The 144,179-nt window shown below is 40.6% G+C and overlaps 1 protein-coding gene across 1 annotated transcript; it reads left to right on the plus strand.

Moving 5' to 3' along the window:
- Positions 1–7,267: 7,267 nt before the first annotated feature.
- On the plus strand, positions 7,268–93,847 carry LOC132874181 (complexin-1). Its single transcript, XM_060910163.1, has 4 exons — positions 7,268–7,490; positions 8,472–8,586; positions 82,434–82,609; positions 93,292–93,847. Exons 2-4 carry the CDS (start codon positions 8,556–8,558, stop codon positions 93,487–93,489), a joined length of 405 nt encoding a protein of 134 aa, XP_060766146.1. The 5' UTR covers positions 7,268–7,490; positions 8,472–8,555; the 3' UTR covers positions 93,490–93,847.
- The last annotated feature ends 50,332 nt before the right edge of the window (positions 93,848–144,179 follow it).

Genomic DNA, 144,179 nt, shown 5'->3' on the forward strand with positions numbered 1-144,179 from the left:
AGGCTTACTTTTTGCTCAGTAAAGTTTTAACTGACATTTGTGGATGTAACTCCATATTGTAGTGCTTGATAAAGGTTTACCAAAGTAATCCCGAGCCCATGTGGTTATATCAGCTATAGATGAATGACTGACTGTTCTTGATGTAGTGTTGTCTGAGGGATCAGCGATCACGGGTGTTCAGCTTAGGCTTGCGCCCTTTCCCTTCATGCACTGAAATTTCTCCAGATTCCTTGAATTGTTTAATGATAATATGCACTGTAAAGGGTGAAATATCCAAATCCATTCCTATCTTTCTTTAAGGAACATTGGATCCTGGACTTCCTGACTGACAGGCCCCAGTTGGTCTTCATACAACACAACACCTCTGGAGTCCTCAGACTGAGCACAGGCACCCCCCAGGGCTGTGTGCTCAGCCCACTGCTGTTTACTCTGCTGACGCATGACTGTGCTACCCAGGTACAGCTCAAACTACATCATCAAGTTTGCAGACAACACAACAGTAATGGATCTCATCAGTAACAATGATGAGCCTGCATACACAGCAGAGGTCAAACACCTGGTGGAATGGTGTCAGGACAACAACCTGACTCTTAATGTCCAGAAGACTTGTTGACTTCAGAAAAAAAGTCCTGCTGCTCGCTTCCCACTGCACATCAACGGCTCCACTGTTAAAACAGTCAGCAGTGTGAAGATCCTAGGAGTGCACGTGGAAGACAACCTCCTCTAGACCCTGAACACCTTTGCCATCACCACGAAAACTCAACAGCATCTACACTTTCTGCGAAAACTGAAGAAGGCCAGTTTCCCTCCTCCCATTCTCACCTCCTTCTACTGAGGGACCATTGAGAGTGTTCTCTGCTGTTACATCACTGTCTGGTTCAGGAAATGCGATGTCACTGAACAAAAGTCTTGACAGCAGATAGTGAGGACAGCAGAGAGGATCATTGGGGTCCCTCTCCCACCCATCTCCCAACTCTATAAGAAGCACATCGTCTGCCATGCCAACAGGACAAATCCCACCCATCACATGCACTGTTCTCCCTCTTGTCATCTAGCGGAAGGTACCGAAGCATCCAAACCATCACTGCCAGACACTGCAACAGCTTCTTCCCCCAGGCAGTCAGAGTCCTCAACTCACTGTTACCCCCGAAGAACTGACAGTTCAAACTGAAGCGACAGTTTTCTCATCCATTTCTCATCCATTTGCACTACACTGTCCATTTGCACACACATGCACAATGCTCACTCTGAACCTGTCTTGTCTTGTTTGTAATCTCCTGGTAAAAGTTTAACTCTTGTCTCTTGTATTTTTGCACTAATGTGACTCATTTGCAGACGAATGCACAATGCCACTTTACACGTCTTTGTTTTGTCATTTAGTCATTTATGTTGTTTACTGTATTTAGCTAGCTATCTGTTTAGACGGCTAAATGTTATTTAGCTATATAGAGAGTTATTTATATACTTTTTTGTAAACTTTCTATTTCTCTATAAATGCAGCATGGGGAGAATGAGGGAAACGCTATTTCAATGCACTGTATACTTGTATTGACAATATTGGCAATACATTGGCAATCATATTGGCAATAAAGTTCTCTTGAATCTTGAATTGTTTTTAAACATTTCAATAATTTTCTCACATATTTGTTGACAAACTGGAGATCCTCGGCCCATTTTTGCTCCTCAAAGACTGAGGCTGTGTCTGAAATCACTCATTCACTACTCCCTATTCACTATTCAGGGAATTACTATATAGAGGACTATATAGTGAGCTCACTGGTAAAATGAAAAATCACTTTAGGACACTACTCCGCCGTGCCGTTATTTATGTTATTACTGTCGCACAGTTAAAACGTGCCAGATCAGTCGGCTGGTGGGTTTTCAAAATAAAAAATACATACATTTTATGATAAATACATATTATACTGATCGTATTTCCCACAATAATAAATGCAAAGTACTTTGTGTCTGCTGCATCTTTCAGTTCTTTTAAATCAAGGCTGAATACTTTCTTCTTTGTCGCTGCCTTTTATGAAATCAAATTTGAGGCTTCTGATTAATTCCTCGCTCTGCGCTCTAACTTTTATTCTTGTATTTTATGTCTTATTCTATCTTAGCTCTTTTTCTATTCTCTTACTATTTTTAATTGTACTTGAATGTCTGTTTATAATGTGTTTCTTCCTCGGACCATTCACCCCAACACACTTTTTTTTTCAGAGCGACCGCAATGCAGGGGCGGCATGGTGGTGTAGTGGTTAGCGCTGTCGCCTCACAGCAAGAATGTCCGGGTTTGAGCCCTGTGGCTGACGAGGGCCTTTCTGTGTGGAGTTTGCATGTTCTCCCCGTGTCCGCGTGGGTTTCCTCCAGGTGCTCCGGTTTCCCCCACAGTCCAAAAACATGCAGGTTAGGTTAACCGGTGACTCTAAATTGACTGTAGGTGTGAGTGTGAATGGTTGTCTGTGTCTATGTATCAGCCCTGTGATGACCTGGCGACTTGTCCAGGGTGTACCCCGCCTTTTGCCCATAGTCAGCTGGGATAGGCTCCAGCTTGCCTGCGACCCTGTAGAACAGGATAAAGTGGCTAGAGATAATGAGATGAGATGAGACCGCAATGCATGATGGCATATATTGCTTGGTTAGTGACCCTCAGTTGCATACTACTTTTCACGATGCATTCTGGGATACTATGAGTGCACTATATAAGGTGTAATAATTCTCACTATACATTCAGACAGCACTACAAAATGGTGAACTCACTATATAGTCCACTGTATAGTGAGTAGTGAGTGATTTTGGACACAGGGTAGGCCGCTCCTGGATACTGCTTTTGTACCAAATCATGATTACAATCACTTGTTTCAAATCACAACATTTATTTCATTGTTTTGTCTCATTATTGGCCTTAAATTGCCCCTATCCTGACTTTTTTTTTGGAATGCATTGTAGGCTTGAAATGCAGGAATGGATGTAGAATAACAAATGAAATGAAGTTGACCAGACGAAACATGAAATATCTTGGGTTCATACTGTCTGCAATGAAATACAAGTCAAAGTAAATTTAGAAATCTCTGCTTTTTTTATTTGCATTTTCCATATCTCATCTCATTATCTGTAGCCACTTTATCCTGTTCTACAGGGTCGCAGGCAAGCTGGAGCCTATCCCAGCTGACTACGGGCAAAAGGCGGGGTACACCCTGGACAAGTCACCAGATCATCACAGGGCTGACACATAGACACAGACAACCATTCACACTCACATTCACACCTACGGTCAATTTAGAGCCACCAGTTAACCTAACCTGCATGTCTTTGGACTGTGGGGGAAACCGGAGCACCCGGAGGAAACCCACGTGGACACGGGGAGAACATGCAAACTCCACACAGAAAGGCCCTCGCCAGCCACGGGGCTCGAACCCGGACCTCCTTGCTGTGAGGCGACAGCGCTATCACACACACACTATATTGCCAAAAGTATTTGCTCACCCATCCAAATTATCGGAATCAGGTGTTCCAATCACTTCCATGGCCACAGGTGTATAAAATCAAGCACCTAGGCATGCAGACTGTTTTTACAAACATTTGTGAAAGAATGGGTTGCCCTCAGGAGCTCAGTGAATTCCAGCGTGGAACTGTGATAGGATGCCACCTGTGCAACAAATCCAGTCGTGAAATTTCCTCGCTCCTAAATATTCCACAGTCAACTGTCAGCTGTATTATAAGAAAATGGAAGTGTTTGGGAATGACAGCAACTCAGCCACGAAGTGGTAGGCCACGTAAACTGACGGAGCGGGGTCAGCGGATGCTGATGCGCATAATGCGAAGAGGTCACCAACTTTCTGCAGAGTCAATCACTACAGACCTCCAAACCTCATGTGGCCTTCAGATTAGCTCAAGAACAGTGCGCAGAGAGCTTCATGGAATGGGTTTCCATGGTCTAGCAGCTGCATCCAAGCCATACATCACCAAGTGCAATGCAAATCGTCGAATGCAGTGGTGTAAAGCACGCCGCCACTGGACTCTAGAGCAGTGGAGACACATTCTCTGGAGTGACGAATCGCGCTTCTCCATCTGGCAATCTGATGGACGAGTCTGGGTTTGGCGGTTGCCAGGAGAACGGTACTTGTCTGACTGCATTGTGCCAAGTGTAAAGTTTGGTGGAGGGGGGATTATAGTGTGGGGTTGTTTTTCAGGAGCTGGGCTTGGCCCCTTAGTTCCAGTGAAAGGAACTCTGAATGCTTCAGTATACCAAGACATTTTGGACAATTTCATGCTCCCAACTTTGTCGGAACAGTTTGGAGCTGGCCCCTTCCTCTTCCAACATGACTGTGCACCAGTGCACAAAGCAAGGTCCATAAAGACATGGATGACAGAGTCTGGTGTGGATGAACTTGACTGGCCTGCACAGAGCGCTGACCTCAAGGCAAGGCAAGGCAAGGTAAGTTTATTTATATAGCACATTTCATACACAGTGGCAGTTCAATGTGCTTTACAGAGGTAAAGGCAAAACAGTAAACAATAGAAAATAAAATTACATAAAATAAAGGGGGAAGAAGAGAGAAAAATAAAAATAATATAAGAATTAAACAATACTAGGAATAAAGTAATAAAATGAAGTAAAAGTTCAGTAAAAACAGCAGAATAAAATGGAATAAAAGTTAAGTAAAGTTTAAAACATGCAAAGACTGTAAAAGTTAAGTAAAGTTTAAAACATGTAAAGATGATATTTATCAGTTAGCAGAAAGCATCTGAAAACAGCTTGGTCTTTAGTCTAGATTTGAAGCTGCCAACAGCAGGAGCATTTTTGGTGTCCTCTGGGAGTTGGTTCCATAGCTGTACTGCATAGTAGCTAAAAGCTGCTTCACCACACTTTGTTTTAACAACAGGCTTTACCAGTAAATTTTGCTGCTGCGATCTGCTAGATCTGATTGGGTTAGGCCGCTGCAACATATCAGAGAGGTAATTGGGCCTTGTACCATTTAGAGATTTGTACACCAACAACAATGCTTTAAAGTCAATTCTGTAGCTTACTAGAAGCCAGTGAAGGGACCTTAGAATTGGAGTAATGTGCTCTGTTCTTTTTGTTCATGTGAGAACCCTAGCCGCTGCATTTTGAACCAGCTGAAGTCGTTTGATGGTCTTTTTTGGCAGGCCTGTGAAAAGGCCATTGCAGTAGTCAACCCTACTATACCACTTATCCACCAAATCAGTTCCAGGGCTGGTTCGGGGCCAGTGCTGGTGCTGGTTCACAACTTGTTCAACTTGCGAGCCAGCTGAGAACCAGTTTGCTTTTCCATAGCTCGCGGTGCTAAGGGAAGACACGTCATTACGTCGCTGTATACGTCAGTTACGTCGCTGTATACGTCAGTTACGTCGCTACGGTTGCATAAACCTTGGCGCGAACATCGAAGCAAAAACAATGCGGAAGAAGCAGCAGCAGCAACAACAACAATAATAATAATGGATGACTTTGCGTTTGTACAGCTGCTGCTTCTCGTCGCTTAAAAATGGCGATCTTTCGCGGTCTTGTTATTGTTGTTGGTCTTAACAACTCCGCCCCCCCGCTGACGTAAGCGGTTCTTTCCTCTGGCCCAGCAGAGAGTTGGTGCTAGCCTGGAACCGGTTTTTCTGGCCCCAGAGCCAGTTCTTCGTCAGTGGAAACAGAAAACCCGGTTCCAAACTAAGCACTGGCCCCAAACCAGCCCTGGAACTGCTTTGGTGGAAAAGGGGCACTAGAGACCTCAACCTGATAGAACACCTTTGGGATGAATTAGAGCAGAGACTGAGAGCCAGGCCTTCTCGTCCAACATCAGTGTGTGACCTCACAAATGTGCTTCTGGAAGAATGGTCAAAAATTCCCATAAACACACTCCTAAACCTTGTGGACAGCCTTCCCATACCCTTTTTCCACCAAATCGGTTCCAGGGCTGGTTCGGAGCTGGTGCTGGTTCATAACTCGTTCAACTTGCGAGCCAGCTGAGAACCAGTTTGCTTTTCCATAGCTCGCGGTGCCACGTCATTACGTCGCTGTATACGTCAGTTACGTCACTGTATACATCATTACGTCGTTGTATACGTCAGTTACGTAGCTACGTTTGCATAAACCTTGATGCGAATATCGAAGCAAAAACAATGCGGAAGAAGCAGCAGCAGCAGCAACAACAACAATAATAATAATGGATGACTTCGTGTTTGTACAGCTGCTGCTTCTCGTCGCTTAAAAATGGCGATCTTTCGCGGTCTTGTTATTGTTGTTGGTCTTAACAACTCCGCTCCCCCGCTGACGTAAGCGGTTCTTTCCTCTGGCCCAGCAAAGAGTTGGTGCTAGCCTGGAACCGGTTTTTCTGGCCCCAGAGTCAGTTCTTTGTCAGTGGAAACAGAAAACCCGGTTCCAAACTAAGCACTGGCCCCGAACCAGCCCTGGAACTGCTTTGGTGGAAAAGGGGCACCAGAAGAGTTGAAGCTGTTCTAGCTGCAAAGGGTGGACCGACGTCATATTGATTAGGAATGGGATGTCACTTAAGCTCATATGTGAGTCAAGGCAGGTGAGCGAATACTTTAGGCAATATAGTGAATGTACGCACACACTGCTCAGTGCTGCAGTTTTCAGCAGAATCACGTTACCACTCAGTGCTCGCGCTCTGCTAAGCAACCGGGATAAGCACGCGCACACACACACACACACACACACACACACTGGATCCATGCCAAAACCGCATATTGCAGTCAGCAGCGTACTGCTTGAGCATAGTAGGCTATTTAGTGCGCCAGTATGCGGTTTGGGACGCAGCTATCGTGAGGTAGCGCGCGTGACCAATCTGCTCGGCGCAAAACCGCGCGCGCTTCAAGGACAAGCCGAGGTGAAAGCGCATCTCTGAGCCTCATCACATCCTCAGAGCCAAATCTAAAGCTCTGCATTAGCCCGTTCCTCTGTGCACAAAATCAACAATCATGCACACTGACAAAGTGAATTCGAGTCCTCATGTAAGCAGTAACACAGAAAGACACCGAGGTGACCTTAAGAAGGTGCACTATCAGTCCTGCTCCAGAGAGAGCGTGCGCGGAGGGAGGGAGGGAGGGAGGGAGGGACAGGAAAGGAGAGGAGAGGAAAGCAGAGGAGAGGAGAGGAGAGCAAGGAGGAAGGGCGCCCCAAGACTAGGCGGTGTTAATCATTGCGCTCTCTCTCTCTCTCTCTCTCTCTCTCACACACACACACGCACACACAGAGCGTGTGGGACGTTTCAGTGAGTCCCTCCATCCGCGGCAGCTGCACTTCCCTTCTCCAGCACTCTCTCTCTCTCTCTCTCTCTCTCACTCACTCACTCACTCACTCACACTCACTGCCTGTGAAAACAAGGACGTCCTTTCTTTCCTTTACCCGGAAGCCGGAGATGCTAGGGACTTGCAGTTGAGAATCCTGCACTGCTGGTACACCTGAACTTCACTTGGAGGAGGATCGTCGTGTGTCGGAGAGATCTGAATTCACCGGACAGGTAATTACGACCTCTCGGGATGTGTGTGTGTGTGTGTGTGTGTGTGTGAGAGAGAGAAAGAGAGAGAGAGAGAGAGAGAGAGGTTTGGCTCTGCCCGGTGGAGTGGGACGGACCGGAGCTGTCCAGCAGCAATGGTGCTGAAATATTCACTAACAAGGAAGTGATTCTGTGGTGTTTTCCCCGTGCATATCAAGTACAGGGACATCACCAAAGAACTGGGGCAGCTTTGTTTGAGTATGCAAGAGGCGTTTTAGAGGACAATGGAGAACACATGCACACATCGATGAGTAGTGAGCTCAAAAATGCATTAGAGTGCATATTAGTCCTATAAAGATATGCAAGCTTCCGTTTTTCTCCATCGGATTAGGGAAAGTTAACATGCTTAACACAGTTTATGGGATTAGTTCTAACCTGAGTGTTTCCCTGAGACTCGTCAAGGTCTTGTATTGTTCATTTATACAGTTTGAAAAAAAAAACTTACTAGTTTATAAGGATGCACATCTGGAAATGTTACAGGTCAACATTTAGGCTGCAGTGTCATGCAATCCTCAGTGCTATCCAAAGTGGAAAAGAAAAGCATCTGTCATGCCATGGGCTGATACCACTTTCTGTAAGTTTGATAAACAAATTAAATGTAAATTCAAGTGGATCACACTTTTTTTTCAACCGCATGTGCTGCATTGACCTTTAATGACCTTCATAGGTCATCTGGTGTGCACAAGTTGATGTTTCCTAGCACAGAGTTACTTCACCAGAGAAAGGGTGATAAGAAATCATAAAAAATAATAACCTAAAGGGAATGAAAGTGTAGCCTATAGTTTCTGTTATTTTGATTGCTGTCAAATTTCAAAGAGTGCTACAGCAATGAGAGAGAGAGAGAGAGAGAGAGAGAGAGAAAGAGAGAGATATTGCCTTACGTAGCCTCTGTGTGTGTGTGTGTGTGTGTGTGTGTGTGTGTGTGTGTGTGTGTGTGTTTCATAGATCTGGTGAAAAGAGACAGCACAAGAAGCTTGAAGTAAATGTAACATCTGACTGTGAAGGAAGTAGGAATCAAAAGCCATCAAAATGAATTTTGTTATGAAGCAAGCGTTGGGAGGTAAGTTCCCTACAGTCCTGTTTTTCCAGACATGAGGGCACGTAATAGTCACACACAATCTCATGGGGATACTTCAGAGAAGAGACTGAGCTCTTTATAAAATTTTTGTGCAAAATTCAGATTTACTCATGACCAGTTTTCCATTTTAATCAAATTGAATATGATCTGGAGGTTCACTGCACTGCTTGATTTGTGTGGGCAGATAGAATTGAAATAAGTGTTGCTTTACTTTATAGATGCTTTTTTTATTCAATAGAAAAAAAGTACAAATTTTATTCTGAGGTCATCTGAACAAGTGTGTGTGTGTGTGTGTGTGTGTGTGTGTGTGTGTGTGTGTGTGTGTGTGTGTGTGTGTGTTTTAAGTGCATGGTGCTTGCTAGAATATGTATTGGTTTTTTTTTCCTTTTTGTGCAAATTGACTAAATTTAATAAAGATACAAATAAGCATTAAATTAAGTGCATTAAATTACTGCACGTGTTTGAAAAAAATGGACCTGCATAATTATGATGTCAGTAATTTAATGTTTATGGAAAAATGAAAAAGAATTGATTGTGGTAAACACTAAACCTCACAAGGGTAAACTGTAAGGTTGGTTAATCGTCTTGGTTTACTACAAAGATTTAACCATTGCTTTCTAAAGAAAAGGCTTTTGCTCCCTGATTTAATAGAGGCTGACACAAGCTGGTTTTGTTTTAATGGATTTTTGAGCACATGGTGGTTGATTTTTAAAAAAAGGGCATGAGGGGGAGGGGTAATGAGATCCATGTCATTAACCCACTGCTGGGGATGGCAGTGTGTCAGTCAGGTCTAGTACATAGCTCTGGTAATAAAGAAAATGAGTGAAAGCAACTGAACAGTGTAGGGAAAAAAAATAATGGCTTGAGAAAGTAGAGCTGTGCCAAGGTCTAAAGCACCAGCCCTTTTATTCTGACTTGTTTTTCACAAACAGTAAAGAGACAGATTGCACAATGTATTTTTTTTTATTTTGATGTACAAGCCATGCTATCTGCTCTCCTCAAATAAATAAATAAATAAATAAATAAATAAATTTATTTGACAAAATAAAAAAAGAGAACATTTATTCATTGACAAAACCAAAAGAGGTCATATAAAAGCTTTGAGGAGCCTTTGTTCATCTCTCCAGAGTCGTTACTTTTGACCAGTCCAGTAAATCAACACAGTCAATTTCCATATAGCAGCCACTGGGCAGTCCCGACCTGCATTAGATAATAAAACCCGGGCTGAGGGGAAATAATGGGCCTGTCGCTGAAAGAGATTTAGAGGCCCAAGGTCAGCCAGTGGAGACACTATCTGCACTTCACTCCACTGAGGTGCCACCACTGAGGCACAATCACTCTCATGAGGGAAAAATTCTCCAGAGCAGAATCAGGAGCAAAGCAGAAGTCAGCCATCCTAACACTCCTATTCACACACAGTTGCGTTTACCTTGCCGTTAATATAAACTAATCCACTCTATTTTCTCTGGAAAAAAAAAAACAAACATTCTCCATCCTACAGTATCCTTTATCTTGTAAAGTGTGTACATTGATATCTGAGACAGTAGTGCATATACTCCCCAGAGTAGCCACCCCCACCAACACACATATACACACCAGCCCAAACACTCACTCATCTCTGGCATTGTCTTCTTCATACTGTCTCTTTTGCTCATCAATACTAACCCTGTGATGTGGAAAAAGCACAGCAGACCCACAGTTCTTATGAGGCTGACATGTAGCATGTGCTGCAGGCATGCAAGAGCCCCTGCAGTCAAATCCAGACAGGTGGATAGACAGGAGCTGACAAACCTGGCTGTGCACGCACATTTTTGCTCACGAGAAAACTTCCTGCATGCAAAACTTTTCAGACACAACAAAGCATCTCAACCCTGAAAGAGAACAATGAAGATACCCACAAGGGTTTTTTTTGTATGTTTTGCACAGTAGCATGTTTATACACCACAAAATGGTGGGCTGCTGTTCCAAAAATCCTCTCTCCACCCAAAGCAGATGGCTTATGTCCATTTAATGGCTCTCTAAATTCAGTGGTTTAGACAGATTTCCCATAAATATGTGCACTTCGGGCCTCATCCGTAGCATGGACAGTATTCACAGTATGAAGAAGAGAAAGAGCCTGTGTCTATGTCAAATGTAATGTGTCATATTGGAAGCCTAATGGTTAAAGAAGCAGCTTTGGGACCAAAAGTTTGCTGGTTTGATTCCCTGGACCAGCAGGAAAGGCTGAAGTGCTCTTGAGTAAGGCACCTAACTCCCAACTGCTTCTCTGGGTGTGTTGTACGTTGCTCTGGATAAGAGCATCTGATAAAATGTCATTAATGTAATGCAATATGGATTGACACCTTCTCTTTTGGAAGACTTGGCCAATCTTGAACTGATAATAGCCATGTTTAGTCTATGACTGTAGCAACCTTTTCAGACAAAAAAAAAAACAACCTTTTTCGGAATCCAAGTACCTTTCCACTGGATGAACCAAAGCTGATTTTAGTGACAAAAATCTTTTTAGTTCTTCATCCAGAGTATGTATTTTCTGGGTGTCAGGAAATACTGGACTGGATGTTGCCAATTGGTGAAAAGCAAGCTTCACACAAGGACTATCTTATTTGCCCCCCCCCCCCCCCCCCCCAAACTATCCAGTCTTAATTTAACAAGGAATGGATGAAGCTTGTTTTATATCAGAGGAAGCATAGCATGACAGATCATGTGGACCATTACGGCAGCATTTGTTTTTTACACAGGTAGTGAGTCAAAAGATCTCAAGGGTGTATTTAGTATGTGGCATTTGCGTAAAAAACAAAAATTAAACATCACACTTGAGAAAGGATGCAATCAATGCCTTTCTTAAAGACTCAACAGTGGTTCTCTGGCCTTCCTGGGATTCAAACTCACGTCTGATTGCTCACTTGGATCCTTAGCTACTTTGCTGCCAGTCAGGAACAGCATGACTTTAATCCCAACCGGTTTCAAATGAGAACTATTGTATTATTTTGTACAGTGGTCACAGTTTTTGCAGGAAATGCTAAGCATGTTGAGGGTTTTTGTTCAGGATTATGAGCTCTTTAGTTCATGGTGGGGCTCCCAAAGGTTCTTTGAGAAGAACACGACTCTTCAAGGGAATTTACTCACCGCTTTTTTTCTGCAACAGGAGACCTATGTGATTTGTGCTCTTTCTATTCTTTGCACTCGGTGTCATTATGCTGCAGCCACCATTTCCTGTCAGAATGAAAAATCATATGCTGGGTCAAGTGGAGCTGCAGTGAAGTGATGGCTACTGAAGTGACAGATTCATTACCGATGGCCCGCACACTGAATCACCGTTGCTTCATTGCTTCACGATCACGCCAACCAAAGCTCTCAAACCCTCACTGGGTCATGGCTAGATTAGCAGAGAGTCACTGCTCATGGACAAACTAATCAAATAGAATTAGAAGATCCACACAACTGGGACTGAATTAAAACAAACTGAATTGCACTGGAATGGGGAAAAAAAAGTAGCTGCAAGTACACCGCTATGATTTTGAAACTGAAAATATAAGCAACAGAAATACTGAAATAATAACATCACTATAACTTTAATAAACATCAATCATTCTGGTTAAATCAAGCATTCATGCTACTCATGTTGCAACAGGGTGCATCTAATTCTGCCAGAAAAGCCTGTGGATCAGAAATCACACGAATGCGAAAGCTGATACGTTATTGATTGAAAGGACTGATCACTGATCCTGGGCAGGCAGGATTTTTAACTGTTTGACAAGACAGTCCGTAAGCAAGCTTGTTCCTGCAGTGTGCACCCCGGGGGATAGAAATCAATGTGTGGATGTGGTGATACCAGGTGATGATCTCCTCACTACGGGAGGGGCTCGATGGTGGATATTGAGTTATGACTATGACCAGTGAAGCCATAAAAATCGATCATTGCACCATTATGAGAAATTAGAGCAGCAAACCCTATAACAGTCCTGCTTTTAGTTGAAACATGAGTCTGTGTAGCTCGAGAGCTTTGTGTTATTGTAGGAGAATGACGCAGCATATCGGATAGGAAGTCAGACAAAGAGAAAGACACTTATATAGAGAGTGAAATATGGATAGGAGGGGGAAAAGAAAGAGAGGTTTGTACATCCTGATAACAGGACAGAAAAAGAGAGGGAGACAGAGATAAAAAGAAATAGAGACAGAGTAATCAAAAAGAGAGACTGAAAATGAGCATAAAAATAACTGTGCAAGTCAATGAGTGGTGAAATTAAAAATGTGCAAATATACTACGCACGTGCGCACGCACACACACATCTTTATCTGAGAAAATTACACAGCTAGCAAAGTCCAAATTTTAACTAAATAATGCTAACACTTCTGGTGACGGGGGTTGCTTTAAGGGACAGACTCTCTGGGTGATCTTATAGGCAGAATGTTCTGCTGACATGCACAGAAAATCCAGTTATTCAAATTCAGAATTCAAAATTCAAGTCACCCAGTCATATGTGCTCAATTCCCTCAGTCAGACACTACTTTACTCAATTTCAAATTTCCTCTTCCTTGTGGAACTCAGAGTTCCACATATGATCCTGGTCCAGATGCAAAGACACAGAAATGCTGTACATTTGAGAATACTGTATGTGTGTAGCAAGGCTCAGGTGCGACTTGAAATACATTAAAGGAGAACTGAAGTCATTTTTAAACTTGCTTTATTTCTTAATTAACATGTTATTCAATTACGTTATAGGTTTATTATAAGATAATAGGTTTTAGTAACCTTATATCGTGACTCGTTTTGGCAACTAATTGCAATTAAATGTTATACTTATTGGCCTATTCGGTTTTTAGCCATGTTGAATTTAGTTCGTTTGGTCCACAGCAGGCGTCGCTTATCCATGTGATCTTCAAGAGACTTATGCGAGACTTTGAAACGTGAAGTGTCAGCCAGGTGTCAGTGCCGCCATTTTGAAAACTGTTTTCCAAATGAAATATTGCACAAAAACGAGTTTAAATGACGATTACTGCCTACTTTTCTCAAACTTTCCTGATTGCTATCAAAACAAACAAAACTTTCGGCTTGATTACATCAGCATTCGAAAGAGGGCGCACGTGTCTTTTGACAACATTGGCAGATGTCGGTCACTTTGATTTCCGCTGTATGTTTTACTTCCGTCCTACGATGTCTCGCACAGGTCTCAATGAATCTCATTTACGGCCATTGCTTTGACATATGGACTGATATATTGCATAACATATATCAAACACTCATAACTTGCAAAAGCAGTGACAAAATAGCTATCAATAATGCATTCCTATATTTAATAAAATGAGAGAAATAGAATTTTGATAATAAAAAAAATTTGCTTTCAGTTCTCCTTTAAAACAAAGACAAATAAAATGTTATCAGCAGCCATGTCATAAAGTAATATTTTTCATTTGCAGAAAGTCTTCTTCTTCTCAGCTGTTTGCTGCATTCATTGCCCTGTTTACTACTTTATTTAGATTTATTTAAATGTTGACTGTATGAAAAAATTACATAATTAAATGTCTTTTTTTTTCTTGGTGTCATTCTTGTATAGTCCAAATGATCAGGGTTTTCTTGCAGCAGTATTGATTAACACATGACTGCAATTATACTCATTTGTCTGGGAAACTGCATTGTTCCCAAGCACCATGAGCAGCACCAAAAGTTCCGAACAGAATCTCTGAGATATATTTAAACAAAACCTGATGAAAACTTGCCTCTACAAGACCTCTGAAGGTTCTTTGTGGTATCTGAGACCAAGACATTAGCAGCAGATCTTTATGTTCTGTATTTTATGATGTGGAGCTGCAGGTTAGACTTCTCATTCCAGGACATCCAAAAGATGTTTGATCGGACTGAGATCTGGAGAATTTGGAGGCCAAATTCAAATATTCAACATGCTCCCTAAACCATTCCCAAGCAATGTGTGCAGTGAAGCAGGATGCTGAAGAAGACCACTGCCACCAGGAATATCAATGCCATGAAGAAGTGAACCTTTCCTGCAGCTTTGTTTGGGTAGGTGGTATGTATTAAGCTGACATCCGCATGAATGCCTGGGAACAGGATTTCTGAGAAGAACATTGCCCAGATGATTGCACGCTGTCCATTGGGTTGTCTTTTTCTGACAGTGGATCCTGGTGCCATCACTTCCTCAGGTAAATGCCAGACATGTGCCCGGCTAGCCATGTGATGTAAAAGAAAACAAGACTCAATGGACCAGTGCAGGCAGCACAGCTGCCTTACTGATTGTGTATAGTTTCACATGTTCTACTCATGCACTTGCGGATGTTCTTTAGGTTTTCCAGGGTCCTCTCTTGTGCCAAAAGCATTTCAGTTGGTGGATTGATCACTCTTATTCACTCTGCATCACAGTGTGAATAAGAAAGTGTTAAGTGTGTGTACAAGGTGAAGCTGAGTGTTCCTGAGATAGACACCGGATCCACTATGAGTCTGACCAGGATAACATGCTTATTAAGATAAGTGAACTAATACATTGCTTCAAAATAATACTGTACACATTAACAGGCATCTACATATTGTATATTCAGTTAGTCAGTATATTTAAATAATATTGGATGACGCTGAGTGGTATATCAGGTGGCCTTTGCTAACACTATTGATGAACGCTACACTGGCTGGAAGGTGACTGCACTGCTGTGCTAACAGCACCAATTCGCGGGTAAGCTAGCATTGGCATTCAAGTATGCTGATATAAAGAGAGTGTATAATAATAATAATAATAATAATAATAATAATAATAATAATAATGGCTTTTTTCATGGTCTATCAGGTATAGTTCATTCAGCTACTCGTCTTCGAGTCATTCAGTATCATTCTAGCTGAATGAAATATATCGGATATACCACTCAACACCACCCATTATTATTATTATTATTATTATTATTATTATTATTATTATTATACATACACATTTGATGGAACAATTATGGATTTTACAAAAAGTTAAGCACTGCCGGCGAGCAAAGAAATGCTTCTGCGCATGTGCAGTAGAAAAGTTTCTCACTGATTATTCGCATCAGCTCTGATGTATGATGTCACGTTGTCTTGACAACCATGCAATATCGTAAACCATATTCAACACTCATTCTCCATTGGCTAGAGTGACGTAATACACGTCGGATAAGTGATATGCTAACAATATTGCATGCTATCAAACCAAATGAATGAAACCTGCTAGAAGGGAATAGAACACATTTTTATTCCATTGATATGTATGTATAATAATCATATTTATTCATGCAAATATATAGTTACATATGTATATTCATACATCCTTTAATCCTCTTGAGATACTGGCTCAAGAAACTGACACACAAACAAACAAAGCAATGCACACACACAGTCAGTCTGTGACTGAAAGGTTAGATAATTCATCACACCATAGCCATTAATGTGCACTATTGAGTGCTGAAGTTGGCCTTGACACCTGTGAACTTCCTCACCCCTCCTCTATCTCCTCTCTACTGGCAATTTAACACGACACATCTCTTTCATGTGGAAGTCCCAGTGTGGAGGCTGTTATTAAACACAGCATTAGAGTGTTTTTTTTTTTTTTTACTCAAGTGATGGCAAAGAGTTATCAAAAGCATACAAAAATCATCAGTCTGAAAATAGCATGACAAAAATAAGCTAGAACGGTCCTTTTTGAAAGTAGACACAAGCAGCATCTAATTTTCTAGTTTTATAGATACAGCTTGTATACTTACTGTCTTTGCAATGTTTTGACTCAATCTTCTCAGGTATTTTTTCCCACTTTAATCATGCTATGTCAAAATACAAACCTATGAATAAAGCTTGTCCCACAGTATCATATCTGCAGAGCTTGACCTTGTCATATACAAGGTATGTTTATGACAATGTATGTTTATGGGCTTGACATAGCAGTCTAGTAAGCTCAGGAATGCTTATTTACATACAACCTGAGAGAGAGATTTTGTCTTTTTATTTTTCAAAATAATCTATTGACCTAACTACCTATGTTTATTCACACTATTCCTGTGCCTGAGGCTCCTTAGTGCTAACATTGACTATGTGATTAGCAAATGTATGCTAGGTAGTTAACCAGCCATCCATTATCTGTAACCACTTAAGGCCAATTTATGCTGACAACGCAGTCCTCGCAGATGGCGTTGCAGATGGTGTCTGCGTAGCCCCCCACCCTTCGCAGACGCTCTGCGCGCACCTCCCAAAAATTGTGACCACCGCAGAAGCCTCGCAGACAGCGTCGCAGACAAGAGGGCTCTGATTGGTCCACTCTACATCCGCTGTACACGCACTTCCGCTTCCCTACTTTCCCGGTTTGGTTTGTTTTCACTACTGCCATTTTTAAAAACACGAGCGAAGATGGAGCAGCACGAAGAGCTCGAGGAAGTGAGGAAGTACGTACATCTATACGACTCCAGTTCTAGTCATTATAAGTAACCGGAGGATAAACACTCCACTAACCACACCCACCAACTACTCCTAGCAATTTCGCGACTTTGCGCCCCCTTGCGTTGTGCCGGTGAATAACATCGCGCACACCTATTACTCCCTGCTCAATGATAAATTACAACTGTCTGCAAAAAGCTATCTGCGAAAGCCTTGTCGCAAGAGCATGCAGAGGCCCTTATCCTGTACAGGGTCATGGGTAAGCTGGAGCCTATCCCAGCTGACTATGGGCGAGAGGCGGGGTACACCCTGGATAAGTCACCAGGTCATTGCAGGGCTGACACATAGAGACAAACAATCATTCACACTCACATTCACACTTACGGTCAATTGCTGGGTTTCAGTCATGTGACTTTTCTTAGCGGTTTTACCGGAAGTGAAATATCTGGTGGTCTAAACGGCTGCTGTAGTGCAAACAACTAGTGATAACTTATCAGATTATGCTTGTAATCTAGAAGCCACTGCTCGCTTTAGATATCTTCAGAAGATTGCTATGTGCAATGGAATCGACCCCTACAGTCTGGGAAAGAAGGATGTGTTATACGATCTTGAAAACTACCCTTCAGTCGAGTTCCCCGACATCTCAAACTATCTGGTGTTGCAGATGTCCTTCTACACCGCAAAACAGATGAAAGCGTGGAAGAGTATGGAGGCTTACAACTTTTTTGTATGTGGCTGGGTAAAGGACCTCGGTATCAAGTCGCTGCCGAATGAATCCTGTATTGTTTTTGCCCGTGTAAGTATGTTTTGTTTTTAAGCTTTTCGTTCGCATCTTTACAATGAAGCGCTGCAAGTTGAAGTGTAAACAAACAACAGTTCACTTGATTCTCACTTGTGTTGGCTCTTATTTCTCAAGTAAATCATTCACAAAGATCATCAGAAACCCCTTTAAAGACCTGGATCTTAGTTAAACAAGATGGAGAAGTGATCACAGCGCATTGTAACTGTATGGCTGGGGAAGGATTTTGTTGCGACCTTCATGCATATGGACTTTGTGAGGAGTGAGAAGTAAACAAAGAAACAGCTGGGGACTTTGACGCTTTGTGACTAAAAAAAGTAACGTAAAATAATGACGCATAGCAAGAAAAGTACTTGGTAAACACTAAGGACATAGCTGAGAGTGATATACAAACCTTTCACAAAGTTACCACTGCAAACTTGAGCATGCTTCGACTTGGCTCCCTTCGATTTCAGTGAGAGGTTCAAAAGCCACCTTTCTCGACATCTTTTTGTGAAATCCTGTGTTCGTTCACCCTTTTTTATTAGTTCACAGGGAACCCTGAAGAAACTTTTATCAGTTTCACAGTTTGATAGATTCGAACAACCTAAAACAGCGCAAGCGTAAGGCATTTTTCATGTAAGCAGTGCACCTTCTCCGTACAAATGCTTTGTCAACTGAGCTTTGGTAGACCACCAGCTAAAGTTTCTGAATAACTCATGAGGCAGATGTGATGTCACGTGAAACCCAGCAATTTAGAGCTTTGGACTGTGGGGGAAACCGGAGCACCCGGAGGAAACCCAAGCAGACACGGGGAGAACATGCAAACTCCACACAGAAAGGCCCCTGTTGGCCACTGGGCTCAAACCCAGAACCTTCTTGCTGTAAGGCGAAAGTGCTAACCATTACACCACCATGCCGCCCCTAGCTAGCTAACCCATTTGTTTATTTGTGAGTTGTATTTTGTGCATTTATGCCTAATGTGACTATACTGCTTCCTCATCTCAGCAATCCTATTTAGATCTGTCTGACCTTCCTGTAGTTAAGACTAAAGTTTGAATTCATTGTCATTCTGGCAAAAAACTTTAAAAGGACAATCAATACAGTAACACATGCGACTTGAATAATGATTACCTCAAGCTGTGGTTAGTAAGACAGGGGTGCTTTTCACCTTGCCTAAGATTAGGCAACACACACACACACACACACACACACACACACACACACACACACACACACACACACACACACACACACACACACACACACACACACACACACACACACACAGAGTGATGGATTGCTGTGCAATAAACTCAGACTTTGTACAACAGTTTCAGTTGCACAGTTACACTCTGCACGTGAGAGTGATCTAAATTTGGGAAATTGGTTTATAAAATAGATGCAGACAGAAAACATCATTTCATAAATAGTATTCTGGATTATAAGATGTATCTTAGTGAAGAGGTGTTTTGATATATTGTGCTAAGAGAAATCCAGCATAATCAATATAAATGTAATACACTCCTCAGTGTAACCTAAGAAGTAGCAGGTTATATTATCTTTCATAGATATTTGTTTTGGTTAAGGTTAGTTTATTTTTATGCTAATCCATGCTATTAAAATATTAACTACAAAGATGTACTAATCCTTACTATAATAACATTAGTCAGTTATAGTAAAATTACCTAGCAGTAAAGACTTTATGCTAACTTGTAATTTTAGTTGAGTTAAACCCATAATAATAATTAATCTCGAGGCTGATTCCTTTTTTGAACTTTATTTCATTTTATTATTTTATTTCTACTATTGTTTAATTCTTATTATTTTTCTTCCCCAATTATTTTATGTAATTTTATTTTCTATTGTTTACTGTTCTGCTTTTACTTCTGTAAAGCACATTGAACTGCCACTGTGTATGAAATGTGCTATATAAATAAACTTGCCTTGCCTTGCCTAGTTAACTAAAGCAGGACTAGTGCAATAGAGGCAGCTAGATAAGCATTAGTGTAAATATTACTGTAATTAGCTTAAATATTACTGTAATAACAAATTGTATTGTCCTAGACATTATTTTGTATGTGTGTTTGCTTCAGATGTAAAAAAAAAATGCTTCTTTGGAGTTTTTAGCTAATATTTATCATTATCTATCCATTTTCTATACAGCTTATCTGTTAGGGGTGTGAGGGAAGCTGGAGCCAATCCCAGCTGATTTTGGGTGAGGGGCAGGATACACCCAGGGCAGGTTACTGATCTATCATAGGGCTAACACAGAGATGAACAACCATTCACACTCACATTTATGCCTTTGGGCAATTTAGAGTAGCCAGTTGATATAATCCACATGTCTTTGGACTGTAGGAGGAAACTGGAGCACCCAAAGAAACCCATGCAGGCACAAGGAGAGCATACAAACTCCACATAGAAAGGCGCCAGTCCTCCACGGTGACAGCGCTAACCTCTGCACCACCATGCAGCCCTATTTAACACTAGTGTTGATACAATTATTACTAAAATGTACTAAAAATGAGCTAATTTCATTTTATAATGTGCTACCTCTGTGACCTATTGATCCAACACGCTCCCTGATAGCACTCATATGCTAAAATAACATGCAGTTTCCATCTCAGTGATGTCTCAGTGACCTTTTTTACTAATTGGGAAGACATTGGCACATTAGTGATTTTTTCCCCCAGCTATCATTGTGCATAGCTTGTGATTTAATCCAATGAGTGTTGTATGAAGGTATTCCCTCTCGCTCATTATGTATTTAATCTCTACTGTGATAAGCAGATTCAACTCAAATTCCTTTCACACAACTTTGCTCACATGATTAATTTAAAGATACTCTACTTTCTGGGGTCATCGTTTATCCAGGTAACACACCACTGACCACAGTCTGAAACTGAATAAACTGAAACAGAATATTCCAACTTATCCACAGCTATAAAAAGTAGAATATACTGTATGAACATCCATTAAAAACTTCAAGTAACACTAAATTACAGCCCACAAATTACAAGGTAAGCAACTGTTAAGTAAGGCATAAGAAAAAATAACCAAAGAGTAAATAAAGGATATGACTATAAAAGTAAGTGGACAATTTACAAAAATTTGACAAATAAGAAGCCTATAACTAGGATTTTGAATTCATTGTACTTCTAAACATAATTATAGGTTATTTAAAATTAATTAGGGTATGATATACTGGGTCATTTACAAGTATTTTATAAATCAGGAATATAACTACGAGTTTGAATACATTGTACTTCTAAGTGTAATTATAGGTCAGTTAAAATGACTTACAAGGAACATCCAGGTAATAACGGCCATTTACTTTCATTATATCCTTTAGAATGATTATATCCAATATATCTATATACAACCCCGATTCCAAAAAAGTTGGGACAAAGTACAAATTGTAAATAAAAATGGAATGCAATAATTTACAAATCTCAAAAACTGATAGTATTCACAATAGAACATAGACAACATATCAAATGTCGAAAGTGAGACATTTTGAAATTTCATGCCAAATACTGGCTCATTTGAAATTTCATGACAGCAAATCATCTCAAAAAAGTTGGGACAGGGGCAATAAGAGGCTGGAAAAGTTAAAGGTACAAAAAAGGAACAGCTGGAGGACCAAATTGCAACTCATTAGGTCAATTGGCAATAGGTCATTAACATGACTGGGTATAAAAAGAGCATCTTGGAGTGGCAGTGGCTCTCAGAAGTAAAGATGGGAAGAGGCCCACCAATCCCCCTAATTCTGTGCCGACAAATAGTGGAGCAATATCAGAAAGGAGTTCGACAGTGTAAAATTGCAAAGAGTTTGAACATATCATCATCTACAGTGCATAATATCATCAAAAGATTCAGAGAATCTGGAAGAATCTCTATGCGTAAGGGTCAAGGCCGGAAAACCATACTGGGTGCCCGTGATCTTCGGGCCCTTAGACGGCACTGCATCACATACAGGCATGCTTCCGTATTGGAAATGACAAAATGGGCTCAGGAATATTTCCAGAGAACATTATCTGTGAACACAATTCACCGTGCCATCCGCCGTTGCCAGCTAAAACTCTATAGTTCAAAGAAGAAGCCGTATCTAAACATGATCCAGAAGTGCAGACGTCTTCTCTGGGCCAAGGCTCATTTAAAATGGACTGTGGCAAAGTGGAAAACTGTTCTGTGGTCAGACAAATCAAAATTTGAAGTTCTTTATGGAAATCAGGGACGCCGTGCCATTCGGACTAAAGAGGAGATGGACGTCCCAAGTTGTTATCAGCGCTCAGTTCAGAAGCCTGCATCTCTGATGGTATGGGGTTGCATTACTGTATGTGGAATGGGCAGCTTACGCATCTGGAAAGACACCATCAATGCTGAAAGGTATATCCAGGTTCTAGAGCAACATATGAACCATCCAGACGACGTCTCTTTCAGGGAAGACCTTGCATTTTCCAACATGACAATGCCAAACCACATACTGCATCAATTACAGCATCATGGCTGCATAGAAGAAGGGTCCGGGTACTGAACTGGCCAGCCTGCAGTCCAGATCTTTCACCCATAGAAAATATTTGGCGCATCATAAAACGGAAGATACGACAAAAAAGACCTAAGACAGTTGAGCAACTAGAATCCTACATTAGACAAGAATGGGTTAACATTCCTATCCCTAAACTTGAGCAACTTGTCTCCTCAGTCCCCAGACGTTTACAGACTGTTGTAAAGAGAAAAGGGGATGTCTCACAGTGGTAAACATGGCCTTGTCCCAACTTTTTTGAGATGTGTTGTTGTCATGAAATTTAAAATCACCTAATTTTTCTCTTTAAATGATATATTTTCTCAGTTTAAACATTTGATATGTCATCTATGTTCTATTCTGAATATGGAATTTTAAAACTTCCACATCATTGCATTCCATTTTTATTTACAATTTGTACTTTGTCCCAACTTTTTTGGAATCGGGGTTGTATTATAGACCCCAGTTAAACAAATGAGACAAAAATATGATACTTGGTCATTTATTTATTGAGGAAAATGATCCAATATTATGTACCTGTGAGTGGCAAAAGTATGTGAACCTTTGCTTTCAGTATCTGGTGTGACCCCGTTGTGCAGCAATAGCTGCAACTAAACGTTTCCGGTAACAGTTGATCAGTCCTGCACACCGGCTTGGAGGAATTTGAGCCCATTCCTCCATACAGAACAGCTTCAACTCTGGGATGTTGGTGGGTTTCCTCACATGAACTGCTCGCTTCAGGTCCTTCCACAACATTTCGATTGGATTAAGGTCAGGACTTTGACTTGGCCATTCCAAAACATTAACTTTATTCTTCTTTAACCATTCTTTGGTAGAACAACTTTTGTGCTTAGGGTCGTTGTCTTGCTGCATGACCCACCTTCTCTTGAGATTCAGTTCATGAACAGATGTCCTGACATTTTCCTTTAGAATTTGCTGGTATAATTCAGGATTCATTGTTCCATCAATGATGGCAAACCGTTCTGGCCCAGATGCAGCAAAACAGGCCCAAACCATGATACTACCACCACCATGTTTCACAGATGGGATAAGGTTCTTATGCTGGAATGCAGTGTTTTCCTTTCTCCAAATATAATGCTTCTCATTGAAACCAAAAAGTTCTATTTTGGTCTCATCCGTCCACAAAACATTTTTCCAATAACCTTCTGACTTGTCCACGTGATCTTTAGCAAACTGCAGACGAGCAGCAATGTTCTTTTTGAAGAGCAGTGGCTTTCTCCTTGCAACCCTGCCATTGTTGTTCAGTGTTCTCCTGATGGTGGACTCATGAACATTAACATTAGCCAATGTGAGAGAGGCCTTCAGTTGCTTAGAAGTTACCCTGGGGTCCTTTGTGACCTCGCTAACTATTATACGCCTTGCTCTTGGAGTGATCTTTATTGGTCGACCACTCCTGAGGAGGGTAACAATGGTCTTGAATTTCCTCCATTTGTAACAATCTGTCTGACTGTGGATTGGTGGGTCCAAACTCTTTAGAAATGGTTTTATAACCTTTTCCAGCCTGATGAGCATCAACAATGCTTTTTCTGAGGTCCTCAGAAATCTCCTTTGTTCGTGCCATGATATACTTCCACAAACATGTGTTGTGAAGATCAGACTTTGATAGTTCCCTGTTCTTTAAATAAAACAGGGTGCCCACTCACACCTGATTGTCATCCCATTGATTGAAAACACTTGACTCTAATTTCACCTTCAAATTAACTGCTAATCCTAAAGGTTCACATACTTTTGCCACTCACAGAGATGTAATGTTGGATCATTTTCCTCAATAAATAAATGACCAAGTCTAATATTTTTGTCTCATTTGTTTAACTGGGTTCTCTTTATCTACTTTTAGGACTTGTGTGAAAATCTGATGATGTTTTAGGTCATATTTTTGCAGAAATATAGAAAATTCTAAAGGGTTCCCAGACTTTCAAGCACCACTGTACAAGCAACTAGGATGGCAGCTGCTGAAAGCATATCTGGAAACAATCCTGAATTTTCTCAGCATTACCACGAATTGAACAGTCGAGTGAAGAGTCGATACAAAGATAAGATGGATATATCTGGTTTTGACCCATATTATTTTAAAAAAGTCAGACTTTTCTGAAGATAAGATGTTTCTACCCACCATCGAGTACCCAGATATCGCGTTCTATCTGGTTTAGCTGCCGAAGAATCAAGTCTGACCTTGGATGAAACATTGCCCCTTTTCTGAGTGGGTGCCCACTTTGGATTGTTTCTATTGTATAATTTTGCTGGCGCTCCTAGAAGCAAAATGGTAATACACGTGTTAAAATTATAACAATGACTGAGTGACCCATGACAAGAGAACACTCATTTAATAGCAAAATTCTAGCAACATGAAATAAAATTCTTCCATAAAATTATGAGAAAGCTTTTGAATCTCACCTGAGATAAAATGATTACTGCAAACGTGAGCAGTTTTGGTTTTAGCCTCTGTTAGATCAGCCCTGCCAGTGTTGTTCAGCCGTGCTCGTCTCCTCTTCGTACGAAGCCTCAGAGTTTCCTCGCCCTCTTTCTAAATCACGGACGGAATTCTAAAAAATCGGAACATGCCACGGTCACAAGTACTTTTATGACCACAACCATATACAGCACAAAGATATGGCATAGCTAAAAGAATGCTTAAAACAGTGGAAAAACAAAGTGACTATGCTTTGAATGGAATGTCGCTTGACCCCGCATTTGTATCTCCACCAACATGGCCGACATCTGGGTTTCTATTTTGTTTTGAAGTCAGTTGCAAGTCAAGGATAGATAGTAGTGAGCTTTAATGGGTACCATGAGTGCCATGCACCCATGGCCAAGCCCCACCTCTAGCTAAAATAAGTCTAATTTGTGGAGTCAGCAGTATTAACTCATATAATCACTTGGAAAGATGTGTTCAACAAATGTGTTTACCATACTTTCTGGTGTATTTTAATCAAAGATTTTAATTGAGCTCTCCACTGGCCAGGTTTCTTATAGCCAATGACTTGGATGGTAATCATGGAAACTTCAGTTTACAGCCTGTGCAGCTCATATTAAACTATACTTAGCAGTAAGTTACATGAATGTAGAAGGTACTGTACTAAGCTACACTTCAATTTACAGCCCGAGAAGCCTATGTTACACTGTACGAAAGAGAAAGTTACAGGAAAGCAGAGGGTACTAAACTATACTTACCCCCCAGTTAGTTACAGGGAGATATAAGGTATTTGTGACATGTTTTTAAATTACCCTGTAATAACCATTTACTTCTCCTATCATGCTTTTAAGTAATTTTAGGAAACCTATAATTATGTTTAGAAGTACAATGAATTTGAAATGGTTTCTTATTTTTAAAATGTTTGTAAATTGCCCAGTTGTTACCAATTACTTCTACAATCTACCCTTTACTTAATCTCATCTCATTATCTCTAGCCGCTTTATCCTGTTCTACAGGGTCACAGGCAAGCTGGAGCCTATCCCAGCTGACTACGGGCGAAAGGCGGGGTACACCCTGGACAAGTCGCCAGGTCATCACAGGGCTGACACAGAGACACAGACAACCATTCACACTCACATTTACACCTACGGTCAATTTAGAGTCACCAGTTAACCTAACCTGTATGTCTTTGGACTGTGGGGGAAACCGGAGCACCCGGAGGAAACCCATGCGGACACGGGGAGAACATGTAAACTCCGCACAGAAAGGCCCTCGCCGGCTTTGCTGTGAGGCGACAGTGCTAACCACCACACCACCGTGCCACCCTTCCTTTACTTAATCTGTAATATTTTTTTTCTCATACTTTATTTAACAGATACTTACCCTGTAATTAGTGGGCTATAATTTCAAGTGTTACTAAACATCATTCTGCTGACATTTTCCCAATTAGCAGATGAGCTGCATGCAACCTTGTGCAGATCTTATTTGAGCACATTGTGCCAACATTGTCTTGATATGTGTCCTATCTGAGAGGACTGGCTTAATCAAAATGAAAATAAAGTACATTCAACTATTCAAAATGACAGAGAGAACCTTATATTAGGATCAAAGTATATAATGGTCAATGAATGCACACCAAATTAAAGACATATTTGAAGCACCAGTTACATAAAGGAATCTCAAAGTGCAAAAATAGGTTAATGACATCAGCAGTTAGGTAACCACAACGTGCCCCTTTCAGCATTTGGGTCCTCAGTTTGGTGCCCTGTGTCCTTCAGAGATAACTGCTTCACTAACTGGCATCGGAAATGAGCTCTTTTGGCTGTTCTATCACATGCCCTTGACTTGTGTCCAAAATGGCTGCCTAGGCAGTATGCAGATCTGGCAGGTCTGGGCACTTTTCCCCTCTCTCCCTATCTGTTTCTCTCTGGCAGGGCACAGCCTCCTGCAGGCCAGGGAAGGTGAGAGCTGCTCTCTTTAGGTTAGTCCAGCTCCAGGTGCTACCTTATTTTTTTTCTTCTGATTTTCTTCAGTAGAGATCCAGCATTTATGCCAACAAAGACCAGAGGAGGTCTGCATGGCTGTTTGGTACTTTTCTAGTGAAGAAGTCATGAATGACTTGATGAATGCCTTGGATGTGAAGGATAGATTGATTATGCGTCTGTAAGGGGGTGGTGCAGGTGTGTGTGCATCATGGCAGGCCTGTCCGCAGCTCAAGGTCATGCAGTTTATTATGCAGTTTATTGCACCCATTTCTATTCTCTTATTTCCATACAGATGGGTTTACAGCCTTTTTACAAGTAATGGAGGCACCCCCCCACTGAGATAGTGGCCATCTATTAATTTGAATTCGCTTTTCTTCTCAACAGGTAACCATCAATAACTTTCCAGCATTTGTGCTCTTGTACCTGACCAGTAATTGCATTCCAAAGACATTGCTCTCTTCCTGGCCTTTAAGGATGAATCTAGCTTTAATTAGTTTTAGCTTTCAAAAATATCTATTATTTTACAGAATAGGGATAGGTATCTCTCCTTTCAAGACAAAACGATACACATTTCAATATGCAACCAATGATCCCATGTAAAAATAATAAAAACATCCAGTGATTTAATATAATACAATTTACAGCTGTGCAGATGTGATACAATAAAGGACAATACAATGTGTTACAAATTCTCTTCAAACTTGTGATTCAATTTAGTGTGATGCTGTATCGTTTATCAGTTTAGATCAATTCAGTATGATTCAATATGAAATTGCAGTTCAATTTCCTCTGCCCTTTAAACAACAAAGCATTGACAGAGAAGAGAAAGATCGTGAGAGTTTACTATAGCGGCAGCTACAATTATCGACACCTTTTGGCCATTGCAAAAGTAGAAAAGACTTTCAATACGTAAATTGTACATGAATAGTTATTCAAACTTCCACTGGAAAATATGAGTTGATTCTCGATTCCTAAGTGTTTCAGATCATGTGACACCGTTCCACAAGTACTGACACCTTTGTTCACAGTTATCGACACTGTTCCACAATTATTGACACCCAGCTGATTATTTTTTTTTAAATAATCAGTATGTGATATTAAGTTAACAAAACATAGTTTTTATTTAAAATTTGTTTTACATAGACTTATATTTAGTACAAAATATCTTTTATATAAATATATTGATGTTGGTGCTTACGTAAATGAGGAAGTAATTCTAATGTTTGTCAACAAATGAACTGATAATGTTGAACCTGTGTCAGAAAATCATTTTGTTCCACATTCTACCCACTTTCTAAAGATTTTCGTAGATCACATTTTGTTAATCATTCGTTGCTTGTATTAATTTCTAGTTTTGTAGTTTACCAATAAACGTTAACAGGCAATAAACATTGTAACCACATGAAAATCCAGGTCAAAGCTCGGATGTCATTCCTCAAAACAAAATATAAAATGTCTACTGATATTGTAATATGCAGTAGATATTTACAACAAACTGAAAAAAAAATTCTGAATGGGATGGAAAAATCTGAATATTTTAAGCGTGCAATTTTTTATATGCTAGGAATTTAATTCTGGTCTAATTCTATTTATTGCAATAGGGTTCCAAATACTCTATAAGCATTCCATTCTGTTATGAATCAGAAAAAAAACCTATTATAAATCACAGCACTTTTATTTTTTTAAAGTACTTCATCTACTTTAACAATGTTACACAAACATCGATCCGTAACAGTTGTAAATGTCACTTAATTCCACAGGGTGTCGATAATGGTGGACACCAGTGAAAGTCTCATCTCATCTCATCTCATCTCATCTCATCTCATCTCATCTCATTATCTGTAGCCGCTTTATCCTGTTCTACAGGGTCACAGGCAAGCTGGAGCCTATCCCAGCTGACTACGGGCGAAAGGCGGGGTACACCCTGGACAAGTCGCCAGGTCATCACAGGGCTACCAGTGAAAGTGATCACTATTATCAACACCTCACATGATTTCTCAAACGCACGTTTAGATACAAAATGGCGACTGTCAAATGAAAGAGTAAGAAACAAAGTAGGTTTCGACAAGAAGATCATGAAATATTGGTGAATTTGAGAAGTAAAAACATGTCCATAATCTTTCCACCATGCTTACCTGTGATGATAACATCCGGGTTTTCCTCAAATTGCTGATCGTGCTAAAAAAATCTCCATCTCAGTTAACGAGCTGTGTCATCAGACGACAAGATCAAAGGGCGAGGGAGGTCTTCTGGTTGATTAATTAGCCAATAATAACTGTTGTAACTGGAACTCACCTTTGTAAAATTTTTTTTTTAATTGGTAAATATGAAAAGGTGTCGATAATTATGGACTGTCGATAATTGTAGCTGCCGCTCTAGTTTATTCATTCATCTTCAGAAACCTTCAGTCACCTATTGGTATGCTTTTTTAAGTGGGAGGCAACAGGAGAACCTGGAGGAAACCAACAATGAACTGAACTGAACAAAACACAGACACACAGACAGTAACAGTTATGAGGTGCCAATACTACCCACTGCACAGTGTGCGTCCTCGATTTACTAGTTTTTACTTGTAAATAGCATAGTAATAATAACAAGGATATACACATGTAGTATTGGGCTTTACTGGCACAGATGCACTATATGGCCAAAAGCATGTGGACACCTGACTGTGTGTTTTTAACATCCCATTCCAGATTTAGCCCCCCCCCACACACACATACATACACACATTTGCTGTTATAATGTCCACCCTTCTGTGAAGAATTTCCACTAGATTTTGGAGCATGGCAGTGAGGATTTTGTTCACTCAACCCACAAGAGTATTAGTGAGGTCAGGCACTAATGTTGGGTGAGAAGGCCTGGTGAGCACTCAACTTTCCAATTCACCAAAAAGTGATCAATGGTGTTAAGTTCAGAGCTCTGTGCACACCACTTGAGTTCTTCCACTTCAGTCTTGGCAAACCTTGTCATTATGGAACTCATTTTGTGCACAGGGAAATTGCCATGCTGGAACAGGTTTGGGCCTCTTAGTCCTAGTGAAGAGAAATCCTAATGCTATTGTGTGTCAAATATTGTAGCAACAGTTTCAGGAAGGCCTACTTATAGGTGTGATGGTCAGGTGTCCGCATACCTTTGACCATATACTGTAGACTCCTATTCAGCTGATTTAATCACAGTTGCCTTCCAGCAATGCATCTGGACTTTAAAGGAGAACGGAAGGCAATTTTTTTATTATCAAAATTCTATTTCTCTCATTTTATTAAATATAGGAATGCATTTCTGATCGCTATTTTGTCACTGCTATAGCAAGTTATGAGTGTTTGAAATATGCTCTGTAATATATCAGTCCATATGTCAAAGCAATGGCCATAAACGAGATTCGTTGTGACCTGTGCGAGACATTGTAGGACAGAAGTAAAACATACAACAGAAATCAAAGTGACCAACATCTGCCAACATTGTCAAAAGACGTGCGCGCCCTCTTTCGAATGCTGATGTAATCAAGCCGGAAGTTTTGTTTGTTTTGATAGCAATCAGGAAAGTTTGAAAAAAAGTAGGCAGTAATCGCCATTTAAACTCGTTTTTGTCCAATATTTCATTTGGAAAACAGTTTTCAAAATGGCGGCACTGACACCTGGCTGACACTTCACGTTTCAAAGTCTCGCACAAGTCTCCTGAAGATCGCGCGAATAAGTGATGCCTGCTGTGGACCAAACGAATTAAATTCAACATGGCTAAAAACCGAATAGGCCGATAAGTATAATATTTAATTGCAATTAGTTGCCAATACGAGTCACAGTATAAGGTTACTAAAACCGAAAATGTAATTGAATAACACGTTAAATAAGAAATAAAGCAAGTTTAAAAATGACTTTAGTTCTCCTTTAATTGTACACTGATTTAAATAGTTGAGTCATCACAAGCCCTACTATTTGAGTACCTGGTGAATGTAGCTTTCGTAGAAAAACTTTACTAACATGCAAATTTATTAAGAGGCTCATAAAAACAGGCAAAAATGATTTTAATACATTTTGAAATATTATTGTTTTTAAAATGTGTTTGGTTCAACCAAACCTTTTGGAGGCATTTAAAGCAGCGTGCATACATTTTTTTTTCTGTAGCTCAGACCTTCACAACATTATACATGTAATCCATATGGTGCGCTGTGGGACTCTCTTAGCTCAACTCAAGCAAATGAAAGACAACTGGCTGGAGCTGAGTAAGTTGTAGTGGTTATATGTTGCCTCCAGCACCTCTATTCCCAGGGTATGGTGACATGGCCATGTGTACGCAGCTTGGTGCAGTGAGGGAAGTATTGGCTCCCAGCATTGCCCCTGGCCTCTGGCCTCCACCATGATTGTCAGAAGGCTTACCATCTGTTGAGGGGAGATTCCTTTTCCTCCTTATGAAAATGGTAATATCCTGAAGAAGGGAAAGACATTAATGGGACAAAGGAGCAATTGATTTTGACCACTGGCAAATCAGAACAGAGCATTTTTATACAAATATATAGACAAATAGAAAAATTACAAGGCTATGTATATGTACTGCATATGTAAATGGTACACGAGGCTATTGATTGCCATAGCATTGGCTTTATTAGTAGTATATATTACTAGCAACATGTTCCTGAAAGGTAGAATTAAAAAAAATCAAGTTTCACTCCTACATCCCTCCACTTGCATGACCTTTGGAACTTACTTTGATGAGGAAAAGTAAGCCTCCACCTCCTCCTGGCTGCTATAATAGAGGGGTTTTGTGAGGTGAATGTCTTTGTGGTGCTGTATGCTTTCAGTGGCAGTACCTACGCAAAGGATGTGGGCGATCAGTAAGACCTCTGTTGATCTACCATCACTTTACGGCAGTCCCTAAAGAGGGCCTAAAAGAAGAACCTCCTTCTAAACAAATAGGTCAACCCATTACTGTAGGCTAAGGACATCAAAGTCTTTCTTTCCTTTCTCACGATTTTGACTTCTAGTTAAATAACTAGCCTTTTAAACTCTGTCTTTGCATATTTAGATTTTATACTTTCCCTGTTGAATTAAATCCTTCTTTTGAACACAGTGGAATGAAAAGCAGTTACAGAGAGCTCTTTTTCCTCAGGTGACGATGCCAAGGTTTTTTTTGTTTGTTTGTTTGTTTTTTTAATATGGGTTAGAGCATAATGTAAATATTTCTCACTGATAGAGATTTATCTGTCAGTTTGATGCAGGAATAAGTCTCTTTTCCTCTGTATGTATTCACATATTTATGGAACATTATTGTGGCTATATGTTCCTATCAGTAGAAACTGAACATTAGACATCAAATGCCTTTGAAATAAATGGCTAAACCATTACAAAAATACTCCTCTCCTCCTGATACAACCACTATGGCCATTTTATAATTGAGGTTTCTGTGTTATTTGAGGACAAAATTGCAAAACCAAAAAAATCAATTGTGGCTCCAGCTGGTCCCTTGGCATGATTGCAAATACAACACATGTTTCCTGAAATAAATGTTCTTGGTTTCAGTCATTTGCAGAAGTCATAAACGACATTCTTGTAATTGAAGAGACAGTGTTAAGAAAAAAATTCATTAACCAACAAAAAGTGTAAATTTCTCTTTAGTGCTAAGCCAAATCAATGATAGTATAGTATACCATAGATTAGGTCAAAATAAAAATGCTCTGATATTTACAGGCATGACTTCAGTGATCAAATTGCTGAAACTCAGTGCTCAGCGCTTGCTAGTACAGCACCCTATAATGTACATTGCAGATAATTTATGAAGACATCTCCTAGTCTTTTTCCAATCTTCAACTGCCCAGTTTCCATTTGCCTGTGCCCACTGTAGCCTCAGAATCGTGTTCTTGGCTGACAGGAATAAAACTGGTCTTCTGCAAATGTAGCCCATCCTTTTCAAGGTTCAAAATGTGTGTTCTGAGATGCTTTTCTGCTCACCACAGTTGAAAAGAAAGGTTATGAGAGTTAAAATAGACTTCCTTCCATTTGAACCAGTTGAGTCATTATTCTCTGACCCTTCTCAACCATAAGGCATTTCCACCAAGAGAAATGTTGCTCACTCAATGTTTGTTTGGTTTTTTTTGCACCATTCTGTGAGCCTGTTGTGCATAAGAATACCAGGAGATTTTCAGGTTCTGAAAGGCTCAAACCAGCCTGTCTGGCACCAACAACAATGCCATGGTCAAAGTCACAGAAATAATATTTTTCCCTATTTTGATGTTTGATGTGAACATTGATTTTGATTTGATTTATTTCTGGATCAACACATTAAAACAGTAATCCAAAGGATAACATGCAAAAGCAAAATACTTATTTCCAGCATGGTCCTTGGTGTTACACAGAAACATATAGACAAACTCAGACTTTAAAAAGACATACATTAAATAATTAGGAGGAGAGAAGGACATCACATAAAACAAAAATCAAATAAATAAATAAAACACAAACTGCTGAAAATCTATTCAATTTAACAGTGAATGTCCACCTTATTCCATAGTATCTGCTTTACCTGTCTTTTAAAGATCCCTCTAGATGTTAGAAGTTTAGTAACTGTAGGTAAACTATTCCATGCCATGATACCAGTGTAAAAGATTTTTTAACTGCATTATTTGCTCTAGGCACCATGCAGGAATGGATGCTGGCCCTAGTGTTATAATTGTGCTGCGTGTGAATCATGGTCACATTAGAACATAAATATTTGGGGGCATAACCATTAACAATGTTAAACATATGGTTCAATTTAAGCTGTTCAACTCTTAAATGCACTGGAAGTACAACCCCGATTCCAAAAAAGCTGGGACAAAGTACAAACTGTAAATAAAAATGGAATGCAATAATTTACAAATCTCAAAAACTGATATTGTATTCACAATAGAACATAGACAACATATCAAATGTTGAAAGTGAGACATTTTGAAATTTCATGCCAAATATTGGCTCATTTGAAATTTCATGACAGCAACACATCTCAAAAAAGTTGGGACAAGGGCAATAAGAGGCTGGAAAAGTTAAAGGTGCAAAAAAGGAACAGCTGGAGGACCAAATTGCAACTCATTAGGCCAATTGGCAATAGGTCATTAACATGACTGGGCATCTTGGAGTGGCAGTGGCTCTCAGAAGTAAAGATGGGAAGAGGATCACCAATCCCCCAATTCTGCGCCGACAAATAGTGGAGCAATATCAGAAAGGAGTTTGACAGTGTAAAATTGCAAAGAGTTTGAACATATCATCATCTGCAGTGCATAATATCATCAAAAGATTCAGAGAATCTGGAAGAATCTCTGTGCGTAAGGGTCAAGGCCAGAAAACCATACTGGGTGCCCGTGATCTTCGGGCCCTTAGGGCCTCTGCATGCTCTTGCAACAAGGCTTTCGCAGATAGCTTTTCGCAGACAGTTGTAATTTATCGTTGAGCGGGGAGTAATAGGCGTGCGCGATGTTATTCACCGCCACAATGCAAGGGGGCGCGAAGTCGCGAAATCGCTAGGAGTAGTTGGTGGGTGGGGTTAGTGGAGTGTTTATCCTCCGGTTACTTATAATGACTAGAACTGGAGTCGTATAGATGTACATACTTCCTCACTTCCTCGATCAACCGCTTTTCGTGCTGCTCCATCTTCGCTCGTGTTTTTAAAAATGGCGGTAGTGAAAACAAACCAAACCGGGAAAGTAGGAAAGCGGAAGTGCGTGTATAGCGGATGTAGAGTGGACCAAGCAGAGCCCTCTTGTCTGTGACGCTATCTGCGAGGCTTCTGCGGTGGTCACAATATTTTGGGAGGTGCGCGCAGAGCGTCTGCAAAGAGGGGGGGGGCTACGCAGACGCCATCTGCGATGCCATCTGCGAGGACTGGGTTGTCAGCATAAATTGGCCTTTAGACGGCACTGCATCACATACAGGCATGCTTCTGTATTGGAAATCACAAAATGGGCTCAGGAATATTTCCAGAGAACATTATCTGTGAACACAATTCACCGTGCCACCCGCCGTTGCCAGCTAAAACTCTATAGTTCAAAGAAGAAGCCATATCTAAACACGATCCAGAAGCACAGACGTCTTCTCTGGGCCAAGGCTCATTTAAAATGGACTGTGGCAAAGTGGAAAACTGTTCTGTGGTCAGACGAATCAAAATTTGAAGTTCTTTATGGAAATCAGGGACGCCGTGTCATTCGAACTAAAGAGGAGAAGGACGACCCAAGTTGTTATCAGCGCTCAGTTCAGAAGCCTGCATCTCTGATGGTATGGGGTTGCATTAGTGCGTGTGGCATGGGCAGCTTACACATCTGGAAAGACACCATCAATGCTGAAAGGTACATCCAGGTTCTAGAGCAACATATGCTCCCATGCAGGCGATGTCTCTTTCAGGGAAGACCTTGCATTTTCCAACATGACAATGCCAAACCACATACTGCATCAATTACAGCATCATGGCTGTGCAGAAGAAGGGTCCGGGTACTGAACTGGCCAGCCTGCAGTCCAGATCTTTCACCCATAGAAAACATTTGGCGCATCATAAAATGGAAGATACGACAAGAAAGACCTAAGACAGTTGAGCAACTAGAATCCTACATTAGACAAGAATGGGTTAACATTCCTATCCCTAAACTTGAGCAACTTGTCTCCTCAGTCCCCAGACGTTTACAGACTGTTGTAAAGAGAAAAGGGGATGTCTCACAGTGGTAAACATGGCCTTGTCCCAACTTTTTTGAGATGTGTTGTTGTCATGAAATTTAAAATCACCTAAATTTTCTCTTTAAATGATACATTTTCTCAGTTTAAACATTTGATATGTCATCTATGTTCTATTTTGAATAAAATATGGAATTTTGAAACTTCCACATCATTGCATTCCGTTTTTATTTACAATTTGTACTTTGTCCCAACTTTTTTGGAACCGGGGTTGTAGACCAGCTGTTGTAAACTCCTCCCTACCTACATTAACTTAATCTCTTGATTTGCATCAACACTATTTTATGCAAGGGCCATTTGGAAGTACTATTAGTACACAAGCCTTGTACTTTTTTAACCTTACTTGACAATAAAACACTGTGATTGCTGGGATTCAAACATGTGATCATATGATCTCCCAACCACTTTTTAGCTTATTGAGGTATTTCACCCACGTGACCAAGTCACGTGATGCCGCCATTTTGGACGGCGCGCTTAAGTCCTTCAGTGCAAGGCGGTATGAGATGGTGGAGACCTTTGCACGTTTTAACAAGAAAGTAAGCTGTGATTCGTGTTAAATTGGATCTGTCTTTTATCACAAACACTACCCAGCCTTGGTATGGAGCCAAGGTTGTCGACAGAAGTCAACAATTTGATGAAGGATGACCCCAGCAGTTTGAAACGGTACAAGGTAGGCTATGTTCACAACACTGTCTTGTTACTCGGGGGATCCGAGATCCCCTGAAACAGACATGAAATCCCTTGAAAACATGATTTGGGAAATGTTGGGGGGTCTCTAAAATATTGGCAAAATGATGTTTTTTGACATAGCAATCGTGCGTAACGGGAAGCATTTGCATATCCGAAGTGTTGTGTTTACTTGACAACGACTGCTGCTGCCAGGTTGGTTGTTGAGTAGCTTGACTGTTTTTTTTCTTGAGTGTGGTATCATTGTTGACGCGAGGTTGTTTTTTGAACATGCCAATGCGGACACGATTTCCCCTGATGAGTTATGACTTCAGACGCGATGCGTGTGTGGAGGTGTGGAGTCTGTGTGATATGTGCGTAAGAGAGGCTTCTCATGTGTTTGGAGATCCGCGCTCTTTTTATTTTCTTTTTTTCTTTTATTTTCTCTTTCTTTCTTTCTTTCTTTCTTTCTTTCTTTCTTTCTTTCTTTCTTTCTTTCTTTCTTTCTTTTTATGTAATTTCCCTGTTTATTTCTGTCCCGTTTCTTTCTAGCCTCTGTTATTGCGTTTTATGTCTGATGTCACTTTATCTACTTGTTTTGTAATGACTTGATACTTTCAATATAAAAAAAAAAGATCCGCGCTCTGAGACAAGCGCAAGCACCCACCCCCCACCCCCGCCCCAAGGGAAAAAAAGGGACCCCCCGAAAATATCAGCATAGTTCGAACAGGGTAAACAGAGAAAACAGGAAAAATTAAATGATTTATTTTAGGGGGCTCATTCGTCTCTTCACAGCTGCAATCCATTTGGCCCTCTTGTCTGGGTCAGTAGGAAACCGGTAAAAGGAGCGTCCTGCACGCTGTCCCTGTCTGTTGTGGCAGCCCACAGCACAACAAGCAAACACCATAGTTATTTATAGAGTGCTTACTGACAAATTAATCGATTCTAGGTGTCTGTAACACTTTTTTTCAAGCTGGTTCTCCCTCTCTGTCTGCAGCGTTAGTATGTAGCTTGCCGTTCAAGATGGCGGACACCGGGGCGTCACGTGACCCTGTGACGTCAGGTGAAATACCTCAATTCAGTAAAATTACTCATTACATTTTACTAGTACATTTGAAAGTAAACTTATAGTTTATATTTACTATAATTCTGCCTTTAAATATGTTAGTATATCAAAAGTAGACTTGGCATTTAATTTGCTTCTCTTCAATTATACATTGGTACAGTGGACTCTTGGAGAGTTTTGTATTAGAATAATTTTTTTTTCCACAAGTGACCTGAATCAAAAATGACCAATTCAATAGATGCCACCAAGAAATGACAGCACCCTTTTTTTTAAACAATAAATGCAATGATTATCTTCTTGGCTAGCTAAGAGATGCACAGAGCAAAGGTCAGACATCTATCTCATCCATTAGGAGAGATCATCCATTAGGAGAGATCAGGCCAAAAGGCACTGGACCAAAACCCCTCTCCTGGGTTTGGGAGATAGACCATTGCTTCAGTTGCGCTTTCTTCTCCACTTGATAATATTGTCTGGTATGATAAATGAGCAGTCAGAGAGAGGGAGAGAAAAAACAACAGGTGTGAGGAGAGGTGTGCAAGAGCAAAATCAATTGTAATCAACCTTTACTAAAGGTGGATAATTTGACCGTCATGCATGGTGGCATAGAAAAAGGGCAAAGTTTATGCACCAGTATTCATTCGGTTTGTGCAATTCATTCACAAAGGCATCACTTAAAGTACATTTAGGCAAAAGAACAGAAACCGTTAAACTGGGAGCTTCTTAAAGGAAAGCAAGAAGGGCCAACATTAATGTCAGATGCTGTTATTTAAGTCACGGCAGACAGTGGGAGAGGAAACAAGACCAGCAAGACTCTCAGCATGTAATTAGCGCCCCATTTGAGGCTAATGCATGGCGAGAGCACTGTAATGGCTCTAAATGAGGGCTGACATAGAAACCATTGTCTCTCTAACGACGGATGTTTGAAAGGAAAGGTTAGAATTTTTTTCTCTTCCATTGTACTGACACCACAGGTCAGAGGCTTTATCCTTTCATAAATGGAAGACTAAACAATCTGATACATTTTATGCAAATCTATTATCTAAGAAAGGACAGATGCAAAATAAAGGTTAAGACACTTGGTCTGGCATGGTAGGAGTCAATATAGGGTGCCAAATTTAGCGTTCATTAGAGGTTGTGACATTTGTTGCCTGCTTTCCATATTGTATATCAAATCTTTCAAGGTAATTAGTTTCATGACACATGCATGCATTCTGAATGTATTTGTTGAGTGCTTGTCATGATTTATGTCACTAATAAATCTCTACAAGATGATTAATTATTCAAAGGATGTTTCATTTCTTTGCAGCATAAAAGAAGAATCACCTTGTCACAATGAGCAAAGCCTACGAAATGCTATTTTTAAAATGAAGAAATAAATAAATAAATTGCAAAAGCATGATCATGTGACCCAGCCACATAACATGGGTATGCCATTCTCGGACCCTGTTCCAAGTCGTATTGGTGTTGTGCTGGGCTGTGTTAATGAGAGTACAAGAGAAACACAGAGTTTTGAAGGGGGCATGAAGGAACTCATTTGGGATGGTATGTGCTTAGAACCGTTAATGACTAATGACTGTGATTGTGGAGAAATGCCTAGAGGATGCAATCAGGCTGATTAATTAGCGCCTGCTCTTTGAGGGTAAGATCTTAAACGAGATAGTGTGGCTTGTCATGAGTTAAAAAAGTGCATAGCAAAATCAAAGTTGTACATTCTCTGTAACTGAGTGCTTCGTGATAAGACTGAGGTGTTTGATTCAAGCATGACTTCAGCTTCTCTTATCTAAACTGTGATTTTAGAATGTCTCATTTTATTGCTGTTGTTCTTTTGACAGCATTCCTTTAAAACTGTACAATTTACATATCCCAATATGCCAGTTACACTACACTAATTCATATCTGTAGGTAATAGCCATTTGTGAGGCATGCTGTATTTATAATGTTCACTCACTGGCTGACAGTATAATAAATCAACATCTGGCACCTATGCCATCACACTGAACCCTTTTTTTTTTTTAAACAAATCTTAGAGTTTTGAAGGGGGCATGAAGGAACTCATTTGAGATGGTATGTGCTTAGAACCGTTAATGACTAAAGAGTCCTAAAGAGTCCTAAAGAGCCTGAGCTAGGCCCTGTCCACACGGCAACGGATTCAGGTGAATCTGATAAAATTGTTTATCGTTTCGGCCTGGCATCCACACAGCACCGGCGTTTTGGGTGCCCCAAAACGAAATCTTTTGAGAACGGGTTCCAGAGTGGAAAGATCTGGCAACAGCGCCGTTGCGAAGTCGTCTGGATGAGTAGAACGGATTTGTTTACGATGACGTCACAACCACATGTGCTTCACGCCGGGTAGAAGTGTAACGAACTCGATGCGAGTTGTCAACAAATCCTATAACTTGGTTCATGAAACACGTTTACAAAATATTTTCACTGTGAATATTTATTGTGTAATGGTGCAAAGTGAGAGAGAGTGAGAGTCAATCCCGCCAGCAAAAATAGGGGAAAAAAAGGAGCGATCTCACCTCTTCAGATGTTGGTTTAAGTCCTACAATACATTCCTCAAAAAGGGTGTAGAAGAACAAATTAATCCATCAACGTGTAGCATTCAATTTATTCCGGACCATTAAAGACGCCGCCTTCTGCGTAGAATCATACGTCATCCTCGCCGCCATATTGGATGGGTCAAAGCGGAGAATAAAGATGCCTCATTCATGTGCTGCGTTTAACTGTACCAACAGGTTTGCCGTCCAAACGAGATCACATGGGATTACCTTTCACAGGTGAGACTGGAAAAATACTTTTCATTGTATTTGATCATTATAACGTAATTTTACGAACAGATTTTTCTGACTTTGTGGTTAATATGAAGTCTCACGCATAATAGTTTATGCGCATGCGTCCTTACTTCTTCTATTGTTGTGGTGTCTCCGATGGGACTGTCTTACAGCGCACCTAGAAGTGTGGCATGTGTATTGCATCGTTTTCAGCAAGCGTTGCGTTGCCATATGTACCTGATATTTTACTGATCCGTTGCCCATGTGGACGCGATATATTTTTTTTTAATCTCGTTGCCATTGTCGTGTGGATGTAGCCCTAGTCGCCACCTTTCTCTCAGCCATAAAAGGTTAATTTTTCGAATGAGTACCTCCTGTCAGATGTGCTTTAGTAATGATTCATGTAATGGAATGGGGCAAAGGCAGTATGTGTACACACTACAGCTCACATGTTATGAGTGGTGCAGCTACAGATATCATGAACAACGACTGCACTAGGGTTGATTGTACACTTCAGGGAGCAGTGTAGCAGAGAAACCCAGGCTACACAGTGTGCTGTGTTTGATATTAATACAGCACGGCTGACTGATGCACACGCAAATGGTGGGATCACTTCAGCTTCATTAATGCTACACATTGGTGCTCTAAAAACGTTAAAATTAAACTGATATTTATACTCCTTTTCCAATGATTTGATCATGTGCTGTGATGTACTGAATCTCTGATTCACTATCAATGGTTAACAAACTTTATCATCTCAAAGAAAACAATGAATACAGTTACTTGAACAAGGGCTGTTCAAGTCAAAGTCCAAGTTATGAGAAAAAATAATCTCTCTCTCGGGCCAGCTTCAGTCGTTTCTGACTATGCCAAGCAAAGATCATCATTCATCTGTGGTTGAGAGGCGGGAACGATGTCTCTTGAGTTTGTCCAAGTTATTCTGATGGTCATGCCTGATCTCTTGATGGAGGCAAGCATGCCATCTATACCTGTCATGAGCAGTACTGGTCCAGCTGGTGGGTTCTATCTTGAAGTCCTTCAGATCGTGCTTCGGCACATCCTTATAGCGAAGACGTGGGTGCCCTATACTGGAGTACCCTCCTCTAGTACACTGTGTAGTACGCCATGAGGGATCCTGGTCTTTGACATCCTCTCAACATGACCTGCCCACCGGAGACAAGTATATAAAAAATAAATGTCTAAAAATCTTTAAAACACATCACTTCTTCCTTTTATATATATATTTTTTCCCATTTTGTGTCCTCTGGCCTTCAAACAGATCAGAAATGTGTGAGTAACATCAATTTTCAGCCATCTTTAATGGCAAGGCACTACAAATATATCATAACTGCCAGATTTGTCAGTGTATTTCCGACATATTTTGTAACATCTGCATTTTTCTACGATGCAGATGTTACATGGTGCCAGCTGAAGAAGAGCAAGGATTGCTATAAAATGTCACTCATTGAAGATTATGCTTTTAGAGAAAACGAATCCCCAAGGATTCTGTCAATAGGTGTGTTATTAACTTTCTAAAGTGCTTCTACATAGAACCATTGTAGAAAGTAGAAACACTTGTCCTACATACTGTTAATCCTGTAAAATTCCTCTTGAGAGATAAAAAGAGGAACTGTTCAGGATTCTGGTTTCTGTCCGTAGTTCAATTTTATTTGCTGTCTGAACTGACCGTGTTTAACATTCATTTAATATTAACCCTTTCTGTCTGTCTTAAATTATTTTAAAAAATTTTAATTAGTTCTACATAAAATGTAATATGAATTTTTATTTTACCTCAAATTCAGTTTTATTAAACAGCTAGTCAGCTGTCCACATGCAGGGACACCATGCATGAAAGGATTAGGATGGATAAAGAATTAGTAGAGTTATACTGTAGAGTTACCCACACTATTTTTCATTGGTTACTCAGTTGTTCTTTGTATGGAAAATGGTTCTGTAAATGGTAAAGAGGTTCTACTTAAACCTTTTCTGAAATTAAACCCTCTGTTGTAGGGTCCTACACAGACCCTTTAAGGGTCCTGAAACCTTTCTTTGAAAGAGTTTAGAGCTTCTCACCGAAGGACATTATTCTGTTATCTGATAAATTCCTTTATCACACTTTTTGTCATGGTATCTTGAGAGCGCTGTTATCTCAACAAACACTACCTCAACAAACACTGTACATCAAGATATGTTAAAGTCTTAGAGTGCTTTTCATTTGCATATTTCTTTATTTACTTTCATAAATATCATATCATTAACCAGGGTTGCCAGGTTTCACCAAAATTTCCAGTCCAACTGGAGCTCAATACTAGGCATATCAGATGAAAATTCAAATTAAATCTAAATTGCTTGAAACTGGTCTCACTGAGTTCAGAATTGAATGCAGAACAACAGACTTTTTACAGAATTAAAATATGTTTATCCGTTCTTAAGATATTACAAATCAAAGATTGAAGAAACAGCTTAATTTTTAGAAAACTGCTAAAATATTCTGTATGAGGATCACATGGTCCAAAATGGGCCTCATTAACGAATGAGATCAAATGTTTTTTCTTAATAACTTTTTTCTTATTTTTCAAGATATTTACATGGAAATTGGAAGGCACATAGATGGTTGTATACTGAATGCAAAGTTAAAAAAAAATTAGTAAAAAACAATTATGCAAATTAGCATTTAATTAGTATTAATTGTGCTAATTAGGTAAAAATGTTAAATCGGTACACTCTCCTCAAAGTTTCACCAAATGGCTTTATTTGTACAATATAAAGCTGATCTTAACTCTAATTTATACATCACAAAGAAGAAGAAATCAATGTTGATTATAAAATATGCATCAAGGAGCATTGAACATCATTCACATCTACCATTCTCTATCAAAATAAAAAAAGTAATAAAAGATTATTTCTAATATCCTCTTTGTGCTCTGTAGGCCTTTGTACTTCTAAGTAGGGCTTACTAGTGTTTATATGAAAGAATATAAATGATTATTTCGATTAATATTCACAGATTTCAAGGCTAACCATGAAAAATATGTCTGATCCACATCCAGTAAATAATTCTAGTTAATTGAACTGAACTTGACACTCGCGTTTCTGACTTCCGGTTTTTAAAAATATCCTTCCGATCACTAAGATCTCAATATTTTTCATCAAAACAACTACAGTTCTATTCTAAAATAGTTATTTATTTACGTGAATCAGTTTGATTTGAAAAAAATAAGTAGGTAAAGCTATGAAAACTCACTTCAAAGTCTCCCGTGAATCATAACATCAAAACTATCAGATGGAAAATTTTGCTGAATACCTCATCAGAAACAGTGAGAGCGAGAGAACATCCCTATAAAAGTTATCTGATTAATATTCATGAGTAATCCAGTCAGAAACTGATCAGAAGAGAGAGAGCCTGACCGCCTTCCCGTGACTCAAAAAGCACTGGCGGTTTCCCGACGTCCCATGAGCAGAGAGTGGACTCTGTTGTACCAAATTCAACCTGTCTTTACTCCCAAAGTACTGAACACATCCTAACAAGATAAATTTATTTGGAAAGCAGAAATTATAAGCTTTTTAATGATAGTATTCACAATAGAAAATATTCAAGAGTTAAGCAATGACAGATTTGGAAGCTTAGATGAGCGTCTGCATGAACAATTTTCACAGCATGGCCAGAGAGCATCTGATATGCTTATCAATACCATATAAAATACTAGAAACTAGTCCAAATGGTGACTGGAAATGAAAGAGACTTTGCCTTTGCATTGCGTATATTGCATACCGTGATGCACATGCATTTCTGATGTACAGATGGTATCCACTCCATAAACCTCTGTTGCTCAATTTGACAGCCCTATCATTAGTTGTGCTGTCTCAGCATCATGACTTCTGCCCCAATGGGCCACTAATAGTGCTTGCTGTAGTTCCCATTTTTGGCCACTAGGTGCAATGATAGCTTTAAGGAAGCTGAATGGGCATGCACAACATCTAGAAATGCAATCAAATCAATGGAACTATTAAAGTGACATTACTTATTGATGACTTGTCTTACCGGGCGGCACGGTGGTATAGTGGTTAGCACTATCGCCTCACAGCAAGAAGGTTCTGGGTTCGAGCCTAGTGGCCAATAGGGACCTTTCTGTGTGGAGTTTGCATGTTCTCCCCATGTCTGCGTGGGGTTCCTCCGGGTGCTCCAGTTTCCTCCCGCAGTCCAAAGACATGCAGGTTAGGCTAATTGGTGGCTCTAAATCGACCGTAGGTGTGAATGTGAGTGTGAATGGTTGTTTGTCTCGATGTGTCAGCCCTGTGATGATCTGGCGACTTGTCCAGGGTGTACCCCGTCTCTCACCCATAGTCAGCTGGGATAGGCTGCACAAGATAAGCGGCTACAGATAATGGATGGACTTGTCTTACCTATCATTGGGCATAAACTCTGCATATACTCAACACATGTTACAAACTGAATTGGCATGATTTAGTTTTAATCTACAGAAGACTATCACATGGGCCATTTTAAAAAAATTTATTTTTAAAATATTTAAAATCTTTATCATTGTTGGACTTATTGAGGAAGCCTTACAGTATGTCATGCATGCAAGTAATACAATAAAAACAGATTTCAGCATAGAAGGCCTCAGTTAATTCTGGATCAGTCAGCTCTTTTCTCTATTTACTCATTGATTAATTTAAGCACATTTTGAGAATTGATATGTTCTTGTAGATGGCAGACTTTGATCAATTTCCAGGTCATGGGTTTAAGGACACAGCATATAGAAAGCAAAGAGGAAATCAGTTAGAGTATTGGGAAGCATCCTTCAGGCCATATACAAATTGAACCATGGATGTTGATTGACATTGTTGAAGGAGCAGTGCCTGAGCAATAAAAACAATAAACTGTACTGAACTCAGGCTCTCCAGCTTTGGAGTCACTCTGGAAATTGATAACCCTATACCTGCTTGTAACAAACATTTTCATACATGTTTAAAGTAAGACAGCCTTTCAATTTCATAAAATTGGTGAAACTTAGTTCCCTCTGAAATTTGGTCATTGTGATATATGCTTATTTTTGTAATATCTTAAAAAACAGGCCATTCTGTGGCTGGGAAGTTATTTAATTTGAGGGCATTCCCTAGCAAATAATGTGCATGAAACCATTCGCTTCGCACAATCAAGCAGACAGAAGAAGTCTGCACAGGTTTACCTTCCTCTTCTTTTTCTTCTTCTTTTGGGTTTTACGGCAGCTGGCATCCACAGTGTTGCATTACTGCCATCTACAGATTTACCTTGACTGTGCACTGACAGTTACATCATTCTGTCGCTAAACAAACAACTGATCACACCGAGGTGTTTCCTGACCGCCGATATTTATTAGTTTGGTCCTGCATTTCCTTTCCTTCGCAACATAACGTCTTTTCTTCTCGCTTTCTGTTACTGTAGTCAGTCTTTCACGTTTCATTCCCACACTCACGTACTCCATTTTTCTCTCCTGTTCTAAATTTGTATCCCACAGTGCCTTGTGTGAACAGGGAAAGCCCACCACGTGATGCATGACATAGTATCTTGAATTGGGTCACGTTGAACCAAGAAAAAATAGCGGAGAATTTAGGGCCACGTGACCCTAAATTCATTAATTGTTCCATTAAAAAAAAAGGAAGTCTGTGATTCGAATTCAGTAGCTTTCAGTCCACTAAACAAAAATAATTGGGTGTCAGAGAAAATTCTTTTTATGACCTACACTTGAAAAATCTGAAAGGCAGTCTACCTTTAACTGGTGCATTTTATTGTTATTATTTATTATTCTTAGCAATTGGATTGAAAGTAGAAAGCCTCCAGGAGTATTTTGGATCAACACTTTCTGCATGGCGTTCCTTCACTGGCATCATAATTGCAAGTTATAAATGCCTGTAAGCCTACCCTCACCGTGACTGCCAAATTAGGCTCAGTTCCAGCCGTTGTAATTTTCACAGTGAGGTATGGCACACATTTCACTGCAGAAATGAAAGGTTTCAATATCTAAATTCATACACCAGAATTCATAAATTATATATTACATTTAATACAGTATACATTGTTTGCAGTACAGATATTAATCAGTACAGCTGTTAGTAAATTTATTATTTTTAGTGTAGGTATACATTTATAAATTCATATGTTTAAAATTCATATCCAGAGTTTATAGCTATATAGTTCCAGTCAAAAATTTGTGCACCCCTACTCATTCATAGGTTTTTCTGATTTTTGACTATTTTCTACATTGTAGAACCATACTGAAGACATCAAAACTATGAAATAACATCTGGAATTATGTCTCATCTCATCTCATTATCTCTAGCCGCTTTATCCTGTTCTACAGGGTCGCAGGCAAGCTGCAGCCTATCCCAGCTGACTATAGGCAAAAGGCGGGGTACACCCTGGACAAGTCGCCAGGTCATCACAGGGCTGACACATAGACAACCATTCACACCTACGGTCAATTTAGAGTCACCAGTTAACCTAACCTGCATGTCTTTGGACTGTGGGGGAAACCGGAGCACCCGGAGGAAACCCACGCGGACACGGGGAGAACATGCAAACTCCGCACAGAAAGGCCCTCGCCGGCCACGGGGCTCGAACCCGGACCTTCTTGCTGTGAGGCGATAGCGCTAACCACTACACCACCGTGCCGCCCTGGAATTATGTGTTAAACAAAAACGTATTAAAAAATAAAATGTGTTTCATATTTTAGATTCATCAAAGTAGCCAGTGTTTACCTTGATGATGCTTTGCACACTACTGGCATTATCTTAACCAGCTTCATGAGGTAGTCACCTGGAATGCTTTTCAATTAACAGATGTGCCTCATCAAAAGTTAATTAGTGCAATTTTTTGCCTTCTTAATGCTTTTGAGATCAAACAGTAAACAGTAAATAATAAAAATACAGTAAATAGTCCTATTCCACAACTGTAGTAATCCATATTATGTCAAAAGCCACTCAACTAAGTAAAGAGAAACAACATCCATCATTACTTTAAGACATGAACTGACTTTTAATTAATAAAAATAAAGAAAAGCCACCAAATTAGAAGGTGTGTACAAACTTTTGACTGGTACTGTATTTCTGTAAAGCTGCTTTGCAACAATGTCTATTGTTAAAAGCACTATACAAAAAAAATTGGCTTGACCTGAGTAGTTATTTCTCCATTCAAATGCAAAAAAAATTTGTTCCAGTCTGAAAGTCTTGAAATGTCCCAGTCTTTTATTTCTGAAGTCTATAGAGATCTTGCAGTCACGTGACCGGAAAGTACACAGCCACCATCTTGTCAGTAAAAAACACCGCTGAATACTGCTGCACTTGTGTACAAAATGGATAAATTTCAACCGACGGACTACATGGCTCATTTTTCTAATGAACAGATAATTAGATATATGTCTAAATAAACGACCTACAGATTAGTGACCCTTATCGATTACCGGACGTAGTTTTCACGACCGTGTCAGTGGATATTGAACTGCCAGAGGTGGAATACCCAGACGTGTATAATTACCTCATTAACTTTCCCTCGCTGTTCAGTGGTGAAGCACTGCGTGCTTATAAATCTCTGGACAGTTATCTTTACAGAAATTCAGGATTTGTCAGCCGCCCTCAGATGTGGCATCTTGTAAACAAGAAAATAACAATCCTCATTGGACGGGTAAGTCACTTAAGTATTACTAGTACTGATACTAGATATATCAGTAGTATCTAGTATAGCACTGACCAGCCGATTATAGAATAGAATAGAATAGAATAAGGTAATTCCAGCTGTAATTCCAAATCGTCCATCTTGTTTACCATGGATCTGGCGTTGGAGAGGTAGAGGCTTGGCAGTGGAGATTTGAGTGGCTGTTTTCTGAGCTTAGTCAACAGGCCGGCTCTGCCTGCAGCCTCGCTTTTGCTTCCGCTCCCGATGCCGCCTCCTTCGCCTGCCAGACCCGATAACAATCCACGGAGACCCCGCTGGTCTCGCTATCTCGTCCGGAATGTTGTGCATGCGATGGAAATCGCTACAAACCGTAATTTTCTGCTGGAAACCAATGTCCAGTAAGTCCATATGGTTGTAGTGGATATTGAAGTCCGGTACAGACGAACAACACGCAAAAATACACACAAAAAACATAAAAAACGTGCACAGGTAGGGAGAGCTTGTAGCCACAGCCGTTGTAGTAGAATTGTATATAGTAGGGTTTTCCAGAAGAAAAGGCAGAAGTAGAACCAGAAGTAGAAGGCGGAAATATGCCGTTTGACCAACAAGATGGCGTCTGTTACAATCTGGATTGGCTGTGACTGTGGCTCAGTGCAGCTTTTGATACTGTTGATCACAACATACTGCTATATCGACTTGAACACTGGGTTGGATTGACTGGTAAAGTTATCAATTGGTTAAAATCATACTTAAAAGATAGAAGCTTCTTTGTTACCCTGGGAAATTGTTCCTCAACGTCAATGCCCTTGACCTGTGGTGTCCCCCAGGGGTCAATTCTTGGACCATTACTTTTCAACCTTTATATGCTCCCACTTGGGCAAATTATCAATAAAAATTCAATTTTGTATCACTGCTATGCAGATGATACCCAAATTTATTTTGCTCTATCACCTAATGATTATGCCCCCCTTGAATGTCTCTACCAGTGTATCGATCAAATCAATAGCTGGATGTCACAAAATTTTCTTCAGCTGAACACAGATAAAACAGAAGTAATTCTATTTGGAAAAAAAGATGAAAGACTCAGGATTACCACTATTCTTGACACAAAAGGGATTAAAACTAAAGAAATGGTTAAAAATCTTGGTGTTTTCATTGACAGCGAGCTAAACTTTGACAGTCACATGAAAGCAATCACTAAAACGGCATTTTATCACCTAAAAACATTTCCAAACTAAGAGGACTTATGTCAAAAAATGATCTGGAAAAACTAATACATGCCTTCATCTCTAGTAGGGTTGATTACTGCAATGGCCTTTTCACAGGCTTGCCAAAAAAGACCATCAAACGACTTCAGCTAGTTCAAAATGCAGCGGCGAGGGTTCTCACACGAGCAAAAAGAACAGAGCACATTACTCCAATTCTAAGGTCCCTTCACTGGCTTCCAGTAAGCTACAGAATTGACTTTAAAGTATTGCTGCTGGTATACAAATCTCTAAATGGTACAGGGCCCAATTACCTCTTTGATATGTTGCAGCGGCCTAACCCAATCAGATCTACCAGATCGCAACAGAAAAATTTACTATTAAAACCAGTTGTTAAAACAAAGTGTGGTGAAGCAGCTTTTAGCTACTATGCAGTACAGCTATGGAACCAACTGCCAGAGGACATTAAAAATGCTCCTGCTGTTGGCAGCTTCAAATCTAGGTTAAAGACCAAGCTGTTTTCAGATGCTTTCTGTTAAATAATTAATATTTTTACATTTTTTATAATCTTTACTTTCTCTGCATGTTTTAACTTTACTTTAACTTTATTCTATTTTATTCCGCTGGTTTCTTTTTCTTTTTCTCCTTTTTCTTTTTGGCATTTTATTATTTTATTTCTACTATTGTTTAATTCTTATTATTTTCTTTTAATTCTTTTAATTGTTTTAGAATAAAAATAAAATTATTTTATGCAATTTTTTTTCTCTATTGTTTACTGTTTTTGTTTTTACTTCTGTAAAGCACATTGAACTGCCATTGTGTATGAAATGTGCTATATAAATAAACTTGCCTTGCCTTGCCTTGCCTTGTGACGTCACCTGCAAGATCTCTATAGACCCTTTTCAGTCACGTGACCTTCGTAAACGCGACCGCCATTTTGGACATGTAGTGGACTTCGGCTCGAATCAGTTTGAATGCGAGGAAGGCGACAAACGAAAAACATAAAAGAAAAAGGAGCGAGATGCAGAAAACACCTTCACTATCCAGCAACGTAGGGCATTTACAGGGCGAGCAGAGGGAGAGGTATTTGCAAAAATTGAGGTTAGCAGGCTTAGAGAACGATGTTTACCAGCTTCCACCAGGATTGTTCACTGACGTACGGAAGTACACGAAGCCCTCGTCTTTACCTGACTTCGGCCCACATGATCTGTATACCTATGTCATTAAAAACCCATCGCCATACACATACACGCCAACGTCCGAGGTTCCGGAGCGCACTCCGGCTTGCTCCAGGAGTGCTCCGGCCGAGGTTATGGAGCGCGCTCCGGCTTGCTCCGGAGCAAGCCGGAGCGCGCTGCTTAATTTGAGGGCAACCTCGGCCGGAGTGTGCTCCGGAACCTCGGCCGGAGCACTCCGGGAGCAAGCCGGCGCGCGCTGCTTAATTTGAGGGGAACCTCGGCCGGAGCACTCCGGGAGCAAGCCGGCGCGCGCTGCTTAATTTGAGGGAGAGCAAGCCGGAGCGCGCTCCGGAACCTCGGACGTTGGCTCCGGCAGCTATTTATACTGGATCCGGTGTAAATAGCTGCCGGATCATAATTACAGTAAACTAGTAAATACAGTAAAGGAAAAACTTGAGACTGAAAGGTTTTAACAGTCATCCAAATGACTGAACGTAAACATTGCTACAGTAACATACCAGCTACTTGTTGACATTAGCTAGTCAACAATAGCTACTACAGAAGAACAAAGAGGTTACAATGGGTTATTTTAGCCTATTTGGTTACACACTCGCCGCCACAGAATGTTAACAGCAATGTAATGCCTTTTCTGGCTAATTTTATTCGTCTTACCTCCAACAAAGTGGTCACTACACAAGCGCTGGTATGCCGAGGGCTGCCAATCTGTTTATGGCCGCTATCCATCTTCTCCGTCGGGATCCGATAAAATGATAAACCTTGCCTTGTTTGTTGATGGTTACTACATCCAGGTGCACAACAATATAGTGGCATGATGGAAGTCTTGCTGAAAGTAAAAACTTTCTTTGCTGCCGTTCCTCAATGTTGGCTGTGGTAAACTACTGGTAGTACACGTCCAAAATGGCGGCCGCGTTTGTCGTGACGTCACGTGAAAAGGGTCCATAGTCTGTCTTTTGTGAAGTGGCTCAATCTGTTAGTTTTGAAGTGTGTTATTTGCATTTGGTCACCTCAGTGAGTGACTGAACACTCTGCACTAACTAAAAAGGGATGGTTGGGAGTATTTTGCACAGTGGATATCCTAGTTGTAGCCTAAATGGAGGCGATATTATTACTGGACCAACAGGCAGAATCAGCAGTGGAGGTGTGAGGTTTGAAAAGTGAGTCCTTTCCAAATAAAAAAGACTATTAAAGGTGCTGTCACCTGTGCAATAAGGGATCCAGCAAAGAAAATGCCCCTGAATGTCAGCCTGGGTGCCTCAGCTGAAATGAAATTGAGCCAATACTGAAATGTGTGTGATCATTCCTCATAGCCACATGGCTAGGTGAAAATTTAATAAAATGAAATATGTAAGAGATGCAAGAAGAACAGTAATTTGACTTGGAATTAACTTGTTCTCTTAAACCCAAGCCATATCATGAGCAGAGTCGTTAGAATTCATAAAGTTCCTTAATGCATCGATTTTCCACTTTAGTACCAATTTAGATCAAAGTCGTCATGCATTTGGGAGGAAAAAAAGGACTCCTTAGCTGCATGTGGGAACTGATGCACCTTGAAGAGAACCATATTGTCCTTGGCCTGAACAAACCTCTCTGAAGCTGTGGATGATTTTTCACTCACCTACAGCAATGGCTCTGCCTGGCTGTGACAGATGCATTTAAAAGGATGGGTTAAGAAAAAAAAATATCCAGAATTTTAACCACCAGAGAGAAGGCATTTAAATATAGCATTCCAATAAGATATGCAGGAAATCCCCAGTAGTGCAGCTCTGACCCCTCAGGAGCCTCATGCTGGGAATAGGATTGCCCTGAAATGGGTTTTCGCAGATTGTGTGATTAAGTGAAGCCAAACAGATTTCTCCAAACTGGAATGGAGGGTGAGGAGAATGTGGGTGAGCCCCATTTGAATAATGATGTTAGTTATCTGTGGAATCAGATTGACTGTGTGATTGATGGCCAACTCCTGGGAGTCACACGAAGAGAGTGATTTTGCAAGAGAAGACAGACAGAGCTGGAGTGAGACACTGTTGCCACAGATATTGGGTGATTGAGTCTGAGGAATGTCTCAGGTTACAAGAGGAATTTAAAAAAATCATTGCATCAAGCAAAGAAAAAGAATGTAAGGTTGCGGAGGTTTTTTCCCCCTGTTTTGAGGTTATGTGAATTTAACTCCCTGAAGGCATGAAGGACTCTGGTTTCTGTGGCATCCCAAGTGTGTCAACAGTTTAGAAAATAAATAATGTAGACTACCAACATCTAACCAATTCAAGCAATGAGACTTTTCTACTTTCCAGTGAATTCAGAAAGCATTTAGGTGCTCTAGCCTGAGCAGCAGATGTTCTTGTATTTTGGGTTCATGGTTTAGAAGGGAACATTATTGCTATCTACTGTATGTTTTGCTTTGTTTTGTTTTGTTTTTTAAATGCAAGTTAAAAAAATATCTTGGCTTAAACTAATTCTTGCAAAAATCACAGATTATGCTTTTAAATTAAGAAAGAAAGATAAATTCACTGGCGACTTTAATTGGAACTTGTTCTTGATTGTAAGACTCCTGTTCTTGGTTGGCAGGAGTGGAACCCAATGTGATGTTCTGCTGTTGCATGCTGAGATGCTTTTCTGTTCACCATGGATGCAAAGAATTGCTATGAGTTACTATATCCTTCCTGGCAGATTGAACCAATCTGGCCATTTTTCTTTGATCTCTCTTATCAACAAGGCGTTTCCATGCACAGAACTATTGCTCACTCAATGTTTTTTGTTTTTCGCACCATTCTGTCTAAACTCCAGAGACTGTTGTGTGTGAAAACCCCAGGAGATCAGCAGTTTCTGAAATACTCAAACCAGTCCATTTGGCACCAACAACCATGCCACGGTGAAAGTCACACTCTGAGGTCATGATTTTTCCCATTCTGATGTTTGAAGCGAACATTAACCGAAGCTCTTGATTTGTATCTGCATGATTTTATGCATTGCGCTGCTGTCAAGGCTGATTAGGTAACTGCATAAAACAGTAGGTGGATGGGTGTACCTAATAAAGTGGCTGGTGAGTGTATAATTCCCACATTAAATTGATGTAGATAGATTCTTTATTGTCATTGCACATTACTATACAATGAAACACTGTTTGAGGGCTCAGATTCATACATCTAACAATCTAGCCAGTGCTAAAACTATATCCTAACATGCTTTCAGAAAAAAATGTTAACAAATGGAAATACAAAAGTCTGGTTGACCTTTCAGCACTCTTCCCATGACAGAGAAAACTGCAGCAGCAACACAAGTTGACCTCCAGTCAAGAGGAAAATGGAATTTTATCAAATGCCAGTCAGAACTGAACAGCTGCACCGCCTTCAGCATTTCAGCATAAAAAGAAAGAAAGAAAGAAAGAAAGAAAGAAAGAAAGAAAGAAAGCACAACTTTATTCATCACACACTTGTGAAATTTCCTCTCTGCATTTAACCCATCTGAAGCAGTGAACACACACATGCACACACATGATCAATGAGCACACACACATACCCAGAGCAGTGGGCAGCCATGCTAACAGCGCCCAGGGAGCAGTTGGGAGTTAGGTGTCTTCGCTCAAGGGCACCTCAGCCCAAGGCCATCCCATATTAACCTAACCGCATGTCTTTGGACTGTGGGGGAAACCGGAGCACCCGAAGGAAACCCACGCAGACACGAGGAGAACATGCAAACTCCACACAGAAAGGCCCTCGCCAGCTGCTGGGATTGAACCCAGAACCTTCTTGCTGTGAGGCGACAGCGCTAACCACTACACCACCGTGTAAAAACAGTGCAAATTGCAGTATAACCATGTTTTAGAACTATCAGAGGTATAAACTGATGGACATTTGAAATTTCATCAGGTGACCTGTATTTACAGCTATCTAATAAATAATATTAAAGTCAAAGAAGGTGTTGGCTGGAAGATGTAGTCAAAAGTGATTCAGTCTTGGTGAGGTCCACTTGCAACACATTAAATGTACTGGAATATTATGTGCTGCATAATTGGGCGGCACGGTGGTGCAGTGGTTAGCATGGTCTCCTCACAGCAAGAAGGTTCTGGGTTCGAACCCAGCAGCCGGCGAGGGCCTTTCTGTGTGGAGTTTGCATGTTCTCCCTGTGTCTGCGTGGGTTTCCTCCGGGTGCTCCGTTTTCCCCCACAGTCCAAAGACATGCAGTTAGGTTAACGTGGGGCGGCCTTGGGCTGAGGTGCCCTTGAGCGAGGTACCGAACCCCTGACTGCTCCCCGGGCTCTCTGGTGTGGCTGCCCACTGCTATGGGTGTGTGTGCGCATGTGTTCACTGCTTCAGATGGGTTAAATGCAGAGGATGAATTTCACTGTGCTTGAAGTGTGCATGTGACAAATAAAGGTTTCTTCTTCTAATTCTGGTGCTAATTTGTTGGTTGGTGCTGTATTTTTATTATCCTTGTGAGAAGCTAGTGCTTGTGTTCCACTCTGATGTCACTGCTTGCACAGATTCAGTGAGCTTAACATAAGTGATTTCATTTAGCAGATGCAACATACAGGTTTAGTACTTTGCTCAAGGGCACTTCAGCCATTCCTGATGGTCCAGGCAATCAAGCCAGTAACCTTCTGGTCCCAAAGCTGCTTCTCTAACCACTACGCCATGGCTTCCCATGGTTTTACTGTCCAGATGACAACAAACACTTGGACAAAAGTGCTATTTGCCCTCTTCTGCATGCACAAGCTCACAGATGCATATAATTGGCTACTGTCACTATGACTGACAGCAGTATGCTGTACGTCCCTTGCTGAGAGCACAACCAGTTTTGCTCTATTGGGCTCCTGGTCAAGGATGACTGTAGCATCATCAGGATTCCAACTTGTGATCTCTTGATGATAGGGCAAACACTTTTCTGTTGCACCACTCAAGAGTGGATTCTTTTTTTAGCCCATTATATCTAAAAATTACACTGGTGACAATCTCACTGCAAATATATTGAAATGAATTATAACAAGCTAAAAGGTTAAAGGGTTAAAGTAAATATCTGACATTTGAAAATCATAAAGAATTGGTTAAAAATGAGGATAATAGGAACTAAATAATCAAGGCAATTCAGTAGAATGCAAATAACATAGTAGACAATGTTGTGGTTTAATTGTGAGAGAGAAAGACAATTACAGCATCAGACAATCCAAACATGCACTATGTAATTTGTAATTGAACCTAATGGCTAATCAGCATTTTTAAGTTAAATCAACTTTGCAGGCAGCCATTTAAGAGAGCCATTAAAGACCAGTCCCATCAGGATGACCCCTGCAAAATAAGATTGCCATGTGACAGGTGGCATAATAGAGGGCATGGGAGCATGTGCACAGTATGCGCATTAAAAGGTTTATTTCCTATTCCCACTATGAGGTTCCTTGTAATTAGAAAATATCAACTACTCAAAATAACCAGACAATATATACTCACCGGCCACTTTATTAGGAACACCCACACACCTGCTGTTTTATGCAGTTCTCTAATCAGCCAATCGCTTGACAGCAGCACAATGCATAAAATCATGCAGATAGAAATCAAGAGTTTCAGTTAATGTTCACTTCAAACATCAGAATGGGAAAAATTGTGATCTCTGTGACTTTCACTGTGGCATAGGTGTTGGTGCCAGATGGACTGGTTTGAGTATTTCAGAAACTGCTGATCTCCTGGCACTTTAACAGTCTCTAGAGTTTACACAGACTGGGGTGAAAAACAAAAAACATTGAGTGAGCGACAGTTCTGTGGGTAGAAACACCTTGTTGATAAGAGAGGTCAGAGGAAAATGGCCAGATTGGGTCGAGCTGCCAGGAAGGACATAGTAACTCATAGCAACTCTTTACAACCATGGTGAGCAGAAAAGCATCTCAGCATGCAACAGCCGAAGAGCACATTGGGTTCCACTCAGAATCAAGAACAAGTTCCTGTTAAAGTGGCCAGTTTGTGTAGAGTCCAAGCTTTTACTAAAATACAGTACAGGTGCTGGTCATATAATTAGAATATCATGAAAAAGTTGATTTATTTCAGTAATTCCACTCAAAGTGAAACTTGTATATTATATTCATTCATTACACACAGACTGATATATTTCAAGTGATTATTTCTTTTAATTTTGATGATTATAACTGACGACTAATGAAAACCCCAAATTCAGTATCTCAGAAAATTAGAATATTGTGAAGAGGTTCAATATTGAAGACAGCTGGTGCCACACTCTAATCAGCTAATTAACTCAAAACACCTGGAAAGGCCTTTAAATGGTCTCTTTTGCCCCTTTTCCACCAAAGCAGTTCCAGGGCTGGTTCGGGGCCAGTGCTTAGTTTGGAACTGGGTTTTCTGTTTCCACTGACAAAGAACTGGCTCTGGGGCCAGAAAAACCGGTTCCAGGCTAGCACCAACTCTCTGCTGGGCCAGAGGAAAGAACCGCTTACGTCAGCGGGGGGGGGGCCGAGTTGTTAAGACCAACAACAATAACAAGACCGCCATTTTTAAGCGACGAGAAGCAGCAGTTGTACAAACGCAAAGTCATCCATTATTATTATTGTTGTTGTTGCTGCTGCTTCTATGTTGTTTTTGCTTCGATATTCGCGTCAAGGTTTATGCAAACGTAGCGACGTAACTGACGTATACAACGACGTAATGACATGGCTTCCCTTAGCACCGCGAGCTATGGAAAAGCAAACTGGTTCTTAGCTGGCTCGCAAGTTGAACGAGTTGTGAACCAGCACCAGCACTGGCCCCGAACCAGCCCTGGAACTGATTTGGTGGAAAAGGGGTATCAGTCTATTTCTGTAGGCTACACAATCATGGAGAAGTCTGCTGACTTGACAGTTGTCCAAAAGACGACCATTGACACCTTGCACAAGGAGGGCAAGACACAAAAGGTCATTGCTAAAGAGGCTGTTCACAGAGCTCTGTGTCCAAGCACATTAATAGAGAGGCGAAGGGAAGGAAAAGATGTGGTAGAAAAAAGTGTACAAGCAATAGGGATAACCGCACCCTGGAGAGGATTGTGAAACAAAACCCATTCAAAAATGTGGGGGAGATTCACAAAGAGTGGACTGCAGCTGGAGTCAGTGCTTCAAGAACCACCAAGCACAGACGTATGCAAGACATGGGTTTCAGCTGTCGCATTCTTTGTGTCAAGCCACTCTTGAACAAGAGACCGCGTCAGAAGCATGTCGCCTGGGCTAAAGACAAAAAGGACTGGACTGGTGCTGAGTGGTCCAAAGTTATGTTCTCTGATGAAAGTAAATTTTGCATTTCCTTTGGAAATCAAGGTCCCAGAGTCTGGAGGAAGAGAGGAGAGGCACAGAATCCACGTTGCTTGAGGTCCAGTGTAAAGTTTCCACAGTCAGTGATGGTTTGGGGTGCCATATCATCTGCTGGTGTTGGTCCACTGTGTTTTCTGAGGTCCAAGGTCAACACAGCCGTCTACCAGGAAGTTTTAGAGCACTTCATGCTTCCTGCTGCTGACCAACTTTATGGAGATGCAGATTTCATTTTCCAACAGGACTTGGCACCTGCACACAGTGCCAAAGCTACCAGTACTTGGTTTAAGGACCATGGTATCCCTGTTTTTAATTGGCCAGCAAACTTGCCTGACCTTAACCCCATAGAAAATCTATGGGGTATTGTGAAGAGGAAGATGCGATACACCAGACCCAACAATGCAGAAGAGCTGAAGGCCACTATCAGAGCAACCTGGGCTCTCATAACACCTGAGCAGTGCCACAGACTGATCGACTCCATGCCACGCCGCATTGCTGCAGTAATTCAGGCAAAAGGAGCCCCAACTAAGTACTGAGTGCTGTACATGCTCATACTTTTCATGTTCATACTTTTCAGTTGGCCGACATTTCTAAAAATAATTTTTTTGTATTGGTCTCAAGTAATATTCTAATTTTCTGAGATACTGAATTTGGGATTTTCATTAGTTGTCAGTTATAATCATCAAAATTAAAAGAAATAAATACTTGAAATATATCAGTCTGTGTGTAATGAATGAATATAATATACAAGTTTCACTTTTTGAATGGAATTACTGAAATAAATCAACTTTTTCATGATATTCTAATTATATGACCAGCACCTGTATATTGTCTGGAGTACTATATGTACAGTATTCAACAGTTTTCTGAAAAGATAGTCTGTCATGGAATTTGGTCCTTGGAAATGCTGCTGTTATTTTTATTTGTTCAAAGCAGGGGAACCCTGATCATTCTCCAAATACATTATTATGAATGGTACTAGTTTTAGTTTATTATTTAGCTTATTTGTTTAGCTAGTTTATTATTATCCCCCGCTACAAAGTGCGCAGGGGGATATAGGAATGGAGTCCCTCCGTCTGTCCGCCCATCCGTTTCAACATGGACAAGTTTTCTCAGAAACTATATAAGTTACATCAATGAAACTTTGCATGCTCATATTACTATTCATGATCTAAGTTGAATTCAAAAATATTTTACGATTATGTATTATTTTCAGAGTTATGGCCCTTGATTTTCGTTACTGGACTTTGTACAAGTGGACTCAATCTGCACAAGTTTTCTCAGAAACTACATCAATAAAACTTTGCGTGCTCATACTACTGAAAAAAGCTGGGTATTGTTTTATGAAGGTGTCATAGCACTTATGATATCATAAGTCAATATTAAAGCAATGGGCTTATAAGGGCGTAAGTATTAAGAGGTCTTCATAAGATGCTCGTGGTGGGGGATAGTGATGACCACGTCTTCTTGTTATGTTTATATTAACATTAACAAGCCATTTTGTCATCACTAATTTTAAAATCTGAGAATCTATGAAAAGCCTATAAACACTCCTTCCTGTATAGATGAACAACCCACTGGCAAATCATTTATATAAATGCATGTGATTGGATAAACCACAACTGAGGATATGCAACAGAATCAATGGCGTTTAAACAAAAATGCATCACACATAACAACAGTTGCTGAACTATGGCCTTTTTTCGGTTCAGTCAGTTCAATTTTCTGAAATACTTTGCATCCAGACCATGGTCCACTATTTGACAAGCTATGGTGTAAGAGATTGCAAGATTACAGTTAATTTTTTTCTTCCCTCCACCCATACTATTGTGTACACTCTTGAATTATACTTCTCTTTTACAGAGCTGACTAAGCCCTCTGTACTCTATCTTGCATTAATCATGCTGGCTTCTTTCCCTTTAAATACACTTTTTACACTTCATTAGTGTTAGTTGACCACAATACAGGTTTTTTTGTGTGCTACAGCAGATCCAGATGGTACACGGAGAGTCTTTGAAAGAGAGAATAAGATTCTTTAAGTCTCTCCAGATAAATTATATATATAGTTATAAAGGTTTTATTCAGCAAGCTTAACTCTTATGCAGAAAATGTGAATTTGTACTGAGCACTAATGATCAGTATGTCCTCACATAGACAGACATCGCATATGTGAGTATTTCAGCTGAATCTAAAATGGGTTTCACCTGCCAGGCCCCTCAATAACTCTTCTCTCATTCTTTTTTCATCTCCATGGGTTGCTCAAAATATTTCACTATACCACCAGTGAAGTGAATGGCAATCGGGGGCATGAATGACAGCATTCTGAATATGCTTTAATTCTGTATTTACTTGAAATATTTCTTAACCACAGGTAGTTCTGCCTTCTTGTCTTCGTCCCACACGGCCAATGACATGTAAGTTGTAAATGGGCTGTAAGTGTTGACCGATGCTTCTCTGCAATCTTTGGTACCCGACCAAGAGCACCATCCTGTTCTAGGCATGACTCTAGCACTTTTTGCACACATGGCCTTTGAGCATCCTTATCTCTCGAGCCAGGAACTAACAGCAGGCATAAAACATGGCTTAAAAAAAGGATCATGCAAAGGGTACGAGTAATAGCAGCAACATTATTGAAAGTGACTTGCCTAGTGTGTTGTGACTGATTAGTTACTATAATGTCTACTGGTTCAAGAGCTTTGCAGATTCAAGAGAAAAACAGCACTCTTCAAGATTCAATATTAAAAATGTCCCAAAAGCATAAAAAATGATCTCTGCAGAGCACAATATTTCAACTCAAAACAAAACACAGACCCTTTTTCTTCAAAAATGTATTGTTTACACTATAAAGACTTATCATTTGCTTATGTTGGTAATTGCAGTTTTCCGTTGTACTTTTTTTTTTTTTTTACCAAATTTTAAATCGTAAAACCAATTTTATGACTGATTGTTTGATCTGTTTATTAATCATGAAATTAATAGAGGTGTAAAGTATTTAGTAATTGTATATTGCTCTAGTTTAGAGTAGACGATAATGCTCTTCATGCATTAATGTTACTTTAATGATCTTAAAAAGAATTTTATCTCATAAAAAGTTCACATATGTCAGTGTGGTTTGATTTTTAAGTGAAAAAAAAAAAGATACAAACTATATCCTTGTCTCAACATACATCTTAAATGTTAGTAATCTTTCACATTCCAGTTTATACCTTAGTAACTGGAACTTCTATTTTTATTTAAATGAATTAATTGTGAAGTACCTTACATTAAAGCCCAATATGCCAGCTGGCATCTAAGGCAGCAGTGAAGGTCCTCCACCTCTGTCCATCTCAGGCCAGCTTCTCAATGTTGCCCCAACTGTGGTTAAAGGCAGCGTCACACTTATTCGGAATTAACAGGAATCAAACAGAACCAGCCGGAATTTAAAAATTTTCAAAATTCTTGCCACATTCGGGCGGGAATTTCAAATTGACCAATATTCTTACAGCTTTGTAAGAATGCTGTCCAAATACTTAGAATGCGCTTTGAACCCGCCTCGAATGATTCTTGCACATTCCGGGTGTATTAGCTTTCGAATGCAGTTCAAATGTAGTTGAAACACTGCATGAATACCTAGAATGCTATTAGAATGCAGTAAGAATATTAAAAATGCACTTCGAATGCCGTACGAGCACGGTTCGATTGCTGCCCGAATACCACCTGAAGTCTGGTCGGAAGGTGCCTTGAATGCTGTACGAATTCACCTCAAATGCAGTCAGAATGCTCCCGGAATAGCCGCCGAATATGTTTCGAACGTCTAAGAATTCAAAGAGAATGCAGCTCGAATACTTAGAATGTACTTCGAATATCCCGGAATATACGAAGAATTTTCATTCCAATGGCATTCCGGCTCATTCGAGGCACATTCGGGACATTCTGGCAGGATTTGAAGTGGCTTGCTATTTCAATTTTTCCCTGGTATAGCTACAGTTTGGTGTGGGTGTTATACTGTGATGACCTCCATACACTGTTCATGCTACAGAAGACATTCCTTACTTTGTTGAGCCTGCCATCTTATTGGACTATACTGACCAAGCATGTGAAGCTGTCTGTCATTGATAAGTCTTCTTCTTCCACTGTGACTGGTGCTGCATTGTTGATATTGAGGCTCATGACCTCATTCTTAGTCCAGCTGATCTATAGTCCTACTTTCTGAGTAAAACTTTTGAGTCGACACGTTTTATCCTGCATATGTCAGTGGGTGTGGGACAACAAAGTCATTGGCAAAATCAAGATCTTATAGTGTTGTGAAGAGAGACCATCTGATGTCCCTTGGATCATCTTCTGTCATATGTCACATAACCCAATTGGTGACAAGGTTAAAAAGGACGGCAGGCATTGCACAGCTCTGTCTCACCCCTGTACCCACTTCGAAGCAAATGTCACTGTTCCCTATGCTGCAGCTGAGTTTGCATAAAAGCTCTTGATGAGGGTCATTTCCACTGGTACTCCATATGCTCTCAGGATGCAGCAAAGGCCATCCCTATGAATGTTGTCAAATGCCTATTGGAAGTCAAAAAAGTTGATGAACACTTGTCTCTGCCACTCTGTGCACTGTTCAATGATGTTACACTGAGCAAAGATCTGGTTGGTGCATCCTCTTTCTTTACCTGCTCTTTTCCCAGCTGTGCATCCACTGCTTCAGAGATCTGTTAAGATGATATTTGCCAGGATCTTGCTTTGTACTAGCAAGTGTGTTATGCCTCACCAGTTGTTGCAGTCATTATAAGCTGCAAAGGAATTTTACTGCAATGGAATTTCAACAATGATGCCTTTGGTACAATCATCCAGCACTTTCTTTTCCCTCCCAGACTGCTCTGAATAGGGTTTTCAGGATGTCTGTGGAAAGTTACGTGTCTCCCTTAAAAAGCTTGGAATTCAGATTGTCCTGCCTAGGGGCTTTACCATTCTTCAGAGACTCAATGGCTGCAAGGATCTCTTGCTTTTCTGGTGGAACAATATTGATGTCCAGGTCCACTTCTGCTTCCTTTACATCAATCTCTTCAACTGGTGGTGGCCTGTTCAGAATTACTCTAAAGTTATCTGCCCAATGTGCTTCCTGGTCTCTTGCCATCATCAAGAGTTTCCCCTCTTTGGCTTTAATAAGGACATCACTGGTGCCACAGAACTTGCAGCAGATCATCTTGGTAATCTTGTAGACTCTGCCATGCTCTCCTTTCCCAGCTGCTTCCTCTGTCTCACTAGTGAGGTCATTCAGGAGTGTCCTCTTATCAGCTCTAGCCATTCACTTGACCTTCTGATCCATTCCTGTACTGCTGCTTGTGTCTTTTGGCAGGCTCTCCAATGTGGTACTTATTAGCTTCTTTTTCAAGTCCCTTTTTTCTTAAATGGCTTGCTGCATATCTGGTCTTATCCATTCTTTCCTCTTTCTCTCTTTGAGCCACAGACAGGCTTCACTGCTCTTCTCATGCACTGTTCTCACAATTTTCCACTTCTTGTTGATGGCATCTGTGTCTAGTTCACTGACATTTTCCATGTCTGCCAGGGCCTGAAACCTGGAGGATGAAGGTACCCCTCACCTTGTGCTCTTGCAGTTTCTCTACATTGAAGTGTTTGAGCACCACAGAACTGCATCCTGCACTCTGCAACTTCCTTATCATGACTGCTACAATCAGGAAATGGTTGCTTCCAAAATCAGCCACTTTCCTTGCTTTGACATTGAGTAGAAAGTCTCTCCATGTGCCGTTAATCAGCAGGAGGTCAATCGGGTTGCTGTCCCTACTGTTGAATGAGCACCACATCACCTTATGAATGTCATGGTATGGGAAGTGTTACACCCATCACAAGGTTTTTTCAAAACACAGTTCTACAAGCTTCTCTCCATTCTCATTTCTGGCACCACATCCATGTTTCCTCATGGCTCTCTCCAAGTGTGTGTGGTCATTTCCCACCTTGACATTCATGTGTCCCATCACAATCAGCAGGCATTGCACTGGTCTTGCACTTAGTACTCAGGACTTCCATCTTTGTGCTAGTAGCTTCCTCTCAGCTTTCACCGTTCAGTCATACTTGCGATAACTTTGGAAGGTCTTCACACACACATGTAGATTTATTCTTCATCACTGCTTCTGTAATAAAGGGTTTTTTTTCTACAGGATGGGGTTGTTAGCCCAATGTTCAACTTCCAACCTGGAGGACCAGAGACCATATTTTGTATGGCTTCTACCCTTTGACCTGTCTGGCATGGGTGGCCCTGCCTACCAGGTATAGATCCCTAGGTCTTAGATGCATAGAAGATGCATAGAAGCCCCTGACCATGACAAGGTAGTGATCCACCAAAGGAATTTTGAATTACTTGAGTATAATTTATCACAGCCTACGGCCAAATGGGCAGATTTAAACCCAAAACCAGACTCAAAAACAGTTCTGAAAACAGGATGGCTTTAATGTGTCTTAACATAAATAAATACTGGTCGTTTGGCCACTCCTCCTCTCCGCTCCTGCACAGTGTGAAGAAGCTGTTTGTCCGGGCTCCCTTTTGGTGGAATGACCTTCCCATTGAGGTCAGAACTGCCAACTCCCTGCCCACCTTCAAGTGCAGACTGAAGACTCACCTCTTCAGGCTGCACTTCTCCCCTGCTTCCCTGCCCACTGTGCAAGTGCATAGCGGTCTTGACCAACCCAGGCTGTGTACTGTCTAGCCTGGGGTTAGCCGTTGGAGATTTAGTTTCCTCTATTTAGTTGTACTTTGTCAGCTCATTTGTATGATTGAATTTTGTTTTCCTTGGCTGTTTGCTGACTGTTGGTATTTCAACAGAATATTACACTTAGTGTTATTCTGTCACTTGTTCAGTTGGCACTAGAACTTTCTTGTCTAGAAGTTCAGTATTTCTTGTACCTGACTTTTGCACTTGTTGTACATCGCTCTGGGTAAGAGTGTCTGCTAAATGCCATGCAATGTAATAAATTCTCAATGGTAACAGAGAAAAGGGCAGATACTGGCATACACTGTCATTGCACAGTCCAAGCAGAAGTTGAGGCACAGCACATTAACAGTGTTCATGGCTCAGAAGAAAGTTCCGAGGTTGAGCAAAGTGCCACACAGGTCAAAAACAGAAATCAGAGCAAAGTTCCAGTCAGGCAAAAGTCTGTAGACCAAAACACAAAAAGGCAAAAACTCACACATGACCTAGAGTCCAGGAAAAATAACCAAAAAGAACATAGTATAGAAAAGAAAATAACTCCACAAAGAGTGAATCTCAAGACTGAGTTAAAGTACTGTTGCTGATTAACTAATCAGCAGCAGGTGGGACTGGCCACAGAGTAGGAGCAGGCAGAGCAGGTCTTGGGTAAAACTTGGAGTGGAGTAACTGGTAACACACAGCACACCAGTCACCAGAAGCAAACCCTGGCTCAGAACCTGGAAACCCTGGGCCAGACTGTGACATAATTGCATTCACCCAGTATAATTTTGGGGCAGCACAGTGGTGTAGTGGTTAGCACTGTCACCTCTCAGCAAGAAGGTTGTGGGTTTGAGCCCAGTGGCTGGTCGGGGCCTTTCTGTGTAGAGTTTGCATGTTCTCCCCATGTCTGTGTGGGTTTCCTCTGGGTGCTCTGGTTTCCCCCACAGTCCAAAGACATGCAGTTAGGTTAACTGGCTACTTTAAATTGTCCATAGGTGTGAATGGTTGAGAGGAGAAAACCTCTATAATAATCCAGTAGAAGGCAACGGGAAACCACTACTGTATGTCTTCCCTAGAAACTTTGATGGCTGAAGCCATCAGGCAGAACACTGAAGAAGTATCATTTTGATTCCTATCTTCATTTGTATAAGATTTACCCCATTCTTTCAGTTAAGTCTAATTTTTTGTACTTTGACTAAGATTGTTATATAATAAAAATAATACTCAAATTAATAGTAATAAATAGTAGATAATATGTGCTTTATTACTTCCAGGAAATTCTGTAGTGGCTGAAATGGCCACTGTGCATCCCTGCCTAGTAGATGCCAGGGAGTTACAGCTGTAAAATGATGTACACCATCAGAGATATAATAATAGGCCCTGCCATCAGGTCCATATTAGCAGCACTTTGTGTTCTGGCTGTGGGTAATGATAGCAAAGAAATCTTCCATGACGTAGCTCTTGGCATTTCATTCCATTTCCCCTAGAGAGGTTTAGTAAGACAACCTACAGTGTATATGTAGTCTAGTCTCTGTGTTCATATAAAACACTCAAGGCACTCAGGCACTTTCTGTTGGTCAGCTCTCTCTCTCTGTGCCTCACTAAACAGATCCATATCAAGCTAAGGGTGTCTTTTAACACTAAATCACTGTCCTGAAAAACACCACAGTCAACAAGAGTCAGGTCTTACTGACTCCTTATAAGTTCTCCTTATTCCTAAGAATACAAAACTAGCTAACAAGGGGCATCTCATCTCATCTCATCATCTCTAGCCGCTTTATCCTGTTCTACAGGGTCGCAGGCAAGCTGGAGCCTATCCCAGCTGACTACGGGCAAAAGGCGGGGTACACCCTGGACAAGTCGCCAGGTCATCACAGGGCTGACACATAGACACAGACAACCATTCACACTCACACCTACTGTCAATTTAGAGTCACCAGTTAACCTAACCTGCATGTCTTTGGACTGTGGGGGAAACCGGAGCACCCGGAGGAAACCCACGCGGACACGGGGAGAACATGCAAACTCCACACAGAAAGGCCCTTGCCGGCCCCGGGGCTCGAACCCAGGACCTTCTTGCTGTGAGGCGACAGCGCTAACCACTACACCACCGTGCCGCCACAAGGGGCATCCCATTAATAATAATCTAGCATCTTATTCCTAGCTAAAAGTGCTAGGAAGGTACTATTGTAACAGATTCTATATATGAATTGACTACAATTATGACAATGAAAGGACATTCGGTAATGCTCATATTGGTCATATTTCTAGAGTTGCAAGAACACATTCTTGGAACATTCTCTGGGTGTCGGAAAGGACATCTTTTGTACCATATACTAGAGCACTCACTGTCGCCTCACAGCAAGAAGGTTCTGGGTTCGAGCCCAGTGGCTGACAAGGGTACTATTAAATCAATGGAACTATTAAAGTGACATTACTTATTGATGACTTGTCTTACCAGGCGGTATAGTGGTTAGCACTGTCGCCTCACAGCAACAGTGCAATGACTATGAATTTGCAATGACTAAATAAAGTATACAGGAAGGGGGAAATGTGGTAAAATGCCAAAAAGATGGTTTTAGGGCCACATTTGAGTAAGGAAATGGCAAGTGGAAAGATGACAGCTAGACATTATTATGAGTAAATTCCTACAAATTAGGTCATAAGAAAAACTGTGATCTGTTTGACCTCTCTTAATGCATTCTAACTGATTTGTACCCATGATGTTATATTGAAAGTCGAAGACTAACTCACCTACACTTACAGGGTGTCTTTACATGGGTTTAAGACATGGGTAAATGTGCTGTAGGTTGCAGTGTAGTTTATTTTCTACTACAAAGAGAGAAGTTGATGTCTCTGTGGGAAGGCAAGGTGGGGTGCTGGGCTCTGCTCCTAGAGCAGGTGTCACTAAATGACAGATGGAGAAGACAGAACACAGAGTCCTTGCGCTTCTCCCGCAGCTCCACATGCATGTCTCAGCTCCGCAGGGATTTCACTGCACCTTTCAGCGTCCTTCAGTGCATAGCCACGACCTTCACTCACACACACACGCGCGTGTGCGATACACACGTGCGCGTGCGCGCACACACACACACACACACACACTTGGAATGCATGGACACATTTGGAAGCAAAGAAGTGTTCACCAATGCATACATTTTGTGCTCACTTTTTTCTTCTCATGCATGCTCACACAGAGTGGCACAGTTTGTTCTCCTCCACCCACACTCTCGCACTGGGCGGGCATGCGTGTGCACGCGCGCACGCACACGCACACACACACAGACACACAAAGGCTCAAGGGCATGCGAGCCATTGAGCATACCAGTTCCATCACTTTCTCACTTTTATCCTCTCACACACTGTCACACATACACTGCAGCTTTTTGCATAATGCGGGCCATTTTAAATCTTGGTCAGAGCTCTTTCAAAATGGAGTATCTCTTCCTCCCATCTAACTATTTTAAAGTCTTGATAGATGGACACGTGTGGCTTGTAGAAAATACCCTTGAAGTTTCAAAATATACACACTACGCCATCATTCTTACATAGATTGAGCATCGAGAAAGCCTTCCAAGGATTGAAGCTTCAACTCAGTTGGTCTGGAAGAGTGTTATGTATAGAATTAAACACAATGTGGCATGCAGTTATAGAAAAATAATCAATAATCAATAATCCATGAAGTGGAGTTACAGTTACCACCCCAAAGTTGATTATTTTTCAATAACAGCATGTTCCAAAGTGTTTATTCCACTTAAACTACAATATTTCCCCAACACTATCAATTTCCTATTAATTAAAAAATGACATACATTTTATCCATTTGTAATTATGTATAATGTTGTCATTCTGTCACAAGCCCCTCTTTTTTCTCTCTTGAAATTATTTAAAAATAAAAACACACACAGCTTATCATGTTACCAAGAAATGACCAAGAGCTTTGTCTGAAAGACAGTCTCATAAGTGACAATGTAAAGTTACAGCTCTACCTTTGACTGTTATAAAGTGCTTACACTGGAGATTCCTTACAAAAATGCTAAATAAACATCCATCACTGCTTATCCAGTTCAGGGTCACAGGCAAGCTGGAGCCTATCCCAGCTGACTATGGCCGAGAGGCGGGGTACACCCTGGACAAGTCGCCAGGTCATCCCAGGGCTGACACATAGAGACACACAACCATTCACACTCACACCTACCGTCAATTTAGAGGTACCGATTAGCCTAACCTGCATATCTTTGGGGGAAACCGGAGCACCCGGAGGAAACCCATGCAGACACGAGGAGAACACGCAAACTTCACACAGAAAGGCCCTCGTCAGTCACTGGGCTCGAACCCAGAACCTTCTCGCTGTGAGGCGACAGTGCTAACCACTACACAACTGTGCTGCTGCCAAATAAACATCTTTTTATAAAACTTCATCATATCAATAATTACACACATTTTATGGGTCTGTTTATGTGGAGTGTCCACCGTACAAATCCCTGTGTATGTTGTTGCTATAGAAACAATAAAGTATAAGCATGAGCACATTACTGGGCACTATGTCAGAGCCAAGTCAATACATTCTGACCCATCAGATTTGAGAATTCGACAGCTCTATGATAGAAAGAATTTGAAACCATTTGAAACTGGTAAAAGGAACAATGTTGTAGAAATTGAGTGTGAAAGAGGCTTAGCTGGCTACTGGGTGTTTAGATTTATTTTTCCAATTAACATTCAATAATAAATTGTGTGCTGAGATGGACTGGCATGATTTTGCACCTGTGATACAGAGATCCAGAGCCACTGCTAGAAGAAACCTTTATTTGTCACATGCACAATTCACGCACAGTGAAATTCATCCTCTGCATTTAACCCATATGAAGCAGTGAACACACGCACACACACACCCAGAGCAGTGGGCAGCCACACCAGAGCTCCCGGGGAGCAGTCAGGGGTTAGGTACCTTGCTCAAGGGCACCTCAGCCCAAGGCCACCCCACGTTAACCTAACTGCATGTCTTTGAACTGTGGGGAAAACCAGAGCACCTGGAAGAAACCCATGCAGACACGGGGAGAACATGCAAACTCCACACAGAAAGGCCCTTGCCAGCCGCTGGGTTCGAACCTGGAACCTTCTTGCTGTGAGGCGACAGCGCTAACCACTACACCACCGTGCCGCTACCCTGACCAGGATAAAGCTGTAAATAAATAATAAATAAATGGTGGTCCGACATAAAAAGATAACAGTACAATACCCAAGAAACACTGTTTTGCTTGCGATATGGCCTGGGTGTTTAGAATATTGATCAAGCTCAAAGTTACCCAGCCTTGATTTAGTACAATAGAATATTTCAGTCCTTCTAATTGTACTATCCCTCGAGACAAACAAATCATCTGTAGTTGTGCAGTGGTGTCTCTTGTCCAGCTGTTAATCACACTAAAGCACAACCATGCAACATAAGCCACAGTAACAGCTCTGTAATTCTATCAAACATACAGCATCAGCAGTTTTAACAGTTTCACAAGTTTTACATTACAGTGGTAGTGACAGTTGTGATATGAGAAGCACATCACATTAATCACATTGAAATGCAGCTACAGTGGTGCTTGAAAGTTTGTGAACGCTTTAGAATGTTCAAATTTTCTGCATCAATATGACCTAAAACATTATCAGATTTTCACACAAGTCCTACAAGTAGATAAAGAGAACCCAGTTAAACAAATGAGACAAAAATATTATACTTGGTTATTTATTTATTGAGGAAAATGATCCAATATTACATATCTGTGAGTGGCAAAAGTATGTGAACCTCTAGGATTAGCAGTTAATTTGAAGGTGAAAATAGAGTCAGGTGTTTTCAATTAATGGGATGACAATCAGGTGTGAGTGGGCACCCTGTTTTATTTAAAGAACAGGGATCTATCAAAGTCTCATCTTCACAACACATGTTTGTGGAAGTGTATCATGGCATGAACAAATGAGATTTCTGAGGACCTCAGAAAAAGTGTTGTTGATGCTCATCAGGCTGGAAAAGGTTACAAAACCATCTCTAAAGAGTTTGGACTCCACCAAGCCACAGTCAGACAGATTGTGTACAAATGGAGGAAATTCAAGACCATTGTTACCCTCCCCAGGAGTGGTCGACCAACAAAGATCACTCCAAGAGGAAGGTGTGTAATAGTTGGCAAGGTCACAAAAGACCCCAGGGTAACTTCTATGCAAATGAAGGCCTCTCTTACATTGGCTAATGTTAATGTTCATGAGTCCACCATCAGGAGAACACTAAACAACAATGGTGTGCGTGGCAGGGTTACAAGGAGAAAATCACTGCTCTCCAAAAAGAACATTGCTGCTCATCTGCAGTTTGCTAAAGATCATGCGGACAAGCCAGAAGGCTATTGGAAAAATGTTTTGTGGATGGATGAGACCAAAATAGAACTTTTTGGTTTAAATGAGAAGCGTTTTGTTTGGAGAAAGGAAAACACTACATTCCACCATAAGAACCTTATCCCATCTGTGAGACATGGTGGTGGTAGTATCATGGTTTGGGCCTGCTTTGCTGCATCTGGGCCAGGACGGCTTGTCATCATTGATGGAACAATGAATTCTGAATTTTACCAGCAAATTCTAAAGGAAAATGTCAGGACATCTGTCCATGAACTGAATCTCAAGAGAAGGTGGGTCATGCAGCAAGACAACGACCCTAAGCACAAAGCCATTCTACCAAAGAATGGTTAAAGAAGAATAAAGTTAATGTTTTGGAATGGCCAAGTCAAAGTCCTGACCTTGATCCAATCGAAATGTTGTGGAAAGACCTGAAGCGAGCAGTTCATGTGAGGAAACCCACCAACATCCCAGAGTTGAAGCTGTTCTGTATGGAGGAATGGGCTAAAATTCATCCAAACTGGTGTGCAGGACTGATCAACAGTTAACAGAAACGTTTAGTTGCAGTTATTGCTGCACAAGGGAGTCACACCAGATACTGCAAGCAAAGGTTCACATACTTTTGCCACTCACAGATATGTAATATTGGATCATTTTCCTCAATAAATAAATGACCAAGTATAAAATTTTTGTCTCATTTGTTTAACTGGGTTCTCTTTATCTACTTTTAGGACTTGTGTGAAAATCTGATGATGTTTTAGGTCATCTTTATGCAGAAATATAGAAAATTCTAAAGGGTTCACAGACTTTCAAGCACCACTGTATATTACCAAGTTCAGCTATATATCCTGACACTGATGAAGTGTAATATGTACAGCATCTGCAGTTTTTAGAGTTTCATCAGGAAATCTTGAGTCTATGAATATGCAAAATTGTAAAAATTGCAAAATCTGTGCTGCATCACCTGCATTTGCATATTAAAACATGGCTCTTATTCTTTTTAATGATGCAATAATTCTTGCCTGTTGCGTGTTCAGCATATTTTGGAACTCTCCAAAAGATTTTTAGCTCCTCCATTTCTTAAAAAAAAAAAAAAATCAGTTATAACTCTTTCCAATCTTTGTACACAAATAAATTACTCTGAACTCATTTGAAAACCAAAATAAAGCATTCTATCATCTGTGTTAATTGTAGTACAGTTAGCAAAGCAGTCCCAGGCTTTTTAGGTTTAAACCAGCTAGCGGCTTGCTGTACACAGATCACAGGGTGAGCTTACTGTGCCTGACTGAACCACTTGCTGAGTTCCTGCACAGTTGGCAGCACAGATCTCCATTGCAGTGTCGCAAAGGCTTCTGGGACACAGCTGTCTCACTTGGCGGCATGGCGACTCTGTCACGATCACTTGAGCTAATTAGCCTTAAGAGCTCAGATTAGGAGCGCTGCACGGCAGAGAGATAGCGATGCAGGAGAGAACGGCCTTAATTAAAAACAGATAATGAAACATCTAGAAGCTCAGACAGGAGAAAACTGCAGTGCAAGTATAATCATCAGGAATGCAAGTAAGTGCAAAGATGTATTGAGAATGGCAACATATGCATACACACTCACACACACATGCACACCCACCCACACAATTAGCTTGGTGTATAAACACACACTTGGTTTATGTGTGCAGAGGGATTTTTTCTCATTAACCAAGTCAATTTTGTTTGGTTGCTTAACAAAGCATAGGCAAGCGCAAAAACAAATAAGCTAGAAATTATTCTTTTTAGCAAAACAGGCACTTTCTGTCTCTTTTTGGATACTCTGGATACTTAACTCTCAGGAACAATTGCCCTGCCTTCCCCAGCTTCATGACTGCAACTTCTGGACACTGAAATGGTGTGACTGCATGCCACATTTTTGTGCTCATCATATATCTGAGCAAAATGTCTGTGATGCAAGATTATCCAAGGAACACTTCATGTGTTGGCTCTCCTCAGACAAAATGTGGACCACAGGGAATGAATTTTGGCATTTCAGACCCAGAGGTTGCTAATGGCATTCAGGATGCTGCTCATAACAAAAATCCAATCGTATAAGAAAGCAACCCAGTATGGTGTCACTTAGGATTTGAGAATGTTTCTATTCATGCCTAACTCCTCTAAAAGCTGAGTGTATACTTATATTTATATTTAAAAATACTTAATATTTGTATTTATTTTTTATATTGATGTTTATTTTTTAATATAAATATGGAGTTGATTATAGGAAATCATGTGTGCTGATTATTTCTCAATAATCTCCTCCAGTGACTCAACAAAATGGCGGCCAATTGCTTCATTACTGTAAGTGAGGAAGAATTACAAATGATGAAAGAAAATGTTGTTCACTAAAGATGCTCTGAAGTTTGGTGTAAAACTATTCAAAGATGGAATTGTGATTTATTTTATTGAAATAAATGTTTTTGATTTCAAATGTCTTTGTTTTGTTTCAAAACAGTATTTTATATGAGTTGGGATAGATAAGTGACACAAGTCTGCGCACATTATATTTACATGCCACTTTTGAAGTTTGAAATAAATTATTTTTTAAGATTATTTTTTTAAAAATCATCACTTGTGTATTTATACTAAAACAATTATCCACCTCAGGCTCAGTGAATATCGGTGATTATTATACATACGGGCCACTTTTTCCATGGAATAAAAACATGTATTGTATTCAATTCTAGTGGGTTTATTGATGGCATGCAATATTGTTATCATATCGCTTATCCTCCATGTATTACGCCATTCTACCCAATGGAGAATGAGCATGCAAAATTGTTATAATATTGCACGTTGTCAAGACAACACAATGTCACACATTGGTGCTCATGTGAAGATCCAATGACAAAACTTTTCTGCTGCACATGCACACAATAATTTTTCTGTCAGCCAGGAAAGAGAGAAGATCCAGTGCTAGGTTTAAGCACTAAATAAATAAACTGAAAACTGAAACTAAAGACACGCTGAACACCCAAACGGCTACCAAAACTTCATTATATATTCTTCACGCATATTTACAAAAGAAAAACATACCAATGGACATTGTAAAGCTGGAAAAGAGACACATTGGAGACATAAAACTTCTGCACTAGCGAGTGACTATGACAGTTTGTACACAAACATGGCCGCGAGGTTTGCTTCATTAAAAGTGGAAGATTTAAAGCGGAAGATGTATTTTGAAAGAGAGTTTTGAAAGAGACAGATGTGCTGAACATCCGAAAGGCTACTAAAATTTACTGGATATTCTTCATGCATATTTACAAGAGAAAAACAGACCAATGGACATTGAAAAACTGGGAAAGAGAGCAGTAGCAGAAATATTGTCAAAGTTCTACTTGGAGAACAAGAGGACTTCACTCGTGGACTTCACTCAGCAAAGCCCTTTTGTTTTGAACAATTGCAATGTAACAATTAACTACTACCAAAAGTAATTTTGAACTTGAAGTGTCAACCTGGATATAGCTTGTATATAAGTTGGGTTGTTGTTCAGGGTCTTTGGACTTGTACCATTTTTATTGTTAGAGCTTTGACTTTGTACATTGGATTGACAGAACGTTGAATTACATTCAATCAGAATCAGCATTCAATATTGTTAAGTTACCCCCTGTTCTTAACTTTTTTGTAAAATCTATAATTGTTCCATCAAATGTATGTATAATAATAATAAAAATAATAATAATAATAATATTGGCTGGCTTTTTTCATGGTATATCAGATATATTCCATTCAGCTACTCGTCTTTGACTTGTTCAATATCATGCTAGCTAAATGGAATATATCTGATATACCATGAAAAAAGCCAGCCAGTATTATTTAAATAATAACCTCAAATTCCTCTCAGTTATTATTCACTGATATTCACTTCACCTTTGGTGAATAATTGTTAAATATTAATATGTGTCTCTTTTATATGAATGTGCTCATATTCATTATGGACCATGAGTTTTAACATTGATCCAGCGCGTCCAGGCTTTATCTGTTACAACACAATATTTCAGTCCTTGCAACTCTACTTGTAACTGTTTATTTTTTTAACAGCAAAGTGATTTATTCTACTTACACCACATCAGTTTCCTGTGAATTAAAGAATGACATGTTATACCCTTGATCCATTTATAATTCTGTTTAATGTTGTGGAACATCCATGAAACAAGTTAATTCCCATTATCACTTGTTATAACAATCATAAACAGTCATTCTGTGACCCTCTCTGTTTTCCCTCCTGAAGTTAATAAAGCAAAAAAAAAAAAAGTTACAGCTCTACCTTTGAATGTTATAAAGAGGAGAATCCTTCCCAAAATGCTAAATAAACATCTTTCAGAAAGTTTCACCATATCAACAATTACACACATCTATTTATGTAGTGTCCACCATACAAATCCCTGTGTGTTGTTGCTATAGAAACAATAAAGTATTCGCATGAGAACATTACTATGCACTACTATCGAAGCCATGCTAGAGAAAATTAATCTACACATTCTGACCAGTCAGATTTGAGAATTCAACAGCTCTCTGATATAAAAACTTTGAAACCATTTGAAACCAGTAAAGGGAACAATGGTGAGGAATATGTGTGTGTGAACGAGACTTCTGTCTTTGTAACCTTACTCATCTCATCTCATCTCATTATCTCTAGCCGCTTTATCCTTCTACAGGGTCGCAGGCAAGCTGGAGCCTATCCCAGCTGACTATGGGCGAGAGGCAGGGTACACCCTGGACAAGTCGCCAGGTCATCGCAGGGCTGACACATAGACACAGACAACCATTCACACTCACATTCACACCTACGGTCAATTTAGAGTCACCAGTTAACCTAACCTGCATGTCTTTGGACTGTGGGGGAAACCGGAGCACCCGGAGGAAACCCACGCGGACACGGGGAGAACATGCAAACTCCGCACAGAAAGGCCCTCGCCGGCCCCGGGGCTCGAACCCAGGACCTTCTTGCTGTGAGGCGACAGCGCTAACCACTACACCACCGTGCCGCCCTATATATATATATATATATATATATATATATATATATATATATATATAAAAAATAGTGTAGTGGTATCACAGTAAAACAGTAAAAACCCATACCTTTGTTTCTATAAAACATATAGCATCTGAAGTTTTTACAGTTTCAAAAGTTTTTCATTACAGTGATAAAAAATGGTACTGGTTATGATCTCATAAACACATACCTCACTGAAACGCAGCTATATTACCAAGTTCAGCTATATATCCTGATTCTGTTGAAGCACTTGCAGTTTGATATGAGTTGCCTGAATAAATCTACATTGATCTGTTCTGACATGTTTGCTACAACTGTATACTGTAATGATTTATAATCACACTATCCGGTGTCACCCAGACAATGATGGGTTCCATTTTTAGAGTCTCAAGTTTTCTTCCTCCTGTTGTCTCAGGGAGTTTTGCCTTTGCCACTGTTGCCTCTGGCTCACTCATGAGGGATCTACATGCTTGGTGACACAATGTATATTGCTAACAGAGCTATACAAATTGAATTCAACTGCTTGTTGAAACATTCTAGCGAGATCTTCCTATTCGCAATTTCAGTGAATATATAGTAGAGATAGATATGTCCTCACTACATCCTCCAGAGAGAGGGGCACTTTGCTTGGTCTGACTTTCAGAACGATGGAGTGTGGAGGAGTGGATGGTGAAGTAGTGTGTGCTATCAGAGAAGGCAAAATGAGTTAAAATGCTGCATAAGAGGATGTTTTCCACCTGCAAACACATAACAAGCAAAACTTCAAGGACAACTTTTTAAATACATATTTTCCAGCATACACCTTAAAAGTGGAAAATCCAAAGATATCTATAAGCTATATAGTGTAAAGTGAAGCGCTACTTAAGTTTGCTGTCTGCACAAGTTGAGGAAAAAATGTATTGCAAGCTGTTTATGGAAGAATATTTCAGAACACAGGAATATTCCAGAATGTCTCAAAGCCCATACTAAATCTTATGTCGAACGGCTAACACACAATTTATTATAGTGAAATGCAGAAGCTGAACCTCAATGATATCACAGCCATCCATGGTTGCAAGGCCAAGAAACTGGACGTGCTCTCTTAATGTGTGAGTGATGGCATTACTTTCTCCCCTGTTAAGCCTTATTATTATTATTATTATTATTATTATTATTATTATGGTCGGGTTCTTGCCCGAACTGATAATCGCATCATCAGTTTTTCTTTGGCTAATCAGACACAAGGTATGCCACTACACTTGCCAGAGCAGTTGGGGGTTAGGTGCCTTGCTCAAGGGCACTTGAGCCAATCCTGCTGATCCAGGAAAATGAACCAGTGACCTTTTGGTCCCAAAGCTGTTTCCTAACCATTTGGTCATGGCTTCCCCCAAAAAGCCTAACTTAACAATTAAGCCTAACTACACTTAATAATCAGAGACATTAGTGAGCTCATGAATGTGGAAGAGGGCAGTTGGCTCATTCTTCCAAGCATATTCAGCTGCGCAGCTTGAGCAGCAGTTTGAAAAGTTGTGGTGGCTGGCTTCACATTGCTCAGAGGAAGTATGTGCTTAACCAGCTCTGATCAGCAGCTTTTGCATTGTAGAGTATTATCTAGTGTGTGAGAATTTGTAAATAACCAAACTGAAAGAAAATGGGCTAAAATCAGCCAAATGAGGACGATGAGTTCCCTTTAGAATCTTGTTCTCCTGAAGGTGTCTTCCTCATGTCCTCTCAGGGAGTTTTTCCTTGCCATTGTTGCCTCAGGTTTGCTCATCAGGGATACATTTATAAATTCAAATGTTTAAAAAAATTATATCTGGAATTTATATGTGTCAGTCCACCAGATTTTCATACCAGATGCTCAGATTATGGATTTTGAGTTATACCTGCTGCATTACACAATTAAGCCTCCGTATGCAGGAAATACAAACCAACCAAAGTGAAATTGGACCGAGGGCATGGACGTCATTAGGTCCATTTTAGGGGGGGCTTAAGCCCCCCTAAAATGTTCCCAAGCCCCCCTATAATTTTCAGTGTATATATATATATATTGAAAATAGTGCAGACTTGCACATAACACAAACCAGCAAGAAAACGAGTCAAACAATAATATGTCTACAAGTTCTAGCTACGACACGAATAAAATTATCGTTATGTTTCCCAGCATAGCCAGGTAGGCGGGCATGCACGGTTCAGGTGGGAGCTGTATGTTATTAGGTCTACTTGCTGTAACGTTACGTTCCTGAGGTCAGCAGAGTTGTTAAGAGAAGAAGAGGACTTAATTCGCAGTGAATGATACAGTGAACAAGAGATTGTAAGTTGATGTCAGTCATTGTTAATTGCTTAATGTTACCTACGTTTATCTAAGGGGAAGAAAATGTGATGTTGTAGGCTACTTGTCCCTTTTAACATTATGGCAGCTAAATTGAACTTTATGGAAAATGTTAGCCAATATTAGCGTGAACAGTTAAACTTGACAGCTTTCTATATTCTGTCCCATCTGTGTATTGGTATGTTCTTCAACTATTGCGAATGAAAACTAAATGCCATTAGTAGCAATAGTTATGGCGAGAGAAGATTTAATGTGTCCTTTCAGTTCATTGGCTAGATGGATATACGACCATTTTTTAAGAGAGTGAGTGAGGAACAGTTAGATCGTTTTGCCACTCTGAAAAACAGAAGGCATTCTTTGATGCTTCTACCCACAAAGTAGAGCAAAGTGGGCACAGAGCTCACAACAGTGTCACAACAGCGATGAGAATGGATAGTTGACTTTCTGTATTATAAGTTCTTCTACTTAGTTATATACTGTAATTTTGTCTTTAATTGTTGATTTAAAGACATTTCCTCCTCTGTTCTCTAACATCACTGTTACATTAAAACTCTGTTACGTAAGACTCAGTCAGATGTACACATTGAGTTTATAAGAATGTAGCTGCGTACTGTGAAATAGTCTCAAGGATGTTCATCTTTCCTGTGATGCTGTTGTACAACTTGACAACTTATGACAACTTATATTTTGGGCAAAACTAAGTAAGATCAAGTAAGACCTTAGTTATTTTTTTCTTTGTGTTTTAGCCCATCTCGTAAAGTAGCTCTAGCTAGCACTTAAATAATGAAAGCTGTTTTTGAGATAGGACAGAAATGGTGAGCAATTTTTCTTTCTAAACTTCACTATCAGTTTAAGCTTATTTATTTGTTTGATATCTGCTCTGAAAACTAAGTGTCCCCCAAAGGGTTAAGGTATACTGTATTTTCATTTGGCAGAATAAACGTTTGAGAAACATTCATATTTGTCTGTATTGTCAGATTTCACTAGGATTTTGAACTAAGCTAGTTGTAACTAAACTAATTAAATAAAGCACCACACCATTATGTTGTCTCCTGTTCAGTACATCAGACTGAAATAAATAGCTTTATTTGGAATATAACCTAATTAATTTTTACCAAATGCATTGATGGAGATATTTGCAAACATCTTTCTTCATAAACATAGCCCCAGCCTCTAGAACTGATTTAGACTTATTTTGTTAATATAAAGAAGCTATCCTGAAGACTTAGGAGAGAAATAGCAGGGTAGAAAAAGAAAGTGATCCAGATAACAGATTCTGATAAATGTTCTTCAGATAATGAATAATTGACAAAGCCTATGTAGGAGCAATAAAAAAAAAATTTGGCGTGCGCATGCATGACTGAACACACTCCTGGGGCTAAGCCCCCCCATCTCGCAATCCTAGTGATGTCCATGACCAAGGGAAGTTACTGTAAATCTAACATGAAATCATGTGCATGCAACCCAAAATGGTCCATTTTCCAGGCAAAAAGTCTTCAAAATGTCCATGATGTTTCAGCTAAGTCTAAAGTGTATTTTTGAACCAGAATGACACTACTTTTACTATGGATTTGCAAAACCGCTATAGGTAATTTAATTTGATGCCTCATTGATTGCTTGGCACCATGCCAAATTCATTTTTGGCACTGTACCAATGATGTCAGAATATTAGTCACCAATACTCTGTTTCTAACATGGGACCAAATTTAACCTGTACAAAATGTCTCATCTCATCTCATTATCTCTAGCCGCTTTATCCTGTTCTACAGGGTCGCAGGCAAGCTGGAGCCTATCCCAGCTGACTACGGGTGAAAGGCGGGGTACACCCTGGACAAGTCGCCAGGTCATCACAGGGCTGACACATAGACACAGACAACCATTCACACTCACATTCACACCTACGGTCAATTTAGAGTCACCAGTTAACCTAACCTGCATGTCTTTGGACTGTGGGGGAAACCAGAGCACCCGGAGGAAACCCACGCGGACACGGGGAGAACATGCAAACTCCACACAGAAAGGCCCTCACCAGCCACGGGGCTTGAATCCGGACCTTCTTGCTGTGAGGCGACAGCGCTAACCACTACACCACCGTGCCGCCCTGTACAAAATGTTACCAACAAAACTAGAACTGTTGTTGATACAAGATAGTCAGTCATAAAATGTGTTTTTATTGTTTCTAATCTCTGAATATGCAGTGTTGAAAACATGGAAACCAGACTTCAGAATCAGTCAGTCCATGTACAACGAATGGACGCTGTCGAGTGTTGACTCATTTGCATTTTTGGACAGTAACTACACGGTAGTCATTTAAAACAAGTCCCTGTCTCAAGTCCTCTAGAACCAGCCTCAGTCCAATACAGCCGTGAATGATGTTAAAAGTAGTAAATGTATCCCATAGGGGCATTATTGAGGTGATTATTCGTTGATCATTACTGGATCAGCCAGCAAAAATGGTCCAAAATATCGTGTGCTTTTCAACACCGTTTCTACGCATTCTGTAAACAGACCATCTGGTACAAAAATCCCATGGTGTGACACATATATTTCTGTAAAGCTGCTTTGCAGTAATGTCTATTGTTAAAAGTGCTATACAAATACAATTGACTTGACTTAAAATCCCGAAAAAGTATTTGAACAAAATTGTTCTGTTATTCTGAGAGACATCTGGCAGACTTCCACATACTGCTGTGATGTAACTGATTACGATCTCAAAAGAAAATTTCAGCCATTTTTCTACTGATGCAAAAATGAATATGCTTTTTAATATGAAAGGCATGTTCTTCCCCCTCGTCCATTCTTGCCACACTGATCAGATTCCATTATCATTTATGGATATATCTGTAGAAGGGTGAAAATGTGGAAAGTCATTAGGACCTTGTTTTGAATTATTTTAATCAGTTAATCATTAGTATTATTAGTATAATTGTTATCATGATTAAAGGTGCTGACTGCAAAGTTGAGTTCTGGGCAAAAATGTTCTATTTCTATTGCTGTTGGAGTTTCGAGATTTTGTGATGTTGCACATGTATCCTATGTGTAAATGTTTTGCTGAGATAAAATGCGTCCCGCATTTTACGATTCTGGAGATTGCAGGAGCATGTGAGCAACAATATCACGTGACCACTGTGGGGCGTATTTGACCTACTTTTAATCAAAACAAATCAGCGTGGGCAAACATGGCAGACTCCGCTCTCCCGCCAGGTGAAAGCCAGTGGAAAAGAAAAGGAAAGCTTGCCTAGTGAGTGCAACTGCAAGATAGAGCAAGGTTATTTCATCTCATCTCATGATCTCTAGCCGCTTTATCCTGTTCTACAGGGTCGCAGGCAAGCTGGAGCCTATCCCAGCTGACTACGGGCGAAAGGCGGGGTACACCCTGGACAAGTCGCCAGGTCATCACAGGGCTGACACATAGACACAGACAACCATTCACACTCACACCTACAGTCAATTTAGAGTCACCAGTTAACCTAACCTGCATGTCTTTGGACTGTGGGGGAAACCGGAGCACCCGGAGGAAACCCACACGGACACGGGGAGAACATGCAAACTCCACACAGAAAGGCCCTCGCCGGCCACGGGGCTCGAACCCGGACCTTCTTGCTGTGAGGCGACAGCGCTAACCACTACACCACCGTGCTGCCCCGAGCAAGGTTATATGACATGTTATTTTTTTAGATGGATAACTAAATCATTCTAGCTAGTGCTTAGCTATCTTAGCCTTAGAATGCATGGGCTCGACTCCACGGTAGCGAGTATGGAGTTACACACCTAATGTTTTGATCTTACAGAGAAAGAAACAATAACACAAAAGCAGTAACAGAGAAAAGATATATTCATCTTTTGATTCATGGATCTATTCATGAACATCAACCACAAATTACATCCATGTGACTCAAGACTCTCCGAGGTTGATGTAGAGTCACAATGTTTTCTGCACATCACCATCTTGGTGTGACATGGTTCCATAGTTATGCTAATTAATTAAAGCTCCTCACATTCGGCTGTTTCTGTAGAGCCATACTGTTTACCTCAAGAGGTAGGGAAACGGTCCCAAAATGGAGAAAAGCGACCCTCAGCACATCAAAATGATTGCATCCTTGTTCGCATGATATTGTTCTTGCGAGACATAGGAAAATGCCATGCACAATAAAAACACTGAAAATTTCAGATGACTTTGAAGTCAGTACCTTTAAATTATATTTAAAAAGGTTTGATACTGTGCGTATTAACATCAAATACATTGATTGTGATCCGTGATAGATGAAAAGTACAGTTTCCATTTATCCAGAAATGTTCTGTCATGTACAATATTCAGCTTTCAGTTTAGAACGGAATATGGCAGACGATTAGGTACAGTCAGCAGCCTATAAAGAACTGGCGTTCCTCTAATGTAGTCCAAGCATCAGTCAAGAACTACACCAAAACACGTACAGCTGCTGCTAATGTGCACATTCAGGGACATTAACAAGCAATGGCTGTGTCTGTGATGAATGGATGGTTGAGATAATCAGAACTTATTATCTGCATGGTCCACATCCTGCAATCTCTCTCACTGTGTTAACGTTGTACTATTCTGACCCATTGTCCCTTCTGTCCTGCTGTTGCACTGAAATAGACAGCAGTGGCCACAGTATGGGGATATAAAAGACACAGAATAAGGGAGGTAGCTCATTTATTTTCTTTTTATCCATCCTGATCGTGTTAAAGGGAATTCACAGGGTGATTTATTGTGTTGTTATATCTAGTCATCTGAAATCCTTTGATTCATCTGGGGTTGGGTTTTTTCTGTTTTATTAGGAGCAACCAAAGACATGGGCAAAATGCTGGGAGAAAAAGAAGAGAAGGACCCTGATGCTGAGAAGAAGGAGGAGGAAAGACAAGAGGCTCTCCGGCAGCAAGAGGAAGAGAGGAAGGCTAAGTATGCAAGAATGGAGGCAGAAAGGGAGTCAATCCGACAGGGCATCAGAGATAAGGTAAGAAGCAAAAGAAACTTATTACAAGTGTATAATCTGTTTCAGATATTTGATAATAATTATATAATAATTTGTATACATGTATAATATAATATTTTGAAGATAAAGCCATAACTGAGAAAGCTCAATTAACTGGGGTCACATAATATAGTGCAATGTATTTATATATATATTATCTCATACCTTCAAGGTTACTAGTATATTATAACTCATACAACCCCGATTCCAAAAAAGTTGGGATGCTGTGTAAAATGTAAATAAAAACAAAATGCAACAATTGGCAATTCATTTTCTACCTACAAGGTAGGTATATTCAATATGTACAGTGGTGCTTGAAAGTTTGTGAACCCTTTAGAATTTTCTATATTTCTGTATAAATATGACCTAAAACATCATCAGGTTTTCACACAAGTCCTAAAAGTAGATAAAGAGAACCCAGTTAAACAAATGAGACAAAAAATATTATACTTGGTCATTTATTTATTGAGGAAAATGATCCAATATTACATATCTGTCAGTGGCAAAAGTATGTGAACCTCTAGGATTAGCAGTTATTTGAAGGTGAAATGAGAGTCAGGTGTTTTCAATCAATGGGATGACAATCAGGTGTGAGTGGGCACCCTGTTTTATTTAAAGAACAGGGATCTATCAAAGTCTGATCTTCACAACACATGTTTGTGGAAGTGTATCATGGCACAAACAAAGGAGATTTCTGAGGACCTCAGAAAAAGTGTTGTTGATGCTCATCAGGCTGGAAAAGGTTACAAAACCATTTCTAAAGAGTTTGGACTCCACCAATCCACAGTCAGACAGATTGTGTACAAATGGAGGAAATTCAAGACCATTGTTACCCTCCCCAGGAGTGGTCAACCAACAAAGATCACTCCAAGAGCAAGGTGTGTAATACATAGTTTTCACATGACATCACAGAGTCGGGGATTCCCTAGTGGTGGCCATCTTGCGGGTCAAGCTTACTGTACAGGTCACTGAGCACACATTGTAACGCGCGAGTACAAAGTCTTCAAAAGAACCCAAGCAGGCTATTTAAAGCTAGCAATGGTGCACACCTGTTGTATTCACGGCCGTCGTAATAGGTCCATAATAGGTCCGTAATAGCTCCGCTTGATGACGTCAAGCGGAGCTTTTATGGAATTCCCACTGTACGGGAGCACGAAGGCGAGCAAACAAAGAAACTCAGCATACAAAGGAGAAATCTATGGCTTGCGAGAATCAACCGCAAGGATTATCAGCCTTCCAAACACAGCAAAGTCTGCTCCGATCATTTTATAAGTGGTAAGTTGTTTAAATAAACAATCAATTGCAAATCCATTACAGTCCATGAAACATAGGAAGTATAAGGATGAGAAAAAAAACAGTGAATCGGAAAGCTGCGCACATTTGTGCAGCTTCGCGCAAATGTGTGCAGCTTTCCGATTTAAATCAATTCCGATTTAAATCAACTCGATGTTATACACACACATATTTATATGCAGTGTTGAGAGCTCTAAAATTCCAATGTTTACATACCTTGGCTGTAATTAGGACACGACTGTCACTTGTTTTTATATGGTGGACTTCATGGACCCAGCCACAGACAAAATAATTGTATGACTCCAGCGACTTGTATGCTTTGAGGTCGTCAAGTGTGTAGGCACTTTTACTATTCACGAAATAGTTCACAATATCAGGGTACGATATGGATGGCAGCCCTGCATAGTCACTTGAAAATGCATCTTTGTCCACTTCGTAGGGGTCAATTCCCCCAATCAAGACCAGTTTGGCTGCATACCGTTGTCGTGAGATGTCGTCCAATGTATCTATATACTTCCGTTTGCTTGATTTTGCCGACATTGATCTTTATTTTAGAAAACTGACTATATAACTTCATAAATTCATCCGAGATAACGTAGCCGGTAATAGCGATGGTCCGTTTTGTTTGCCCCACAAGATGGCGGCTGGAGGGCGTTCCCCGGAATGCCGTGACGTCAGTGAAAACTATGTATAGTCGGTGAGGTCACAAAGGACCCCAGGATAACTTCTAAGCAACTGAAGGCCTCTCTCATATTGGCTAATGTTAATGTTCATGAGTCCACCATCAGGAGAACACTGAACAGCAATGGTGTGCATGGCAGGGTTGCAAGGAGAAAGCCACTACTCTCCAAAAAGAACATTGCTGCTCGTCTTCAGTTTGCTAAAGATCACGTGGACAAGCCAGAATGCTATTGGAAAAATGTTTTGTGGACAGATGAGACCAAAATAGACTTTTTGGTTTAAATGAGAAGCGTTATGTTTGGAGAAATGAAAACACTGCATTCCAGCATAAGAACCTTATCCCATCTGTGAAACATGGTGGTGGTAGTATCATGGTTTGGGCCTGCTTTGCTATATCTGGGCCAGGACAGCTTGCCGTCATTGATCGAACAATGAATTCTGAATTATACCAGCGAATTCTAAAGGAAAATGTCAGGACATCGGTCCATGAACTGAATCTCAAGAGAAGGTGGGTCATGCAGCAAGACAACGAGCCTAAGCACACAAGTCGTTCTACCAAAGAATGGTTAAAAAAGAATAAAGTTAATGTTTTGGAATGGCCAAGTCAATGTCCTGACCTTAATCCAATCGAAATGTTGTGGAAGGACCTGAAGCGAGCAGTTCATGTGAGGAAACCCACCAACATCCCAGAGTTGAAGCTGTTCTGTACAGAGGAATGGGCTAAAATTCCTCCAAGCCGGTGTGCAGGACTGATCAACAGTTACCGGAAATGTTTAGTTGCAGTTATTGCTGCACAAGGGGGTCACACCAGATACTGAAAGCAAAGGTTCACATACTTTTTGCCACTCACAGATACATAATTTTCCTCAATAAATAAATGACCAAATATAATATTTTTGTCTCATTTGTTTAACTGGGTTCTCTTTATCTACTTTTAGGACTTGTGTGAAAATCTGATGAGGTTTTAGGTCATATTTATGCAGAAATATAGAAAATTCTAAAGGGTTCACAAACTTTCAAGCACCACTGTATATTCAATTGAATATAATACAAAGACAATATATTTTAACTGATACACTTGATTGTTTTTGTAAATATACACTCATTCTGAATTTGATGCCTGCAACACATTCCAAAAAAGTTGGGACGGGCAACAAAAGACCGGAAAAGTTGTGGAATACTCAAAAAACACCAGTTTGGAACATTATACAGGTAAACAGGTTCATTGGCAATTGGAAAGGCTCAGTCATTCACAAGCAAGGATGGGGCAAGGTTCACCATTTTGTGAAAAACTGCATGAGCAAATACTTCAACAGTTTAAGAACAATATTTCTCAATCTACAATTGCAAGGAATTTAGAGATTTCACCATCAACAATCCATAATATCATCAAAAGATTCAGAGAATCCAGAGAAATCTCTACATGTAAGGGACAAGGCCAAAAATCAACACTGAACACCCATGACATTTGAGTCCTAAGGCAGCACTGCCTTAAAAACTGACATAATGGTATAAAGGATATTACTACATGGGCTCAGGAACACTTCAGAAAACCGTTGTCGGCAAACACAGTTCATCACTGCATCAACCATGCAAAGCAAAAGCTATACATCTACAACATCCAGAAAAGCTGCCAAATTCTCTTGGCCGGAGCTCATCTGAGATGGACTCATGCAAAGTGAAAAATGTGCTGTGGTCTGACGAATCCACATCATAAATTGTTTTTGGAAATCATGGACGTTGTATCGTCCAGGCTAAAAAGGAAAAGAACCATCCATATTGTTATCAGCACAAAGTTCAAAAGCCAGCATCTGTGATGGTATGGAGGTGTGTTAGTGCCCATGGCATGGGTAACTTGCACATCTTTGAAGACACCATTAATGCTGAAAGATACATACAGGTTTTGGAGCAAAAATGCTGCCATCCAAATAAAATGTTTTTCAGGGATCTCCCTGCTTAATCCAACAAGACAATGCCAAGCCACATCCTGCACATGTTACAACAGCGTGGCTTCGTAGTAAAAGAGTACAGGTGCTAAACAGGCCTGCCTGCCTCCCATTGAAAATGTGTGGTACTTTATGAACCACAAAATAAAACAATGGAGACCCTGGACTGTTGAGCAACTGAAGTCATATATCAAGAAGGATCGGGAAAGAATTTCACGTTCAAAACTTCAACAATTCTTGTTCTCAGTTCCCAAACACTTACTGAACGTTATTAAAAGAAACGGTGATGTAAACATGCCACTGTCCCAACTTTTTTGGAACGTGTTACAGGCATCAAATTCAGAGTGTATATTTACAAAAAACAATATAATTTATTAGTTTGAACACAAACTATCTTGTCTTTGTATTGTATTCAATTGAATATAGATCAGAAAGGATTTACAAAGCATTGCATTCTGTTTTTATTTACATTTTACACAGCGTCCCAACTTTTTTTTGCAATCACGGTTGTACATACCGTATAGATACATTTGTGTTGCTAAAGAGAGACATGCACTGAGGTAAGCATACAAACATTTGCTGAGTGATAGTCTGTGTATCAGGTGGAAAGGGCCTAGCGATGCCTGTGGTGATCCAGAGGAGGGGAGAAGTGACAGCTTAGCCTTGCTGATCATTTTGCTCTAGACAAAAAGACTACTGACTGTCCTTGACTTCCCCTATAAAACTGCTACACAGCCTTTTTTACAGTATGGCTTTAAAGATGGAAACAGAAATAGGCTGTCTATACACTCTTTCCATGAAGGATTTAAAGCATATACGCAGAGCCATGGCCTCACTTTCATTTATAAATGCCTTGAGACCTCAAGAATGGCACAGGAATAGTTATAAGTGTTAACAATAAATCTAAAATAGTAATTTTTCTGATTAAAGTGATTTATATAGGTAGCGGTCTGAGTGAATGACCTTGACGTCTGTAACGTCACAACAGGAAGTCTATCCATCTCATCGCCATTTCCGCTATACTAAAACACAGAGCTGACTGCAACTTTGATCCTCCATTTTGAGCTAATTTATCGCCATGCCACGTAGATGTGTTGCTGGCGGGTGCAGCAACACGACAAACATTGCATTCATGGTCCAAGAATGTTCAAACTGCAAAGATTTGGACGCGTTTTGCGAGAAGTTCATGGGCACATTGACTGGCGAAGTGGTCTCTCCTCTGCTCTGCACATCTTATTGAAAACCCGTGCAAGACCTCTGATCTGTTGAGGAGCATTGGCTATAAGCCTGTATTTAAAGAGGGTGCAGTACCAACAATTAAAGAAAAAAAAAAACAAGAAAAGGAAAGTATTTATTTTATTTTTTTTAAAGTGAGTTCAGTTGCACCAAATCTCCCGGAGCGTGAGCCGAGGGTTATTGGTAAAACCCAGGACGGAATGGGACGGGGCATACTGCTCGGGCAGTGACCTCCCTGCGGTTGTTGCTAAAACTGGTGACATCCCATTCTGTCCCGGGTTTTAGTAATTGCCTAAGCCGAGCAGTAATGGTGGAGTACTCAGTATGGAGTGAATGAGCGTAGCAGCCATCTGATTTTCTCCACTGGATATTGCTGCCATCTTGCCCTTACGTGGAAGAAGCGAATGAACGGAGAACTGAACGAACAACTGAAAGTCAGATTGTTTCAAAACAATCGGCCACAAGATCGGCCTTCAAGAAGCGAGAACACAGATGGGTAAGCTCCGACTCTCATTTGGATACAAAACAACACTCGTTGTTTACCTGCATTTAGATTAATACATGTAACTTGTGTGTTTAAGTTACCGGTATAAGATTATTTAATTTGCTTCAGAATGTGATTGCCTCAGTTCATCTGATTATTTAATTAGCCTTTTAATGTTTTATCAGTGAAAATGCATGCATGTACATGCATGTTGCATAAGTTATAACACCTATCCTGTTTTAATGAGAGTCAACCCACAATCAGTGAAGTCAAATCAGTCTTAGTTGAGCAAGTCAGTAACCGTATTTCTTACTTTCACCATAAATTTGTATTTATATGGCTTTGGTCTATAGCTGTAAAAGGCCTCGGCCTTAAAACCGATTACCGCTGTGATGTCACACACTCAGGGCTGGCTGGCAGCTTGAATGCCAACTTTGCGGTCAATTTTAACTCTCAAAAATATATTTTTTAAATTCCCATTTATTCAGCATACAAGAGTCAAGGATGGAGATACTATCCACTCAGAAATTTATTTAAAAATAAAGGTTCTGCGTATATCCTTTAAAGTACATTAACAATACTTAAGGTGTCAATTATCATCAAATCATTTCATATATTGTATTAATACAGAGATATCCAGATACTCTGTAGATACAGTACACTATTAATCCCCTAGAAGGACAATTGGGTGCTAGAGTAGCCAAAGGACATAGAACATTAAATATACCAAATAAATACACATAATTTTACATACAGGTGAGATCAGGGCTTTGTGTAGTACACTCAAGTTCTTCAAATACAACCTTGGCAAACCATGTTTTTATGAAGCTCACTTTGTGCACAAGGGCATTGTCATACTGGAACATGTTTGCAGTGAAGGGAAGTTGTAATGCTATATCATACACAGCCATCCTGTACAGTTGTATGTAATTTTGTGGCAACAGTTTGGGGAAGAACCACATAGAGATATGATGGTCAGGTGTACAAATATTTGGCCTTATTCTATCCACATTCACTGGCTATGAGCGATCGCACGCTCTGATTGGCTACACTACTACTAGGATATCAGCTCATATACCATGAGTAGAGAAAAACAAAATAGCAGAGTGTGTTGCTGAACCAACCTAGGACAAACTCAAAACTCTACTCAAAAACAAAACCCCAAAAAATACAAAAAAAGCAACAAAATATGGAATAAAAGTATTTGATGGTAAGAATGTATCTTTTTTATTTTTCAAAAATTATCATTGCATTTTTCACAAATTGCTATTGTCATTTCGCCGGTTTGTTTATATTCTAAGCAGAAATGATTTGGTCAGACGTTTTGTATAAAGTTTTAATTTATCGAATTTGCAAAAAAAATAAAAATGCTCTGTTTCTCAAAATCCAGTGAATGTGGATAGAATAAAACAGTTATTCCACTCAATCTTGTTGTACATAGCCAACTTGGCACTGCACGTCTCGTCAGCCATCAGCTCATGTATGTCAGTGCTGCACGCTGTGGCATGTGCACCTGAAGGCACGCCCCGGGCTGCACGTGCGTCAAGCGGACTCCAGCACGCGTGCCGTGAATGACACACATCTGAACTTAATTAAGGAGCTAGATGTGCACCTATTTAAAGACTGTTCAGATGCAGTATCACTGCAAAGTACGCTACATCAGTACACATTACCGAGCCTTTCTACCCATGTTTCTGATTTCCTGGTTTCCTGATTGTTATTCCTGTTTCTAGTCCTCTGCCTTGATTCTAGTCCTCTCCCCTGCTCTGATATCCTATTTGCACCTCGTCTGACCCTTTGCATGTTTAACCTTTTGGATTTTGCCTGCTGATTTGGACTGTTTGCCTTTGTGTAGTTTTTATCACTGGAAATAAATATGCTTCTGCACATGCATCTGCCTACCTCGTACCTGACAATGTACGACTCGATTTTGTGGAATAACTCTCTCTCTCTCTCTCTCTCATTATCTCTAGCCGCTTTATCCTGTTCTACAGGGTCGCAGGCAAGCTGGAGCCTATCCCAGCTGACTCCGGGTGAAAGGCGGGGTACACCCTGGACAAGTTGCCAGGTCATCACAGGGCCGACACATAGACACAGACAACCATTCACACTCACATTCACACCCACGGTCAATTTAAAGTCACCAGTTAACCTAACCTGCATGTCTTTGGACTGTGGGGGAAACCGGAGCACCCGGAGGAAACCCACGCGGACACGGGGAGAACATGCAAACTCCGCACAGAAAGGCCCTCGTCGGCCACGGGGCTCGAACCCGGACCTTCTTGCTGTGAGGTGACAGCACTAACCGCTACACCACCGTGCCGCCCTGTGGAATAACTGTTAAATAAATTGTACTTTGGTAACTTGTATTTATGTTACCCAGTAAACAATTGCAAAAATGAGGAGAAATAAAATAACAGAGAAAAAATAGCAAGAACAGTAAAACACAGAAAAAATAAAAAGAGAAGTCAATTTTTAAAATGCTAAATAGGCTTCCCATTGTGTGCCAACAGTGAGATTCACTACTTTAAATAGATGCACATTCTACACAATGTTTCTCACTTCCCATTAACACACTTTCCAATGTGGTGACTGCTTCATTGCAGGTTGAATGGAGTGTACGTGTAAAATCAATAACATGCTTTGAACTGGTTGTTGGCCCAATGCTGTATGTATAGTCTGTTAGAATAATTTAGCAGCATTCTTTAAGTGGTGAGGATTTTGTTTAGGTTATGTTGGTTTTCAGAGCAAATGGACTGTGTGCAAGGAAGCGTGAAATGGTGAAACATTTCCGACTGTGTGCTAACGGAGTTTGATTAGAACAGTCAAATTTATATGCAAAGCCTCATAGTGTGCATGTTGAGGATAAAGGAAGCCATTTCCTTGGCTACACCCCATGGGTTTAATTTGTCACAAGGATTCTGACTGCATCTTGACATTCTGTGAAGATGTGACTGAAATACAGAGGAAGCTCAAAGTGTGCTGAACTTTAGGGTTTGGCAGGTATCTGCTGTCATGTAATCCTTGAGAGCTCATCCCCCTACAGTATTATTGGTAAAACAATTATTAGACCACTGAACAGACAAAATGTGATTAAATCTTAGCAGAAGAGTCACTGACAGGAAATGTGTCTTTTACATGTGGTTAATGTGTCAAGGGAGAGTCGTGCTTATTATTGGGTGGATCAGACACCAGTCAGGAAAAACATCAGTTGCTGATGTTATCAGCTGATTCAGACAGCATTCGTTTCAAAAGGTATTTATTGAATTAAAAAAAAAAATTAAAAAAGCAAATACTAGACACACGAGATAAAAAATATACATCTTTATACCATTCTCCTACTTTACAATCCACTCTCAGATGTTATATGTAAGAAAAAAATTATATATATATACACACACATTATCTGTAACCTGTACAGGGTTACAGGCAAGCTGGAGCCTATCCCAGCTGACTATGGGCGAGAGGCGGGGTACACCCTGGACAAGTCGCCAGATCATTGCAGGGCTGACACATAGAGACAAACAACCATTCACACTCAGTCAATTTAGAGCCACCAATTAACCTAACCTGCATGTCTTTGGACTGTGGGGGAAACCGGAGCACCCGGAGGAAACCCGTGCAGGCATGGGCAGAACATGCAAACTCCACACAGAAAGGCCCCTGGGCTCGAATCCAGAACCTTCTTGCTGTGAGGTGACAGTGCTAACCACTACACCACCGTGCCACCCTCTCAGATTGCTCTTTTCGAAAAATCTATATCCACAAAATCCCAAAAAGGAACCAACACTAAAACCCAAGGCAAAAATAAATTAGGTTTAATTTTGAGCCACTGACTCTTGGAGACCAAGTAGACCATTTGTCATCTAAAACACATGTATAATGAAGTGGCCTTCCCTGCCAGTATTTGGCACAGCATTTTAATCAGAACATTTATATTAAATGAACAAATGCATGTAGTCTAAATGAGTTTCTGTGAACCACTAAGCTAATTGTCAAAACAGTGGAGGAATTGGGCAGCTTTGCCAAGTGGCAGTCTGCCAACATCATAAGCTTAGAGTCATGGACGTACAGTCACAGGCTTTGGTCATAGGTTTTGAGTCACAGGCTTAGAATCATGAGCTTACTGTTATAGGCAAGAAGTCATGCATTTACAGTTATGGACATGTACTTGCCAAGTTATATGCCAGTTGTTTAAGCAAGTGGTTCTCAAAGGGGGATTCCAGGGACTGTCAAGGATCTGTGAAGCAAAGCCAGGGGGTCTGCCAGTTTTTATTTATTAATTTATTTATTTTTACAGTAATAGAAATTACAACTTGCCATCACCTATTAAATGTACTATTGAGCTCTTATAGATATTAGCATGTTTGACTGGTAACTCGAATCATCCATCCATTATTCATAACCACTTATCCTGTGCAGGGTCACAGGTGAGCTGGAGCCTATCCCAGCTGACTATGGGCGAGAGGCGGGGTACACCCTGGACAAGTTGCCAGATCATCACGGTGCTGACACATAGAGACAAACAACCATTCTCACCCATGGTCAATTTAGAGCCACCAATTAGTCTAACCTGCATGTCTTTGGACTGTGGAGGAAACCCACACAGACACAACATGGAAACTCCACGCAGAAAAGCCCCCCATCGGCCACTGGGCTCAAACCCAGAACCTTCTTGCTGTGAGGCGACAGTGCTAACCACTACACCACCGTGCCGCCTAACTCGAATCAAATTGGTTTAAACCAGACCTCAACAACTGTAAAACAAGTAGCCTATAAATAATGTTAACTTGGACCTAATGTACTCAGTTGATGGAAAGTTAAGGACATCAAAACTATGGTTCCAATAAATTACTTTCTACATTTTAAAAATAACTGATTCATTGGCTGTTTAGTAGTAAAAGGGATCATTGACTGCAAAAAAAAACAAACAAAAACCCTGGTGTAAGCCATATTGCATTTCAATATCATGAAGGAATTTAAACAGCTCTAACTGTTTTAAATGTTGTCTGTTGTATGTTTAGTATGGTATAAAGAAGAAGGAGGAGAAGGAGGCTGAAGCTCAAGCTGCCATGGAGCAGGCATCTGAAGGCAGTCTTACTCGCCCGAAGAAAGCCGTGCCCACTGGCTGTGGTGACGACGAAGATGAAGAAGAAAGTATTGTGGACACAGTCATGAAGTTCCTCCCAGGTCCTCTTGTAGATATGTTCAATAAGAAGTAACAGAGTCATGAATGTGTTCTTATTAAACCTGTCATAAATGTCATAACATCCACCCCACTCCCCTTACTCCCTACTCTTCACTCATTAGTTCCATACTTACTGGACTCAGTGAACCTGCCATGACTGTAGTCTTTAAGTTGAAGTGTTAGATCCAGAAATCATGCCTAAAATTGTGCACTAAAATTGCAAATATATATGTTCCTTTTCAAATTAAAGACACATTTAATGGCAGAGTCCAGGCAATGGAACGACAACAACAGTAATTACCCAAGCACCACATATTTTGTTTGTAAATAGCTTATAAAAAGACTATATATGAATATCAGAATATATCGATATATACACAATTACCAAGAGTAAAAGCCATAATTTTAACTTGGAGAAAGTCCTCCAAACCATATTGTATTTTTGATTAAAGTTTGCTGTTCTGTTAAATATATTATTGTTAAATTTATGTGGTAGAAGTATATAATTGTATGTAAAGCATCATAATACCATGTATCAGACCATTTAATTATTTCCAATTGTTGTCAATGACTGGAAGTCCTGGAAAACGGAAATAAGCAAGGGGAAAACAAAATCATCTTTTTTTTAAGCATGAAAATTTTGTGAATGCACTGTGTACTACTTTGTTTGACTTTTTAGATGAAATACATTGATATTTAAGGCAATAACTCTGGTTTTTTTAATTTTATTTTGTTAATTCATCCATGCTACCATATATATATACACGTAAAGCTCTTCCTTTAAAAATAACAGTGTGTAAACTCATTGTACCACTCGCTAAAAGTGTGTTGATGTGGATTCAGGCATGCTAATGTAGTCATGATGAGTGAAAGCATAGAACTAGGTGCTATATTTAATAAAAAAAATAGCTTAGATTAGCTCCTACTGTAAAATACAAGGGCGACATTGAACGCATACTACTACAATTGGACTAATAGGGCTCTATATTATATATATATATATATATATATATATATATATATATATATATATATATATATATATATCCATTGTCATCCATTGTTAATCTTCATTGTCATCTCTGTACAATAATGAATATAGTAATTCAATGTTTACATATTCGTTTCTACCCTTCGAACCACAACTCAGTTGTGTGTACACTTTAAGTGAGCAGACAGTGACAACAGTGCAATATTTTTTTTCTTTATTAATGAAGATGTCCTGTGTCCGTTGGTTAATTGCGGGAATCTTGTCCCAGATCAGCAATAACAGACAATCTTCATTGTTGTGTATTTCAAGCTTAATAATTAATTCACGAATGTTAGTGTACAGATGCTGTGTTGTCTTAATAGTGTCAGTCAAACTAAAGACTTAAGATGTGTTTAGCAAAAATGCATCTTGCAGAAGAAAGTAGGGAGTGGAGAATTTCATTTTATTTGTCAGTGTGAGTTTCAGCGTGGGCTTAGAGCTGGGATTGGTTTTCTGAGTCGTGCTCTTTCAATGTTGCCTCAGCCTGTGTTTTTAAGATTCTTTGCGCCTTTATTTAAGTTGTTGTCAGTCAGTGTTGTTGTGGTGATGCATTTGTAGTAACTGACTAGGAGAAAAAGAGTGGGTCTGCATTCCTCTATGATGAGAGATCAGACATCAGGGATGACTGATGTGGAAATATTGCGACACTTTCTTTTAATCTGAAAAAAAAAACAGTTTAGTGGCTTTGTATAATGTACTATTATATATTCAGGTGAAATCATCAGTCGCACACGGTTCAATTTTTGTCAGATGAAAATGTGTAGTTGGTGACATTTCGGGGCTCAGAGAAATGTAGTTAGCTATCAGCTGCCACTGGAGTGCTTAAAACATTCCAAATATTCCAAACATTCCATCTGGCCTTGGTTGATTTCCCAGATTTTTTGTTTATTTGGTTATTTATTTATATGCAGCTGTTGACACATAGATGAATTTAAATGCATTTAGATTAGACAAATTATATCTAATCTAACTGTATCTAATACTGTGCCGTGGCTCCAATATGAGAGATCACATGGTTGTGAAGCCTACACAGTAATCTCTATAGTTATCTGTCCTGCCATGTACTACTGAGAGCAACAAATATATTATATATAGGATTTTACTGTGCTAACGACTTAGAGTCCATTTTAACCAAACTAGTGAACTGTTAAGTTGCTTAATTGCTTGAAATGTTTGCGATATAGAAAATCCTCCCGTTAACAAGGCATTAGTTAACATAATAGACTGAGGTCTAGAGCACAACACGTATTGTGTTTTATTTTAATATGTGTAAAACTGCCTTCAGCTTCAGCCCTTGTTGTTGATCACATCTTGTGTCCTGTAAGATGATTACTAACATACAGTGGGAACACTGCCCTAAAAGCTCCATCCAGCACCGCCTATTTACACTGCCCATCTCCTCTACGACTATGTTTTCTTAAACCAAAGAGTGGGTTTGTTTGTGACAGGATGTTTTAATGTGGAATGATTTATTTTTAGTCCCTTTTTGCATTATTTAATGCACCACCTTATCACGCATTATAATTAAATTTTCCACGATCAAACAGTATGTTTCTGATTACACCGTAAGAGCTGAACACTCCGATTCCCCTCCAATAACCTGTGACTGAAATGGCATTGTGATAGTTTCCAAACCAACAGTAATTTGTCTAAAAGCAGCTCAAGGCGTGCACACACACACTTATACACAGAGTATGATTTTAGTCCTCACCTTTCGGTTTGTCCTTTTCATTTAGATGTTCACAGCATCGAAAAACTGCCTGACTGAAAACTATGAGCTGTTCCATTCTTGTGAATTGAATGTAAATGTGTGTTGTTTCTCTGCATTGTCCTTACCCGTGTCCTCTGTGCTGATACAAGATAAACAATTCTCGATGTGGTTTTTATGTCTGTTCCTTCTTCCTGTACTTCTTCCTGTTCCTGTCTTTCTGGTGTTGTATTTTTGGGAAAAAAATCTGTTTCTCTTTTTGTGCATTCTTTTGTAACTGTGGAAAAAGAAAACTCTTCCTCATCTCTTCTCCTTCTCTCCTTTTCTTCTCTTTCTCTTCGTCGGCAAATTGTATGCATGCATATCATGTGCGCTGTAGGCAAGGTTGTTAAAGATACTTCTGTGTGTCTCCTGTGCTCCTAATCGCTTTACCTGTTAGCCCCCACTGCATGCCCATTTTAGACTGATTTAACACTGTACCACTCCCCCTAAAATGGAATCACCACACACTGAGAATAAAGTGATTTCATAGAATTGCTCATGGTCCTGTGTTTCTGCTCTGCTGCCAGAGCGGCCAAGTGTCGTACTCAAAGTTGGTCTCGAAAGTGGGATTCCCTGAGAAGCATGCATCACTGTGGTACAAGCTCTCTAGACCGAGTCTGCTCTGTACCAGCATGCAAATCAGATGCGAAGCAGCGTTCCCAGAGCTCAGCAAGAAGCTCTGCTGCATGTACAAACAGCTAGTGATTTGGAAAGGTAGTGTACCACTTGTTTTATACTTTTCTCCCTAAAGTCAGATAGAGGACAGTCTTCTTCTTCTTCTTCTTTTTTTTGTTCTATATTTTTTGCGAACAAGTTGGCATCAGTTCAATAAACGTGAAAAGGGCTGTGAACTAAATCGACTGTGTCATTCAAATGATGATAGGATTATGTTGTCTAAAAGATTAAACTGCTAATTGTGCTTCAAAGAGATTCTCAAGCACAAGCTTCAGTGAAATGTAAATCATGGGTCTCCACTTAAGTCTATAATAGCTATGATGCAGGGTTGACTCTCATCCTTGAAATTCAAGGGTCCATTTTTTCAACAAATTCTGTCTCATCTAAATGCATCTCATACTGTGCTGTGGAGTCAGCATTAGAGATCACATGGTAGTGAAGCCTACAAAGAAATCTCTATAGCCACCTTTCCTGCTGTGCAGTATTGAGAGTAGCTTAACCATTTCAAACTTACACTAAGCCATTTCTGTACTTCAGCTATAGAAAATACCGGATGGAAAATGACCTATAGCTAGATAAAATGATAGCACAATCAATGCACCACATAACATGACAAACTTTTTCTATGACTCTTTGGAATTAATATTGAAAATTAATTACACATTTTATGAGTGATGTTTGAGCTCAAAGACAACATACACAGCCTTTTTTTTAATTACAGTTATCGATTATTTGGCTATTAAATAAGAAAAACAAAACAATCCATCATACACCTAAATCATTATATTTAAGGACTTCTTTATTGTCTACTCTTATTTCCTAAAGGGACTATAAATGTGTTAGTTATAATACGCTACACTTAGATTTGTATTACAGTTGATATTCATGTTAGTATCAACTGTAAGGCACATACAGTATACTATATACTGTCATTAATTACAGTGAGCCAGATCCAGCCTTTCAAAGTCTTAACTCCATGGCAGAGGCAACCAGGTTTTTGACTGACATATTCTAGCACTCAGTTCACTTTTCCCTATTCTTAATTTTTTTTTTTTTTTAATTCTAAAGTATTCCAAATTTAATTCAGGGTGAAAAACATTGAGTTGGTGCTACTGAATACAATTTCATTGCTGATTTAGATGTATGGTTAGTTTTGCTTTGTTGTCTGCTTGGAAGATGGAGATAAGATTTATGTATACACAAGTCTTAACCTCCTGGCAGAGGCCACCAGGTTTTGGACTAAAATGTCCTGGCACATATCAGAATTCATCAAGCTTTACAAGAGCTCCTGAACCACCACCAACAAAACACCCCAAACATCAATGATCAATTGCCATATAGTACACAAACATACATATACACTTTCAGAAAATAAACTACATTATTGTACCTTTAGAAGTACAACGGCTTGTCACTGGAGCAGTACCCTTTAAGGAACTTATTTGTACCCTTTATATACTGCTTGGGAACATATATTTACCTTTTTGGCCCTAAAAAGAGACACATGGTTACCTTGAGGTCCAAAAACAAGCCCTAGGGGATACATTAGTGTAGGTTGTAATTTGGGGGACAGAAATGGACTCCTATTATACCCCTATTTCTGACAGTGTACAACAGACAATGTTTACAGCCACCAATTTTGGTTTCCTCTGATCACAAGACACAATTGTAGTTCCAGTAATTCTTGGCGAAGTTTGGGCACTGAATTTTTTGGGCTGATCTGAGTCTAGAGCTTCTTTCAAGATGGATGACAAAAGGATTTCACATGTGGATAATTTCATAAACTTAATAGTCCAGGGAAACAGAAAGTAGTCAGCAATATGGTTTCTGTAGACTGGGAGCAAGTTCGCTAATTTCATCACAATTTTGAAAGAATTCTATTCCTTCAAAATGTACTTTGAAACTACAGATGTTTTCAATTTTATGAGAATATTTTTTGAGAAAGAACAATTTGTCTGAGTGGAAAAACAATAACCAATGTCTTTGTATACAGTGAGGTTTTTTTCACCCTCGTTTGTTAAGTTGCTGTTGTAAGTTTAATGGTGGAAGAATAAAGTCCATATGGACAAACTGGGTCATGCTCCCTACTTAGCTTAACATTTCTAGTTTTACAGAAAAATGCAAAGGAAAAAAGAAATAGGAAGTAGTTACTTTAAAAATAATGAAGTTTGGATGGGTGGTCATGAAACGTGTTTCATAAAATAAAATGTATTCTCAGAACATAGCTCTGAATTATTATAGTACAATTACTGAAAAGGTTTTTGAAATTCAAATAATAACAAGCAAATTGAGCAGTGCAGGAAAATCAAAATGAAGGAAAGAAAAAAAGCCAAAGATCAGGAGAAACACACATCAAAACAATGCTAAGAAATGTACAGTGGGCTGGTAAAACCTTGGTGTTAAAGGTGCTGAATGAAGTGATGTAAATTCACAGATGTACATGAAGGTTAACAGGAAACAGGTGAATTCAATAGGCAGGTGAGTGAGAGTGGACTAATATTCAGATTGGAATGATTTGTGGATTGGGATGTGCAAGCACATTCACATTCATCAACACTATGGCTGCATAACACTGGAACTTTGGTAGTCCTGGAATTATTATTATTTTTTTTTTAATTAAAAAATCAGTTTCAGACAAACTAAAAACTGATATTTGAATGAAGAATCTTTGATTGGTCTCAGCTGCATATTTTGCAATGTGCTTTTTATATTGGATCTAAAATCCATCCATCCATTATCTGTAGCCACTTATCCTGTTCTACAGGGTCGCAGGCAAGCTGGAGCCTATCCCAGCTGACTACGGGCGAAAGGCGGGGTACACCCTGGACAAGTCGCCAGGTCATCACAGGGCCGACACATAGACACAGACAACCATTCACACTCACATTCACACCTACAGTCAATTTAGAGTCACCAGTTAACCTAACCTGCATGTCTTTGGACTGTGGGGGAAACAGGAGCACCCGGAGGAAACCCACACGGACACGGGGAGAACATGCAAACTCCACACAGAAAGGTCCCCGTTGGCCACTGGACTCGAACCCAGAACCTTCTTGCTGTGAGGTGACAGTGATATTCACTACACCACCATGTTGCCTGCATCTAAAATGTATTCATATATTTCCTTTTCTTGACACTAATTATTCCATGAACACTGATAATTTGGAACTGCACAATACAAATAGTGTCCTCAGGAAGCTCACATGAAGGAAAACATCAGCTCTGGTGCCTCTGGTGCAAGCAACTACCCATGGCCTCAAAGCTCTAATGAAAGTAAATAGCTGTAGAAAACCACTGTCTGCTTGGCTGCACACAAAGTGCTGCTATGATGAAATCACAAGGGCCTTACCTCCGTCCTAACTGCAAAGCTCGCATATGAGCGCTGTGATCACAAAGCGATGGTTTCCACCACAATACAATTCACACTGCATAAAAATGGCTATCCCCTTACTTCCATGTGTGACATCTCAGTTCTGAAGTGTATCTTAGATAGCCTTCTCCACAGATAACTGTCTCACAGCAGGTGAATAAAGAGAAGAGGGACAAAATATTAGGTTCATTGGCATTCATACTTAGGACTGGCCTTTTCAAACTCAACAGTTTCCTCTGACACTCCAAATGAACTGCCAGCAGGAGAGCAAGCTTTATATTGGTGTCCTGCAGAACTATAAAGTCAATACCTGCAAGTGTTTTCCATACAGCCATTGGCTTTACGCTAAGGTCACACATAGCCGGTTGATCTGTGAGAACTGTGGCTGGGGCTACCATGGTCATTCCGTGGTCATTCCGGCAGATTTTGGACAGGAACCATCACATAAATTTGGGCAGAGTAAATATGCAAATGATAGCCGTGACAGTAGCGACGGTAGATGCCAGTAAAACCAATGGCGGGAGCGACGTATGGCCTTAAGGAAATGACAGCATTGTGTACGGTTTTCATGATTGCAATATGGCGTAGCCACAGCAAGATGAAATAAGCCACACCCCGAGGCAAACTTTTAACTTTCTGCAGAATGTTGTGCCGTGAACATTTTGAGCTCGATGGTTGCAACGGAATGCTCCAGTAACCCTGGGTAGCCCACATAAGCCTCACGTATGCCTCAAGGATTCTCACATATGCCTCAAGGATGCTCATGGATGCCTTCATAGTTAGTCTGGTAAACAAAAATATCAAATTTACAATTAGATACTTTTTTTAATTTAAAGTATCTAATTGTAAAATTAATTTTTTTTTGTTTATCGGACTATGTGCAATAGTTATATACAGCAGTTATATTGACATAAGCCAGTGGAATGAAATTTTGTGCAAATGTACATTCTGAATGTACAGGTCAATGACAATAAAGTTATCTATCTATCTATCTATCTATCTATCTATCTATCTATCTAGATAGATAGATAGATAGATAGATAGATAGATAGATAGATCCACAGCTTGCCCAGGTTGAACCCCAGAAGGCCCAAAATCATCTATCAGCGTGTACCATGAAGTGATTCCGGCTACATGAGACCGAGGCATTTCCGGCGTCTTCTGTTGCTACCGTCGTGGCTACTGTGGCTTCATTTGCATATTTACTCTGCCCAAATTTATGCAGTGGATCACCAAAATCTGCCAGAATGGCCATGGTTCTCACAGATCAACCGGCTATGTGTGACCTTTGCATTAGACATCATAATTTGACTTCACACGGCAATTTTAAACATAAAGACATTATGATTTGATTTTTTTTGATTGATTGTTTTACTGCTTGCTGCTCAATATAGTAATCATTCTGATACTTAGAAGCATTTCATTTTATTATTTTTGCAGGTATTTCTGCTTTGCAGAAAGAAAGAAAGAAAGAAAGAAAGAAAGAAAGAAAGAAAGAAAGAAAGAGCTTTTGGCATGGTATTGTAGATGTGGAAAAAGTGATTGTAGAAAGCTCAAAGGAAGGGAGATCACACCACTCCTGGGAACACCATGACTGACATCTTGATTGGCACATGTGGGAAAGAGATTAGCAGTCAAAGATGAAACAGTAATGGAAGTAATTATTGAAACTGATCACTCTACTGAAATTAGGGCAGGTATGGGCATGGTATGTTCCATTTTCTCACAAAATACCATTTCCTTCTGATGTACCCTGGCACATATCAGTGAAATGATGGGCTATTTAAATTCAGGGGTCAATACTGGACTATTTTTCCATTTCATCATGTTAAAGAGAGAATGAGACTGAGGTCTAGGAAGATTCAAAAAGTCCTATTTAGCAAGTTTGAATCCTCAGTGATTTAGCCTGTACTGACTGGTCATATAAATTCTCAGCTTCAGTGAGTCTGTATGATATAACTAAGGAGACTTATAGACTATGAGCTTTTGGAAGATTTAAAAAAGATAAGCATACACCATAAAATGAAATGTATTCCACAAAGTATCACATTGTCTCCACGTTCCACATTGTCAGCACTTTGCTAATCGGGTTAGTGCAATAATGTGCAAAATATTTCCTATATTTCATATGTTTTTTTTAATAGACTGCATCAGCCAGTTGCTACGTCTAGATATTTACAAAAATACTGCATCTGCATAGCATTTCCCAGTGATGCAAATACAAGGTGTTTCAAAAAATTGGATATTATTTGAGATGTACATATCCCAGAAACTACATAGTCTAGGCAAATGAAACTGAACAGGCTTAATGTTGAACAATAGAAGATTTATTCCTCAAAATTTGAATGAGAAATTCAAAGGTATGTGGATTCCATGAACAATTTCACAAATTTTCAATATGTGCACCGCCTGACACACACACACACACACACACACACACACACACACACACACACACACACACACACACACACACAGCCTTCCTCTTTGAACTTTTTGTGCCATGTCCAAATCTGCATTGCAATTGGTACATTTTTAGAGAATTCTCTCATAAATGCACACTGTACAGTCTTGTTTGACTGTGTTTGAGCGTTCTCTAACACACAAAACACCTTTTCTTTTCCAGTGAATGGCATTTCTATTGCTGGGTTTCATGTGATGTCACATCTGCCTCATTAGTTATTCAGAACTTTAGCTGGTGGTCTACCAAAGCTCAGTTGACAAAGCGTTTGTACGGAGAAGGTGCATTGCTCACATGAAAAATGTCTTACGCTTGTGTTGTTTTAGATTGTTCAAATCAATCAAACCGTGAAACCGATTAAAGTTTCTTCAGGGTTCCCCGTGAACTAATAAAAATGGGTGAACAAACACAGGATTTCACAAAAAGATGTTGAGAAAGGTGGCTTTTGAAATCGAAGGGAGCCGAGTCGACGCATGCTCGAGTTTGCAGTGATCACTTCATGAAAGGTTTGTATATCGCTCTCAGCTATGTCCTTAGTGTTTTCCCAAGTACTTTTCTTGCTATGTGTCGTTATTTTACAGTACTTTTTTTAGTCACAAAGGACTAAAGTCCCCAGCTGTTTCTTTGCTTACTCCTCACCAAGTCCATATGCATGAAGGTCGCGACAAAATTCTTCCCCAACCATACTGTTACAATGCGCTGTGATCACTTCTCCATCTTGTTTAACTAAGATCCAGGTCTTTAAAGGGGTTTCTGATGATCTTTGTGAATGATTTACCTGAGAGATAAGAGCCAACACAAGTAAGAATCAAAACAACTGTTGTTTGTTTACACTTCAACTTGCAGCGCTTCACTGTAAAGACATGAATGAAAAGCTTAAAAAGAACCAACATACTTACACGGCAAAAACAATGCAGGATTCATTTGGCAGTGATTTGATACTGAGGTCCTTTACCCGGCCACATACAAAAAAATTGTAAGCCTCCATACTTTTCCACGCTTCAATCTGTTTTGCGGTGTAGAAGGATGTCTGCAACACCAGATAGTTTGAGATGTCGGGAAACTCGACTGAAGGGTAGTTTTCGAGATCGTATGACAAATCCTTCTTTCCCAGACTGGAGGGGTCGATTCCATTGTACATAGCAATCTTCTGAATATATCTAAAGCGAGCAGTGGCTTCTAGATTACTAGCATACTCTGATAAGCTATCGCTAGTTGTTTGCACTGCGGTAGCCATTTAGACCACCAGATATTTCACTTCCGATAAAACCGCTAAGAAAAGTCACGTGACTGAAACCCAGCAATACCTAAAAAGATAAAAACAAAAACATTAAACATTAAATTTTGACCTGTTTCCACACATGCTGTTAAAATTTGAGGTCAATTGAATGAAAATTGGGGGCGGCACGGTGGTGTAGTGGTTAGCGCTGTCGCCTCACAGCAAGAAGGTCTGGGTTCGAGCCCCATGGCCAGCGAGGGCCTTTCTGTGCGGAGTTTGCATGTTCTCCCCGTGTCTGCGTGGGTTTCCTCCGGGTGCTCCGGTTTCCCCCACAGTCCAAAGACATGCAGGTTAGGTTAACTGGTGACTCTAAATTGACCGTAGGTGTGAATGTGAGTGTGAATGGTTGTCTGTGTCTATGTGTCAGCCCTGTGATGACCTGGCGACTTGTCCAGGGTGTACCCCGCCTTTCGCCCGTAGTCAGCTGGGATAGACTCCAGCTTGCCTGCGACCCTGTAGAACAGGATAAAGCGGCTAGAGATAATGAGATGAGATGAATGAGAATTGGCAAAGTTATTAGATTGTGAAATGATGTCAAATTTTTGAAACACCCTGTATTTTTTCCATCTCTATTGCTGCACTATAATGATAAAATGTAAGCAGACTAGCATAGCTGTAGTGTAATTGGTTGTATAAGCCCATATTATTGGTCCTGTAGCTTAAGCTAATTGTCCTGAACACATTTCCGCATAACCCCTCTAGTCATTTATCATAAGCAAATTTCTCAGAGTAAATTCCCCACTTTCTCCTCCATACTGTGTACAGCTTAGGATTAAGCCCTGAGCTGTAAAATTGAACTGCCAACCATGTATAGAAAAGTGATAACTGAAGCTAACTCTGTGAATCTGACATGTGACTCATTCTTTTTCTTTCTCTCTCCCTCTCTCCTTTTCTACCTTTTGAAGTCTCTCTTCCTGAAAGTTCACTGTGGGGCACAGCATTGAGTAATTCAGTCTTTCATGGTTATTAAGCTAAGTACATGCAAGACGGCCGAGGGAAAAATGACTCTGAAGAGCTTAGCTAGAGCTGGAGGGGTTTGCCGCTATCCCACAGGAGCTCTTTGATATCTCATTATTATCCAACTGGCTGATGAAACATCTGGATACTCAACTCATGATCTCAACAGACAACTCATCCACCTACACCTGCTCAACCACCCACACCTATTGGTCAAGTCCCCAGCCATATCAGTATACTAATTACATATTATGAACTGCCTAATTTTTTTAGACTGAATGTAAGATGCTAATTTGTCTTATAATACAATGCCCAGACAGAGAGCAAACTCAAGGTACATAAATTGCTTTGAAAGAGAGTTAGGCCCCCATCACACTTATTTGGAATTAGCAGGAATCAAGCAGAACCAGCTGGAATGAAAAATTTTTCAAAATTTGTGCCACATTCGGGCAGGAATTTCAAACTGACCAACATTCTTACAGCTTTGTAAGAATGCCGTTCGAATACTTAGAATGCGCTTCGAACCCACCTCGAATGATTCTTGCACATTCCGGGTGTATTAGCTTTCGAATGCAGTTAGAACACAGTAGGAATACCTAGAATGCTGTTAGAATGCAGTAAGAATATTAAGAATGCACTTCGAATGCCGTACGAGTGCAGTTCAATTGCTGCCCGAATACCACCCGAAGTCTGGTCGGAAGGTGCCTTGAATGCTGTACGAATTCGCCTCAAATGCAGTCAGAATGCTCCCGGAATAGCTGCCGAATATGTATTGAACGTCTAAGAATTCAAAGAGAATGCAGCTCGAATACTTAGAATGTACTTAGAATATCCTGGAATATACGAAGAATTTTCATTCCAACAGCATTCCGGCTCATTCGAGGCATATTCGGGACATCCTGGCCGGATTTGAAGTGGCTTGCCATTTCAATGTTTCCCTTAAACGTGATCAGAATGTTTCAAATGCTGTTGGAATGCCATAAGAATATTTAGAATGCAGTCAGAATGCAGTTAGAATACACGTTGAATGCTGTTCGATATTTCTCCTCTTCGAATGCACCTCGAATGTTTTGAGCATGAGCAAAACATTCAGGTCGGCCACAAGAATGGGCCTGAATGTTTGGAATGCACTCAGGATTTTCATTCCGACAGCATTCCAGCTCATTCCGCCTCTAGTGTGACTACCCTATTAGCAGATCTTCTTCAGTGCTAAAGCCTCAAGTGGGTTCATTAGGAACTTGGAGCTCTCACTTTAGCTAGATCCAACCTTCCCAGAGTGATACACTTAAAGCTTGTTTCCCAGACACAGATTAAAGTTAGAAGCTTAATTTAACTGGTTAATTTAGTTCCAGAATAAATCAGCCCATACAGTTTTCCAACTCTTCTACTCCTCGGACCTGCTTGATCCATCCTGATGCCCTACGTCTGGCTGGAGTCTCATCACATTGCTCCTGTGGAGGACGGCCCCATATGGACAGTCGGAAGTCGCACTTAGAAGATGGCTCTGGACACTTACAGTTTTGCTATGATGGCTAAGGACTACAATTGACATGATAGCCTGAGGACTGCAGCTGTCTTGAACAATTTTGCACTCAAGTTTCCATCAATGAACAGTTTATAATTTCAACAAAACAGACTTCATGTTAAAGCTATAATGATTTTCCTGTTTTCACAGTTACACTTTGTGACTATATAGGACACAGTTATAGAAGTGAGTTGTTTATAATCATGTTGTCTGTTATCACCCAGATGAGGATGGGTTCCCTCTTGAGTCTGGTTCCTCTCAAGGTTTCTTCCTCGTGTCGTCTGAGGGAGTTTTTCTTTGCCACCGTCGTCACAGGCTTGCTCATTGGGGATAAATTAGGGATAAAATTAGCTCATGTTTAAAGCTTTTAATTTTCTGTAAAGCTGCTTTGTGACAATGTCTATTGTTAAAAGCGTGTAGCGCTTACGGAGTGTGGGTGGAGCACAGAGGACGGCAGGATAACGCTTGAGATACAGAGAGGGCTTTTATTAAACAACTTTTCAGTTCCAATCGCCCGTTTCTCGTATGCGGCATAACACATAAACACACACACACTCTGTAATCTCGTCCCGGGTTGCGCTCCCTCTGCTCTCCCTCTGCCTCCTTAAATAGGGAGCGGTTACTGGGAAAACACACAAAACACAGGTTAATCACCGTCAGGTGTAGCGATTCTGCCACTCACCTTCCCTGGCTCCGCCCTCCTGTCACAGACCGGCGCTTGACCACGCCCCCGCTGCCACATACCCCCACCGCCCGACTCAGGCCGGGAGCCCATCCGGCCCGCAGCCGACTCCCCCCCCCCCCCCCCCCCCCCCCTTGACGGGAGAGGAAGTCCGCCACGACCATCTGCGCTCCCGGCCTGTGGACCACCTTGAAGTTGAAGGGTTGGAGTGCCAGATACCAACGGGTGATCCGCGCGTTGGCATCCTTCATGCGGTGGAGCCACTGGAGGGGTGCGTGGTCCGAACAGAGGGTGAAAGGGCGCCCCAGCAGGTAGTAACGGAGGGCGAGGACCGCCCACTTGATCGCCAGGCATTCCTTCTCAATCGTGCTGTAGCACCGACAGCTTCCGACTGATGTACAGGATGGGGCGATCCTCCCCCTCCACCTGCTGGGACAAAATGGCCCCCAGCCCTCTGTCCGACGCATCCGTCTGTAACATAAAAGGGAGAGAGAAGTCAGGGGAGTGTAAAAGTGGCCCCCCACACAGTGCAGCCTTTACCTCAGAGAAAGCCCGCTGGCACTGTTCCGTCCACTGGACCGGATCTGGCGCCCCCTTTTTAGTGAGGTCAGTCAGCGGGCTGGTGACGTCCAAATAATTAGGTATAAACCTACGATAGTAGCCAGCCAGCCCCAGGAACTGCCTCACCCCCTTTTTGGTCTTGGGCCTCGGGCAGGCCGCAATTGCTGCTGTCTTATTAATTTGGGGACGCACCTGCCCGTTGCCCAAGTGGAAGCCCAGATACCGTACTTCCACCTGCCCAATCGCACACTTCTTCGGGTTGGCAGTGAGACCCGCCCGCCTCAGCGACCTAAGGACGGCCCTCAGGTGTTGAAGGTGCCGCTGCCAGTCATTACTATAAATGATAATATCGTCCAGATAAGCGGCCGCATAGGTGGCGTGGGGCCGGAGGACCCTGTCCATCAGCCGCTGAAATGTAGCGAGCGCCCCAAACAGCCCAAACGGAAGTGTGACGAACTGGTGTAAGCCGAACGGTGTGGAAAAGGCCATTTTCTCCCGGGATAACGGAGTCAAGGGGATCTGCCAATATCCCTTCGTCAAATCCAGTGTCGAGTAAAAGCGAGCCATGCCTAGTCGATCGAGCAGCTCATCAATACGAGGCATTGTGTACACGTCGAATTTAGACACCGCATTGACTTTTCTATAGTCCACACAGAACCGGACCGACCCATCGGCCTTGGGAACCAAGACCACCGGGCTGCTCCAGTCACAGTGGGACTCCTCGACGATGCCCATTTTGAGCATGGCCTGAAGTTCTTCCCGAACCACCTTTTTTTTGTGTTCGGGTAGCCTATAAGGGCGGCTACGCACTACCACCCCCGGGGGCGTCTCTATGTGGTGTTCTATGAGGTTAGTGCGACCGGGCAGGGGCGAGAACACATCCGAAAACTCGACCTGCAACTGGGCGACCTCCGTGAGTTGGGTCGGGGAGAGGTGGTCTCCACAGGGGACTGGAGAGGTACGTGATGCCAATGTCCCTTTTTGAACCTCCGGTCCCAGCTCCGCCTTCTCTGGAACTACCGACACCAATGCCATGGGGACCTCCTCGTTCCAGAGTTTAAGTAGATTGAGGTGGTAGATCTGTAGTGCCCCCTCCCTGTCTGTTCGCCTTACCTCATAGTCGACATCCCCGACTCGCCGTGTGACCTCAAAGGGTCCTTGCCACTTGGCGATTAATTTGGAGCTCGACGTGGGCAACAGGACGAGTACCTTATCTCCCGGAGTGAACTCTCTAAGGCGCGTGCCCTTGTTGTACAGGCGGGCTTGCCGTTCCTGGGCCTGCCGCAAATTCTCCTGAGTTAGGTGGGTGAGCGTGTGGAGTTTTGCGCACAAGTCCATAACGTACTGAATTTCGTTTTTGCTCTGTGAAGGTCCCTCCTCCCAATTTTCCCGCAGTACATCTAAGATGCCGCGCGGCTTACGCCCATATAATAATTCAAATGGGGAGAACCCCGTGGAGGCTTGGGGGACCTCTCGCACTGCAAATAACAAGGGTTCGAGCCACTTATCCCAGTTACGTGCGTCCTCACTTACGAATTTTTTTATTATATTTTTGAGGGTGCGATTGAACCGTTCAACTAAACCATCCGTTTGTGGGTGATAAACGCTGGTGCGGATCGGCTTAATACCCAGTAGCCCATACAGTTCGCTCAGTGCTCGTGACATAAACGAGGTGCCTTGGTCAGTCAGAATCTCTTTCGGGATTCCAACCCGGGAGATGACGTGGAAGAGGGCCTCTGCAATACTGTGTGCTGAGATATTGCGAAGAGGCACCGCTTCCGGGTATCGCGTTGCATAGTCCACCAGAACCAATATAAAGCGGTACCCTCGTGTTGACCGATCTAATGGCCCGACGAGATCCATCCCAATTCTTTCGAACAGGGTCTCGATTAATGGTAGGGGGCGCAAGGGCGCTTTTGGAATGGCCGCTGGATTTACTAACTGGCATTCGCGGCACGCTGTACACCACTTACGGACATCGCCGCGAATCCCCGGCCAATAGAATCGGGCCATTATCCGGGCTAGTGTCTTATCCTGCCCTAGGTGTCCAGCCATGGGATTAAAGTGAGCCGCCTGGAATACCAATTCCCGGAGGCTCTTTGGAATTAATAACTGTGTGACTCGCTCTTTCGTCTGAGTGTCCTGGGTCACTCGGTATAATCTATCCTTCAAAATGGAAAAATAGGGGAAGGACGGGGTGGCGTTAGGCTGGAGCGTTTGACCATCGATTACTCTCACTTGGTCAAACGCGTGTCGCAGAGTTTCGTCTTGCGATTGTTCTAGTGGGAAATCCGCGAGGGATTCCCCAACAGAAAGAGGAGGAGCCGGCAGCTCCTTGCTCTGTCGCGGAGATGATGTAGACGGCTCTGCGACCGCAGTTCCAGCCAAAGCGACACCGGGACCTCCCCCTGTCAAATGGCAGGACCCACTCTTTACTAGGCGTGTCATTAAACCCTGAAATCCCGGCCAATCAGTCCCTGTTAGGATTGCGCTGTGTGCTGTTCAGATGCGTTATCAAAGGAGTACTCCTGGGACAAAAGAGAGCAAACCACACGAGTTAAATCAATCTGGTTTATTCTCAGCCGTGCCCAACGCGCAGCTGCGTCGGGGCATTTATATACACTCCTCGCAGGGAGTATCAGCAGTGGAAAATTACAGAATGTGCTTGCACACACCGTCAAGGTCACACAAGAGTTATGCACAGTTCTAACAGGATGTTTCACACGAAAACACACACAAAATCAGGACATGAAACGGGAACAGAACATGTGGAAGTGCAAAATGTACAGAGCAGCACGTATTATAGCTGGCCTAAAGTAAACCCTAAACTGCTACACTAAACGACAGTCACCCTTGGGCCGCGCATTTACAAGAGTAGGTTTAGGAGTATTCAGGATTATATTCTTACAGTCCCCAAAATTAAAGAGTGGGTAAGGCGAGGATTAACCGCCGCCTTCACTATAGATTTTTCCCCTCTGAAATATATGTGGACCGACACCAAAGGGTAACTGTGAACATCCCCATGCACACACAACACCTTCACCCCCTGTGCTCCCCCCAGTGTCTCGTCTTGCACCAGGCTTTGGCGGATCGAGGTCTGATTGCAACCCGAATCCACCAACGCCTGATATGTAGCCCCTTGTACACTCACCGGTATGCGATACGCTCCGGCCCGATCGAGGGCAGCCTCTGGCACGTCGGGGAGCCGCACCACCGCCCCCACCTCCATTGCTGCGCACTGTTGCTGCAGGTGGCCCGGTTCCCCGCGGCGCCAGCAAACCGGCCCGGGCCTTCCCTCTGCAGCTGTGTTCTGGGGCTCACTCACCTGAGGGGGGGGGGGAGAGACAGACACAGAAGGGAGAAACGGGAGGGCACCACGGGTGCGGCGGGCCGGCTGGGGTGGAGCCGGCCCCCGCCTCCGTGGTGGGGGAATGGGGCGAGGACGGGACACAGAAGGGGGGGGAGGAAGAGAGAGAGAAGAGGAGAGAAGAGACGACGTCGTCGGCCGTCCTGCCGCCGGAACAGCCGCCAAATGATCCTCCGCCAGTCCTACGGCCTGATCCAGCGACGCCGGGCGGTGGCACTGGACCCACTCCGCGGTTCCGGCTGGTAAGCAGGTGATGAATTGCTCCAGCACCACCTGATCGATGATTCCCTCGGCGTCACGATCATTGGCCCTCAGCCACCGCCAGCAGGCGTCCCGGAGCTGCTGGCCGAACGCGAACGGCCGGCCGACTTCCTCCATCCGCAGCGCGCGGAAGCGCTGGCGCTGTTGGTCGGGCGTGTCCCCCACACGCTGGAGGACGGCCCGGCGAAGGTCCGCGTAGGCCAGCCGGCGGTCAGCGGGGAGCTGTAGTGCGGCCAGCTGCGCCTCTCCCATCAGGAGGGGGGAGGAGGCGCGCCGCGCGCTGCTCCATCGGCCACCCCGAGGCTTCGGCGACCTGCTCGAACAAGGTGATAAACGCCTCGGGGTCGTCCTGCGGGCCCATCTTGGTCATGGTGAGGGGAGACGGGCCCGCGGCCGGGGCGCTGGTGGACCCCGCCGACGTGAGGAGATGCCGGAACGCCTCACGATCTTCCTGCTGGGCCAGCACCAGGGCTTCAAAGCAGCGCTCCTGCTCCTTTCGGAGCATGACGAGTGCCTGGTGCTGGCTCTGCTGAGCCGTGGCGAGGGCGTGGACCAAGTCCGCGAACGGGGAGGATTCCATGGGGCTGCAAGGTTGGTGCTCCACCTTTTCCCGGGTTTCGGCACCACTGTAGCGCTTACGGAGTGTGGGTGGAGCACAGAGGACGGCAGGACAACGCTTGAGATACAGAGAGGGCTTTTATTAAACAACTTTTCAGTTCCAATCGCCCGTTTCTCGTATGCGGCGTAACACATAAACACACACACACTCTGTAATCTCGTCCTGGGTTGCGCTCCCTCTGCTCTCCCTCTGCCTCCTTAAATAGGGAGCGGTTACTGGGAAAACACATAAAACACAGGTTAATCACCGTCAGGTGTAGCGATTCTGCCACTCACCTTCCCTGGCTCCGCCCTCCTGTCACAGACCGGCGCTTGACCACGCCCCCGCTGCCACAAAGCGCTATACAAATAAACTTGACAATTTGAGAAAACCCATAAATAATGAAATATAATTCCATAACATTTTCAAGTAATTTCATTGGTACACTTTAAAGCTAGATGGCCTTTCGATTTCCTAAAATCAGTGAAATTTGGTCATTGTGATATATATGTTTATTTCTGTAATATCTAAAAGGAAGAAAAAAAACCCAGGCCATTCTGTGGCTGGGAAGTTATTTAATTCGAGGGGATTCCCTAGCAAATAATGTGCATGAAATTGCTCTCCTTGCGCAGTCAAGCAGACAGAAGAAGTCCGTGTGCGCATGCACAGGTTTACCCTCTTCTTCTTCTCTTCCTCTTCTTTTGGGTTTTACGGCAGCTGGCATCCACAGTATTGCGTTACTGCCATCTACAGGTTTACCTTGACCGTGCACTGACAGTTACATCATTCTGTCACTAAACAAACAGCTGATCACACCGAGGTGCTCGCTGACCGCCGATATTTATTAGTTTGGTCCTGTGTTTCCTTTCCTTCTAGGTTTCTGTTACTGTAGTCAGTCTTTCATGTTTCATTCACACATTCACGTCCTCCATTTTTCTCTCCTGTTTCAAATTTGTAACCCAAAATGCCTTGCGTGAATGGGGAAAGCCCACTACGGGATGCATGATATACAGTAGTATCTTGAATTAGGTCATGATGAAGCAGGAAAAAATAGTGGAGAATTTAGGGCCACGTGGCCCTAAATTCATTATTGTTCTATTTAAAAAAAAAACCTAATAAAATTGGAAGTGTGTGATTTGAATTCAGTAGCTTTCAGTCCACTAAACAAAAATAATTGGGTGTCAGGAAAAATTCTTTTTATGACCTAAACTTGAAAAATCTGAAAGGCTACCTTTAATTACACTAAGAAAATATAACAATGTATGATATGAATTTAGCATAGAGGTCATGACTTTGACTTTTACACACTATATACAGTATTTTTAGTAAAATCTCTATTTTCTAGTTATGACAATCAAAAACAGATTCATTCTCCACAATCTACATGTGTTTGTAAGTCATAAATTGGAAGAAAAATGTGGCAAATGTTCCCCTGATGTACTAATTTCCACATTTGTACATTTTATCCAAACATAATGTCCTATGCCAAAAATCAGGGAAAAAATAAAAGACAAACTATTTAAAAATGATTTAGTAATTTATCCATTAGTCACTAACTAGCCAGCTCTCCTCAATAACACCACAGCTACCAACTGGGGAGACTAAAGGCTAACATACCGTATGCTTCCTTCAAGACATGTGAAGCCATTCAACCATATCTTTTCAAACTGCTACTCCTTCTGCATCAAAGGGCAATGTAACACACTTAGAGAAAAACACTATCTGCTCTCTTCTGCATACATGAGTTCACAGATTATCACAAATGGCTAATGTATGATTGACAGGGAAGAAAGAGGATGACAATATGGCAAGTTATGCTCTCTCAATTCCCAGGCATGGATGGTTGTGGCATCATCTTGCAAACATTAATATTACCATAATTTAGTCTAAGTCTATGCCTATATTGCGTTTTAAACACCAATCCTGAAAGACTTACTTGACTGACCGTGATCGGAGATCACTTGAACACTTGGTGAAGTCAATTTATAAAAATCGGCATTGGAACTCACAGCTATGTTTAATAGTGGAAGTAAGAGCATTTCCACATGCACAATGCAATGAGAACTCACAGGATTGTGACTAAACAGCTGTATGGCCATAAGAAAACCAGGTTAATCAGAATAAAAGGTTTCAATTTGATAGGAAGCATAAAGATTGGACTCTGGAGCAATGGAAAAAGATCATGTGGTTTGATGAGTCCAGATTTACACTATTCCTGAGCGATGGGCACATCAGGGTGAGAAGGGACGCACATGAAGCGATGCACCCATCATGCATATTGGCTACTGTACAAGCCTCCAGATGCAGTGTTATGATCTGGGGTTGGTTCATTTGATCAGGTTGAGGCTCAGCAATGTTATGGGGTAATAAAATGAAGTCAGCTGACGACCTGAATGGGTGGCATGCTGGTGTAGTGGTTACAGCAAGAAGGTTCTGGGTTCGAGCCCAGTGGCCAACAGGGGCCTTTCTGTGTGGAGTTTGCATGTTCTCCCTATGTCTGTGTGGGTTTCCTCTGGGTGCTCTGGTTTCCCCCAAAGACATGCAGGTTAGGGTAATTGGTGACTCTATATTGACTATGAATGTGAGTGTGAATGGTTGTTTGTCTCTATGTGTCAGCCCTGCGATGACCTGGTGACTTGTCCAGGGTGTACCCTGCCTCTCACCCATAGTCAGCTGGGATAGGTTCCAGCTTGCCTACGACCCTGTAGAACAGGATAAGCGGCTACAGATAATGGATGGATGATGGCATGGGCAAAAATTAGGGCTCAGATTGTAAAAGATTGGTTCAGGAAGCATGAGGAATCATTTCACACATGAATTGGGTACAACATTGTCCTGACCGTAACCCCATTCAGAGTCTTTAGGATGTGCTGGAGAACAGTTTACAGAGTGGTTCGACTCTCCCATCACCAAGGCAAGATCTTGGCAAAAAATTGGATGGAAATAAATGTGGGGTAGCACGGTGGTGTAGTGGTTAGCGCTGTTGCCTCACAGCAAGAAGATCCGGGTTCGAGCCCTGTGGCCAGCAAGGGCCTTTCTGTGTGGAGTTTGCATGTTCTCCCCGTGTCCGAGTGGGTTTCCTCCGGGTGCTCCGGTTTCCCCCACAGTCCAAAGACATGCAGGTTAGGTTAACTGGTGACTCTAAATTGACCGTAGGTGTGAATGTGAGTGTGAATGGTTGTCTGTGTCTATGTGTCAGCCCTGTGATGACCTGGCGACTTGTCCAGGGTGTACCCCGCCTTTCGCCCGTAGTCAGCTGGGATAGGCTCCAGCTTGCCTGCGACCCTGTAGAACAGGATAAAGCGGCTAGAGATAATGAGATGAGATGAGATGAGATAAGATAAATGTTGTGACCTTGCATAAGGTTGCTGAAACAATGCCATGGCAAATGCACACCATAATCAAAGCTAAAGGAATGAATGAATGAATGAATGAATGAATTTATTTTTTAAATTGAATGAATTTGTTTTTATTTCGAACATGTATAAAAAAATGCATGTAACTATTTGTACATACAAAAGAAAGACAACGAGAAAGTGACAAAAAATAACTAAATAAAATAACATAAAGAGCTAAGACAGTACAATACACCGCACATTGTTCGAAAAAGGAGTGGGAAGAAGTACAATACTTTTTTAATTTCCCACCCCTTTTTAACTACCCCGAAATCCAAACTACATTAATACACCTATAAAAATATATACCATATATACACTTCATGAATATCTATATAAATATATAATTACAAAAATATATACTACATACCATATATATATATATATATATATATATATATATATATATATATATATATATACACACACACTATATACCATATATACACTTCATAAATATCTATATAAATATATAATTACAAAAAAATATATATATACACTATATACCACATATACACTTCATAAATATCTACATAAATATATAATTTATATATATATATATATATATATATATATATATATATATATATATATATATATATATATACACCACATATACACTTCATAAATATCTATATAAATATATAATTACAAAAAATATATATATATACTATATACCATATATACACTTCATAAATATCCATATAAATATATAATTACAAAAAATATATATATACTATATACCATATATACACTTCATAAATATCTATATAAATATATAATTACAAAAATAAATATCTACTACATACCTATCCCTGTAAATATGAAGATATAAACTATCCCCATAAATATACCATATATACCATATACTAAGTTAGTTCTAATATAACAATCAACCCTATTCTATTTATCCCTCATCATTCTCCATTAACATACTTCCTCTTCTATATACTTGTTTAAAAATATTTTTTGTACCTTTTTTAAAAAAGATTTATATTTGCACTTTGTTTTATTTCTGTCTCCAGTCTGTTCCATAAAGTCACCCCACAGCTCGATATGCACATGCTTTTCATATTTGTTCGAACCTTTGGTTTTTTAAAATTTAGGTCTCCCCTTAGATTATATCCCCCCTCTCTCTCACTAAACATTCCTTGTATATTTTTTGGCAGTAGATTCTTTCTTGCTTTGTACATTATTTGTGCTGTTCTGAATTTGACCAGATCCATAAATTTCAACATGTGTGAGTTTATGAATAGTGAGTTTGTGTGATCTCTGTATCCTGTTTTATTTATTGTCCTTATTGCTCTTTTCTGTATTGTACATATTGGCTGCAGAGTGGTTTTGTAGGTGTTTCCCCAGACTTCGACACAGTAAGTCAGATATGGCAAAAATAATGAGTAATATAGAGTACGCAAAGATTTGCAATCAAGAATATGTTTTGTTTTCCACAGTATTGCCGAGCACTTTGCCAGTTTTGCTCTTATGTATCCTACATGAGGTTTCCAGCAGACTTTATGATCCAAAATCACACCAAGAAATTTAATTTCCTGTACCATTTCTATCTTAGTATTGTCTATTATCAATTCTACATTACAATCTATTTTGTGTCTCCCAAACAACATGATCTTTGTTTTGCTTAGATTTAATGATAATTTATTTTTGTCAAACCATAGTTTTAGTTTATTTATTTCAGTTGTGATTGTCTCTAAAGTCTGCTGAAAATTCTCACCGGAACAAAAAATATTAGTGTCATCTGCAAACAAAACAAATTTCAGTACTTGCGAAATTCTACATATGTCATTGATAAGTTTTTCAATTTTTTCAAAGTTTTTCGAGTATTTTGGAGAATTGGGGGAGTAAAGAAACAGGCCTGTAGTTTGTGAAATGGTGTCTATCTCCGGTTTTAAACATTGGTATCACTTTTGCAATTTTCATTTTGTCTGGAAATGTACCTGATTGAAAAGATAAATTGCAGATGTGGGTGAGTGGTTTCACAATTCCCTCAATAACTGTCTTTACTGTTAACATGTCTATATCATTCCAGTCTGCAGAGATTTTGTTTTTACATTTTCTTACAATTTGGATAATTTCTTCCTCATCAGTTGCAGTTAGAAAAATTGTACTTGGATTTCTGTCCCCCATATCTTCTATTTTCCCACATTGTGTTGTCTCGGGTTCCTTTATTTTTGCTGCTAAATCTGGTCCCACATTTACAAAGAATTGGTTAAAACCATTCACCACATCTTCCATATTATTTATGGTCTTATCATTTTCAGTGTAGTACTCCGGGTAATTTGTAGTTTTGGATCAATTTCTCACAATACCATTTAGTACAGTCCATATACCTTTAATATTGTTTTTATTTTTCTCCACTAATTTATTATAATAGTCTTTCTTACATATCCTCATCTCATCTCATCTCATCTCATTATCTCTAGCCGCTTTATCCTGTTCTACAGGGTCGCAGGCAAGCTGGAGCCTATCCCAGCTGACTACGGGCGAAAGGTGGGGTACACCCTGGACAAGTCGCCAGGTCATCACAGGGCTGACACATAGACACAGACAACCATTCACACTCACATTCACACCTACGGTCAATTTAGAGTCACCAGTTAAACTAACCTGCATGTCTTTGGACTGTGGGGGAAACCGGAGCACCTGGAGGAAACCCACACGGACACGGGGAGAACATGCAAACTCCACACAGAAAGGCCCTCGCCGGCCACGGGGCTCGAACCCAGGACCTTCTTGCTGTGAGGCGACAGCGCTAACCACTACACCACCGTGCCGCCACATATCCTCATAATATTAGTTAATTTATTTTTATATTTTTTATATTTTTCCTCTGCCTCTATAGTTCGATGCTTTAAGAATTGTCTGTATAATATATTTTTCTTTTTGCAGGCCTTCCAACCAATGTGCAACTTTTTTTTAGCTGAGCAGTGTAGCTTTATTCTTACAAAAAGGAAAACACGGCAGCCACTGATCTTTTCAATCACTAGGCAGTATGCTAGCAATCTGAATGCTTAGCATTCTCCTCAAAGCATGCTGAATTACAAGGATTGACCTTCACCCTCTCAGAACTTTAGTATTGTTGGAGGGGTTTACACAATTCTCTTTAGGTCTTGTAAGGTTTTCTAAGGTCTTGTAAGACTGTTATTGTTGTTATTGTTCTTGTGTTGTTGCTAGCATGCTAACTGCTGGGATTCGTGACTAGTGCTCACTCTGGCCCATCCTTGTGTATTTCAGGATGCACGAAAGCATGCTGTGGTGAACCCTGCAGAGAATCAATTACACTCACTGTGTTATTTTTGGATTAGCTGTGCCCACCATGGAGTTACCTACAAAGAAAATGTGCATTGTAACTCCTTGAAAACAGAATGATGTGATAAGCACTTCAGCATTCATCATTTTTGTGAGCACAGAATACAGTCTATGTTTACTTTGGGCCTGAGCCCAAAAAGCATGATCAAACATCAATAACTGTTAATGTGACGTTTCAGGATTATCTCTCTTGGTACTGCAGCAAGCAAATAGTGTTTTGTACAGTCAGAACACCAGACAAAGGATCATCCCTTACTGCTTGTCTTTTTATCGCTCTCATTTAATTGGATCTCTTCGTAAGTTCAGATGAATCTCAGGGGGCTCCTGTCTCGTTTGCACCTTCACACTTGTTTTCCACCTTCCTCTTGTGAAAAGCTGATTAAATTGTGCAGCCTTGCTTTAGGGCACTGAATAATAATGTCAGGGCATACTTTGATTTCTGTTAAGTGTTTTTGTATACACTGATGCTAAGCTAAAACTGGTTTAGCCTATTGCAAATATTTAAGCATATAATTACGTTCATATTTATATTTTATATGGAATGTTTACATTCCTTATACCACAACATTGTTGAATTCCTTTATCTGATTAGTCAGAAGGTGTTGATGTTCTACAACCACAGTTCAGAGATTATTTCTGGCTGTGAGGCAAATGATAGGTTTACATTTTAATACTCCCTAATGCTTCCAATACATTATTGTTTCTATAGCAACAACTTACACAGGGACTTGTATGGAAAATGTTATATATTCTGAAAATAAATACTTTTAACAATGTGTTGTTATTTAACAAAGAAAATATATAATTGTTAATGTGGTGAAGTTTTCTGTAAGGAGATTTTTATTGAATATTTATGGAAGGAGTCACCAGTGTCAGTGCTTTGCAACAGTAAGCTTCTGCCACAGGAAACTCTTCATAGTCCGGGAGCCAAAGGCCCAAATTTGGCTGAACCTGGCTTCGTCGGTTAAAGTTTTTTTTTTTGCTGTTTGTTGTTGTCCAAGGTCTACTCATTAAGACAAGAGAGGGTGCCCGGTGATATCCCTTGGGCAATTCCGGATATTGGCCCTTTATTGTTGGATGTGCTGCAGTCATAGCCTAAATTCTGACATTTTGACATTCTTCACTTTATGTTCACCAAAGTCTATATATCATACTTATTTTTGTGTTTGTTAACATAATAGGATGAGTTTAAGGCCTGGGGGTGGGGTTCCAGCCATGGTTGGGGGTGTGGCCATGCAATTGGGGGCGGGGCTTATACCAAAAAGCCCTTTATTACTCTATTACTTTGGTTGTTAATGCGAGCCTTAAATTATTAGGCATACACTCCATTGTCATCATTTATCGTCAATTGGAAACATTAATGTGCCATTCCAGCAAGTCACTATTGAAGCCACTGACTTTGTCTCAGCGTGTTATGGCATTCGAGGCAGTAACAGCATGTCACACACAAGGTTGGTGGTATGGGGGAAAAAGAATGGAAAAGGTTATTTATCCTCACCAAACCTGGCTGCTCTTCCACCAACAACAGAGGCATTTCTTGAAAATGTGAAAAGAGCACATTTTCAAGCAATATTATGGAGAACTCTGGATAATCGTCCACTTGAACTAAATCCTGAGGAATTTGGATGGACTAAAGACACACAGAACAAAGCACTGATCCCAACAAGTGTACCTGGAAATATCAAACTGGCACCGGATTACATTTTGAAGATGATCAGATGTAGCTGCAAGAGTAAAAATCCCTGCAACTCTAAATGCAGTTGTTCTGTCAATAGTGTGTCTTGCACAATTTTTTGTGCTTGCTTTCAAGTAGGATGCTCCAGAGTAGAGATTTAGCACCACAGAATTTCAGAAAAAGGGTTTAGAGGGTTTTTTTTTCATCTGAACTCTTAGTTCTTTCCTTAAATAGTTTTTGTGTTTTGTGTGTGTGTTTGCATACTGTATGTAATTATTTTACATAATTATTGCTCATTAGTGTGTGTGCGTGTGTATGTGTGTGCGTGTGCATGCATGCATGCACGTACATGCTTTATGTACTGTAGTTCTTGTATCAAAATTGGTAATTTTGCAAATTTATGAAAGGGTCAATTACACGTTTGACTAATTTGAATGACAGTAAAGCGTGAATACTGTACAGCCAATTTGGTTAATTGAAAATCAGTATCTTTTGCTATTCTTGTGTGTGTGTGTGTGCGCATGCTGTATATGCCATTTTGCATGCTTGATATATTGCATACTGTAGTTTTACATAGTGGATCACTGGTGTGAGTGTATATGCATGCTGTATATAGTTCTATTGCATGCTGTATATAGTTCTTTTACATAGTGGATCACTGGTGTGAATGTATATGCATGCTGTATATATTTCTATTTCATGCTGTATATACAGTAGTTCTTTTACATAGTGGATCACTGGTGTGAGTGTATGCATGCTGTATATAGTTCTATTGCATGCTGTAGTTCTTTTACATAGTGGATCACTGATGTGAGTGTATACATGCTGTATATAGTTCTTTTACATAGTGGATCACTGGTGTGAGTGTATACATGCTGTATATAGTTCGTTTACATAGTGGATCATTGGTGTGAGTGTATGCATGCTGTATATAGTTCTTTTACATAGTTATTGGTCATTAGTGTGTGTGTGTGCATGCTGTATATAGTTCTTTTGCATGCTGTATAGTTCTTACATAGATATTGATCATTATTTTGTATTAACTGTAGAGTTTATGTAATACTTGTATAAAAATCGCTAATTTGGAAAAGTTATGAAAGGGTTAATTAATCCACATTTGATGTATTTGAATGACAAATATAGAGAAAAATGTGAATACCTATCAGATACAGCCAACTTGGTGCATTTAATATCAGTATTTACACTGATATTATTTTTTTTTTTTGTATTTTCTTCCATTATTTGGGCATATAGGGCATTAAAGGGTTAATATATTAAATTGCCCAAGGGATATCACCGGGCACCCTCTTAAATCTTGAAGAGCTACCTCAAATCTATAAGATAAAGCAAAAAAAAAAACTTTAACCAAAAATTCCGGGTCCGACCCCATGGCTCCCGGACTATCAGGGCTTTTTTGCATTTTCTGGTTTCTTGGTAACATTACAAACTGCATTTGTTTTTGTTTGCTTTTTTAATTCACTTCATTAAAGAGAAAATGAGAGTCTTAGGAGTGAATGATAGTTGCTATGGGTACATGATTACACAACATTACATGAATACATAAATGGTGAAAAGCATAGCATGTCACTCAAAATTCAAATTCACATTTATTTGTCACATTCACAATCATACACAGCCCTGTGATGACCTGGCGACTTGTCCAGGGTGTACCCCGCCTTTCGCCCGTAGTCAGCTGGGATAGACTCCAGCTTGCCTGCGACCCTGTAGAACAGGATAAAGCGGCTAGAGATAATGAGATGAGACAATCATACACAGTACGACATGCGGTGAACTGCTTATTGCATTGCTTCTTAAGTCATGAAGGTAGTAAAAGAAAGGGAGTAAAGTAGAATGTAATAAATACAACAAAAAATAAAAATAAAGAAATGTGATGTGATGATAGAGTGCTCTGCAGAACATACACAAAGAATATATAATATCTGCAATATACACAATATACACTGCATAATTTACAATATACAGAATACGTATAAATATATATTGCACAAATGAAAAACATATTGCACTGTAATGAAGTGCATAATATCCATCCATCCATCCATTATCTGTAGCTGCTTATCCTGTTCTACAGGGTCGCAGGCAAGCTGGAGCCTATCCCAGCTGACTATGGGTGAGAGGTGGGGTACACCCTGGACAAGTCGCCAGGTTGTCACAGGGCTGACACAGAGACAAACAACCATTCACACGCACAGTCAATTTAGAGTCACCAGTTAACCTAACCTGCATGTCTTTGGACTGTGGGGGAAATCGGAGCACCTGGAGGGTGCCCAGTGGCGTGCACAGACATTTTGGGGGGCAAGTGCTCTGGGGGGAAAAAAGGGCACTTTTTTGCGCATGTGGAACACCTTATTATAAAAGTCTGAGATTTAACCCTCCTCTTGTGTTCTGGTCGCCACTGACCCGTTTTAGTTTTTAAAGGTGTAAAACAACCACTTAATGTTAATTTATTACATCAAGGCTTTTTGACTTTGCCATGAATCTCTAGTTGAACAAAATAGAAAAAGAAATTTTTGTTTTCCTAAATCTGAAAATGGTCTAGCAAAAAATATAATACTTATGTGCAGTTGTTTCTATATGCGACGGGCTACTTCACGACAAAATAATTACAGCTTGGGCTTAGAGGGCAAACAATACATTTTCACTCGATTCATGTGTTACCTGGCTGGTGGGGCAGGGGAAGAGCTGACTGACTGCCCGATGTGTTGTCTGCGCTACGACAAGGCCGTGGCTTCCAGGACGCTATGCTGCTGCAACCTCACATTGAATGCACTGCACGCTTGTTCACGTGACAGAGCAAGAGAGACAGAGGTCTGGTGTGTGTGCGGAGGGAGCACACATCGGGACATTATTTTCACACATGCTTTTAATGCCGCGGCTTTTCTAAAAGATCATGTCGACATTGGCCTCAGTAAACTGTAAAAAAAAAAAAATTCAAAAGGGCACTTTTTTGGACAGAGGGGCAGGTGCTTGAGCACCACCTCGTGTCTATCTGTGCACGCCACTGAGGGTGCCCACACAGACACGGGAAGAACATGCAAACTCCACACAGAAAGGCCCTTGCTGGCTGCTGGGCTCGAACCCAGGACCTTCTTGCTGTGAGGCAACAGTGCTAACCACTACATCACCATGCTGCCTGCATAATATACAATATACAATATATATTGCACTAAAGGGAAAAAATGAATATATATTTTGCACTGCAACAAATATCGAAATATATATTGCACTGTAATGAAGTTGCATGAAGAGGTACAATTGCAATAGAAATGTACTGTATATATCCTTGACTTGCAAGTGACGTCAAAGCAAAATAGAAACCTGGATGTCGGCCATGTTGGTGGATATACAAATGCAGGGTCAAGTGACATTCCATACAAAGCATCGTCACGCTGCGCAACTCTCTTTGTTTTTCCACTGCTTTAAGCGTTCTTTTAGCTATGCCATATCTTTGTGCTGTGTATGGTTGTGGTCACAACAGTACTCGTGACTGTGGCATGTTCTGATTTTTTAGAATTCCTTCCGTGATTCGGAAAGAGGGCAAGGAAACTCTGAGGCTTAGTACAGAGAGGAGACAAGCACGGCTGAACAACATTGGCAGGGCTGAGCTAACAGAGGCTCAAACCAAAACAGCTCATGTTTGCAGTAATCGTTTTATCTCAGGTGAGATTCAAAAGCTTTCTCGATAATATCATGGAAGAATTTTACTTCATGTTGCTAGAATTTTGCTATTAAAGGAGCGTTCTCTTGTCATGGTTCACTCGGTCGTTGTTATAATTTTCACACCTGTATTACCATTTCACTTCTAGGAGCACCATCAAAATTATATGACAGAAACAACCCAGACTGGGCATGCACTCAGAAAATGGGCTATGTTTCATCCAAGATCAGACTTGATTCTTCGGCAGCCAAACCAGATAGAACGTGATATCTGGGTATTCGATGGTCGGTAGAATCATCTTATCTTCAGAAAAGTCTGACTTTTTAAATAATATGGGCCAAAACCACACATATATATCTTCTCTTTATACTGAATCTTCGCTCAACCATTTAAATCGTGGTAATACTGAGAAAATTCAGCATTGTTGACAGACACGCTTTCAGCGGCTGCCATCCTAGTTGCAGACGCTCATGACATAGCACATTTTGATCACGTGGTTGCAAGTTATCTATTGCACTTTGGTTAGATGAAATTGCATGAAGAGGTGTAAGAGATGGGAGAATGAGGGTGAAGTGGTGATGACACCTAATTGTTGTCACTCATTAATAAATTAAAAGTTGTAATTGTTGGAAAATCAGTGTAGTTTAAGGGGGAAACACTTCTTGACTGTCACATCAGCTGGAATCCACTAGACACTCCACTTCCAAGAACACACTGACTACGTTTACATGCACATCCAAATCGAGCTGCTGTCGGTAATCGAGCTGAAGGTCCCAGCAGGGTGCCAGAGAAATCCAATCGTACATGCACACAACTGAAATCGGGTTATTGTGTGAGGTGCATTGTGCACCCGAGCCACAGGTGGTGCAACACGCCCCATCGTGTTGGTACACTTCCGGTTGTCGTCATGAAGAAGAGCTATTCAAGAGTGTAAACAAAGTTATCAGTTCCGTGTTCTCCATTGCGCGTTTTTCTCCCGTCCATGAATTTTAATATATTCAACTCCTTAAGCTGAATGAGCATGAACTCTGTCTCCTCATTGCTCCAGAAGTGCACGTTTCTGCTTGCCTGTAGCAGTGGGGGCGTGGTCAAGCACCGGTCTGTGACAGGAGGGCGGAGCCAGGGAAGGTGAGTGGCAGAATCACTTCACCTGACGGTAATTAACCTGTGTTTGTGTGTCTTCCCAGTAACCGCGCCCTATTTAAGGAGGCAGAGGGAGAGCAGAGGGGACAGCTCATCCCGGGACTAGAACACAGCACGCGCGCGTGTGTGTGTGTTTTTCTCTCAAGAATAAAAGTAGGCTGTTAAACTGAAAAGTCTGACAATAAAAAGCCTATTAGTACCAGAAGCTTTGTCCTGCCGTCCTCTGTGCTCCACCCACACTTCAGAGAGCTCTACATCGCCATTTTCTCTTCTTCGTTTGTTCCTCCTGACCTCTTCTGCTGCTCGCTACTACTGTTGTCATGCCGACCGAGGCTGTTGTGTTTACCGCTTGTGGTCTCGTCACTCGTCACTTCCGGAAGTAGCTTGACAACTAGCTCGATAGGATATACATGCACAAAGTAGCTCGGCAGAAATCGCATAAACTAGGTCGTGTAGCTCGATTCCGAGAAATCAAGTTCGGTTCAATTTCAGCCGAATTAAGGTGTATACATGGCATTTTGAACTTCGATTTCAGTTGACCAACGGCAGAAATTTGATTCTCTCTATGTGCATGTAAACATAGTGACTGTGGCCTATAAACATGCCCGACACAGATTACACACTCCATCAGCATGTTCACAGTCACCCAATTGTAATCATGCACACCTATTCCTAATCACACTCATACCCTATATAAACAGACTTTAGATACTCAGCCAATTGCAAAGTAATGCTCATGCTTTAACTTGACTTTTTGTATCTCGCTATTCTAGGCTTTGATCTTGCCTTGTTGCTTCAATTTTGCATTTGCATCTGACTTTATAATAAAAAGCTAACTTGTACTTGCGTCTATCTCCAACTCTGTTGCATTACATGGAGACGTTATAAATTTCACTTATAAACTGCTGCTTGAGAATACAAAAGCAGTAAAGAAGTATTCATTCATTTCTCATGAACCAGATGGTGCGTATGGCTGGCTGGCTGGCACTCTCTCTCTCTCTCTCATATATATAAAATGCGGCATGGTGGTGTAGTGGTTAGCACTGTCGCCTCACAGCAAGAAGGTCCTGGGTTCAAGCCCAGTGGCCGATGAGGGCCTTTCTGTGTGGAGTTTGCATGCTTCCCCCATGTTTGTGTGGGTTTCCTCCGGGTGCTCTGGTTTCCCCAAAAGGTATACAGGTTAGACTAATTGATGGCTCTAAATTGACCATAGGTGTGAATGATTGTCTGTGAATGTGTCACCCCTGTGATGATCTGGTGACTGGTCCAGGGTGTACCCTGCCTTTCGCCTGTAGTCAGCTGGGATAGGCTCCAGCTTGCCTGTGACCCTGTAGGACAGGATAAGCAGCTATGGATGGATATATATATATATATATATATTTTTTTTTTTTTGTCTGGAGATTAATGTAATCCCATAAGGCACCACTTTCCCTCTTCATAAGTACAAACACAGTACAGGTATGTCTAATGGTTCGATGATTCAATGCATTTGTAGACAAAGCTGACATGACTTATAAATATTAAACAGCTATAATTATCTTGATCATTATTATCACACTTGTGTTTCATTTTATATTTATAATCATGTTTGTGCATCGATAAAAACTTGCACACAACTCCAGATTGGAAGCTATTATCTTTGGTTGATTAGAAGTGAATAACTCCTGGTTAAACTCTGAACAAAAGATATTTTCTCCTGTCTTACATCTTTTTCATGCTACAGCTTCTGTAAACACTGATATTATGAAAAACACAATGCATACACAATACATAGTACAAAAGCTTAATAATAATAATTATTAGTAGTAGTATTTAGGGTGGCATGGTGGTGTAGTGGTTAGCACTGTCACCTCACAGCAAGAAGGTTCTGGGTTCGAGCCAAGTGGCCGGCAAGGGCCTTTCTGTGCGGAGTTTGCATGTTCTCCCCGTGTCTGCGTGGGTTTCCTGTGGGTGCTCCGGTTTCCCCCACAGTCCAAAGACATGCGGGTTAGGCTAATTGGTGGCTCTAAATTGACTGTAGGTGTGAGTGTGAATGGTTGTTTGTTTCTGTGTCAGTCCTGTGATGACCTGGCGACTTGTCCAGGGTGTACCCCGCCTTTCGCCCACAGTCAGCTGAGATAGGCTCCAGCTTGCCTACGACCCTGTAGAACAGGATAAGTGGCTACAGATAATGGATGGATGGATAATAATTTAATAAGGTATATAGCGCCATTTACATACAATGATCAAAAGCGCTTTACAATATCAAAAATAAATCAGTTACAAACAAAATATCTAAAATATACAATAACTAAAAATATAATAAATGATAAAATAATAGACACTAATAATAAAATTCATTAATGAAATCAGCTACTACTCGCATTCACACTATGTACATTTACACATAAAGATGCCTTCATCCAGAGCAACTTAGAGAAGTACTTTATTATTATCTTCATCCTAACACCATACCTTCAAGCCTGTTCAAAAAAGGTGAGTGTTAGTGTTATAGTTAGTCCAACTCTGAAAATGGAGGATGAGCCAAATGTATTTAGGTGAGTTAATAGACCTAGCCCATAACTACATCATCGCTTGTTTACTGCAATGCATTATGGGCAATACCTGGGGTCAGCTCCACTGTATTGTTTACTTTCACCTTTGTTAAACACTGCATTGTTCTGTCTAACCAGTTTTAACCATGCCTAAAGTGAATTGCTGTGTGCCTTACTGTGTCTCCACAACAAGGAGAACACCTAATCTGAGCTTTTATCAGCTGCCAGAAGAGAAGAAGAGAAGAGAAGAAAGAAATGGATAAGTTTAATCCGCAATGAAAACCTTTGAACTGAATTGAAATGGACAAGTGTTTGTAGCTTACATTTCTCTGGTGGGAAAAAGATGTACTTAAACTGTGACCCAGCAATATTTCCATGGTCTGTAGAATGGCCTTCAGTTATAGAAGATTATAACAATCAACACTGTTTATCGTCTGAAACTAGTGATATTCCAAAGCCTGTAAAATGAAGAAGCATTCTTCAGCCTTTGCCTCTCAATGTACCAAAGCATTCAGCAGCTGAACGAGCTTGTTGGACCGATAAAACTCCCAAACCATGAAGGATTCTCTTTCGGGTATGTGTAATGTTCAGTGTACCTCACTAGCAGCATTTATTTAAGAAAATGCATTTTTACTGAACATGACACGGCAGATCAGCGGGTTTCCAAAGTTTTTTTTTTTTTGTAATGTTTCCTGATATCAAGTTTTATTTAACTAATCACTCATTTATAAATGTTTTGATGCTGTTCATCTGGACCCAGGATCATGAAACAATTTTAGACTTTTAAGTCAACAGTTGATTTTTCATAATAGTTTCTCTTACTGCATCTGTAACTTTCGTTGTGCTGGATCAAATTTAAGTACAAGGCTAAGATTTCATTAGAACAAAGCTTCTTAGAAAATGGTAAGGAATAACTGAAAATTAAAAGAAAGAAATTCAGACTTAAGTCTAAGATTGCTTCATGATCCAATATATGTCCTCAGAAATAAGACGTTCTGAGATTTGATGTTGTCATTGTACAGTGTTGTAGACTCGGTCTAGACTCTTACCTCCTCACCAAGCTTGATTTGGATTCCGATTTTCCTGCTGCAAACCCTCGACATGTTATCCACCTCTTTAAATCACCAATTTCATTGTCTTCCACAACAGTGCACGACAAAATCGCTCCTCTCACATCACTCTCACGTAAAATTAATCTGACATCATATCACTCAACTACTGACCCCAGCTATCCCTCATAATGCATTGCGGTAAGCAAGTGATGACATACGGTAGTTATGCTTGGGGGCTATTAGCTAGCTAACTTCTACATCTAAGTTTTTCCATGTACTACATCTCCCACATCTTGTTAAGCGATGAATTGGAAAATCTATATAAACCAGAGTGTTTCAGAAAGTTTTGAGTTCATTAGTAAGTTTTCTAAATTGTTTTTAATTGTTTGTAGAATTGTCATACATGGAGCTGATGTCAGCTATCAAATTTAAATATGATCAATATTTTATTTTATTTTATTTTTGTCAGTTATAATTTCCTAGTCTGGAATTCCTCATGATGCTGCAGTATATCCTGCTTTCTTCAATAATTTTGGCACATCTGTTAAACATGTATAATCAGATAAAGCAGATGATTAAAAAATATCCACCATACATTTCTATCATGTGATGTTTGAGATAACAGTGTCCAATTCACTGCTTTCACCCACACTGTGTTCGCACACTGTGTTCGCAGAGCTCATCTATCTCCTCCAACAGCTCTCTCACTGCTCTTCCTAGCAAGGTTTATTGTATGCCCACTAGTGCTGGAAAATTAGCACAAAAGAGGCACAAACCTGGCTCTATGGAGCAAAGAAACAGAGAGAGGACATGTTTAAACATTCATGCAATAGGAGCCATGCTACAAGTCCCCGATAACCCCATCTCTGGGACTCATTTCAAGCCCTGCCTGGAGACCAAGAATGACATCATATTAATTATGTCACGTCTTTTCCTCTCCTTGTGATTTTAAAAGGAAAAGGTACGGCATAAATGTTTCTGCTATGTCAACTCTATTGGTGAATGTAATACGTACCATTCAAGAAGGAATATGAATTTTGGAGTTTCTCAGAATCCTAAATTCATTATGTTCTCCCCCTTTGATGTAAATTGAAATTTAAAACTGACATTTTAAGGCATGGCTCCAGAAGTGCAATCTCCACACAGCCCACCACTCAGCCTTTAATGTGTGTCTGTCTCTTATTAATTTTAGAGCAGCAAGCGCCCACATTTCATTTGTTCTCTGTGTGAGCGCATGACAGCTGCCACAGTGCCTTACATCACACTGAGGAAATCCCAGTGCTACCACACCACTCTCACTCACTCACTCCAAGAATGTATAAGAGGAAAAAGTGAGAGAGGAAGTGGCATGCTGTCTGCCAACAGAAAGAGGACTGCATCCAGACTGTGGAATAATATCTAAAAAATACTGGGTTTGCCAGCTGTTGAGATGATACGCTGCAAATAAAATTGATTGATTGATTGATTGATTGAAGCTACATGACATAACTTTTAGAAAGCTTTTGGACCTCATCTCTGTTAGAAATATGAATTTGCAAATTTTATAATGTCATGTGCAGGGCAAGTAAGGTTAGTGGGTCTGCCACTAATGCAGGGTGGCATGGTGGTGCATTGGTTAGCACTGCTGCCTCACAGCAAGTAGGTTCCAGGTTTGAACCTCACAGCCAACAAAGGCCTTTCTGTGGACAGTGTGGATTTTTATGGGGTACCCATGTCTGTGTGGGTTTCCCCCAGTGTTCAAAGACATGCAGATTAGGGCTTGTACAAGCAAGTGCCTACTTAGTCCCGGTCCCAAGCCTGGACAGATTGGGGAGGGTTGTCTCAGGAAGGGCATCTGGTGTAAAAACCTATGCCAAATCAAATATGCAGAACAGATCCCCTGTGGTGACCCCTAACGGGAGCAGCTGAAAGAAGAAGAGCGTGTACTACTAATGCGAGCCAGCAACACTGTTATAATTTATAATCCTTTAAAACAGGGGACATTTAGGTCCCATTATACATGATTGATGCCCCCCCCAAAAAAAGATGCCTATTTTTCTTTCTGTAGTATCCCCTCCCTGACAATGGACCTTAATTACCAAGCTGGATACGAGTGGATTTATTTGGAAATTGTTCATAGGAGTACTTATACAAGAAATTTAGTATTCATAAATATCCAATAAAAACATCTGTATTCTACTCATGTTCCTAAGTGTGTAATGTTACACATAAGAAGACGAATTAAGACAAACTAATGCTTCAACTTGATCAACATCAAATCATTTAATTTACATTATTTATGCCTTTATCTATATCAACTTACCGAAGTGGAGTCTTTATCAAAAACACACCCTCATACTAGTTCATTAGTTCAGGTACTAAGAGTACCATGAAGAAAATTTATGAAATCCAGTCATTTTATATTATTAGCATTATTTAAAGGAAATGAAAAATAAAGAAAGTGAGCCAATACAAAACCATAAATTAAGACAAATAACAGTCATCATTTAATTATGGCAAAAGAAATGCCACCGTATAAATGGAGCATAGGCTGGTCTGTCTGCGCATAGCCATCAGACTTAACAAATGCCTCAACTGACGGAAGATTTAGTACAGGTCACATTTATGAGGTGAGTTGGCCTAGTGGTTAGCATGGCTGCCTCTTGATCGGGAGATCATGATTTCTACTCACAGATGGGTCATACCAAAGCCCATCATAAAAATTGTACCTGCTACTGTCTGGTAAGGCATGCTGCAATACCGATATGAGTGGAGAAGTCAAACTCTTGCAGTTACGAGGACTAGACCCCCACTGTAACCCTAGCTGTATAGGCGAGAGGCCAAGGGCTGTTGAAATGGAGATCGGCACCGCACCCATATGCCTTAAAGAGTTGGTTAGTACTGGGACAGAAGACTCCCTGGGAAGACCAGATTCTGGTGTGAGAGGGACATTGACTTTTGACACGTATGAGGGAAAGGATATATAAAGACCAGGATGATTTTTTGTTTTTTAGAAGATGAAAGCTGTTTTATATATTGGATAAATTGGTTGTTGTTATTATTATTAGTAGTAGTAGTAGTGGCAGCACGGTGGTGTAGTGGTTAGCGCTGTCGCCTCACAGCAAGAAGGTCCGGGTTCGAGCCCCGTGACTGGCGAGGGCCTTTCTGTGCGGAGTTTGCATGTTCTCCCCGTGCCCGCGTGGGTTTCCTCCGGGTGCTCCGGTTTCCCCCACAGTCCAAAGACATGCAGGTTAGGTTAACTGGTGACTCTAAATTGACCGTAGGTGTGAGTGTGAATGGTTGTCTGTGTCTATGTGTCAGCCCTGTGATGACCTGGCGACTTGTCCAGGGTGTACCCCGCCTTTCGCCCGTAGTCAGCTGGGATAAGCTCCAGCTTGCCTGCGACCCTGTAGAACAGGATAAAGCAGCTAGAGATAATGAGATGAGTAGTAGTAGCAGTATTAACAACAACAGCAATAATAATAATAATAATTTTTAAAAAGCTGTTGATCTTTTTTTCCTCCTCCATTTTCATATTGCACCATTTTCTTTCTCTTAAATCACAACTAATTCACCTTTTCTGTAATTTGTCTCTCGATTTTGACCTTCTCAGCTACTTTTACAGTAAATATTTTACTGGCATAGAAGTGAGTCAAAATAACTTCCATTTCTGCCTTGGTAACTTTTCTCTCACCATTTAGTAGTCATTTCATGTTCCCAGCTGTTTGTGCACTTGACTTTTTATGGAGATTCCTGGACATCACTAAAGGGGCTGTGTCAGGAACAGTGCAATTTATGGGTATACATGTGAATATAAAGAAATGCATCCTTTGTGAAACATTTGTAAATCCAGCAGAAAATGTTAGTTCAGTACGGGCAGCATGGTGGTGTAATGGTTAGACCTGTTGCCTTGCAGCAAGAAGGTTCTGGGTTTGAGCCCAGTGGCCAATGAGAGCCTTTCTGTGTGGAGTTTGAATATTCTCCCTGTGTCTGTGTGGGTTTCCTCTGGGTGTTCTGGTTTCTCCCACAGTTCAAAGACTTGTGCTTAAGGCTACGTTTACATTAGACCGTATCTGTCTCGTTTTCTTCGCGGATGCACTGTCCGTTTACATTAAACCACCTGGAAAAGCCGGGAAACGGGAATCCGCCAGCGTCCACGTATTCAATCTAGATCGTATCTGGTCCGGTGCTGTGTAAACATTGAGATACGCGAATACGCTGTGCTGAGCTCTAGCTGGCGTCCTCATTGGACAACGTCACTGTGACATCCACCTTCCTGATTCGCTGGCGTTGGTCATGTGACGCGACTGCTGAAAAACGGCGCGGACTTCCGCCTTGTATCACCTTTCATTAAAGAGTATAAGAGTATGAAAATACTGCAAATACTGATGCAAATACTGCATACCCTCCAGTACGCACCCTCCAGAGGGCACTCGCTGTTCAGGGCGGAGTGATTTGGAGCGCAGGATGCCTGCGGAGCCGAGCGTATCCGTGTATTGGTGTTGCTGTGTGCACGGCTAACGGTTTTAGTGTAAACGCGAATCGTTTTAAGAACGTTAATCTGATGATCCGCTGATTCGACGTAATGTAAACGTAGCCTTAGTTAGCATGGAATTAACCTAAGCCCCAACTGCTCCCTAGGTGCTGTAGCATAGCTGCCCACTGCTCTGGGTGTGTGTGTGTGTTCGCTGTCCCAGATGGGTTAAATGCAGAGAGAAATTTCACTGTGCTTCAATGTATGTGTGATAAATAAAAGCTGTTGTTGTTCTTCTTAGCTTGTGCAAACATTTACACATAATTATACTAAAATATTGATAATGGAGGCTCACTGTTTTAGCTTGATATTATTTTTAGACCCTGAACAATTTGTACAAACATGAGGAAATGTTTTTGGATGGAGACTATAAAGCATATCTGTAAGTATCTCTGAATTTAGAGCTTGTGTCTTTTCTTGTCTTTTGCCACATTCTCAGTTAGAGTCTGCTGGTGGTTTGATATTAAATGACATTTTGCCTGATTAAGGATATTAGCTTCAGTATTTATGAGTCATTCCAATATTCAGACATTTCTATTTATCATTGTTGATGTAAAACTTGTCCTACTGCTGTTATATTCATCTACTAATGTTAATTAGCAACTCAAAATATGTCACTTCATCTTTCCTGCTGTCCAGAAAAATGTCCTGTTGATTGTATTAGTTCGAGATTGGTGCATCAATTTTACCTGGATATCAACACTGTCCTGCATTCACACATAACGTAGCCATCCGTTATCTCATCTCATCTCATTATCTCTAGCCGCTTTATCCCTCTACAGGGTCACAGGCAAGCTGGAGCCTATCCCGACTGACTATGGGTGAGAGGCAGGGTACACCCTGGACAAGTCACCAGGTCATTGCAGGGCTGACACATAGAGACAAACAACCATTCACATTCACACCTATGGTCAATTTAGAGCCACCAATTAGCCTAACCTGCATGTCTTTAGACTGTGGGGGACACACATAGACACAGGGAGAACATGCAAACTCGACACAGAAAGGCCCCTGTCGGCCACTGGGCTCGAACTCAGAACCTCCTTGCTGTGAGGAGACAGTGCTAACCACTACACCACCATGCCGCCCTTCACACATACTGTAACCCCTTCCTGACTAACTGCAATTGCATTCCTTTGTAAAAGCACATGTGTGCAAGGGGCTAATGATTCCCATGACATAATTGTGTAAAGCATACAACTGAACACAATGATATAAAATCATGAATTTTCAGAAAGATAAGACTGAGACATACAATGCTGGGTTACAGAATACTACATTTAACAATTATTCCACGAAATTGAGTCATACATGAGCTGATAACTGACGAGGTACATAGCAGCTTGAATCTGTGAAGATTCCGGTGAAACCATTCAGATATATCACCTTTATACACATTCAGTTTTCTTTTCCTTTACAGGGGTGCTTGAAAGTTTGTGAACCTTTTAGAATTTTCTATATTTCTGTATAACTATGGCCTAAAACATCATCAAATTTTCACACAAGTCCTAAAAGTAGATAAAGAGAACCCAGTTAGACAAATGAGACAAAAATATTATACTTGGTCATTTATTTGTTGAGGAAAATGATCCAATATTACATATCTGTGAGTGGCAAAAGTATGTGAACCTCTAAGATTAGCAGTTAATTTGAAGGTGAAATTAGAGTCAGGTGTTTTCAGTCAATGGGATGACAATCAGGTGTGAGTGGGCACCCGGTTTTATTTAAAGAACAGGGAGCTATCAAAGTCTGATCTTCACAACACATGTTTGTGGAACTGTATCATGGCACGAACAAAGGAGATTTCTGAGGACCTCGGTAAAAGCGTTGTTGATGCTCATCAGGCTGGAAAAGGTTACAAAACCATCTCTAAAGAGTTTGGACCCCACCAATCCACAGTCAGACAGATTGTGTACAAATGGAGGAAATTCAAGACCATTGTTACCCTCCTCAGGAGTGGTCGACCAACAAAGATCACTCCAAGAGCAAGGTGTGTAATAGTCGGCGAGGTCACAAAGGACCCCTGGGTAACTTCTAAGCAACTGAAGGCCTCTCTCACATTGGCTAATGTTAATGTTCATGAGTCCACCATCAGGAGAACACTAAACAACAATGGTGTGCATGGCAGAGTTGCAAGGAGAAAGCCACTGCTCTCCAAAAGGAACACTGTTGCTTGTCTGCAGTTTGCTAAAGATCACGTGGACAAGCCAGAAGGCTATTGGAAAAATGTTTTGTGGACAGATGAGACCAAAATAGAACTTTTTGGTTTAAATGAGAAGCATTATGTTTGGAGAAAGGAAAACACTGCATTCCAGTATAAGAACCTTATCCCATCTGTGAAACATGGTGGTGGTAGTATCATGGATTGGGCCTGTTTTGCTGCATCTGGGCCAGGACGGCTTGCCATCATTGATGGAACAATGAATTCTGAATTATACCAGCGAATTCTAAAGAAAAATGTCAGGATATCTGTCCATAAACTGAATCTCAAGAGAAGGTGGGTCATGCAGCAAGACAACGACCCTAAGCACACAAGTCGTTCTACCAAAGAATGGTTAAAGAAGAATAATGTTTTGGAATGGCCAAGTCAAAGTCCTGACCTTAATCCAATTGAAATGTTGTGGAAGAACCTGAAGCGAGCAGTTCATGTGAGTAAACCCACCAACATCCCAGAGTTGAAACTGTTCAGTACGGAGGAATGGGCTAAAATTCCTCCAAACCGGTGTGCAGGACTGATCAACAGTTACCGGAAATGTTTAGCTGCAGTTATTGCTGCACAAGGGGGTCACACCAGATACTGAAAGCAAAGGTTCACATACTTTTGCCACTTACAGATACGGTATGTAATATTGGATCATTTTCTTCAATAAATAAATAACCAAGTCTAATATTTTTGTAGCATTTGTTTAACTGGGTTCTCTTTATCTACTTTTAGGACTTGTGTGAAAATCTGATGATGTTTTAGGTCATATTTATGCAGAAATATAGAAAATTCTAAAGGGTTCACAACCTTTCAAGCACCACTGTATATTAAATGTCCGACAAAATAATTTCCACTTAGAATGTAAACAAACCAGTGAAATGACGGTAGCAATTTGTGAAAAATGCAATAATAATAATTATTGAAAAATAAATCAAATACTTTTATTTCATATTTTGTTGCTTTTTAATTTTTTTTTGGGGGGGGGTGTTTCATTGTCTTCTTCTTCTTCTTCTTCTTCTTTAGGGTTTTTTTGGTGGTTGGCAAACCAACTTAAAGGTGCATTACCACCACCGACTGGGCTGGAGTATGGAACAGGCAATATTGGGGGGAAAAACAAACGAAAAGCCATATTCTTTTAGCTATTTCTGTTTCTTTCATATATTTGATAATTTTTGGGTTTTTATTTGAGTAGAGTTTTTATTTCATCCTCGGTTGGTTCAGCAACATGCTCCGCCATTTTGTTTTTCTCTACTCACGGCATATGAGCAGATAGCCTAGTAGTAGAGTAGCCAATCAGACCGCACGATTGCTTAGAATATCCATAACAGAAATATAAATCAGAATATACATAACAGAATACTGTATGTCAAATAACATTACACACTGATTTTATTCTGGGATGCTCTTTGAAGATGACGTTAATTAGCAGCTGTGAAGATTCCTGTGAAACCATTCAGATCTATCACCTTTATACACGTTCAGTTTGCTTTTCCTCAATGTGGCATATTCACAGTCTAACAAAGTGCAAACACTGGTGTTATATCATCACCTGCAGTGTTAAACTCATCACAAATGCATACTTTAAAAATAGGTACCCTATGGGTATATGTGACTCATCTCATCTCATTATCTCTAGCTGCTTTATCCTGTTCTACAGGGTCACAGGCAAGCTGGAGCCTATCCCAGCTGACTACGGGCAAAAGGCGGGGTACACCCTGGACAAGTTGCCAGGTCATCACAGGGCTGACACATAGACACCCATTCAAATTCACTTTAGAGTCACGAGTTAACCTAACCTGCATGTCTTTGGACCGTGGGGGAAACCAGAGCACCCGGACAACATGCAAACTCCACACAGAAAGGCCCTCGCCAGCCACGGGGCTCAAACCCAGACCTTCTTGCTGTGAGGCGACAGCGCTAACCACTACACCACCATGCCGCCCTGGTATATGTGACTACTGCTTATAAATAAAATAGTTTTCTGATCCCATGTCCATACAGTAAATATAGCATATACATGTTATCAATGATACTTGCCTCATCTCTTGCAAGCACCACCAAGCCGTGAGCAGCATCAGGGCTTGTAGTATTTTAGTTCCCAATTTTGTTTACTGTGTTTTGTTCAAAATAGAGTGCTATGAACTATACTGTATATATTTTCAAAATAGTAAGAAAGCACTTGTTCATGAATTGTCTTAGAAGCATTATTTCGTGCTAATGAGCACATTTTGTTTCACAAGTGTAGTGTAAAGACTCTAAAATAAAAAATTAAATTAAAAAATTAAAGGGAATAGCAGAAGTTTGATATCAGCTTCTCAATATATCTGGCAAAAAGCTCAAAAAAACCTTACAAAACCTTTCATTTGACCTTTCAGAAGGACCAAACAAAAGTTGTGACAATCGAAAGGTAAATTTTCTTAAAATAAACACCACTTACTTGATATCGAATCAGTAGCCTTGGCGAACCACGAGGTGAATTTAATTTATCTTTTTATCTGCCAATTATCTTCCAATACTATGAAGTTATAATGAGGTTTCTCTTATTTCGTTTCTGGTTCTGACTGGTTCCGAAGTTTATCAAGAAGTAGAACGGGTAATCGAACTTGATCAGGATAAGTTCTGCTCCTCGGACCTGCCTGATCCATCCTGGTGCCCTGTGTCTGGTTGGAGTCTCATTGCATCGCTCCTGTGGAGGACGGCCCCATGTAGACAGTTGAAAGTCACACTTGGAGGACACTCTGGACACTTACAGTCATGCTTTTATGGCTGAGGACTACAGCTAAATTGCTAACTTTAGGACTGCAGTTGTTATGAACAGTTTTGCACTCAAGTTTCCATCAATGAAGAGTTTATAACATCAACAAAACTGACTTCATGTTAAAAAATGTTAATATTATAGTCATGTTGTCTGTTGTTGCCCAAATGAGGATGGGTTCCCTTTTGAGTCTGGTTCCTCTCGAGGTTTCTTCCTCATGTCGTCTGAGGGAGTTTTTCCTTGCCACCGTTGCCACAGGCTTGCTCATTGGGGATAGATTAGGGATAAAATTAGTGCATGTTTTAAGTTATTCAAATTCTGTAAAGCTGCTTTGCGACAATGTTTATTGTTAAAAGCGTTATACAAATAAACTTGACTTGATAAGTGGTGATTGGTTATGAAGTTTTGCTCTTGTTACACTCATTCTTACATTCTTATAACACGATGACACAGTGGCTTTGCCACTCGTTCTTGTGTACCTTTGATAACGTGACATCAACTGCTCATATCGCAAGATCACGAGTCGCCATTCTGGTGACTGTAATGCTTATGCATATGCACATGCGCAGTGCGCTATTGCTACACTCATTCTTACATTCTTATAACACGATGACATAGTGGCTACTGCCTCGCTTCGCCTCTATGAGGCAGTAACCACAAAAATTCCTAAAACATATACATTCTATATTAAACTCTGGAGTACGACACTAAATGGTTCTGTGCAGTCAGTTCTTTGATTGACCTCAAAACGAAACCATAAGCCAGGCAGAACATTAAAGTCATCCACTTGCATCAGCTCTTTATACACCACACACCACTCTCCAAGCCAAGAGCAAGCTTGCTTGATCCAGGACTAGTGAGGCTAAACCAATTTGTCTGAACTGTGACCTCAATCTAAATACAATGTAGTTATCCCTCTGCGCGCATGCACACACACACACACACACACACACACACACACACACACACACACACACACACTCAAAACACTCACTCTACACCTTCTACCACTGTGGGTTTTTCTGGCAGAACTTCACACGGATGACTATTGAGGAGAACTGTGTGGGGGAAAGATGCTTTGAAACTTCTGAAAGGGCCACCTACTTTTTCTAATCACACACTTCACAGAGCTATCAAAAGTTCATGAGTGGAGGAGAATAAAGAAATAAGCCCAAACCGGAGCAGGCAGAGAACTCCAGCAGCCAAACGAGACGTGAGGGACTCTTCAAAGCCGTTATAGACTTGATGAAAAGGCCGCTGCAGTTCGCAATCCTGCAGTATCTCACTGTTTAACCATTAAGCAGGAACCATACTGCCAAGTGCATCTGATAGTCTGATAAGCTCTTATGGAGAGGATATTTAAGATAACAGTAACAGAATTGAAGATTTAATAATTCATTTGGCTCACATGCAGAGAGCGAGATTAATGACAGAGCTTACCTTTAGGTTGAGAATGAGTTTATTTCTTTGTGCTTAATTCAGCCATTCTCAATGGAGAAACACTCAAAGCAAGCTTATGGGAGGCAAGTGAAGAACAAGGAAATGTAATTGAATTGTGACTGAATCGATACAGCAGCTTCCTTCCTGGGCACTGCACCAAAATGTGACACGTGATGAAAAGATTTCCTAAAGATTTACATCCGATATAAATCATGAGCTGATGGGGAACCTATCTATAATTTATTTCCAGCAAATTTCTCATTTCTTGAGCTAATGCATTGAGAACTTTTACGCAAATGAATGCTGGATGGACATCTCTTCTGTATAGTAATAAAATGAATCATAAGCTGAGCTTCTCATTCATCATTTAGACTACACATGCAAGACAGTGAGATATGATGGCAGATGTGAGCATATAAAATGACATACATGAGCAAATACAAAGTAAAAACTTCCATAGACATATTACTCCTCTAGTAGTAGTAGTAGTAGTAGTAGTAGTAGTAATAGTTTTATTTCGGTCCATTTACACAAGAAACAAACATATGCACAGAGTCAGGGCAGCTAAATCAGAAAGGCACCGAAAAGGCGTAGGCTGAAGCCGAAGCTTATTTTGCCTACCCTTTTTAAAGAAAAAAAATAATAATAATAATTTCAATACAATTTCAAATAATGGTTTACAAAGTAAAAGCAATAGATCTTGGGAAAGTACGTCAACTAAGCGTAAATGTAAATTACCATATCTACCAAAAAGCCTTATCAAAATTAAGATATAGATAGGTAGGCCTATCTTATACACAGACAAATGCATCATGCTAATTTTTTTTTGGCATTTGTTTAATACTTTAGTTTTGAACATCTTTTTGAATTTAGTAAGAGATGTACACATTTTTAATTCTTTATCGAGGTTATTCCATAGATTTACCCCTTTTGCTGATATACATTTACCTTTTATGTTGATCCTGACTTTAGATTTCTTAAATATTCCTGTCCCCCTGAGATTGTACTGTGTCTCTCTGGGTGCGAACAGCTCCTGCAAGCAGGGTGGAAGTGCAGTATGTTGTTGTGAGCCTTATACATTAGTACGGCCGTATTTAGATCAACTAGATCTTCAAATTTTAGGATATGTTTACTGATGAAGAGTGGATTTGTAGGTACAAGATAATGGGTTTGACTGACTATTCTTATGGCTTTCTTTTGTAACATGTAGATACATTGTGTAATTGTTTTATATGTGTTCCCCCATACTTCAGCACAATACATTATATACGGGAGTATGAGAGAGCAGTAGAGTAAGTAGAGTGAGTTACTGTTTAATATATGTTTAATTTTGTATAATATTGCAATTGTTTTAGAGATTTTTCTCTTTACATTATCAATGTGTGGTTTCCAAGTTTATTGTCCATGATTATACCTAAGAATGTATGTTCGTATACTCGAGCAATTTCTACGTAATTGACTGTTAATTTCTGTCTCATCTCATCTCTTTATCTGTAGCCGCTTTATCCTGTTCTACAGGGTCACAGGCAAGCTGGAGCCTATCCCAGCTGACTACGGGCGAAAGGCGGGGTACACCCTGGACAAGTGACTGTTAATTTAACTGGTTTATTAATTTTTCTATTAGTGAAAATAATGTATTTTGTTTTAATGAGGTTCAATGAGAGTTTGTTGCCATCAAACCACTTCTTTAGAATGTCAAGCTCCTTCTCCACTGTATGCAGTAGCTGGTCGAGATCTTTACCTGAGCTGTGGAGACTCGTGTCATCAGCAAATAGGACACACTTGAGCAATTGTAAGGCTTCACCTATATCATTTATACACATAATAAATCATTTTGGGCCCAGCACAGAACCCTGGGGGACACCATGTGTTATTTTCTGTGTGTCAGAATCAAGATTGTTAATGTGAACATACTGCTGTCTATCTTCTAAGTAGCTATTGATCCAGGCATGTGCAACTCCTCTAATTCCATACCTCTCCAATTTGTTTAATAATATTTTGTGGTCTATTGTATCGAATGCCTTCTTTAGATCTATAAACACTCCCACAGAATATTCCTTATTGTCAATGGCAGATGAAATCGCTTCCACAAGTTCTGTCACTGCGTTCGCAGTGGACTTTTTGGATCTAAAACCATACTGGTGGTTGCTAAGCAATTGATGTTTGTTGATAAAATTGTCAAGCCTTGCAACAAACAATCGTTCTAAAATTTTGGAAAATTGTGAGAGCAGGGAGATAGGTCTATAGTTAGTGAATTAGTGCCTATCACCGCTTTTGTAGATGGGGATGAGTTTAGCTGTTTTCATTTTGTTGGGGAAGATGCCTGTTTGAAATGATTGGTTACAGATATGTGTGAAGGGTGCTACTATGGTATCCATTATGCTTTTAATTAACATCATGTCGATGTTTGCACTGTCTGTAGATTTTTTATTTGATAGTTTACTAACAATACTCAGTATTTTGTTTTCGTTTACACAGTTGATAAAGATGGTATATGGATTCTGCTTCACAATTTTGTCATCCAATCCATCCTTGTCTCCTGGATCTACGATCACGTTTGCAAGGCTTGGTCCAACATTGACAAAAAAAAATTATTAAATCCGTTTGCAATTTCTATGGTATTTTTTATAGTTATGTTGTCATTAATAAAGTAATTTGGATACTCTCTAGTACCAGTACCATTTTTGATGATGCTATTTAATGTTTTCCATGTAGCTAGTATGTTATCTTTATGCAGTTCAAGCTGTTTCTGATAATATTCCTTTTTGTTTACTCTTATAATATTATTTTTATATGTTTTATATCTATTTTCAGCTTCCTTAGTTCTGTGTTTTAGAAATATCATGTAAAGTGTGTTTTTCTTTTTGCAGGCATTTTCTGTTCCTTTGGTAATCAAAGGTTTATTCTGTCTTTGGGTGTGTTTGATTAGGTATTTTCTAAAAGGACAGTGTTTGTTGTGCAACTCAAGTAAAGTTGTAAGGAATGCATCATATGAATTATTTGGGTCATTATTTTTGTAAACTTCATCCCAGGTCTGTCTGCTAAGGTCCTCCTTGAGGGCAGTGACGGATTCAGGTGTCTATCTCTCTCAATCTGCAGTACATCTCCTAAGAGTGCATTTTTGCACATTGTTAGTCAGAATAGCAGTGAGGGCATCCTTCCATCCCTCCAGCTCAGGTACAGGTTTGATAAACAGGATTACTAGTGAGGAATGAGAGCCTGGAGTGAATCAATTTTCCATCTCTTATTTTGCTTTCTTTCTATTTTATTATTTTCTCCTGTCTCTCTTTGTCCCCTTTATCATATCCGTCTCTGTTTCTGAGCCAGAGCGCTCACATGCTACAGGGAATAGATAGGACAGAGGTGTAAAAAGGGGCTTTTTCCACTGCGGGCACAAAACTAAACCTGGAGAGTTCGAGTGACTTGCAAACCTCGAGGCAGTCAGCCATCAGTATGACCTTCAGCTGTTCGTTCCAGTCAGGCAGATAAAGCCATTCCCCAAGAGAGACAGGAAGCTGATGCTTTTTTCAATTGCTACAAAGACATGTGAAGGTCGAGTGAAAAAGTCACCTCTGCCATTTCTAAATTTAATAAAGGTCACTGAGCTTGTTGTAAATTCTAAAGAAAATTGGTATGATGGGAGTAGTTGCGTCGTATTTAGCAGTATAGAATTGCACAGCACAATTGTGGCCTTTTAAGCATTGATGCTGCTACTCTCCGGGGTATTTTTAGGGAATGGGCTCAGTGCACAAATACTTTCGCATTGTTCTTAGTACTGCTCCTGCATTTCCTGTTCTTTTCTACTCTAGCAGGGATTGTATTTTACATTCAGTGTTTCCACAATCTCCTAAAATAAACATCAGTGACATCCATTAGATGTCTAAGAATACTTGCAAAGCCCCTTCTGGCAAGCTGCAGATATTCTTTAAACTGTATGCTTTGTCATACATACGCAACGGTAAGAAAATAGCTATGAACAGAAATGATCACCCAAGGAAATAATATTATAAAATATTATATATATTATTATACATACAGGCCACTTTTTCCATGGAATAAAAACACATATTCTATTCCCTTCTAACAGGTTTATTGATGGCATGCAATATTGTTATCATATTGCTTATCCTCCATGTATTATGCCACTCTCCCCAATGGAGAATAAGCGTGCAATATTGTTATAATATTGCACGTTGTCAAAACAACACATCACACATCGGAGCACATACAAAGATCCAATGGCAACTTTTCTGCTGTGCATGCACACAATTATTTCTTTGTCGGCCAGGAAAGAGAGAAGATCCAGTGCTAGGTTTAAGCACTAAACAGTCCAAAGACATGCAGTTAGGTTAACGTGGGGCGGCCTTGGGCTGAGGTGCCCTTGAGCAAGGTACCGAACCCCTGACTGCTCCCCAGGCACTCTAGTGTGGCTGCCCACTGCTCTGGGTGTGTGTGCGTGTGTTCACTGCTTCAGATGGGTTAAATGCAAAGGATG

The sequence above is a fragment of the Neoarius graeffei genome, chromosome 2 (genome assembly GCF_027579695.1).
Source record: "Neoarius graeffei isolate fNeoGra1 chromosome 2, fNeoGra1.pri, whole genome shotgun sequence".
NCBI classification, from domain to species: domain Eukaryota; kingdom Metazoa; phylum Chordata; class Actinopteri; order Siluriformes; family Ariidae; genus Neoarius; species Neoarius graeffei.

Bases quoted from the DNA above. Each gene is read 5' to 3' on its own strand.
- LOC132874181 (XM_060910163.1), top strand. From the start codon at position 8,556: ATGAATTTTGTTATGAAGCAAGCGTTGGGAG. The intron at 8,587-82,433 runs GTAAGTTCCCTA...CTGTTTTATTAG, and splicing joins TATGAAGCAAGCGTTGGGAG to GAGCAACCAAAGACATGGGC. The intron at 82,610-93,291 runs GTAAGAAGCAAA...TTGTATGTTTAG, and splicing joins GACAGGGCATCAGAGATAAG to TATGGTATAAAGAAGAAGGA.